Below are 142534 nucleotides of genomic sequence, written 5' to 3' on the forward strand. Positions count from 1 at the left end.
AGGGTCTGAGTATTTCCCCAGCCAGAGCAACCTTCCCTCACATGGATCTGGGGCTACCAGGAGGATCCAACGCCCCCAGGTCCAGCGCTTAGAGGCCAGAGTCCACTTGACGCCGCCAAGCCAGCAACCCCCGGCTGTCCTGAGGGGCTGGGAACCAGAGCACACCCAGGACGCATACTAAGGGCCAGGCCTGTGCTGTGCTTCCTGAGTAACTATCTATTCAAATCCCTGTGGCGATCGACGCCAGGTGGAGCGGAGCGAATGGTCTTGTCTGTGTCACGGAGCTGGTGAGGTGAGGCTGGGGGACGCGGGTCTGAGCCCTTTGCACCGCACACCCTTCCCCGACCAGAGGGCGCCCCCGCTCTCCATCACCCAGCGTGGACCCAGCGTCCCCAGGACCTGCTCTCATCACCACCGCATCACCCGCCCCTCTGTGCGCGCTCACTCCAGAAGGGAAACACACCGGCTTGGGCTCTGCCTTGAGAGCAGCTGCGTGCAGGGACCTGCCCGTGCAAGGCTGTCTGGTTTACCCCCCGCAAAACCCAGAAACCACTTTTCCCAAGCCTTAGAAGCTTGTCCCGTCACTGAAAGGAAGAGCTCTTGGCACGTCACAATGTGATCGCCGAATAATAACTTACAGGGACAGGTGAGAAGTTGAAGGAAGTTCCCAGAATACAGAGCAGAAAGGCAGAGAGTTAGAAAACATGAGAAAGGATGAGGGACAAGGGGAACAGACTCAGATGGTCCCGCAGGAAATCCAGAAAGACAGAGACGGAGAAGTGAGGGAGTTTTTCAGGGGGAGGATACAAGGATATTCTTAAACCTGAAGCTGCTTCAGTCTGAAGGAGCCTCCACGAGAGTGAAGATAATGGATAAAGATAAGACTCATGGGCTTCCCTGGTGGCGCAGTGGTTGGGAGTCCGCCTGCCGATGCAGGGCACGCGGGTTCGTGCCCCAGTCTGGGAAGATCCCACATGCCGCGGAGCGGCTGGGCCCGTGAGCCATGGCCGCTGAGCCCGCGCGTACGGAGCCTGTGCCCTGCAACGGGAGAGGCCACAACAGTGAGAGGCCCGCGTACCACAGAAAGAAAAAAAAACAAAACAAACAAACAAAACTAAACTAAAAAAAGATAAGACTCACACCCAAGCCCATCACCAGGGCGTTTCAGAGCAGCGAGGAAAATAGATGCATTGACTACAATGACGTTCCTAAGTTCCAGGGAGGAAACAAAGAATCCGCCCTGTAACTTGTCACCAGCAACAAGGAAAGGTGAGATGAAAAGGAAGTGATGCCTTTAGCATTCAGCAGGATAACCATTTTGAATCTGGAATTCTACAAAACTGAGCACGTTTGAAAATCAGAGACTTTTCAGATATGAGAGTCTATACTCTAGGGGCCTTTCCTGAGGTTGTTACTTGAATACGTGTCCCAGCAGAACAAGGATAAAGACACAGTTCTCTTATCCAGTAGCTCAAGGAAGGGGACTCTCAGAATGATAACTGTCCACTGGGAACTCCACATTAGGGCCGAGAGCCAGAGGCCTCCGATGAGAGTGGCAGGGATCCCAGGGGTACATAAGAAACAGGATGATATTTTGATGACATAAAAAGAAGACATAATTCTTCTCCCACAAGAAAAGAAGAAAGGCAATGTGAACATCATGACCCTAACGCTAAGCTAAAATTTGTCATGATTTTGAACAACTGATGGAGTAGAAGAAGAAAGGATCCGCTGGTCTGTGATGTTAGAAAGACCCTTCTCATGGGTCTTTAAAGAGGAACTGGAGTCCTAGCCCCGTTCTTGGTCCTCATGTAAACGTTTACATCATCATCATAATGTACTGTTTTCTGCCGGTTTTTAACTTTCGAATCCAACTTATAGACAAAACTTAGAATGCTTAAATATGGACATAACAAAGGGTCGAGTGATACTGTCTAAAATTTATTAAGCAAGAGAGGAATTTGAGAATGTTACTTAAAGGTAATCAGCAGACCAACAGTAACTTCAAAACTGGGGAGAGAAGTGGTAGACGGATGAAAGCTTCCTTTTTTACGGCAAAGAATCAGCGGTGCTTTACGTTGTTAAATTAACACACAAGGAGGTAATCGGAGGGTTACAGAGGTAACCATCTGAAGAATGAAACAAAAACAGTTAAAGTGGTCCCTCTGCCTCCTGGGGTTGTGCGGATGAGGTTGGGGAGAGGTGGAAAGACCACGTTTTCCTTCCTTTCCCAGCCCTGCCTTGTGGTTTGGTTAAATTAATGACGTACTTTATTACATGCACGTAGCACTTGGACCAAAATCTGTGACGGGAGCGAAAATGTTAGCCTGAGAGTGACTACGGAGCGGGTCTCCTGGGCAGTCAGACAGCCGTCGGGGGACAGAGAGTGCGGACCAGCGCTGAGGGGGCCCCACCTGGGGCGGCAGGGTGTCGGGGGGAGGGGGCAGGTCTCCTCAGACCCTCGTGATGAATTGAGTGAGGAGGAAAGGGAGAAGAAAGGGAGGAGGGAGGACCAGACTGCAGAGGAGAGCGTTTTTTGAGGGGGGGGGAACCATAACAAGCTCAGACTGGGGCACATTCCCTGGGGCTGTGACTGGTGCCAATGGAGACCTGGATCCCAGCAGTCATGTGTACGCAAGTGGTCCCACTGGGAGAGGGAGACGGAAGAGTGGGGATGCGCAGTTGGGGTGACCTCTGACTCTGTGCCCAAAGGGCCACCCCTCTCTTCCTTGGTTTCACAAAATTACGAAAGCAATACATCATTAAAAAAATTACAAATTAGAATTAAAAAAATTAAAATACATATATGTAAAAATTAAAAACACAGATATCTATTGAATAAAAAGCAAAACCACCTCTTTCCCTACCACAGAGGAGCTGCCCCGAGGGCTCCATGACTAACCGCTGGGCCCAGCCATCAATTAAGAGAGAAAAACAAGAGTATGTTTCCTTACGAATCCAGACGGAGCACGTTCTCAGAGATTGATCCCTCTTTTTTGAGTCTAAGGCATAATAAAAAAATATAAAATGATGGTGGAGGAAGAATGGGGGAAATCAATGCTTCTTGCCATTCAGTTCTTACTACCTACACACTGAGGCAGTCTTCCAGAACACAGAGTTAGGGTTTCAAAGGAAAGCCAGCTACCCACACACGCGTTCACAATTCCACATCTCTCTGGATTTATATAGCCCATGCTTCGAGGGAGCTGCAAGCACTAGACACACGTTTTTTCATTCATTCTTACATGAACACCGCTGGAGACATGGCACCAGGAGGAAGCATGATCTCCACTCTGCAAACCTGGTTGTGGGTCAGGGACTGAAGCTCAGAGAGGGACGGCAAGTTGCCCAAAGTCACACAGGGACTTAGTTGGAAAGTCAGATCGAAAACTTAGCATGCTCTATTACCAAGGGCTTTAAAGGGCTTCAGATAATATGCACACATGCTTCTGTACTCAGAGTCCATCTCTGGAAAGACCCTCAGGAAACCAGTAACGGAGGTTCTCTCTGGGGACAGAAACGGGGGCTGCGTGCTAAGGGCGACAGGGAGCCGCACTCTTCACGCTGTAGCACTTGTGCACACTTTGCATTTTTGAACTGTGTGTATCTATTTCCAATTACCAAGTTAAAAAGATATAAAAATTGGACTATGATATCGGAACGCCATGAAAATAAGTAGCTACGGACAGTGGATATTCAACTGGTGGACGGGCACGATTTGCCATCCTTCTAATTCAATCTCTAAGAGCAAATTGGTCTCACCAAGGGAGAGGAATAATGAAATCTCGCACCTTCTGAGACCCTTTCCCAGAGCTGTTTGTGGGCACGTTCCTTCCAAGTGGATGAGAAGCTGCCTGTGCAGCTTTGGGGGTGCACTAGAGGTGCCGGCAGGTACTGGGTCTGAAGCCCCCTCACCTCTGGGGGCTCCTCCCTGCAAAACCCAAGGGAAGGTGGGGAGCCCCCCTTGCTGTCCCTCATCCCCACATCCAGTGCCTCGGCAGGTTCCGTCCACTCCAGCTTCACCCCATACCTCGTATCCACCCACCCCTCCCTCTCCACCTCCTCTCCAGCCCAAAGCACCATCGCCAAACAACACCAAGATGGCGGCAACGGTCTCATAACTCATCCATTCATCCTACTGTCTGTTTTCCTGTAGCCAAGTGAACCAGACCATGTTGTCACTCCTCCAGTCTCCTCCGACTGCAAGCGTGGAAAATGCAAAGTCCTTCCACGAGGCCTCAGGTCCTCCCTGACATCGTCTTCTCTGCCCTCCTCGTCCCCTGCCACCCTGCACGTCAGGTTCTTTTCACCCCAGTGCCTTTGCATTTGCTGATTCCTCCTTGACCTTCAGGTTTCAACTCAAAAGGCGCTTCCTCCGAGAGTCCTTCTGGCTCCCTACCCAGAATGGGCCTTCCCCAACCTGCCCAAGAGACTGCCTGGCAGTACTGCTGACTTGCTTCACAGCATAACCACAAAGAGGGTCTGGCTCATTTATTTGTTAACCTTGTTGTTGCCTTCGCTAATTAGACTTTAATCTACATGAGGTCAGAGACTGAGCTTGTCTTGTTTACCCCCATATGCTTAGCTTCCTGAATAGTTAGGTTGTGTTGAATACTGGCTAACAGATGGATAGATGAATGGAGGGGATGAACGGATGGATGGATGAGTGGCAGGTGGATGGATGGGTAGGTGGATGGATGGATGGGTGGACGGCTGAGTGGATGGATAGATGGATGGATGGATGGATGGATGGATGGATGGATGGATGGATGGATGGACGGACGGATGGATGGATAGATGGATGGATGGATGGATGGATGGATGGATGGATGGGTGGGTGGATGGATGGGTGGGTGGATGGATGGATGGATGGATGGATGGGTGGATGGGTGGATGGGTGGGTGGGTGGGTGGATGGATGGATGGATGGATGGATGGATGGATGGATGGATGGATGAGTGGATGGATGGGTGGGTGGATGGATGGATGGATGGATGGATGGATGGATGGATGGATGGATGGACTGACGGATGGATGGATGGATGGATGGATGGATGGATGGATGGACGGATGGACGGACGGACGGACAGACGGACGGACGGATAGATGGCTGTGAAGACAGCTAGCTGGCTGGTTGGCTGAGTAGACAGCTAGTTGGATGGATGGGTACCTGGTTGGGTGGATGGATGGATGGAGTCTCATCACCCTAGGGTGAGACCCTGAGGTCCAACCTGCCTCCCCCTGGAGGCCCCAAGCTATGAGGCTCGGGACCTGATTCAAGGGCAGTGAGAACTTGGGACTCCACCCCTAGTGTTGAGAAGTGTTTCTAAAAATGACACTGAAATATGTGTAAGGTCCTTGTAGAAATGGCCCCAGGTCCTCTGCCTTCTGACCTTGACCACGTGTCCACGTTTCTAGACCCTTTTGTCAGGTGCGGGCTGGGTAGATGGCAGGGAATCTGAGGAGGGAATCAGCTGGAGCAACTAGACACGTTCAACCACGACCGGGTGTGTTCCCACCATTCCGCTCTCAGCTCTGAAGCTCTGAGTAAAGTTTTTGAAATAAGAGGGGCTGGGAAGGGGAGAACCCTCCTGACTGCTTCAGAAACTGTCTCCATTGAGCCTCATTTCCCACGGCATGCTCCTTCAGCACATCTGCGTCGGCACTGGGGCAGCCTCAGCCACAAACCGCCCTCCCGGACGGTCACCCAACCACCGACTGCAGGTAATTGGCCCGGGGACTGGCGCGGCCCTCAGACCTCTGCGCCTCATTAGGCCACGTCTAACATGAATTTGGAAGCAGGCTAACAAGCGGCCGGTTGGTTTGAGCCCGCACCGTGGCACGCAATTCCCTTGGACGCTTTCTGCCGTGCACCCGGCGGACCAGAGGTCAGCCTCTCACTCTGGCACGTGCTCCAGAGCCGCCCCCGCCAGCCGCCTGGGTGACAATGGTGCGTCGGGGCCCCAGGCTCCCTCACTGCCCGCCCTCCACGGCCTCTGTCAAATTCACAGTCTGGATAAGGCCAGTTCCGGGAGGCTGCAGGATCCCACAGGCTGACCCCTGCACCCTTTACGGAAAAGCTCGGAGGCCCTGCGATAACCAAGGCAACACCACTGTCCATCCTCCCAACACCCGTCACAGGGTGATGGTTCTGTCCTGAACTAGCTTTCCTCAATCCCAGGATGATCCCTTGGCCAGCCTGGGGCAGTAACATCTTCACCCTGGTGGGGGGTTAGGGGGGCTGAGGGCACGGGCTCTGTACTCTGATGGCCTCAGACACTTGTGTCTGAGACACTCAGGCCCTCCTGTCTCCTCTCCAGAGACCTCCTGCCAAGTGGAGAAGGACACCAATTTCAAGGTTGCTGGGAGGGTGGGTGGTTGGCGGTGCTGGGATCAGTGCAAGGTGGCTGGCCTGTGGCAGGAGGTCAACAAATAGCGCGATCGTTACTCTGATTTCTTTCACGGCAACACCTCGTCAAGTGAGGCCCACGGCCTGATTCCTTCTTGTGGGAAAGGAGGGCTGGCTCCTAAACTGCGGTCAAGGTCAGAGCTTCTACCATCTGCTTAGAAGCTACCATGCGAACCAGGTGTGTCCAGCTGTCCCCCTCCTCTGTGGTCCTGGACCCTGGCACTGAGCAGGTGGTCAGTATATACGTAGAACGCAAGCCTTCATCTGGGGCCAAAACACGGATGCAGACCTGGCTGTGATCTCAGAGGTCATTTAGTCCAAACTTCTATGACATTCCGCCACGACGATGCCCACCCTGCTTGACTTCCTCCAGCGACGGGGAGCTCATCATCTCCCGAGACGGCTCTGTCCTATCACTTAGCAGCTATGACGGTTCCACATGTCCTCTGTCGGCCGACCTGCAGTGAGCATCCCTGGTGTGCTCTGGCCTGTTGCAGCCACAGGACACGTGGCCCAGACAGCCTGGCCCTGTGGTCTTCTCTTTTCCCAGCTCAGTCAGCCCTGCCCGTCTCGAGCACCGAGTGTGCGCGCGCACCCGCCCTCACACACACACACACCAAGGGTGGCCTGCTGGCTGCCCTCTGCTGACAACGGATCACGTAGGGACATGGCTTTGCAAAAGCCACGGCCTGAGGGCAAGACACGGCCTGGACCCTTCCAGCACCCAGAGGGCCTCTTTCCCTCAAAGCCCCACTCCCAGCCTGGACAGCCCTCCAAGTCACCATGGCAACAGCTCTTGGGCTTCTCGGAGACTCAGGCGCCCTCCCTGCTAGAACGGAAGCAGAGAGTGACAGCATGCTGACAGTGACCGTGGGCCCAGGGTCCACTTTCACAGACGGCCTCCAGCTAAGGCAAAAACGACTCATCTGACCCAGATAAAGACTCATCAGCAGACGCCAGGGGTGGGTGTAACTCCCTGGAAGCCATCAGCCTCTGAGCGCTCTCTCGGGGCTGCGCTGGTGGCCAGGCCAACGATCACAACCTGGGCTTTCAAGGTAAAAAAGTGGACAATCTTAGCAAGACCTGGAGAGTCTGCAAAGCCCCCCGGAAGAGGGGAACGGCTACTCTGCTGGGAATGGCATTTCTGTTATAGCGCATCTTGTTTATAGGAGAAAGGTGGCTGGGCCGGGTCAACGCGAAAACCAGGTGACCAGCAGTTCCACTCCTAAGTATACACCCCAAAGAACTGGAAACAGGTGTTCAAAAAATATCTGTACACATATGTCCACAGCCGCATGTTTACAACAGCCAGAAGGTAGGAGCACCTCAAGCGTCCATCCGCGGGTGAACGGAGACACAAAATGTGGTCCATCCACACAAAGGAATATTATTCAGCCTCAAAAAGGAAGGACACTGTGACACCTGGTCCAACAGGGATGAACTTTGAGGACATGATGCTCAGTGAAAGAAGCCAGACACAAAAGGACACATACTGTATGATTCCACTCGTACGAGGTCCCTAGAGGAGTCCCATTCATGAAGACAGACAGTAGGATGGTGGGCGCCAGGGGTTGGGGGAGGGGAAGGGGAGTGAGTGCTTCATGGGGATGGAGTTTCAGTTTGGGAAGATGGAAAGGGTTCTGGAAACGGAGGGTGTGATGGTCGCACAAGAATGTGAATGTGCTTAACGCCACTGGGCTGTACACTTCAGAGTGGTTAAGACAGCACGCTGTACGTTATTTATATTTTACCACAGTAGAAAAACTAGCGAAAAAAAGGGACCAAAAAAAAAAGGGACGAAGCACTGATACACGCTCCAGCATGGATGAACCTTGAGAATATTCTTCTTGGTAAAGAAGCCATTCACGGAAGATTACATACTGTAGGATTCCATTTCTAGGAGAAGTCTAGAACAGGCAAATCCTTAGCGACAGAAAGCAGATTGGTGGCAGTAGGGGGCTGGAGGAGGGGAAACCCAGAGGCATCCTCATATTCTGCCCCCCACCCCCCGGGGGGGGATGCTGATACGTTGGTGCTGCCTCAAGGCTCCCGTGGCCGCCAAGCACTGTCATCTTTACCATTTGTACTGCTTTCCCCCCAAACAACGCCAGGTTTCCTCCTCCTTGAAAGAGCTCTCTCCCTTGGCCATCCCACAAGTGCGCTCTAGCCCGACCCCAAACTGCAGGCGGCCCAGAGCCCACCTCTCGGGCGGGTCCTCTGGAAGACGGCAGTCTCCATCATCCCAGCCCACGTCTGGGCGGTGGGTGACGGGGACCCATAGCGGGAAGCAAGCCATGGGGTTCCAAGTGCTCCATGCAAGGTGGTCCAGCGCTTTCAGGACACCCACGAGCATCTTTGACCGGAGGGGGCCTGGCAGAGAAAGAATCACGTCTTACCTGGAAGCATCAAAGCTGTCATAAGAGCCGACCGTGTAGTGCCGGAAGAGTTTCTTGCTGCGGTCTGCACGAGTTTCTGCAGAGAGGGAAGAGAGACATCGTTTAGAAAGTCACGGTCCCCGCATGTTGAAACCACGCGAGGCCGGCCGGGCCGCTCATTTATCTGACCTACGAAGTGTGAGACCCGCTCTCCTGCGGAAAGATCTGGGAGGAAGACGCGGCCTTGCTCTGTGGCCTAACTTTGCAAACTCTGGGGGACGCAGATGAACCTCAAGGCTGACTACTGGAGAGTCATGCGCTCCATTCCCAAATGGAGGCAGGTCCCAGGGTCCCTGGCTGGCGCAGGATGCTCTCTGCAAAGAAGACAGGGCTCTGCAGGTTCCGGCCACTCAGCACACAGAATCCGCGACAGCGGTACTCTCAGGTGATGCTGCCGAGCCGTCTAGCGACTCCGAGAACCTGCGGATGACTGCTTTGGGAGAAAGGAAATGTTTATTGTTATTCTTCCTGATTATAGTTGCTTTCTCCTAGAAACAAACAAAAAAACCATGATTGAGTTCCTAATTAAGTCCCCTGCTTACTTCCCTTACTCAGCAAATTTCGACTTAAATTTCACGGGAAATTATATGAATGATGTAATTAGACTTAATCGATAGCTCAGAGCTGGAGGGGAAAAAAACCCACAACAACACAAATGCAAGAAATACAGCAGCTTATGATTTACTGTTTAGGTATTTTCCCCCAAATAAAATCTCCTGGGCACTCTCTTTCCCAAACCCTGGAAACAATACAGAGAAATTATGTGATTGGCTTCAGGAAAAATGGCTCAAACTCTCATTTAAACCCTGTGACCTCTCTGCTGTCAGTCTCCTTGACACCACCTTCCAAGGCGAACGGGATTTTACTCAAACCCAAATGCACGTTTTCGGCTGAAAAGTGAACACGTGCAAGGGCTCTGAGAAGGGTCGCGCTGATACCTCTTGGCTCCTCTCATGCCCAGAGGCAGCCTGTGCAGCAAAAACACACGCTTCCTTTCTACATGGTGTGGTGTTGCCTTGGGGGTGCTGGGAGGAGCAGCTGTCCAGCCCAGGACTACATTTCCCAGCACCCCTTGCAGCCAGGTGTGGCCACGTGACCACCTCCCACCAATGGAACGCACGTGCGTGCGTCCCTTCGAAGCTTGGCTTCTATGGAGGCCAGGGAGCTCTCCCTAACCTCTCTTGCTGTGTCTCCCAGCTCAAAGCTAGGACTCCCAGGCTCGACAGGATGATGGGATCATCAGGGAGTCCTGGCAAAAGCCTGGGTCTCTGTGCATTAGCTCTTAAAAGAAGCAACAAAATTGTATTGCCTTGTGCTACACTCCAGGGATTTGCTTGTTACAGCAGCTAGTGATGTCTTAAAGGACCTGCGGCCGGGTTCTCAGTGACTCGGCTCCCCCTGCCTCTCTGCCCCTTTCCCATCACTCCACCCGAGGCTCCAACAATATGAAAGTTACAATTCCCTGAACGGTGACAACATCTTCATCACCATCTCGGTCCCTGACACAAATTGCGTGCTGACTGGGTACCAGGCCCTGTTCCAAGTTCTGCTCCTATACTCTCTCATTTGTCTGTCACGGCCCCCAGGGAGTGGGTGCGTGTGTCACTCTGCAGGTCCTGCCAAGTCCAGCCAAGCGTGGCCCCTCTGCTTTTGCTCCATTTCACGCCACCCTTCCAATCCCTCTGCAGGACCTTGGTGTCCTCGTTGTGGAGTGAGGCACTCGCCTCTGCTTGGCGTGTCTCTGCTGTGTCATCACTGTCTTTGAGACAGGCTGGGACCCGGGACCCCCTCACCGGAGTGTTTGCCCCTGGACAAACGTCTCCTCAAGCAACAGATACAAAGAACCTCTAAGGGACTAAAAATCAATCCGCGCTCCCAATGCAAGGGGCGCGGGTTCGATCCCTGGTCGGGGAACTAAGATCCCACATGCTGCGCAGCCAAAAAAATAAAATTTAAATTAAAAAAATGTCACTGTGGCCAGGGGAGGGGTGGCTGTTTAAAAAAATAAAATAAATAAAAATAAACACTCACATGCACAGTTGGGGCAAATTACGAACAACAAGATGCAAAAAGACCCAAAAGCCCAACTGCCACTTCTGAGGTACAGGGAGAGAAAGCAGGGTACAACGCATGATCCCTGCACATGGCACCCCAAGGGGGTGGGCAGACCACCTAAGCCCCTCCTCCAGCTCCGCCCACCGATCTGCCCCGCCCTCACGCCATTTAAGAAGCCAGCTCGCCCTGCCCCCGCTTGGGGTTTCTTGTTCTCTCTTCCTATGCTGCAGCACGAGTCCCAGTAAAGCTCTGTCTGAATTTCTCGTCTGGCCGCATCAATTTCTATTGATTAAAGAGTCCAAGAACCTGGGGCAATAACATCTTCGTCCTCACTAACATTTCTTGAGTCCTTCCCCTGGGCCACAATTCGTGGCCATCTGGGCCGATCCACTCCCACTTGCTGGTCACAGCAGCCCGGCGAGGGAAGTACGACGGTTGGACCCATTTTACAGATGGTGCTGGCGAGCACTGCCGATGCAAAGGCACATCCTGCTAAACAGTGGGGGCAGGGTGGGCCCCCCGCGGGCAGGTGGGCTCCAGGGCCCAGGCTCAGAACCAGCAGGTCGCACCAAGGGACCCCCGGAGAGGACCCGAGTCTCCGCGCTCTCTGCGGGGCTCGAGGGTGGGGATTTGGCCTTATTTCTCTATCACCTCTGGTGTTTCACTCCTGGCACACACCCAATGTCAGAGCTTGCGGAGCAAATCTCAACAGTCCGCTGCAAATCAGCAAACAGAAACACACTGCGCCCTGGCAGAGTGGCCCGAGGGCATTGGTCCAGCCGAGCTGCACGCACATCCGTGTCTGGCAGTCAGACCCAACGTACCCAGGTGTTCCGTGTCCCTCTCCCCCTCCTCCCTGGCATCTTGCATTGCGTACATGTTCAAATCTAGTTACCATTTATCAAGTCCACCTGAAGGTCAGGCCCTGTGCCCCAAATGCAGGGATTAGAAGGCTGCTCGGATGGGGTGGGGCCTCAGCTCTGTTCTCTGGGGCTCAGGATCCTGGGGGTGGGGTGAGGATAAAGCTAACAGATGCTGACTTTCCAGGGCTGGGCTGAGGGCCCCAGCAGTCAGATCACTGTGCAGGGGGGAGCACGTGGGCCAGGCAGTGCCTCTGGCCAGGCCAGCCCTGTGACATCGCGTGGAGCCCACATAAGGGCTGGGCCCGGGAGGGTTAAGTGGGATTGGAACCTGTTTGTAGGGTCAAGCAGAGTAGCTCGTGAAGCCACTGAATCACGTGGGGATGGGCTGTTAATTGTTATTATTACTCTTAATTGCCTGTTGTTTATGCCCCACGTGGCAGCTCTGTGCTTGTTGCCCAGGGAACCGCTGGGCCCTGAGAGCTGGCTGGTGCAGGCCCTGGCTGAGGTCAGGGGTTCCAGATCGAAGGAGCAGAGAGCGTAGTCAGCGTGTGTGTGTGTGTGTGTGTGTGTGTGTGTGTGTGTGTGTCCGTGTACGTGTGTGTGTGTGTACGTGTGTGTGTGTGTACGTGTGTGTACGTGTGTGTACGTGTGTGTGTACCTGTCCACATCTTTGCCAGAGGAAACAAATGTTTCAGAAAGGGACCCTTTCTAGGTCAGTTAGCCAGTGGTTCCCAGACTTTGGGATTTCATGGACCAAGAAAATGTTAAACAAAAGAGGGAAGGGTGGAGACAAACATGGGATTTAACAAGTTATTAATCTGGCCTTAAAAACAATGGATTCCCTTCCACTACCATAATTGTTTTATAAGAGAAAGGGGAACTTTTGGAATCATATTGTCTCTAACTGCTTTGTGAAAAACTCTCTCACTGCACAGGCCTTCCCTGTCCTCTGGCTTCTGGACACAGTCAGACTTCTGCTCTGAGATATGGCCCCGAGGGACAGGAAAGGGGTCCTGAGGGACAGCATCACCGCCACCATCATCATCACCATTGCTACCATCATCACAGCATCACCCTCATCACATCACTGTCATCTCTGTCATCATCACCATTGCTACCATCATCACAGCATCATCCTCATCACATCACTGTCATCTCTGTCATCATCACCGTTGCTACCATCATCACAGCATCATCCTCATCACATCACCATCATCTCTGTCATCATCACCATCGTCATCATCCTAACCATCACTGCAGCTTTGCTAAATTATCGCTTTTTTTTAGTAAATGAAAGTCCTTCACCTTATTTGGTCTTCCCACAGCAGCCAGGGCTAAGTGGATTTCTTGTAGCTGTTTTGCAGAAGTAGCAGAGTGCCATGACGAGGGATGTGGGCTCGCAGGCTAAACTGGCTTGAATTCAGAGCCCAGCTCTGCCGTTTACTGGCTGCAAGTCACCAGGCTCTTCATTTGTAAAGTGGGGATAATAATAGTTCCTACTCACAGGGAAGTGATGGAGGAGTAAATGAATTAATACAGGGAAAATGCTGGAACGGTGCTTGGCAAATGGAAAGTGCTATATTACCTGGTTATCGCTGTGCACGGAGGATTGGGACCTTCCACCTTCCAAGGTGGCCCTCGAGGTCACACAGCGCGCCAGCGCACCCACACCAGGGTCAAGCCCTACCCGTGCCCCGAGTGCAGCAAGGGCTTCAGCCACAGCTCGCACCTCGCCGCCCACCAGCGCACCCACCGCCGCGTCCGGCCCTGCTGCTGCCCCCTGTGCGGCAACAGTTTCAGCCGGCGCTCCAACCTGCACCGGCACGAGAAGGTCCATGCGGCGGGTCCCAAGGCCCTGGCCCTGCTGATGCCGGGGGCGGCCCCCACCTAGGAGGCTGAGAGGGAGGGGGATTGGTGGGGGGGCAGCCGCTGCGGGGGTGTGACCTGGGAGGTCCAGGAAGGGAGTTGGGGAGGTGCTGGCACGGGGGCGGGGCACGGCAACAGGGGAGGAGCTCGGGGGAGGGGCAGGCATGCTCACTGCAAATTAAAGTGAGCAGACCCCCGACTCTGTGCCTCCCCAGCCTGGCTGACAGCAGCCAACAGCTATCGTGTTTCAAAACATCCATGCGGGGCCCCGCGTATTCTAAGTGCTTTATGGGCAAGAGCTCAATACTGTTACTATCCCTGGTTTACAGCTGAGGAAGGTGAGGCTCAGAGAGGTTGAGTGAGTTGCCTGAGGTCACCGAGCCGGCAGGTGGCAGGGATACTGCACAGCACAGCCTCCTGGGTCAGCATCCACTGGGGGACCTGGGAGGAGGCATCTTCACCAGCAACCTGCCCATGGCCCACGGAGGACCGGCTGGCCTTTTTCTGAGACGTGCTGAGGTCTGGATGCTGAGGAAGAACTCGGCTTTCTCATGGGCCGTGAGGTGGGAGGACGTGGGGTGTGGGCAACCAGTGGCCATCACACCACATCATGGGGAAAACCAGCCAATGCATGCAGCCTGCACACAGCGGGAGGGACACAAGCGGCCCGGTGCTGAGAATCCCTGGGTCTTGGCTCGTGGTGGTCGTGAGGGCGACTCATTCAATATTTCTGCCTTTCCTCCCTCTGGGCATGTGGTTGGATGGATCCCTGCGATTCATCTCGGCCACTGCGTTTTCGGAAGAACTCATTTACTTCACTTCCTGGGTGGATGGAACATCTAATTCCCAATCCAAGATTCCCCCCCCCGTCCCGCCCCCCCCTCGCCCCCCTACTGTTTCTTTGTCCACGGGCATGGCAACCTAAACGTTTGAGACAGTGGTTATTCTATCAGTCAGGGTCCCTAGGTGTGCCCCCTGGGACACATGACAAGCAGGTGGTGTGAGTGGGAAAGAAACCTTGGTAGTTTTAGGCCACTGAGATCGGGGCCTGTTTGTTACTGCAGCCTCCCCTGGCCTAAGCTGACCGACGCAGCCCACGCGTGGCCTTCTCTGTCACGCGAGCCAGTACATTCCATGTTTTGCTCAAGCGTGGCAGAGCTGGCTTTCTGGCAACCAAAAGTAGAAAGGAAGCCCAGACAACATCAAGGCAGAGGCTGAGTCTGGCCCCTTGTCTGTGAGGATCTCACACCTTCTAGGAGAAAATGGAAAACCACACAACGGACGACAGGAATGCATCCCATCGGACGTGGAGAGAGCACGGCACAGAGCACAGGCCTCTATATGTCTCAGAGGAGGCCTCTGGGTACGACAAAGGAGACAGAAAAACCAGCCAACCAAGAGGGAACTATTCACTCGTTTGTTTCCTAAGCCACGTAGAAACTTCTCAAAGGCAAGAACCTAGTAGTTCACAGACAGGCCCACCTCCTGGGCCAGGTTCCAGGCTCAGTGCTTCGTACGGCAGGTGCTCGGAAATGTCTGTAGCCCCACTCAGCTTGGAGGCCAGCAGTCACTACTGCTGAATGATCTGAATCATCTCCTGAACCTCTATACAGAATGAGCTTCAAAAAATGTAATCAGGTGATGCCACTTTTCTGCTTAACGTTTTCCGACAGTTTCCAGGTGGAATTCGAGTCCCCTCCTCGAGCCCTCCGATGACACAGGTCCGACGCTACGCAGCCCTGCCTTTGAACCCTCCTCTCCCGTTGCTCCCCGCCCCCACCGCAGTCACTCCACTCCCGCCCTATTCGTCTCCTTTCTGTTGCTTGAACATGACAAACTCGTTTGCGCCTCAGGGCCTTTGCACTTGCTAGACTCTCTCTGGGACATTCCTTCCCCAGCTCCAAGTTCACTGCACTGCTGGGTCCCCAGCTCCTACAACACAGCCTGGCACACAGTAGGTGATCAACAGCTGTGGAGTAACTGAACAACGGGATAAAACCCACACGCTCTTGGACCCTTTGTTCTTATCCAGCGTGGGCACTGTCGCCTCCTTGGGTCTGACTGTGAAGAACTGAGGATATGGCCCAGAGATTGAGTTTAGTTTCGACTGCCAAGGGAATGGAAGCAGCCCTTCTGCAAACGGAGAAACTGGATTTCTAGTCCTGACCTTGGTGGTGATGGCGTGGGACCTCACTCTGCCGCTCTGAGCTCTCATTTACTCAACTATCAAACCAGATGTCTGTACGCTCTGCCTTCTCAACATGACACATCCCCTCCGCCACCAATGCGACTAGGGACGTAACCCCATTTCCCAGGAGAGGACCACGCAGTGATTAAGCTGATGTGCCCTGAAAGTTTTTCTTGGAATATGGCCTAGAAAAATCTACATTGAAAGGGGGAAAAAAAACACCCTGGAAATTCCATTCCATATACCTCTTGTGACTCGTGAAAGGGAGTGACAGATCGCATGACAAGCTTCAGACTGTCAGCATTTAAAATAGCCCTTTACGCAGAGCGGCTGGGAAGAGGATCCCGTCTAGCTCGCAAGGAAGCCAGGATGGGGCATCCGGGGAGATACTGATGGCCTCCGAGCCTCGAGTGTGACTGTTGATGAAGAGGAATCTTCTCCAAGAAATCTATTAAGACTCTGAAAGGCCAAAAAAGAACTCAAAGGACGGCGTGGGGAGGAGGTGGGCTGTCGGGTCAAGAGACGGGCGTGGGGAGAGGCCAGAACACCAGAGCAGGGCCAAGGCTGCGTGGGCACGCCGGCCCCGATCCCCACCCAGGTCCCACGTGGGACGGTTCCCTCGCTCGTGAGATGCCACAGACAGGAAGGCAGGAAGGAAGCCTGCATCTAGACAAGAAAACGTGAGCTTAAGTCCTCACTAGCTGCGGGGCCTGGGCAGGAACAAGCTCCCCGAATCTCAGTTTTCTCATCTGTACATGGGGCTAGCAGCAGTATTGACCTTGGCCTTGTGGTGAAGTTATAACACCGTCACGCGTCTAAGTCCCTTCCCAGGTGGGCTGTCGGCCACAGTTGTCCTCCAGGAAGACGTCTTGGTCTTCCCTCTCTGAATGTATCCTTCTGCCCCTGGGACAGAGCAGGACCCCAACCATATCTGTACACAGAACCTCACGCCCTGGTCAGAGCTGCCCGGCCCGGCCCGGCCCATCAGACCCCTTCTCCTGGGGACCTGGAATAGAAGTGGCCAGTCTCTGCTCCCCGTGTGAACAGAGGACACCTCCATTCATGCAGAGAGGCTGTCACTGTGGGAACACTTTGTGGGGTGGGGGAGAAGCGAAGGAGGGAGACTGAGGCAAGGGGCTCGGGGCGGTGATGACGCATGTGTGGCCCTAGAGAGATGGCTGAGCTGGCCCGGCTCCTGACAAGCTCCCCCCGCATCCTACTGCGGTGGAGGACCTTTCTTCCTTTGACCCAGCTCACGTGGGTTTTAGGTTTCTTGAACCGCAAGAGCCCTGGTCTTCCGGCTACTCTGTCGCTCCGGGTAGGTCTCGTTACCCAAGCGGATGGTGACGGCACCTCTGGACCTCACCCCGGGGCCTGGCTAGGGGCCCGTCCACCACGGCGGTGCTGCCGTGTCCAGGTCCTATGTGCTGGTACCGACTGGGACAACACCTGGCCTGCACAGTTCCAAACACCCCCGGAGGCAGCGTGCCCTCAGTGAGGGCCGCCGACCTGGCCACAGGCCAACATCCTTGGGTTCACACGACCAGACGGAGGGCACTAGGGACGCAGGGGGTCCAGACGTCTCCCCTCTCTGTGATAAAGACCCTGAATCGGCCACAGACGGGAGACTGCGTGTAACGATGATAAAACACTTCTGCGTCGCACTGCCTGGTTCATCCCCGACAGCTCAGCGTGCTGGGGGGACGGGGTCCTCCTTCAGGGCCTCCAGCTAAAGCCCAGCCAGGTGACACCCTGACTCTGGGCCCATAAGACCCTGAGCACAGAATCCAGGTGCACCCACCCGCACTGCTGACCCTCAGACCTCTGAGCCGATTTGGGGCTGGGGTCCAGAGCTGCGTAGCTGAGGTTACTCGCCGTGCAGCACAGAAATGCAGAGAGCTGGGGCCTCGGCTTCCTTCAGAGTCCTGCCTGGGGGTTCCTCTGGAGCTGAGCCTCCAACCCACCAAAAGCAGAGACAGAGACAGAGAGACAGAAAAAGACAGAGGGGGAGACAGTGAGTCAGAGATACAGGCAGAGAGAGACAGAGAGACACCCACAGAGACAGAGGATACACAAAAACAGAGAGAGACACAGAGAGACAAAGAAAGAGACAGAGAAAGAGAGACGAAGACACACACACAGAGATGGAGATACAAAGAGAGTCACAGAGAGAAGGGAAAGTGGTCCCTGGGCTCCGCAACCCCACCACCAGCTCCCCTCTGCTCCAGCCCCTCCCGTGGACTCCACTCCCTTCGGGCTGTTATTCTCGGCCCCTCACCCTGAAGAGGCAGAAGGGGCAGGGTGGACCCCTGAGCAGTCGGGGTCCCACTCCCTCATCACGGCAGCGCCTGGCCGAGCTGGACGGGCCGGGCCAGCCTGCGAGGTGACACTTCCTGCCCGGACACAGGGCGCAGGGCCACCTGTGTGTGGATGAGAAGCTCCACCTGTGTGTGGATGAGAAGCTCCACCCCCAGCTTCTCATCCACACGCCTCCCTCCCATGCCGGCTCCTGTGATCTCCCGCGGGTTTTAAATCAGACACAGTTCGGGCCGCGCCCCGGCTGGAGAGCCAAATGCAGGATCCAGAGCACAAGGAAGAAAGAAATCACTGATGGGGATGGAGACAGAAATAACTCTTCTTTTTTAAAACCAAAGATGCCGATGGGCTCCATCTCTCTGTGGAGAACCACAGACAGGAGCGTGGGGAGAAGCCTCAGTGGGCACAGGCAGGCTGGCGGGACACGGGTATGGGGGGCTGGTGGCATCTCCAAGCTCACCATCAGACCCGTCCGGGGCCAGACCCCAGGATGCAGAAAAGGGGGCAAACCACATGAAGGGCTGGCTGGAGCCTGGGCAGGGCAGGGGCAGAGGGCAGGGGGCACGGAGCTCACAGCCTGCACAGCCCAGCTCCACCCCTGCGGGTCAGGGCGCTGTGCTGGCAGGTGCCCACCCCACCGCTGGGCACGGAGATCAGGGCCTCACCTCTGAGGAACACCGGCCGAGGGGCACGACTTTGATCTGAAGCCACTTCTCATGCTCACACCACGGCAGCTTGGGTCCCTCGTGCAATCACTACATCAGCTGCGGATCATCGATCCAGCACCTTCTGGGCGCTGGCTATTGGGCTCGAGGGGGAGGGGAGGCAAAACAGGGACCCTGCTCTTCAGAGATAGCCAGACTTCACTCCACACCCCTTAAGGACGGAGGATTAGCTCCCCGTGGCTGCTGTCACGAATGACCCCGAACCTACTGGCCCAGAACAACAGAAGTCCATTACCCTACAGCTCCGTAGGTCAGCATCCAGCGGGCGTCTCTCTGGGCTAAGATCAAGGTGAGGGCGGGGCTCGTGGCTGCAGGAGGCTCCCAGGATGAACCTGTTCCCTCGCCTTTTCCGGCTTCTAGAGGCGCCCCCAGTCCTTGGCTCGCGGCCCCTCCCTCCACCTCCCAAGCCAGCACCGGCGGGGTCGAGTCCTCAAACCCCCACCACTCTGATTCTGAAGTCTGTGCCTCCCTCTTCCACTTTAAGGACGCTTGGGATTACAGGGGGCTTCAGGGATAACCCAGGATCAGATCGTCTCTTCATCTTGTTTTTTTGTTTGTTTGTTTTTGTTTTTGTTTTTTTTGCGGTACGCGGGCCTCTCACTGCTGTGGCCTCTCCCGTTGTGGGGCACAGGCTCCGGACGCTCAGGCTCAGCGGCCATGGCTCATGGGCCCAGCCGCTCCGCGGCATGTGGGATCTTCCCGGACCGGGGCACGAACCCGTGTCCCCTGCATCGGCAGGCGGACTCTCAACCACTGCGCCACCACGGAAGCCCCATCTCTTCATCTTGAAGTCAGTCGGCTAGCAACCTTCATTCCATCTGTGACCTTACTTGCCCTTTGCCATGTATCCGGACACAGTCACCTGTTCCAGGGATCAGGACACAGACATCTTCGGCCATTATCTGCCCACCATAACCGCAAAGAGACCATCCCTGTAGGGATAGCACAGTGGGGCAACACTTGCTCAGAAAACTGTTTAAACCCAGCTTAGTTAAAGAACTCAGAATCTTGCTTTCAGGTCAAAAACTGTCCAAGTGAAAGAAAAGTACTTCTCTAGGAAGTGTATTTCCCTGTTTAAAGGAGCTCAGTTCAATTTCTGACTCTGCAGAATCATGGTGAGACCCAGGGGACTGCTGTTTCCTCTGACCCTCGTCCTCTCCTCTGTGCAAAGGTGGATAAATGGTTCGCTCCGTGCCTGTGGCCGCTACACAATGATTCCTCCTTCAGAGAATGGAACCAGGCTCTGTACAAACGACGGCCCTTCCCCTAGGGGCCTGCAGCCCCACCTGCCCTGGGGCCTCACTCTCCTCCCCGGAAGCATCTTGGCTTCAGTAGTAGAAGCCGCTCTATGGTGGGCTATAGCACCAACATGCAACTGAGTCATTGGTTCTATTTATTCCCAGCTCCCTGGAGTATCGCTCTGTGCCCCCCAGCGTGTGTGCACACGTGTGCCATGTGTCATCGGGAGAACCGGCCCTGTGCTCACACAGCTGGGTAAGGCCCCGGCGGCAGGGGCTGCCGTAAGTTTTCAAAAATAACCATGTGTCTTGAATTCCCTTAGAGTGGGCATGGGGGTGTGGGTACGGGGAGTGCCAGCCGTTCCCAGCCCTGTAGGGTCCCAAAACACACCAGCACCACATGAGAGCCAAACCTACGGACTCCAGAAACCAAAGGCAAAGGAAGGTGCGGGGATGTGCCTGATTTTCCTTCCCAGGACGCACGGAAAGCACTTCAGAGAACTGGGCACTCCTGGCACGCTTGGTTTTTTCCCTTAGTCATCCCAGCCAGTTGACCGCTGTGTTGTAAGAGGACAGAAAACACCTGGAGAATTAACAGTAGTCGCATCGCCGAGCGAAGGCTGCTCGTGTAGCTGTCACTTCAGGAAGCGGTCTTCCGGCCCCACAGCAGGCGCAGCTGTGAAGCCCTCTCAGAGCCTAGAGGCAGTGGGGCTCGGGCACCCACCAGCCGAGGCCCACCAGCACCCGCTTCATCCATTCAGCCTCGGCAAGATAAGCCCGTGCGCCAGGTAGCCGAGGGTGCCCGCGGCCGAGGGCCGTGGCCGTGGTGCAGCCGGGAGCTTGGTAAGTGCTCAGGAGGCAGGAGGACCCAAAGGGAGGGAGAGGCCAGCCTCCCAGAGCAGGGCTCGAGGACGAGGACTGGGGCCAGGGGGAGAGGACCCCAGGTGCATCACTGCCGCCATCACCGTCCTGATCTGTGGACGCCCATCGCCCGCCATCACCATCACAGGTGACACCCGGTGGCCACGCACCGTTCTAAGTGCAAAACACGTGAGCTCCTCGCAACGCTCCAGTAGCCCTACGCCCTCAGCAGCGGCGCCCTGCGCTGTGTCGGCGAGGCGGGGCGGCAGCTGGGACTCCAGCCCGGGTGGCCCAGTCCTGCAGCTGGTTGCCCTAACCACTGCCCTGCACTGCCCAGCACACCTGGGAGCAGAGGCCACTCTGCCCTGTGCCGAGGTGGCCTTCCTTCCGACCAGCACCCTCTGCCAGCCACTCAACACCTATTTCTAAGCACTGTCTCCTTTCCTTCCATGGGGACTGGGGTGCCAAGAACCCACTTCCCCAGCCATCTTCCAGGGGCAGCCACGTGACCAGGTCTTGGCCAGTGAGGTGTGAGCAGGTGTCTGCTGGGAGGAGCTTTCCTTCCCAAACCAGGCCTCCCCAGGGCACGGCTCCCTTTCCCATGTGGATTGTGGAAGCCAAGCCGGCTGAGGACTGAGGCAGGAGGAGAGAGCTGGGTCTGGCCCCGCCTCCCTGCTGGGTGGGACAGGGAAAGCCCTGTGTTTAGGTAGCTCCTGAGGGTTCTGTTTCTGGAAGCCAGCCCAGCACCATCCCGACTGCAAAGACACATCTTCTCTGGTTTAGTTGCCAACAGCCCCATGAGACAGGTGCTGTTGTTACAGGGGAGGAAACCAAGCACAGAGAGGTTAAGTGACCTCCCCAAGTCACACAGCTCACGAGTGATGGACTGGTTTTCAGGCTGCTCTCTTAACGCCTCAGCTGTCACCACCTGGCAGCTCCACGAGGCATGTCTGTTCTCCCAGGAGAAGACCAGACACCATGGGACGACTTGCAAGGTGCTCAGCTCGTGAGTGGAGGGCTGGGATCCTAACCCGGCTCAAGGGGCCGCCATGCACTTGACTGCATCCTCCCCTTCACATCTTGTAAGAAAATTTTTTTTTTAAGATTTCCTTTTTTGATGTAGACCATTTTAAAAGTCTTTATTGAATTTGTTACAGTATTGTTTCTGTTTTATGTTTTGGTTTTTTGGCCCCAAGGCATGTGGGATCCTAGCTCCCCGACCAGGGATCGAACCCACATCCTCTGCATTAGAAGGTGAAGTCTCAACCACTGGACCACCAGGGAAGTCTCCCCTTTGCATCTTTAAAGGATAAACCTTCGAGATGAGCAGAAGATGATTTACGAGGCTGCCCTTGAAAATGACTAGGGAATGTAGGAAACCTGGACCCCAGGCTTTCAGATTCAGGACCCCCATCTGAGAATGAGTGGGACTTGTCCAAGGCCATGGTGCGGGGAGGCACCTCCCGACACCAAGATCCCCACTCACTCATCGGACGTCTCCTGCCCGGGCAGCCGGCGCTGTGCCCGGGGGTCTGAAGCTCTGCTTTGCCCACCTCTCTCCCCGTCTCGCCAACCTTGGGCCAAGCGGGGCTGGGGCACCACTGGAGGGAAGCTGACTAAGCTGGGTTCCTGGCCACGTTTCCCCGATCTCCACCCTCCCAAATTGGCTGGACAAATGAAAGAAGCTGCTGGCTGTCAATGAGTTGCTCTCTACTCTAGTAATTAGAATTAAAAAAAAAAAAAAAAAATCAGCCCAGGCGGCTCAGTGGAAGCATTTATACCAATACATGGAGCCAGACAGGCAGTTCAAATGGAAATTACAGTAGATGGAGGAGGCTGACTGCACGTTGTTGCTAAGCTGGGCTGCAGCGTCCAAGCCGAGGAGGCCCTGCTCCTCCTTCTCCATCACAGCGAACGCGCAGGGGCCGGGGGAAGCTGGCGCGACCATGCAGAGGGGCAGGGTGTTTGAAAACACGCCAGGACCTGGAAAAGACTTTTCTGGCACTGAATCCAGCAGCCAGGCCCCGGGGGAGCGGCAGCGCTCCTCCCTCTGTCCTGCCAGGATACCTGGACTGACCCTCCTTTTGCTTCCCCCGCCCACTGCCTCCGCCCAACGCCCGCCCCTCCAACATCAAGACCTCCCCCCCAAAAATCATCACCTCTTAGGTGCCACTTGACTGCAGCCTTTCCCTGCCAACTGCGGCGCCTGGCACAGAACCGAGGTGCAGGGGAGCCCCCGCTGTGGAGCCCCTCTCTCCAACCTTACAACACCCGAGGCAGGGTTAGGCACCTCCCACCGCCGGGGCCCAGAAAGGTGAAGTGAGATGCCCAAGGGCACACAAGTGTGAACAGTAGAGCTGGATTTAAACCCAGGCACCGACTGGGGGTGGAAGGATTCTTTTTAGTCCCTTAAAATCTTTTTTAGGGGCACTGGCAGCTGAGGCTTAGGAAATAGGACACAGAGCCAAAGGGACCTGTTGGGCGCAAGGAAACCGCCCTGTGTGTGGGAGGCAGCTGAGTCTTCCCAGCTCGGCGTCGAGGCAGGTACACCTCGGGCTAAGCACGGTTCAGGACCAAGGGAGCGACTGGATTCATCCCTAGAAGGAGCAGGGTGGGTTGGGGGGAGGGTTAAGTGGATCCCAGTGGCGCTAAAGGATGGCACAAAGACCCACCCTGGCAGGGACCTTACAAGCGGTACCAGCCTCTGAGGTACTTATACCCGGTAACCCACCAAGCTGCCCCCCAAAGATGCTACACGTCCCTGACAGACACTGGCGGGTCAGGACCAGCCCAGGGGACTGGGAAGAGGGGGGTCGCCGCAGCCTCGACCATCCGTGGCTCCACCCCTCTTTGCGCACCTCAGAGTGACACCTGGCAGGGGGGCTCCTTCAAGGAGACGCGTCTTATCCGACCAGGTCGCCAAGCTCCCCGGCCGGAGCCCTTGCAAGCCAGCCGTGTCCTCTGTCCTCCACTTCTGGGAGTGAGAGGGAACAGTTGGTAACAACCAACTGTAGAAAGTGAAGAAGGCGATGCAATCTGAACATACAGATGGTGTTTTCTTGTCTCAACGGCTACAACGGTGGATGAGCACCCAGTCCACTTGATTCAAACAAGAACCGAACCAAAACCACAGTGGCCATGCCTTCTTGGAAGGAGGGCCGGCTGGACAGGCGGGGAGGCACACTGCCCTGCTCCAGTCTGAGGGGAGGTACCATACAGTTTGTCAGGGAGAACACACAGGAATCCTGGACAAATCTATGCATTGAAGTCACAGCAACACACAATGCAGTCGTCCGCCCTTGGAGTTTAGTAACAGTGCTTACTAGGAATAGATGCTCCAGTTGGTCTTAACCCCGCCTGGGTGTTCGAAAGGACTCCTGAGAATACGGGAAGGGCCCTGGGAGAGGCCGGAGTCTGCCTGGGTGATCTGACGGCTACCTTGACCTTCCCTTCTATCTCGGGAGCAGTGGAAAGCCGTTATGGAAACAATAGCCTTCCCTGGTGAAACACAACCACCAGAAATACAGTAATTTTAAAACACACCCAGTGCAAAGCCATCGCCTACACAGCCAGCAACCCTGTCTCACCCAGCACCGGCAGGACCGGCAGACCTGCCGCGCCACCATCCCCGGAGGGTCAAGAACAAAGACTCGGCACATCCACCCGGAGCAGGTCCCGGAGACGGCATCGTACCTCCAAAATGAACTTTCTTCTTGAACCGGGAATTCTCAGCCATCATCTCTAACCTGGGTGTGACCATCTCACTCAGGCTGGTCCCACTGCTTGTCCGGGTCCATGCGGAGCCCGCGTCCACGAGGCCGGCCTCATCTGCTATTGTCCATTAATCCAAGAGGAAAAAAGTTGCAGCCCTCTGGGGTCAGAATCGCGGAACAAAAGGGGGGAAAAATCAGAGGAAGAAGAAAGACGGCTCCGGGTGTCTAATCCACGGGGAGGCTCGCAGATTTGACGTTTGGAGACCACACGCTGGGATCGGCTGAAAATTCGGTTCTTTGACACAAGTTGTAAGCTCCAGGTTGGAGCCGCATCCTCTCACTTCCCACTGTACTGGGGATGGTTTTTTTTTTTTTCCTAGTGCCGGTTTCCATGGCAATGCATCAGTCACTAGTCTAAATAAGTACGGGTGAAGGACGCCTGGAAAACCAGTGCAATTACGCATGCCATTAGCGGGGAGAGGAAAATGATTCAACCCGGCGATAAGCACGGGGCCGAGGTAACACTTAGAGGGTGCTGTCACCGTCGTCCAGAGTAGTTTTTTTCTCATTTTGTGACACAGGGTTTTCTTCAGTCCCGGCAGTCTCTGAGCCCGGCGTTCTGCAGGGTAGACGGCCGGGCGGCGCAGTCCATTTTCGCCGCGCCACCAGCTGAGCCAAGGCCAAAGGGAGGGACAGCATCTCCGTGAAGTTGGTCTTGGCTGACGCTGTCCGTTATGCCTTCCTTTGGTCCATGCATCCCTAGTGGGGGGAGGTGGGAATGGGCCGTGGTGCGGTTTGGAGGGACCTGGGGGGAAATTCAGCGACACTCTGTACGTTCAGTGTGAAGGCTGGTGGTGAGCGGTCTGCAGGGTGGGAGGCAGGGGTGGGGGGCCGAGCCTTGCTTCGGGGGGCGGGGACCAAGCCCATCTCCTTGTCAGCGACATCCTCTCAACTCTAGGCTCGTGTTTGGGAAGCATCAATGGGGTAGAGCCTGGGCTCTGATTCCTTTTTCTCATCTGTCATCAATTTCTTAAACAGCTGCCACGAGCTCACTGCGTGTCCTTGGACACGACCCTCACCTGTCTGAGCGGCAGGATTTCTGTCGGTCCAAAGGGTTGGTGATTCTCAGTCAAGGTTCTCTGGACCCCGAAAGGCAGGCCATGTGGCCAGGCGACTGCCAGGATCCAGGTCCCAGCTCTGCCCCCACCGGCTGCCTGGCCCGGGTGCAGTCTCTTATTTGTCAGATGGGGATAATAATAAGTTCTCTGAAGTTGATTATCAATTAATTAAACCAGTTACTCATTAATTTGATAATTAGTACATAAATTATTAAAATGGGATGTTCGGGTTGTGAGTATTTTGACTTCAGGGCTAATGTAAAGAGTGCAAGAACCCCTGCTCCCTGTACACTGGTGGGGCTCGACGCCACCTAGCTCAAGGTATAACTCACCCTCTGAGCCCTGTTCACGCAACCGTGTTGGAATAAATGCCCCATGAAGACTCAAGAGACGAGGACACTGGCCCAGAGAAGTTAAGTGAGCGACCTAAGAGCACACAGCCAGGTAAAAGTGGGCCTGGAACCTGGGACTCTTGCCCCAGCCCTGTGCCCGTGCCATGTCCCCACCTCCTGCCTCACACTCCCGGGGACGCAGGGCTCTCAGCTGACCGGTGGGGATGGAGACCAAGGTGGGCTGGGATGTGTAGGCCGTGGGCTTCCTCCTAGGAGGTAAATTGCGGGTCCCTAACTGGGGGTCCTGGCTGATCTGAACGGTTCCCTGATCCTGCTACCCTGTGGCCCAGACCTCAGTGGACTCCTGCTTCTTCAGAGCCCCTTCCCTCCACCCGCAGATAACTGGTCTCTGGGCAAAGCAGGGGTCACAGAAACAGGCCCAGGGGCTGTGGCCGCCACTCCCCAGGAGGGAGCCCATGGGAAGCGGCAGTGGAGACAGGAACGGGTTTTCCACCACAGCCCAGCCCCCTTCTCTGCGCTCCACACCATGCACTTGGCCCTCAGCCCCAAGTCCCCCCTCCCCGCGGGCGGCTCAAAGGCTCGTGTCCTTGGAGGTGCCCCGTCCCCCTTGGAGGGCGATCCACTGGGGCTGCACGTGGGAGGGGAGCTTCCACCTCCTTCCAGGTTGCTGAGCTGCATGGCAGGCCGATGGGGGAGAGGGTGGCGGGCAGACCCTGGGCTCTAGGAGCAGGGCTGGCCGTTCCTGGTTTGTGACCTTTGGCAAGTTTCTCACCCACCTTGAGGTCCTGCTTCAGGAAAAACGGGCCAGCAAGAACATGTCCTCTTGGAAGGACGAACTGAAAACCATGAGATGGCTGGGAGATAGCTCCAGGTGGGCGGAGGCAAGTCTGAGCTGGACACCCCTGTGTCCCCAGGCCTGTGCCCCCAGACACCCCCATGTTCCCACGGAACACACGAACGCGCCGCAGAAACGGTGAAGTGCTGTGTGGGATCATCACCTGTGCAACCGGCTTATCACAAGGGTGGACGTGGCCCAGGGCACCACACACACGCACGGACGTGGTCCTTCCTGCTGACGCCTCCAGAGACAGCAAAGGATTAGCTCCGCACCTTGCGGTCACGACGGCCTGGGTCGCATCCCCTCCCTGACACGCCCACGGGTTACGGGGTCTTTAGGGACGTTCCTGAAGCTTTGTGCTGCGTTATGGACTGAACTGTGTTCTCCCTCCCCTCAAACTCATATGTTGCAGACCTAACCCCCCTCCTGTGGGGTGGCATTTGGAGGTGATTAGGGTTAGAGGAGGTCATGGGGGGTAAGCCCCCATCGGGGATTAGTGTCCTTATAAGGAGAGGAAGAGACCAGAGCTCACTCCTCTCACCCTGCGAGGGAGCAAGAGAAGACAGCCGCCTGCAAACCGAGAAGACAGCCCTCTCCAGAGACAAAGCCAGTGCCTAGACCTTGGGCTTCAGCTTCCAGAACCGTGAGAAGCATCTGCTGTGTGAGCCCTGGTCTGGGCGGCCCAAGCAGACGAGACAAGTGTGTTCCTGCATCAGGGAAGTGGGGATGAACAGGGCACCGACTCTCAGGGGACGGACGCGCAGCCCCAAGGGCGCCCGCTGGCTGCACCATGGACAGAGCAGCTGGAGACCGCGCCCATCACACCTGGAGACTGCGCCCATCACACCTGGAGACCGCGCCCATCACACCCACGGAGCTTCCCGGGCGGGAGACCCACTGAGACGCATTTACTTCTCTCTGCAGAACACCTGCCTCTAATGACTTAGAAACTGGCAGGATGGACAGCTGTGTGTTCTTGAGGCTCATGTGTGTGCGCGTGTGACACACACACGTGCGCGCACACACGCTCACACACACACACACACACACTCACGGTGGGAGGGACGGAGCACAGGCTGGGGATTCAGAATTCTTCTCTTTTCAAAGAAGACCTAAAACTCAGAGCTTCTTTCCAGAACCCAAAGGAGCCCAGTGCACACTCCTGGGATGCTGGGGCCCCCCTTCTGCCTGGTACCACAGGGCTGAGGTTGGACCCCTCCCTGGATCCCACCCAGCATCTCCTTCGGCTCCAGTCAGCACCCAGGACTTTGGGATGCCTCTGCTCTCCGCGTAGACACCCGGTCTCTCAGGCGGGCTCTGTGTTCCTTCCCGGGAGGACCCAGCACCCCTCTCAAGTCCCATTCACATGTGTCACAGCCAACAGGTCTGCGCGTTGGGGCGTGTGGGGTTTCCCGGAGTGTGAGCTGCCCATGGGCACACACTCGCTTTCCCGTCTCTGACGCTTCCTCCCTGGCACCCAGCACGGGCTCAGTTCTCAATGGGTATCTGTCCCTTGGGTTTAATAAACAAACCAGAGTTACGTGCAGGAGTCACAGACCCAAACGTCTCCAGGCGGGCCGTGTGTCAAGGAACAGGCATCAGACAGTAGGGAGCGGCGGGGTCTGGGGTCAACGGAATCTCAACAGTGTGCAAATCCTACTTTCCAGGAAAGCGCTGTTCTTTCTGAAGGCAGCTGCAGGTGGAATCGGGCTCTGGGCACCACCTTGCAAGCTGCAGGGGCCCCGGCAGTGTTCTCACGGGGGGGCAGTCCTGTGTCCTGGGGCTGGTTTGGAGGTCGTCTGCCCCAGTGCTGGAAGGTACTGTGAGCACGTGCCAGCTGTGGGAGGGTGGATCTCTAAGCTCAGATCTACATTCCTGTCACACGAGACACGGGGATTCTGGCGTGGATCAAACACACACTGGATGCTGCAGAAACGCCAGCACCTTCAACATTAAGTGAAGAATATTCTTTGTTCATCTGCAGCCTTTCCGTGACGCTCACCGAGTCCCCAGGCCACACCCCTAGCGGCGGGGACCCTCTGGAGGCATATCAGGCGGCGTCTGGGGCAATCCTGGCGCCTCCCTGAGCAGAAGCAACCATGTAACTACTGCCTTCCGGTCTGGGGGCCCCAGAGCGTGCGCGCACTGAAATAATCCTGCACCGTCCCGGGGCCCTCTCGTACCTCCCTGCCACCCCAGTGGGGACGTGTGCCCCCTTTGGTACTCTGTCTCCCTCCCACCCTTCTGCGCCCTGGCAGGGGGGTAAGTATGGACACTGTGTTTCCCAGATCCCTTTGCCAGGACAACAGTCAAAGGGGTTCTGGAGGAGACCCTGGCGCCAGGCTGCGGGGAAGCACCACTGCTCTGGCGTCCCTGCGGGAAGGTTCTGTGCACCCCGAGGAACGCCTCTTGGCTGTTTTCGATCCCCTAACCCAGGGGCAGCGGCGGCATCTTGCCATGATCTGTCTCTGGGTGGCATCACCTGCCCCTTTCTCTTCCTCCAGACCTTCCCGTCCTTTTTTTTTTTTTCTCCTGGTTGCACTGGTTCTCAGTTGCGGCAGGCGGGCTCCGTAGTTGCGGCGTGTGAACTCTTAGTTGCAGCATGCATGTGGGATCCGACCAGGGATTGAACCCGGGCCCACTGCACTGGGGGCGTGGAGTCTTATCCACTGCGCCACCAGGGAAGTCCCTCTTCCCGTACTTTGAACATTTTTTAATTTAAAATGTATTTTTTATTTTTGGCTGCGTTGAGTCTTCATTGCTGCTCGCGGGCTTTCTCTAGTTGTGGCGAGCGGGGGCTACTCTTCATTGCGGTGTACCGGCTTCTCACTGCGGTGGGTTCTTTTGTTGTGGAGCGCGGGCTCTAGGCGTGCAGGCTTCAGTAGTTGCAGCACACGGGCTCAGTAGTTGTGGCGCACGGGCTTAGTTGCTCCGCGGCATGTGGGATCTTCCCGGACCAGGGCTCGAACCCGTGTCCCCTGCATCGGCAGGTGGATTCTTAGCCACTGCGCCACCAGGGAAGTCCCCCTTCCTGTACTTTTGAAACCAATTTCCCTTATTCCGTCCTCTCTGCTTGAAGCACCTGCAGAGGTGTTGGTTTGTTCCTGACTGGTCATTGGCTGATAAAGAGTGTGATATTATTTTTTTGAAATTAGGTGTATTGGGGGTTTTGGGGGTAAGAATTTCATTTAAAGAGGAAGGGATCCTCGCACATAACTGTTTTTTTTTTTTGTTTGTTTGTTTGTTTTTAGCGGTACGCGGGCCTCTCACTGCCGTGGCCTCTCCTGTTGCAGAGCACAGGCTCTGGACGCGCAGGCTCAGCGGCCATGGCTCACGGGCCCAGCCGCTCCGCGGTATGTGGGATCTTCCCGGACCGGGGCACGAACCCGTGTCCCCTGCATCGGCAGGTGGACTCTCAACCGCTGCGCCACCAGGGAAGCCCCATCACTGTTTTTATAAATGGGGGCATCGTGCTTCTTAGAGCTGGGAGACTGAGAGCTGCTGTGAGATGGTTTCTGAAAGGACTGAGCCAGAAATACGAGTCAAAACCTCACCCTCCAGCCCTCCGTGCTTCAAAGGCTCATGGCGCATTAACCCGGGGAGTTATTCCAAGAATCTCTTAGCTTCAAAGCAGGACCGATGACGGGAGAAGTGGCAGCAGGATACAGTGGGCTCTGGAAGACTCTAAGCCTCCTGATAAAACAGGTTCGGAATAACCAAAGCTTTCCAAAGGACACCAGGTAGAGAAAAACCCCACCACTAACACTGGAGAAGCCCCAGCTCGCACTTTTCTGTTTGGTTCCTACTTTCCTTCTCTTGATATGACATTTTACGAAGTACCACCGGACCCCACGTGGGGTTAAAAAATATGCTAATGGTCTCCATGGCAGAGAGACTGTTAAGTGGCCATGAGGATCCCACCTCCCAGTGAGATTCCCTCCATGTGAGTGTGTGTAGGGGGACGTGCCTCTAACTGGCAGGATGTGGCAAAGGGGACAGGGTGTGTGTGGTCACACGACTCTGTCACTTATGATATCACGGCGCCTTTCTCACTGCGTCTCTGTCTCTTGCCGGTGGGAGGAAGCAGGTGACCCTCTTGGGGAATCCCACCTGGGAGGAACTGGGGGTGGCCTCTGTCTGCTGAGAGGGGCCTGCAGCCTCCAGCCAGCCAGAAACGGAAGCATTCAGTCCTACAAACCCAGGGGACTCAATTGTGCTGACAGCCCGAGACGGCTTGGAAGGGATCCTTCCCCAGTCAAGTTTCCGATGAGGACACAGCCCAGCCACCACGCTGAGCAGAGGAGCCAGCGGAACCGAGCCCCGTCCTGACCACAGTAACCGCGAGCTCATACGCGCACAGAACAAGCCTCTCGGTTTGCGGCAACACTGTCACGCGGCAACAGTGTTGTTGTTTAGAGTTCAGAGCCACACCAGGTATCAGTACTTGTGTAACACGATACAGCCATTCTGCAGGTGAGACTGTCCCACCTAGACTCTAGTAAGCACAGAGACGAGGGAGACAGATAGACAATGTGCAAACAGCAAATCTAAGAGAGGAACAAAGGGAAGCATCTCCAAATGGTGGTTTGGTGAGCAGCTGCGATGGGCCAGCTGTCCCCTCAGTGCTGTTCTGAGCACACTGGGGTCGCACACAGAGCCTTCTCACGGCTTAAGCCCCAGCCCGGTCAATTGACGCACGGAAAAAACCTCAAACTCACAGCCAACCCTGGACCCCTCGTCCAGAGGTTATTCTATAATAGCCCAAAGGTTATTCATACACTCGGTCAGTGAAGGAAGATCCAACCGGGGAGCGGTTTTTGGTGTGTGTGCGCGTGCATGCGTGTGCATGCGTGTGTGTGCGTGCATGCGTGTGCGTGTGCGTGTGTGTGTGTGTGCATGTCCATGAATATGCACAAACTTTCCCAAGAAATCTCGCTGCCAGAAGAATCCCTGAGCATCCTTTCCAGAGCCCTCCTGGATCTCAGCCGGGCTGTCTTCTCCTTTAATCTCTTCACATTTCCTTTTAGAAATGCAGACGATGTGTAATTCAGAGGATTAAAAAGGCTGGAATTTCCCCAAGAAAGCATGGCGACCAGATGGCTGCTTCTGACCACCCCACACAGAGCTGTGCTGGGGCCCCTGCGGTCAGGACAAGTCTGGGCAGCTCTGGGTCCAAACACCAGCCCAGAAGTGGCAGGAACCTAGGCTAACTCTGGGTTCAGAGAGCTCAGTGTTTGGGAGTGGAAACCTCTCAAGGTCTAAGGATCTGATCAGGTGGTGAACCCTGGTCAGGAGCGGGTGGTTTGTGTGTTTATGTCCATGAACCCCCACGGGGCAGCTGTCCAGAGAAAATGAGTTAAGAGATAGAAAGAAAAGCCTCCATGATAGTAACAACCAAACCCAACACAAATTTCCGTCCAAAGGTGAGGAAACCAACACCTGCTGAATGCTGGCTATTATCACTAAACCGAACTTGAATCTGCTCATCCGCTCAATAAAGCCAGTCTAGTGACACAGGCTTGTGGTTAAGGAAAGCGCAGCATTTATTCCGGGTGTCAACCAAGGAGAACGGGCAGCCAGTGCTCAAAGGACCCGAGCTCTCCAGTGGCTTTCAGGGGTTTCTTAAAGACAGGGTGAGGGAGAAGGCCTCAGGGTGTGTGATCAGCTCACGCACAATTCTCTGATTGGCTGGTGGTGAGGTAACAGGGTGATGGTTCGGGAGTCTCGGTCATCAACCTTCTGTTTCCAGCTGGTCCGGGGTCTATGTGCTTGTGGCCAACAGTTTCCCTCTGGTGGGAGTCTGGTTTCTGTAAAAACAACTTAGGAAGGTGCATCAGACATTGGTTTCTAGGTCCTTCAGGGAGGACGAACAGGTCCTGCCGCTCTGCTACTCCGCTGATCTGTTGTTTAAATTGCTACCGGCTCTCCTGCTGGATTGCTGTTCTTTGTTTCCACGTGGTCTCACTCCTCTGATCATTAACACTTGGGCCAGACTTTCTGAAATTCAGGGAAGGTTCAGGAGGCTGAAGTGTTTATTTAAGCGAGAGGAGAGGAATATGCAGGGGTCTGTTGCTGAGAAAAGCTGGTCCAGGGATTGAGCGGTTTCACTGTGTGTCACGAGCTTTCATAGATAAGAGAGGAAAAGGAAAAGATACTATGTTTCATGAAAATGGTGCTTTAAAGCTTGACTCTTTGGGGGGAAAATCCTGAAGCTCATTTTAAGACTCTCATTAACCTAAATAACACAGGCAAAAATGAGTGCTGTAGAGTGTACGAAAGGGAGTGATTTTTTTTTTTTTACTGTGAAATTTCAGTGAGTAAATGTTTTCCTACAAAATTCATAAATGCCACTAACACCCCAAACCAGCAACATTTAACTTATCTGCATCTGGTTCTGTGTCACATTTAACACGAATCATATTGCAACATTTGGGGACTATTAAAAACTGAGTTCGCAGGAGGAATTTCCTTGGATATCAGGGTAGGAACAGAGAGGGCTGAGGGCTTGTCAGTGTGCAGTGGCCCGGAATGACACCCCTGCAAGGCCTTTGCCAGCTGCCATATCTCCGCTGCCACCAGCTGGCTGGAGCTCCGAGCTGACGGGGTCAGAGCGAGGGCCTGATGCCTGAAAAGGCTCATGACGGGGCTGAATCCCTCCGGCCTGTGGGCATCTTCACACGACCTCACCCCGAGGCGGGCCACTGTCCCACGTGGGCGTGGCGTGAGGGGATGCACCAGCATCAGCTTCAAAGTCTCAGTTTCAACAACAGTGAGCGGGGTCAGTTCCTGAGGCCCGCTTCCTGCCAGCGTATGGTAGGCACCCTATGTACTGATTCCCCGTCTTCACGGATTCTCCCAGCATCCTCTGCGGACAACTGAAGTGAATGAAAAGATACCTGAGAAAGCGTGGGGAGCACGCAGGCCCCTCCAAAGCTGCAGCATCTGTCCCCATCTTCACCAGCGCCCAAGGCGGGCCTGTTCTTATAACCGGTCCCATCTGACAGGTGACGTGGCCACCTCCAGGGGCCACATGCCCGCGCGGGCGGGTGTGAAGGTGCCCGGCGGTGGCGGGGCTGGGGCCCAGCGCAGGCGTGCTGTCTCAGCTGCATGCATTTTCTCCAAGCGCGGCCGAGCTCCTCAGAGCTGTACTTCTTTCAAGTATTCAGAGGGCCTTTAAATCTCTTTCCCAGCCTGCCATGGTGGGCGCCTCTTCTCCAGTGAAATCTTATCCAGATTCTAACACACAAAGCAGTTGGAGGCGGAGGCCCACTCAGTTCCCATCAGCATCTTGGAGGGGCCTGGGCTCCCTGGGGCTGGTGGAAGATGTGGGTGAAGGGCCCTCGGCTGCCTCTCAGGCAGGGAGAGCAGAGGTCCAGGAACCAGAGGGGCTCAGACCCCTGCGGTCAACGGCGTCCACCCACCAGGGCTTCGTGAGGCCCCACGTGCCAGGCTCTGGGCAGGGGCTGGGGAGGCAGGGTCTTGGCCTCGAAGCAGCTCCCATCTGGTTGGGACCAGGGCTTGACCAGAGGTGCGAACAAAGCCAGGGGCAACCAACAGGCGGGAGCAAGCGTTTCTGTCTGTGAGGCTCACAGGAAGTTTTCAGGAAAGAAGAAATTAAGATTACCCGGGATGGCAGGTGGCAGTCGACTGCAGTAGACTGTTCGCGAAAATAGCTGCAATTATTCCCCTCCTTGTATCCACACCCACTTGCAATGTGACTTTGAAGTCTTTCCATGGAGAGACAAGGTCTATTTGCCCAGCCCCCGAATCCCGGCTGGCCCTGTGACCTTGTCCAACAGAACACAGTGTCGGTGACACTGTCCCAGTTCTGAGTCCAGATTTCCAGAGGCCGTGCCTTTTCTGCTGGTCCTGAATGCTGCACAGCCAGCACGTGGGCTAGCCCGCTGGACCATGAGGCCAGTGCCCCAGCAGCCCTGCCAACTTGCTGGCTGTTTACCAACTGCCTCTCCAGACACAAGTCGGCGTCTAGTGAGAACGGCAGAAGCTCCCAGCAGAGCCCAGCCGAATCTGCTGATTTACACAGTCGTGAGATAAATGGTTATTGTTTCGAGCCACTAAGTTTGGGGGCAGTTTCTTACGCAGCAACTGCTGACTGCTACATTAGTTACCCGACTTTCGGCAAGTCACTCCATCACCTGGAGACGGTTTCACCATCTAACTGGAGGAGACAGGTCTTGCCCCCTTCATGGAGCAGCGTGTAAGAGTCACACGGGTAACTGCAAAAAAGCGCACTGGGAATTTTAAAGTGCAAGGCGACCGAGGGGAGAAGTTATTAGCGTTAGAAGGATGGTCTGGAAAACTTGGTGTGGGTGGTTGGCTAACGCTTCATGTATAAACTACCATGTTTAACGTCTTTTTCCAGAGAATGGCAGAGCTACCTGTGGGGTCTGCTGCGGGGATGCTGAGTCTCCACTGGCTTCTGGGTAGTTTCCAAGGCTTTCTGGTTGCTAAGGTGGTAGGTTATGTGCTTTACGATGGAAGAGGCACCAGGAACAGCAGCGAGCATCCTAGCAGCTGGAGTCGTGGAGAAGGTGTTGGATTCTAGTTGTATAGCCAGAATCATTGCCATTTCGTAGTTTATGCCCTTGGACAAGAGTGTTCCCCTTGCTAAGCTGTTTCCACGTTTGTAAAACGCATGCCGCCATCCCAGCTCTGCACCCCACGAGGGGCAGGTATAAGGCGGAGATGAGAAAACCCAGGTCAACGTTCGGGACCACCCTGAGTTACGACTCCGCGTTAAGCGACCTCCTGAGGTCCTAGGAAGGTCAGCTGTGACCACAGACATTCAGCTGGAGGCCCGGCAGAAGCAAACTTCTTTTCCACCGCATCATCCTGTGGAGGCCGTGGGCTGTTCTCCATTTCTCTGCGTGAACGTTTATGTGAACAAAAGGAAACCTACAAAGCAACAAGGTGACTCTCTTCGTGTGGGAAAAGGCGGCAGAGAGGTTTTCTGGCCATTTTGTTGGCTGACATTTTCCAGAACTTATCTACAGGGGTCTCGACGAAGGCTTCTGCTGTGTTTACTGTTCTGCGCTGTGAAGGCTTTAAATAAAGAGTAAACGGCTACACGAGCATTCCGTGTCAGGGCAAAGAACAGGCAGGTGTACATGGAGCCAACATCTCCCTCCCAGCTCCCTGTTTACTATCGCCATAGAGACCGAGCCAGGCAGAGAGAGGGCAGCGCCTGGTAACCAACACAGGGAAAGATGCTCCTCGTTTGGTACCCAGCCAGTGCCCAGGGCACTCCATCTGCTTGCTGAGGACACGGGAGCGTCGCACGCCTCCACAAATGCAGATGGGATTTTGCAGGACGCGCAGATGCATCGCGCAGCCTTCCTCTGGGATGAGTGAGAAGGGGACCAATTCATCCTCAGCCAGGGGGCTGGTCCGAGGCACTGTGTTTCCGGAGCGATCACGCTGAATTCATCTGGTAGAAGGCGGCCCCTCCCGACTGCCAATTAACTCGAGGCAACCTGGCAGCCTGCCCCCTGCCTGTTCACCGCGCAGACTCGGATGAGTTGTCAGCAAATGTGAGTGAATTCCCAGGGCTCCGAGGGCCCCAGCGTGGAAACCAGGGCTCCAGGTCGCCTGGGTAGAATGGGGCCGGGCTCGTTAGCTTCACGGGCAGAGAAAGTTAATTTCCACCCAATCAACACATCTGTCGGGAAACACTCAAGGCTGAAACAAACATGCACTTAGATCACGCAGAAGCCGTGTGGTTCTTGTTTTGTCTTAGATGCTACCTTGGAATGACCAGGCTACCCCCAATTCAGGCTTTCTTTAAAGAAAAACAAGTTCCAAACACTTTTAATTACACTCACACGCTACCCCACGCACTCCCTCTGATGAAACACGACGGCTCAGTGAGGGAGGGAGCGCCCTCCAGATGCACGACTGCATTGGTCCAAAAGGTTCAGAACAGGTAAATCCCAGAGGCAGGAAGTCGACTGGTATTGCCAGGGGCTGGAGGGAGGGGAGAATGGGGGGTGGCTGCGAACGGGTCCAGGGTTGCCCTCTGGGGTGATGAGAATGCTCTGGAACTAGACAGTGGTGATGGTGGTGCAATTTCGTAAATGCACCGACGGCCACAGAATCGCGCGCTTTCAAAGCTTGGTTATTATAGTATTTGAATGACGTCCTGAGAACTGTTACAGAAAAGTAATAGATCGCGTGGGTGTCTGTGCCCCATGGTCTAGGTTTCAGTCCTGCCCCACCATGGATGGCTCTGGGGCTTTGGGCAAAGCCAGTCACGCCTCCACACCTCGATTTCCTCATCTGTAACGGTACCCACCACACACAGATGCGTGGAGCCTGCAAAGAGCAAGCGGTAATGCATCCTAGCTGTGCCGACTCCTAGGGCTCTTATTATTATTATTATCACTTTTGCGGTACGCAGGCCTCTCACTGTCGTGGCCTCTCCCGTTGCGGAGCACAGGCTCCGGACGCGCAGGCTCAGCGGCCATGGCTCACGGGCCCAGCCGCTCCGCGGCATGTGGGATCTTCCCGGACCGGGGCACGAACCCGTGTCCCCTGCATCGGCAGGCGGACTCTCAACCACTGCGCCACCAGGGAAGCCCGGGCTCTTATTATTAATGCTGTTTGCAGCCTTCAAATCGAGCAGGACCCTATGGAGCCTTCCCAGGACAGACCCCCCTGCCCCATGTCCTCCACCTGCCTCTTGTCTGTAGGAAAATTTTGGCCAAAGAATAAATTTAATCAGAGAAGTGAGAAAATATGGAAACAAAGGAAAAAGCAGTCAAACAGGACAAAATAATAATAGTTTAGCCATTGAACAAAGTCAAGGACCTTTAGTTCCTTCTCAAGGGCTCTAGGTCATATTCTGAGCCGTATCCTGTGAGCTGTCTTGTAGATACTGAAACCCCGACCAGGTAGAAGTTAACTACATGACGACCAGACTGTAGCCATGACATAAGCTGCCACAATTCTGAGGACTGGCCTCAAGGAAATGGGAACAAACTGACCCTGGAACCAAAGATTAGCTGTACTTAAAACCATCGAGATGCTGCTGATAGACCAGTTTCAAAGATGACTGCCGGAGCTGACTGTGCGGTTCCGCACGTGGCCCCCTCCCTCCGCCTGTGCGGCCCCGAAACCCCCCTCTAAAAGCTCTTGTCCCCTGATCGGCAGGGGTGAGTTGGCTTTTGGACAGGAGTCTACCTTCTCCCCAGGTTGCCGGCCTCCTGAATAAAGCAAACTTTCCTTTCTACCAACACGTCGTTTCTCTGCTCAAACCCTTGAACGGCCCCATGGGTCAGAACAAAACCCAGAGTCCTTACTGTGGCCCATCCCTCAGTCGGATCACCCCCTCCCCGTCACACTACAGTCACGACACTCTCCTTGCTGGTCCCGAAGCACAAGCCCCTTCCTGCCTCAGGGCCTTTGCACCTGCCTCTCCTGCCTGGAATGCCCTTACCCCACGTCTGCACGGCTCACCCCTCATTTCCTCCAGGTTGGACACCCCACCTCGGCGTTGCCATCTGTGGCCTCGCTGTACGCCACCTGCCCCTCTGCTTGCCGGCACTCCCACCCCCGACACGCGGCTTCGTCCCCCAGTGGTTGCCGTTTCCCCGCCCGTCGCTGGAACCCAGCTCCTGGAAGGGTGTCTGGCACACACAGCCCGCACTAGCACGTCTTTGCGGAATGAATGAATCTGAGCGTCTCTGCATGTCAGATGCTGGGGATGGAGAGATGACTAAGCCTAGACGAGGCACGGGCTGGGGGGAGACAGACACGGAACAGATCATCACAACAGAGTGGGACGGGCCACGGAGGGGAGACGGGTCGTGCCCTCTGGGGGCAAACGGGAGTGCGGGCTCTCCCAGCTGGGTCTTGTAGGATGAGTGTGTGGCAGAGGGACAAGTGAGGGAAGGGTATCCCAGGCAGGAGGAACGGCACAGCAGAGACCCAGTAGTGTACAAAACCGGGCTTATTTTCACAGGGCAAGGAGTTGAGGGTGTTATCACGATCCTTAATAACAATGACTGATTACCCCGGATCACCTGGCCAGCGTTCACTCCAGCCCCGAGTGGTGACAGAATGACCGTCTTCATTTTCGACAGGGACACTGAGACTTTGAGAGGATCCGTCCTTTTCTGGAAGCTTCGTAACTGTTGGAAGTAGAGCTGGGATTGAAAGCCGGGGCCTGAACTCCTGGCCACCACGGGGTCTGCAAATGAGGCCGCCACCCACTTTGTCACTGAAGTTTTGTTGGAACACAGTCACCTCCTTTCACCGCGTACTGCGTGTGGCTGCTTTTGTGCTATGATGCAAGGGGGAAACTGCTGCTACCCGCCCTGCCCTTGAAGACAGGTATTTACTCTCTGGCCCTTCAAGGCACGGTTCGTGGAGCCCTGGCCCAGGGGATGGAGATGAGGTTGGGCAGGCAGGTCGGGGGTAGGCGGGGCCCCTGGTGTGGGGTCCAGGCAGGAGGGCTGGGGAAGGGGGAGGTGTGGAAAGGGGCTCAGGGTGGGGAGCAGAGGATGCAGGAGGAGAAACACAGGCTCTCGGAGGCAGGGAGGGAGACCTTCCAGCACTTGTTACCCTGGTGCCTTTCTGGGCCTGGCCCGTGCCTGGCCAAAGGGATGGAGACAGAGTGCGGGGCTGAGTCCCTGCCACGGACATGCTCACGGCAGGAGACAGAGGCGCAGAGAGCGGGAGAGAGGGGAGAACCAGCCAGAGCTGGGAGGCAGCGGTCAGCGAGGAGGCGGGAGGGGGGGGGAAGAGGCCGGGCAGCTGGGCTGCGGCACAGAGGCCGACCCTACAGGGCACCGTGCGTGCAGCGTTTGCTAAGTGCAAAGGTATTTGAGCTGCTTGCCTGGGAATACTTTGCCTGGTGCTCCTGAGCCGGCTTTGAAGAGCCAGAATAATTAAAATCTGAGCGATGTTAAAGGAACATGTGTGAAGGTCACACTTAAAAGACGCATCTAGAAGCCCACGTCATGATGAGTGACAGGGAGCAAGAAAGGACAGCCTGGGTCTCCCTGCCCAAGGCAGCCACAGCCGTGGTGAGGTTGGAGAGACACAGCCGGGCTCCACTGACCTGGAGCAGAAGCCCAGTGCCCCAAGGACACCCAGTCCTTCAGCTGTCCCTGCTGAGAATCTAGAGGGCGAGGGCCCAGGAGAAAGTGGGCACAGCCGGTGCTCTTGGGCGTGGCAGGGAGGGCTGGCATCGACCTTCCTGCCAGGAGAGGCTGTGGACTAGCCTGGGTCCTGGGGGCCGCCACCCGCCCCTCCTTCTAGAGGCCAGAGGGCAGCCTGGGGATGGGCTTGTGTCAGACAGGCGAGAAGAGGGGCTACTGGCCCTGGGGTCTTCCCAGTGACCGCCTGAGAGACGAGGGCCCTGGGGGAGGGAGCCCGGGCAGGAGGCAGCCCAGCCGAGAGCAGAGCAAACGCTGTGCGGCGAGGAGCGGCAGGATATTTTAAGCAGCACATGGAGGAATTCTGCGTTGCCCTGGAGATGGGGTGGATGCAGGCTTCAGCGGCTGCAGAGCGTCTGTGCTCAGCGAGAGGCCTGCACTGAGTCTGGGCTGGAGTGGCCAATGTGATCCCGCCATCGTGGGGGTCAGTGTGGGCGGGTGGAGGTGGCCGTGGCTGCCCTGGCAGCGGGCAGCTTTAAGGGCCCCCGCCCTGTGAGGGAATCTACCAACCCAGGGAACCCTGGGGCCCCTGAGCCAGCCCCAGCCCAGCATGACGGCGAGTGTGCAGAGGGAGTGATAGGGGGATGTTATCTTCTCACCTCCCCTGCCCCGGACACATGCTCCTTATGATATGGCCTCAGACTTCTCTGCTGCTTGCCAGGTTCTCCTGGCCCAGGCCACTCGCCTTCCTCCAGTCACCAGGGCAGCCTTCAACATCGTTAAATGGTAGGCATCTCAGCAGAGGCCCCCTGAGGCCCAGCCAAGCTGGACCCAAGCTGGCCCAGGTCTGAGGCTCTTGCGTAAGTACCCAGCTGAGCCTGGTAGCAGAGGAATGACAGAGGCCCCTGGCCAGGAGAGGTGGGTGCTCAGCTGGTGACCGCAGGCAGGTTCGAAAGCTCGTGCCCCCAACTGTAAATAGTCACTGGGTGCTTCTCCAGTAAGGAGGAAGGTACTGCCGGCAGATGTGATCTCATCTGGTACAGAACTCTTTGCAGCTGTTAAGGATCTTGAGATGGGATCGTCCTGGGTTACCCAGCTGGGCCTTAACTCCAATGACAAGTGTGCTCGTCAGGGACAGAAGAGACACAGACACACAGAGGGGGAGGCCGTGTGAAGGTGGAGGCACAGGTTGGAGGGATGCGGCCACAAGCCCAGGAACACCTGGGGCTCCCAGGAGCTGGGAGAGGCAGGAAGGATCCTCCCCTGGAGCCGTGGAGGGAGCACAGCCCCGGGACACCTTGATTTCAGACTTCCAGACTCCAGACTGTGAGAGAATCAATGTCTCTGCCCAGCGTGTGGTCGTTCGTCATGGCCGCCCCAGGACACCGATGCAGTGAGCAGCATTTGCTAAGAGTGTCATCGGTGCCAGGCACATTCTAGGCGCTTCACAGGCAGGACTTGCTGGGCGGCTCCAAAGCCCTTCTGAGTCCAGCAGGCATTCCCGCCACGGAGCCCATTCTCCAGACGAAGACCCCCAGGAGTCCGGTGCCGAGGACACGGCCCCAGGACGAAGGGGACTGGAGTGTGACTCTGAGTTGCTTGGCGCTGGGCCACACATGGGACCTTGTCCCCAGAGCTCCCATGGTGGGGGCAGGGCATTATCAGGGATGTCACCTGCTGAGGCAAAGTGCAACCTGGCAGGTGCCCCAGGAGCAGCTGCAGGCCCGGGTGCCTCAGGGTGAGCCTCGAAGAGGAACGGTCTGGCGGCTGCTTTCTTCCACATCATCCTACTCAAGCCTTAGCCACTCCGGCTACAGAACTGGCCACTCGGCCCGACACCTGGCTGTGACCCTCACCTACCTCCCACCCACGTCCCACCGGCGTCACTCTTCCTGCCGTTCCGCTCTTGTTCATGCAGCTCCAAGGCTGTGTCCTCAGGGACAATGGCCCTGGGCATGGACCTGTGATGCCCACTGTCTTCCTGAGTTCACAGGATCACTGAGCTTCTCCCACACATCCTTGACACGGCCCCTGCCCCACCCTGACCCCAACACCTTGTCACTGATCGCTATGGACTGGATGCTTGTGTCTCCCTGCAATTCCTACGTCGAATACATCCCAAAATGATGGTATTTGGAGGCGGAGCCTTTGCGAGTTAATTAGGGTTGGATGAGGTCATGAGGATGGGGCCCCCATGACGGGATTAGTGCCCTTACAAGAAGAGGAAGACTTGAGCTCACTCTCTCTCTCTGCCACACGAGGACACAGTGACACCCAGCTTCCCAGACACCCCAGCCAGAAATGCACCAGCTCTGCCTCACGCTGGGGTCTGCACTGCATGCTCCACTATGAACCCACCTGTGCCTCCCAGCAGCCCCGTGGGGTTAGACTGCACCCCCATTTCTCAGATGGCAAAACCGACTTGTGCAGGCTCACGAGGGTTGAAGTGAAGAAGAGTAGAGAGTCAGACTCAGGTCAGAAGATCCTGCACATCAAGGACCCTCAACACCGATGTCCCCGTGATGATGGCGGTGTATCTGGGGGTGGCTGAGCCTAAGGGCTCCCCAGGAAGTGACCTGGAAGGACCAGCGTCCCTGAAACGGCAGTGTGTGAACTTCCCTCTCCCTGGTATCCTGGGGACAGAGCAAACTTGTAACGGAAGCTTTCCTCCCAGACCACAGCTCCAGAGCACAGCTACTCCTTGTAGGAGAGGCTGGGTCAATGCTGTGGGCCAGGGGAGCCCCAGACAGCACCCCAGCTCCTGGCACCTGTGGATCAGAGGACGCTCCAGGGACCCTGGGCATGGAGAGGAGGAAGTGCTCCCGAGGTGGTTACCCAGCCTCCTGAGTCCTCCTCTCCCTGACAAAGATGCTCTTCTAGCTGGTCTGGGTGGGGAAGGGGTTGGGAGACCGACGCAAGGAGACGTCTGTAAATGCTTCTTCGTGCTAACTGGCCAGAGCAGGCGGCCTGCCCCCGATGGCGGGCCTGTGCGGGGAAGCCGGCCCCGGGCGGGGCTGCAGCCTCAGCCGTGCCCAGGAAGGCGAGGCCGTGATCCACCCACAGACTCTTACATCTCCAACGTTCAGAGGACTGATGCTTCTAGAATACAGGCTCTATGGGGCCAGTTTTCCTGCACACAGATGGTGAGAAGGCCCGTCATTTGCTCCTTGTCAGTAACAAAAGTTGGCACAAAAATGAAAAAACAGAAAATACGTTTGTTAATAAGGCACCACAGAGAACGTGCAGGACAAAGACAAGGATGTCCAGTGGCACCCAGGGAGTGAAGAGCGCGGCTCTCCTCCGCAGGACAAGGGCTCAGGCCTCCTGACTCCCGGGTGCCAGTGCAAGTGTGGGACCCACATGATACGGAGACCCGCTCACCTCCCTGTTGCTAAGTTGTAGGAGGATGGCGTGGCCCCAGCCAATAGGACAGAACCTGGATCCCCGGTCCGGAGGAGTGGCTGCGCCTGAGCAGGAAGCTGACGTCTGGGACGCCCCTTGGGGGTCCCACTCCTCCCCACCCACAGTGAAGAGCTGCGTCTTCATGCAAAATGAAGCTCTGTATTCGCTCTTTTTTTTAAATTAATTAATTTACTTTTGGCTGTGTTGGGTCTTCGTTGCTGTGCGTGGGCTTTCTCTAGTTGCAGCAAGCAGGGGCTACTCTTCGTTGCGGTGCGCGGGCTTCTCATTGCGGTGGCTTCTCTTGCTGCAGAGCACGGGCTCCAGAGCGCCGGCTTCAGTAGTTGCAGTGCGTGGGCTCAGTAGTTGTGGCACGCGGGCTTAGTTGCTCCACGGCGTGTGGGATCTTCCCAGACCAGGGCTCAAACGCGTGTCCCCTGCACTGGCAGGCGGATTCTTAACCACTGCGCCACCAGCAAAGGCCCAAGCCACGTGTCCTTAAGGGCGTGTGACAAATGAGTTTCCCGAACTCACTAAAGCTCCGTCAATTCTAGAAGGGATGCCTGGGGCTGGATTGGGTCCCCTGCGCTCTGATTCCCAATGCTCGTGGCAAATCCTCACCCGGGCTGGAGGTGGAGGTGACCCTCCCCTGGGCTGCTGTAACCCGTGGAGACTGAGAGCCTGTGAAGGAAAACTTCTGGAAGGGTCCCCTGTTTGGGTCTGCTGGGAGGTAAATGTAGGAACAGTGGCCCGTAGTGCCCAGGATGTGGGTGCCACGCTAGGCCACAGCCACGGGAGCCTCGGGGGCTAAGGGGGATGTTTGCGCCCAGGGGCAGAGCCGGTTCACACATCGAGCGTTGCTCCAAAGGCCGTTCATCTGTCCTGACACCAAAGCGCCCCCGGGGCAGCAGAACCGGAGCAGAGGGGCTTTTGGCAGAAACGACACGAGTCTCGAAAGCGCCCAGAGACCGGAGCAGAAGGGGCTCGGCAGAAACGACACGAGTCTCGAAAGTGCTCAGAGACCTAGCAGATCAGATGCTTCAATTAAAGGACAAGCAAAGCCACAGAGGGAGGCAGGCGTGGCCCGGCAGAAATCCCGAGTCCGCGTTTTCCCTTCGTACTGACCCTACACTAAATACACAGCCCGGCCCGTCTTCACAACAGCCTGCCGGGCGCTGCTCTCACGGGCGGGTCACAGGCCAGCCGCCCGAGCCTCAGGGAAGGTACGCGGTGTGGCCGAGGAGACAGAGACAGAGGCAGCCTGCCTGGGGACCCGGGTGTGATGGCAGCGGCAGGCTTGCTCGTGGCGATGGCCCTGCGTCTGCATACCTGCCCTGTTCCGTTCTGGTTCGTTTAGACCCAAACTCATGTTCGTATTTCAACAAATCAAGGGGCGGCTGGAAGGACGGCCACAGGATCCTCCCCCTCCCGTCCTCCTGCAGTGGGCTGCTCATCACTTGGCCAGTCCTGACCGTGCAGACGGTGTGCAGGGAGGACGGAGGATGAACCAGAGGCCCAACTTCCTGGAAAACACGCTGCTCTTTGGAGGAAGTGGTAAAACACCTCAGAATCAGTCGAATCACCATTACACTCCCTCCAGCAGCACTCATCAAATCACCATTACACTCCCTCCAGCAGCACTCATCAAATCACCATTACACGCCCTCCAGCAGCACTCAAGTTCACACAGATCCAGGGGGGCCCCACAGTCCGCGCACCGCCCATTGGCCCACCCAGCTTCCCCAGCCACCCTACACGGTGGTCCAGGACAGGTCCAAGGCAGGGAAGGGGTCCGTGGTCTGACCAAAGGACTTCCAGAGCAAGGACTGGGGCAAAAGGGGGTTCAGACAGCCCTCGGGATGCCAAAGGGCAAAGGCTGTTGAGTTTCTCCAGCCGAGGTGTTGGCTCGTCTGCCATCTTGGTCTGGACACCTGGTGGCGGGCTGCACCTCCTCAGCTTGTTAACCAATGACTTGGTGCGGCCAGTGGGGCCACGCCCACCAGGGGACCTGACCGACCAAGGACTGTGTGTAAGGGCACACGCACTTGGGGTGTACACACCCCCCAGACCCGGGCCCTTCTCCCTCTGTCCTCTCTCCTCTTCTCGGAAGAAGGCAGGAATCCATCAGCAACAAGGCCTTTCTCCCTTTACCTGCTCACCACCTGGTGAGAACCTGCCACCATTAGGGCAGGAACACGCGCCAGCCTTTACACCCAGGCCCCCGCCTCTCACTCGCTTTCTCAGCCTTTCAGGCCCGTCTGTGCCCACGTGGAGAGGGTGTGCGTTCTATTCTGTTTGGTTCCAGCCTGTAAGGAACCCCATCTAAGCCTATAAGGGTTCCATCCACCAGGGCCACGTGGATCCCAGAGGCTGCCATGGGCTGAACTGTGTCTCTCCCAAAATCGTATGTTGAAGCCCTAACTCCCAGTACCCTAGAACGTGACTGGGTTTGGAGATGGGGCCTTTGCAGACGTAATAAAGGTTGAATGAGGTCATGTGGATGGGCCCTAATCCGGTCGGACTGGTGTCATAAGGAGAGGATATTTGAACATGCAGAGAGTCATCAGGGATGCACGCGCACAGAGGGATGGCCACGAGAGGACACGGCAAGAAGGGGGGTCACGAGCCAGCAGGCACAGAGGCCTCCCAAGGGACCACACCTGCCTACGCTTCGATCTCGGACTTCGGGCCTCCAGGACTGGGAGAAGATAAACGTGTTGTTTAAGCTGCCCCGTCCATGTGATTCTGTAATGGCAGCTCGAGCAGATCGACACAGAGCCCCACTCATCCCCCCACCGGGCTTTCCTAGTAAATCGGCACTGTGCCTCGAAGCCCATCGATTTATTTTCATCTTTTAGTTACTATTATAATTGTTTATTTGCACATCTCACGCAGCAAGCCCTTCCCATACATTCCTTTCTGCCTCCTGACAATCTTTAAAGGGAACACAATTATCGCCATTTTACAGATGGAGAACCTGGAGCTCAGAGACCACACATCAATGGAACCAGGACGGGAAGCCAGGTCTGTCATGTGACAAAGGCTCTGGTCTTTCAACCTTACCACAGTGATTTCCCCAGCGCCTAAGAAAAGTCCCCTTTCAACTCTGCGCGCCGTCGGCGGGAACGTAAACTGGTGCAGCCACTACGGGCAACAGTATGGGGGCTCCCCACACCCCAAATTAAAATAAAACTAGTATATCATCCAGCAATCCCACTTCTGATTACTTATCCAAAGGAAATGAATTCATTTTCTCAAAGAGAGATCTGTACTCCCAAGTTCAACACAGACTTTTCACAATAGCCAAGGTATGGAGACAACCTAAATGTCCACGGATGGAGGGACAGGCAAAGACACCGCGGTAAACTTACACAGTGGAGTATTATTCAGCCGTAACAACAGAAGGAAATCCTGTCGTTTTCAACAACATGGATGAACCCAGAAGACATTCTGCCAAGTAATCAGCGAAAGACATATATACCACGTGATCTCATTTATATGTGGAATCTAAACAAAACCTCGCAGAAACAGAGAGGAGAATGGTGCTTGCCGGGGACTGGGGTGGGGAGGTGCGGAGACCTGAATAAGGTCTGAGGAGCTAATGTACAGCATGGTGACTACAGTCGATTACACTATTGTAAAACTGAAACTTGCTAAGAGAGTAGAACCTCAATGTTCTCCCCCCAAAAAGAGAGACACGTATGAGATAAGTGAGGTGAAGTGCGTGGTAATTAACTCCGTGGGGGAATCCTTTCATGACGTGTATATATATGAAATGCTAACATTGTACACATCTTAAATAGCTCACAATTTTTTGGGGCCTCGCCATGCATCCTGCAGGATCTCAGCTCCCCTGACCAGGGATCGAACCTGGGCCCCGGCAGTGACAGTGCCAAGTCCTAACCACTGGACTGCAGGGAAGTCCCAAACATCTTACAATTTTAGTTGCCAGTGAAAAAATAGTGGCCTTTTATGTAGCCCTAACCTGGAACACCATCTTCGCTTTGAGTGGCCTCCACATTTGACGAAGGGCTACAGCTAAATGTGTGCAAGAGATGGGTCTTTCACCGTCGCGATTAAAGGTCTGGAAACCCTTTTAGATGACGAGCTGCTGGATGAACCAGGGACGTTTTGGTTGGGAAATAAAAAGCTGGGAAGGAAACATGCCAAAATGTTAACAACGTGTGTTTCTTAATGGTGGGATAACAGGTGATGTAAATTTTCTTTTTTATAGTTTCTAGATTTTCTATGAGGAACGTATTTTTAGAGAAAGAAAAACACCTCGATCAATCATAATTGAAAGATGAACTTGGCAGCCTGTTCTGTGACAACGGTCAAGTGTTTTGCTTATGACCTCGGAAGAGAGGTTGGGCCCAATGTGTAAAAACGATCGTGAGGCACATTTGGGCTCAAGGCAGGTGGGACGGGCTGACCTGGGAGGTGGCCGGCAAGCAACCAGCCCCAGGCCGGGGTCAGGCTGGACCAGACGAGGTCCTTTTCCACTTTTATTCTGTGACCTGAAGCCAATTTGGTTCCTGGTGTCTGTTCTTAGCTGGTTAAGGACACGGAGAGGAAAGATCCCCCCAACCTCCCAGCCAAGCAGCCAGCCATCGCCCCTGAGCCCCCACTTATCCGGGGGGATGTGCTGTATCTCAGGAAATGAGCCTGAAGCAAACCATGGGAGGGGGGCAGATCCCGGGCTTGGCCTCTCTACCATATGGAGACCCTGGACAATCACAGGACCAGCCAGACCAGGGGCTCCCCAAGGTTTGGCAGTTTTGCATTTGCTCACTTACTCTAGCCCTGGCACCCTGAACAGCGCTTGGCACGTTGTAGCTGCTCAGTAAACACCTGCTGAATGTGGGCTTCTCAGAACCCCTGCCTCACATTCGTGTGAATAAAAATTTTAACATCTGATTGCGCTGGGTTCTTGGGATAACCCCTGGGAAAGGGCCCCACCCCAGGACTGGAGCATAGTAGATGCTCAGTAAAGCTGGTTCATCTAACCTGATCTCTGCTCTGTGTCGCTGTGGCCTGGGAGTCCCCCGCGCTGGGACCACCCACCCTGCACTCAAAGCCTTGGGAAACCCTCCTTCAGTGGTTAAACCCCGTCTTTTCTGGGTCTCATACATCCTGCAGCTATAAACAGGGAGAGGCAGAAGCACCCCTCCCCTGGGGAGATGGCGTCAGAGGGCCTGGGATCGAAGGCCTCCTTCCCCTCTCCCTCACCCCCTGCCCGCTCTGATAGGCTCAGGCATCAGCAGCGGCTGGCCCCAGTTATTTTTAATCACATGATTACCCGGGGTCTTTTGTCACTTAAACAGTTTAATTGGGAGCTGTGGCCCGCCTACAGCAGAGATGCTGGAGGAGATGTCAGCTGGAACACCCCAGTGGCGGCAGGTGGGGAGGGCCTTGTCCCCGGAGCCAGCCCCTTCTCTGGGGTGCTCCAGGCATCTAGAGCCAGTCTAGCACCATCAGGCAGATGAGGGAGAACTAATCCTCTCCACTGAGGGGAAGCTCCTTGAGGACCTGCAGCCCCAGGGCAGGGGGTGCTCATAGGGGTTGGCCATGGAGACAGGTCGCAGCTGAAGACTCTTGATGGGCAGTAAAGTGGAGGCGACAAAGTTTATCTATGTTATCCCTTGCTTATCTGTTCATCCATTCACCTACCCACCCATCCTGTCCATCCATCCTTCCTTCCATGCATCCATCCATCCATCCTCCCATCCCATCCTCCCATCCATCTTCCCATCCATCCTCCCATCCATCCATCCATCCCATACATTCACCTACTGTTCACTAAGCACCTACCATATACTTTCTCCGACCTTTAAACCCACTAACTTTCTGAGATGTGGGGCCACCTCACCACTCCCAGTTGGTAGGGGCCTCTGGGCCCTTCCCACCACTTGGCTGGCCCCCTGCCGGGTTGCATCCCACCCCTCATCGTAACTTAAGCAGCGGATGCTCCCCCGCTCAGGGAAGGAAGGAAGCTAACAGGACACCTAATGTGTGCTGGGCACGCCACCTCTGTTTTCTCGCTAAGTGGTTATTCAAGTCCACCCTGCTTTTCCCAGGAGAACCGGCAAGGGGTCGAACAAGGGCTGCAGTGCGCGTTGGGCTCTGCATCCAGGATTCCCTCTACTCCCCCTGGTGGCTCCCCGGGAAGCAGCCCTTGTGCTAACGGACTCTGAAGAGTCTCAAGGACAGACTCAGTGTTCCAAGTTCCAGACTGCCACCCCGGTTCCTGCGCTGTCCCAGCTAAGGGGCTGGACCTCTCTCAGCCTCCATTTACTCCCAGTAAGATGGGATAACGTACGTGTCTTATAGGTCCAGCACCTGCTGCTCCTTCAGCTGGCCACCTCGGCTGTTGCATGTTCTGGTAACTTTCAACCACTGGAGGCCACTGCTCTGTCCCCAAGCCACACCCTTGGTGGCCTCAGGGGCCAGGGAAGCAGAGACTTTGCAGTTCTCCCTGCAGCACAGCATGGCCCCTTCGCTCTTCTCCTCCTGGTGATCTCCTACTCATCCTTCAATGCCCAAGTGGGCTGTTACCCCACCTGGGAGGTCATAGCTGTCCAGGAGCCCACTGGGCTGAAGAAGGCCAAAGGGATCCCTGCCCGCCCCTCGAGCCACTGCACAAGGTGGAAGCTTGGGTGCTTTTCCTATGGGAGGAACATGGTTTCCCTGCCCAGGTCTGGGCCCATTCTTGGCAGACTGAGACCAAGTAGGAAGGGGGCGATCTGACCGACGGAAGAGGAGAAAGCCAGGTGAAGAGGGAGGCAGAGATTGGAGGGACGCAGCCACAAGTCAAGGAACCCCTGAAGCCCCAGGAGCTGGACAGCCAGGAAGGCTCCGCCCCCAGTGGCTTCAGAGGGAGCCAGCCCCGCCCACACCTTAACCTCAGACGTCTGGCCTCCAGAACTGTGAGAGAATAAATAGCTGTTGTTTGAAGCCCCTCCCCGCCCATTTGTGGGACTTTGTTACAGCTGCCCCAGGACTCGTAGGTCATCCCAGGGATGAAGAGGGGGCTGAGGCACAGAGAGGTTATGCGAGGTGCTCAAGAACACACAGCTCAGCACAGAGTGTCAGGATGCAAACCCTACATCCCTGGCCCCAAGCCCGCGTTCCTAACTACTCAGTGAGGGGCGGAGCTGGTCCAAGGGCCCAGGAAAGCTCCCCATCACCACATGGCCTGCCCTTCAGGTCAGATCTCCCATCCCATCTTCCTGGACACGTCCCCCTCCAGCCACACCTGCTCTCGGCCTGGCAGTGTCATAAGCCCATGCCTTTGCCCAAGCTGTGCCCTCATTCTAGAATGTCCTTCCTCCTCTGCTCACCGACGTCCTCCCCCCCTCTCGATCCATAGTCCGTCTCCCCACGGGCCGGGGAGCAGGGGCCATGCTGCCTGTCTGTGGACAAGCTTGGACAGTGATACCTGAACCTGCACGCTAGAGTGTGAGACGCCCTGCACGACGTTCTTTCCCTTAGCCCCGTGACAGGACTGCAGAGCCCGTGGGGTGGAGATGACTGCTCCCATTCTACAGATGGGCAAATGGAGGCTCAGGGACGGGCCCAAAGTCACGGCCCAAGGTCAGCAGCAGAGGTGGGAATCTGAACCCGGAAATACCTGATTCTAGAACCCAGGGTTTGTTCTACTAAAGAGTACGCAGCGCTCATGCACACACGTAGCCGCCCCACCAAGTGCTGTACAAGCATCAGCTCGGAATGTTCTCCAGCAGCCCTGCAGAGTGGACCACGGACCCCGTGCTGCAGCGAGGGGCCCGGGCACCTGAGGCCACACCAGCAGCCCCACGGCACATCGTAGGGAAGCCGCAGAGCACAGGGTCAGACCGTGGCGGCTCTGCTCTCCGGCCCGAGTTCACAGCTCCAGGACACAGCCCTCCACCCTGCGCCCCCTCCTCCTGGTGCACCCGGAAACGCACCCCTGTTCCTCTGGGCTCAGTCCCAATCCTGTGAGTGGTCTCGCTGGGGCTGCCTCTGGACCGTCCTGCCCTGCCCTAGCCTGGGGTGGGCCTGAAGCCCAGCGGGATCTCCGCACCCTCTCCTGGGAGTGGGCGCCTTGAATAGAGGAAACGGTGGGCAGAGCTGCCCGAGCCCCTGCCTTGCCTGGCGCCTCTCCCTCCAATCCTGGGAGCCGCCGCCCTGCTCCTGCCCTCACCTGTGCCGGCCAGAGCGGGCCTCCTCTCGCCGGCAACCTTGGGAGGCTCAGGGCCCCGGTGCACCCAACGTTCCTGAAGACGGGAATGCAATTCTGGTTCAAACAGCAGCTTCGCACCTCAATTTGCCACATCGTAGGTTTCAAGCAAGGGCCACTCCCTTCCTCCCTCCTGGCCATGATTTTTCAGTGTTTGAAAAAGCTCTAAAGTGGGAAAGCCAGGGGCACATTCATGCAAAACACAAGTCTTTGAAAAGCAGAACACGTGTGTGCTGATCTGTCGTGCTCAGCCTTCCTGCTGACCAGACTGGGACCCCAGACGCCCACCCGGCCAGCCACGGACCTGGAAGGGGCTTCGACAGAAGTTACGGGGGGAGAAATGACACAAACGCCGCGCCTGGACCGGTGCAGGGTCAGCAGGCAGACTCACAGACAGAGGCTTCCCAGGGCTGAGTGGGATGACCTCCGAGGGCTGTGAGATAACCCAGTGGGGTCGTGTGCACACACGCCCAAACACACGCGTGTGCATTTGAGCACACAACATCACACCCCCACACTTGCACATCACATACCCATGCACACACACGAGCACACACACATCACACCCCCACACTTGCACATCACATACCCACGTACACACACGAGCACACACACATCACACCCCCACACTTGCACATCACATACCCATGCACACACACGAGCACGATGCAGTCTTATGCACACCCACGTACACACATATACACACGTACACACACACGCTGTGGCCCCTAGCGCTCAGCACTGAGAGGGGGGCCCACAGCAGCCCCCAAAAAGCCCCATTTCTGGTACAAGCCTCTTCACGCTGCCCAGGGCATCTGCGAGCTGAGCCCCAGCTCCGCAGTGGGCCCGCCTGGGCTGTGACAGGGAACCCCAGCGCCTACGGCTTCCGGCTCTGTCTACTTGGAATGTTGAGAGGGTGGGGAAGCCTGGCGGGGAAAGGACTTTTCTGTCCACAGGAAACAAGACCTGGCTCTCCAGGCCTGCAGCTGGCCATCCTCCAGGTCCGAGTCCGGCCTCCCTGGCAGCTCTCAGGCCCTGGCTGCATGGACCGTGGGGCCACGCCCACCCATCCCTATGGGCTGCTCTGTGCCGGGCTCCACCTTCAGGACGGCATGTGCCCACCTGGCCGTCAGGTGACCCACCTCCACGAAGCCAAGCAGGGTCCTAATGAGCCCTGTCCGCAGTCACCTGCGGGGACCACGACGTCCCCTTCCAGCTCCAGGCCAGAGCGCTGTGTGCAGGGGGTGGGGGGGAGGGGCTCAGAGCGAGCAGGCGGGCACACCTGGCCCACCAGGGGCGTCGGCAGGGGGTGCAGGAGAGCTCGGCCCTGAGGCTGAGCCTGGGAGGATAAGGAGAGCGGGCCAGACATCAGGCTGTGGGGTGTGGCCAGGTGCAAAGGCACAGAGGTGCGGGAGGACATGATGTGCCTGGGGACAGAGCATCACAGAAGGCCAAGAGAGGGACGTCAGTGCCTGAGGGGAGAAGCGAACAGGGGCCAGATCCAGAGGCCCCACTGGGCTCTTCTGGGGTGACCCTGAGAGCCACGGGGAGACACTGGGGCTGTGAGCATCCGTCACACCAAAGGAAGGTCCATTCCACCTCCCTCCCGGGGCCAGCAGGGCACTGGCAAGGAGTTTCTCCCCGTCCCAGCCCCCGTGGCTCCGTCCTCCTTACGGTCCTGGCCACCGCCTGCGCGTGGTGTCCCCGCCTGACCGGAGGCTGGTCTCATGGTGAGGGTTGGGGGAGCTGACCCTCCAGCAGACCTGAGGCACCGGCAAGGCCTCAGGCCCCAGGCCAGCCTCGCTCATCGCAAGTCTGCGTTCCCAGCCCAGGCGCTCGTATCCGCAGCCCCTCATCGGGGGCCTGGCTGAGGCACCTGCACTCTGACCGACCACTGTGACTCAGAACCTTCCACCCCAGACCTTCTCTGTCTCCCTCTCCCTGGCCCACATGCCGTAAAGAGGCAGGAGGTCCGCGGCAGTAAGACCAGCCCCCCCCACCCCCGGTCTGTGCTGAGCCTCATCCTAACGGACCACCTGGACGCCTGCTTATTTGCACGTCACTCAACCTGTGAACTGGGTGAAAATCACGCCCGTGTACCAGGCTGAGGACGGGGCTCCACGCGTGGCTATCTGCAGAGTCTCAGGAGGGTGGCTGGCACGCCTGCCCAGGATGTGCCCGACAGACACGTGTTACATCCATCCCTGGGGTTTGCGCCACCCTTTGTGCTGCTCTTAGGGCAACGAGGAAGCAGCGGCCACACGCTGGCACTGGCTGGGCCCAACCCTGGAGCCCACTGGAAAGCTGCCTTGTGCCTGGGCACCCCTCAGCGCGGGGTTTTCTCACCCTGGAAGAGCCTCCCAGCCCCGCTTTCAGACTGCCCAGACCCCCTCATTCCATCCATGCCTGGCCACCCCAGTGGAGACACTCAGGGCACGTGCCAGGGCACTCCTACCTGTCCCACCGTCCACAGGCACCCACCCTCGTCCCCCATAAATGCACACGCCTGGTTCTCTGTAGCCGACACCACGCCTGGCACAGAAAACACCAATGGATGTTAGAGGAAGAAAGAAGGGAAGGAGACAGAAGAAGTATGTGGATCCTGGGACGTGAAAGCAGCCTGAAGACCACCGTGCCCCCCAGTCCATTCCACAGTCAGGAGAGCCAGAGAGGGTCCGTGGCTTGGCCAAGATCACACAGAGCTCGGCAGAAGGAATCATCCTAGGCTTTGGCGCCCAGCCGGGTGCCCCGTCCACTGCACCACACTACCTGGGAGGCTCTTCCCCTTCCCAGGAACTCCAAGCTGCTCCCAGGATGCCCACCAGCAGATGCAGCCCTGCTCAGAGCTGCAATGTAACAGCCCAACAGGGGTGGCCTCTCCCCAGATTAAGTCCCCACAAGGCACCGCAGTTCCTCAAACTGCTGGTGAAGCAACTGCCCCACGGATGGATTCCTTGCAGCGCGGGTTCCTTTCGGCAAGGGGGAGCGACTCAAAAGCAAGCATTCATTCACCAGAAAAGCCGCTGCTCCCTTCTCGCTCCCCATAGCTATGGGTGGATGCTGTGCTAATCTCTGGTGTTGCCTGTAGGGACTGCTGGTCCGGGGGCAGGAAGAGACCGCCCAGAATCAGAGAGGACTAGTACTCAAGCGGGGGACCTCGCAGAATCTGAGCCATCCGTCCCTAATCTTCTCAGACCTTACAGACCACCTTTAAAAATTCTGTGGTGCTATTCGTGTACTCTCCCGCACTGAAATTCATAGATGATGTACATTTCCTGTATCCCTAATCCCAATATAATGCCTTCTGACTGTAAGACGCAGGCTAACTAGAACAAGGAAGTAGTTCACAGTAAAATTATCTGCATTTCAATATGAAATGCTTATGTCTATATATAGCATCACCACGAATGGGAAAGCCACAAATTCAGAATAAGCAGGTGACTCCCGTCCCACCAGCCCTGCTGCTGTCGGCACCGAAGTGCGAAAAGGCTCTTGGTAAAGTTCCAAATGAAAACCCAGCACAGGAGAGTTCTGCTCTCAGCATGGTGCTGTGAAACTGCTACAGAACGACCTTCCCGAGGGTCACGATCGTAAGACTCTGCACAATAAAAAGGCTGCCCCCCCCCCCCACAGCAGTGACCCGGGGATCCTGTATAATAAACAAGAACACACTGGCACGGGGGCAAGTTTCTATTCTGCAGGGCTTGGCCCTGAGGACACGCTGCAGACACAAAGCCAGGAGGCACAGGCAGGGAAAACCCTCATAGAACGCTGCCCATCTTCCTGGCTGGAAGAACTGGGGAAGATGCTCAGGCAGATGGAGCTGGTACCGGAGGGGGAGAGGAGAGGGTCCTGGAGGGAAGAAAGCCAGAGGAAAGACGTCCCTAATTCTGGGTATGTCTGCAGAAGTTTCAGCCTGACCTTGACTCGTGAGTGTGTGTGTCAGACTCAGACTTAAGTGCAGCAAAAGACTATATTGTTGAACTAAGACTTGAACCGCTGACAGTGAGATGCAGCTTAAGGAGCCTGAGTAACCGTCAACCGCAACAAAACATTAAGAGCCCTCAGAGGACTATAACAGAGCCCAGAGTCTAAACAACATCGTGCTCACCATGTCAAGCAAACAAGCCCAAATTTCCAGAAAACCAGGACCTGTTCTCAAGGGAAAAGACAACCGATAGATACCAATTTTGAGATGACGCAGATTCTGCAATTGGTAGATGACAGCTTTAATGCTACTGTTATAACTGTTTCCCTGAGGCAAGGGAGATGCAGTTGACATTTTCATTAAAGAGGACAAAATGGATAATTTAAAACTGAGATTCCACAGTAAATGGATAATTTAAAACTGAGATTCCACAGTATCTGGAAAAAAATTCAATGGATGGCCTAGATGGTAGAATGGAGATGACAGAGAAAAGAGTGAGTGAATTTGAAGATAGATCAATAGAATTTATCTGATAGGAAGAAGAGAGGGGAAAAAAAGATCGAAAAACATTAAGAGAGAATCAGGCTTTCAAAGGACAACATAAAAGGATATATTAGAATTGGGTAATCAGAATTCCAGAGAATGAGGCAAAAAAAAAGAAAAAAACTTTAAGAAATAATGTCCTCATCAAAAGAAAAAAAACATTTGTAACTATGTGTGGTGCCAGATATGTTAACTAGACTTATTGTGGTGGTCATTCTGCAATATATATACAAATATCAAATCGTTATGTTGTGCATCTGAAACTAATCTAATGTTATGTGTCAATTATACCGCAACAGAAAATGAAAAAAAAAAAAAAGAAAGAAGGGATATAAACTTCCAAAATTTGATGAAAGAAATAAAGGTACAGATGCAAGGTCAGCACAGGGTTCTAGTTCCTGGAAAGCTAGAGTAAGCACATTCCACTGTGTCCCCCCTAATGAACGCAGTTATAGACCTGGGCAGATGCGGGAGTAATTACCTGTGGACTAAAAATACCAGCAGGCAGGCGGGGGAAGGAGGCCAGATTTCAAAGCACCAGTAAACAGGCTGTGACTTTCCACTTATTTCTCTTCAGGTAGAAGCTGGCTGGATTCCGAGGTTACCTGAAGGCCAGGCCTGCACACCAAGTGCAGATGAAAACAGCTTCAAGACGAGCCTTTGTTTTTTTGACCCAAGGAGCAGGACAAGGGAATCCTAGGGCTCAGAGAGAGTGTGTGTGGGGGGGGACATCATCTCTTTTTTTTTTTTTTTTTTTTTTGCGGTACGCGGGCCTCTCACTGTTGTGGCCTCTCCCGTTGCGGAGCACAGGCTCCGGACGCGCAGGCTCAGCGGCCACGGCTCACGGGCCCAGCCGCTCCGCGGCATGTGGGATCTTCCCGGACCGGGGCACGAACCCGCGTCCCCTGCATCGGCAGGCGGACTCTCAACCACTGCGCCACCAGGGAAGCCCGAAATCCTCTCTTTTATTCTTCATTGCATTTTCTCCTACCAATGGCTCCAGGAAATCCTGCAGTGGATATCAGGTGGGCACCTAAAACTCTGAAGGACAGGAGACCTTCTCTCTGGCCATAGGAGGTGTGGTTCCAAGAACGTGCGATGAATCCTCACTGCTTTCTTCTTCTCTCTGTTCTCCTGCCACATGGCCATGGGCGAAGACACATTTGCAGTAGTTCATGGCAAGGCAGGGAAATTAAGGTCCCAGCTTTTTGTCTGGAGCACACAGCAGGGGTGCCCAGAGCACTGGAAAGTGTCAGGGAGACCGCAGAGATGAGGGAGCCCGGGAGTGATCATGTAAAGTGGTCTATGAACTTCTGTGCTCACTTCATGTTGCGCATGTGTGGATCAGACCTTCAGTAGCATGTAAAGATATTGAGAATGGGTCTAAGGGGTGATCCACCACCCATCCCCAAGACTGGCCACTGCTGGTGCACATGTGGGGCAGATCTGAATAGCAAAGGCTTTGAAGACTAAACTGACACTGCAATCACACCCATGAAAAATTGGTTGGAACTTGGGGTCTGACCCCAACCAAGTTAATTGCCTAAATCAACATTTTCCATAGGATTTACACAAGACCCACAGTATTGTAACAAAATATTCAAAATGTCCAGGATACAAGATGAACTTAGTTGGTATACAAAGAGCTAGAAATATGCCAGCTCTCGAGGGAAACAACAGATGTAAAAATATTTACTGGATTTGCTCAAAAACAAGATTGAGGAAAGAATCAGTGAACATGAAGATAGATCAATAGAAATTATCCAGTCTGACAGAGAGAATTACATAAACGTAAATTCAGGAAGCTCAGTGTAGCCCAACTGGATTAACTCAAGAAATTCATAGCCAGACACACCATACGCAGATTGCTGAGAATGAAAAGCCAATAAAATATTCTACAGAGAAATATGACTCCTCTCTTATAGATGTACAACAATTTGAATTATTGCAGATTCCTCATCAGAAACCACGGGGATCAAAAGGAAGTGGTATAGTGTTTTAAAAGGGCTGTTAAAGGACTTCCCTGGTGGGCCAGTGGGTAAGACTCCGCGCTCCCAATGCAGGGGGCCCGGGTTCGATCCCTGGTCGGGGAACTAGATCCTGCGGGCATGCCGTGACTAAGTGTTGGCATGCCACAACTAAAAGATCTCACACGCCTCAACGAAGATCGCAAGTGCCGCAACTAAGACCTGGTGCAGCCAAAACAAACAAACAAACAAACAAAAAAGTGCCGTTAACCCAAAACTCTACATCCAGTGAATACCCTTCAGGAATAGCGGTTAAATCAAGACGTTCTCAGGTGAAGAAAAAGCACGAGAATTTTTCTGCCAGCGAAAGCCAACGCTAAAAGAAATGGTGAAGGCGATTCTTCCACCGCAACATGGAAACGATACAAGAGAGAAACTGAAAATCGGGAATAAAGGAAGTGCAGCAAAATTGGTAAAGAGCTGTGTAATAGGATGTCATTCACGTCTGACATTCTTGAAGATATTTACGATGGTTGAAAGTAAAAATGATAGGGTTTTCAATACATGCACATTTAATACACGTGAAAAAATAGAACATGAAAGGAGAATGGGGGACCTACACAGGGGGAAGGTTTTCACATTCCACCTGTAGCGGTAAAATATTAACGCTCAGAAAACTGTGAAAAGTTACGTAACCAGAGCAACCACAAACACATGAAGCTACACAAATAAGAGCAAGACCTTCAGTAAGTAAATTAAAACTTGGAAAAGTAAACTACCCAAATTAAAAAAAAAAATCAGGAAAGAAAAAAGAGAACAAAGGACGGAGAGAACAAAAGTAAACTGGTAGATAACAATATAAACAGATTAATAAGTAGATCAAATTTAGTCTAAACACAGCAGATAAAGAGACTGTCAGAATGGAGTTTTAATCAACCACCCAATGATCTGCCATCTACAAGGAATCGGCTTTTTATATAATGACATAGGGAAGTTTGAAGTGAAAGGATGGAAGAGATATATCCTGCATATACTAATTACCAGGGATGAACAGGAACATGAAATAATAATCAAAAGATCAACCCACCAAGAGTACATAACGGTCTCGAATAAATTTGCACCTAATACCAGAACTCCAAAATACAGGAAGCAAAATCTGACAGAACTGAAAGGAAAAAATGGACAAGGACATAATTATATTGCAAAATGTCAACATTCCTCTCTTAGCAATCAATAGAACTAGTACAGGGCACGTCAACAGAGGCATAAAAATCTCTGAAAAATAACATCAATAGGATCTAATTGACATTTCTAGAACAGTCCACAGAACACACACTCTTTTCAAGGCCTACAGAATATTCCCAAGAACACACATCCTGAGTCACAGAACTAGAAAAAGCACAAAATAAACTCAAAGCACGCACGAGGAAGAAAATAACAAAAGCAAGAAATCAGTGAACTAGAAAAAGAATAGAGGAAAATCAATGAAGCTGAAAGCTAGTTCTCTGAAAAGATCAATAAAGTTGATAAGGTTTTAGCAAAATTGGCAAAGAAAATAAAGAAGCAATGAAAGAGGTGCTATCACTACCGAAGAGACATGAAAGAGATGATGAGGGACTCTAGGAACAGCTCAGATAAATTTGACAATTTAACATGGACTAATTCTTTGAAAGTCACACACTACCCAAATTCACCCAGGAGGAAGCAGATAATCTAAACTGCATTATAGCTATTACAGATATTGAATTAGTAGTTTAATAAACATCTGAAAAAGTCATCTTTAGACTCAAATGGTTTCACTGGCAAATATTACCAATCATTTCAAGAGAAAACAGCACCAATTCTACACAGTCTTTCCCAGAAAAGAGAACTGGAGAAAACACATCCCAAATCAATTTATGAAGCTAACATCACACTGAAACCCAACCCAGACAAAGACAGCATCAGAAAACCAGGCCAACATCTCTCACGGTACCCTCAACAAAATACTAGGAACTCAAATCCCTCAACATATAAGAAGAATAACACCTCATGACCAAGTGAACGTTACCCCCGGAAATGCAAGGTCGGTTCAATATTTGAAAAATCAATTGACACAAAGGACGACACAAACAAACTGAAAAAGAGGACCACAACCACCTCGACAGAGGCAGAAAAAGTGTTTGACAAATTTCAGTGTATCCATGAGGAAATGGCGTGCGCCAGGCCTGGGACCCAGGTCCCTGACTCCCGTATTTTGGCTCCTAGTGGCTTGGGGAAGGCCGAGGCGGAAGGTGGTGGAGACGAGAGCCTTCTGGCTTCCCACCGGCCTCTGCTGCTACCTGAACAGCACAGACCAACGGGGGTTAGTGGAACTGCCTTGCTGGCCGGAGGGGGAGACAAAGATGAGGAAAACCAGGGGGCCCAGGCCATGCTGACGCCTTGGAGACAGAGCAGTTTCCCAGGAACTGCTTTCTGAGTTGAGGGGCTGGCAAGGACCGCTTAAATGGTTGGACGTAAGATGGCCCTGGGCAGGAGAGACATTGATTACAGGGAGCACCGGGTCCCCTCAAAGATACGAATAACACCAACGATAGTAACTATAATAATGACAATTATGCAATAATAGCGATAGGCAATAAGAGAAGCAAAATGCCTGAAGTGCTTGGAAACGTCCTGCACGATCCCCCTGGCTGCCAAAGGCCTGTTTGCAATTATTTGAGCCTAGAGTCGAATCCCTGTTACATATAAGATAGCGAGTAATCAGCATGGTTACTTAATTAATAACAGTAATATTATGTGTAGCAGCGCCTGCCTACACTGTGGCAGACGCTGCGCTGACTGCTTCGCATTTAAATCAGTTGATCCTCCCAAGGGAGCGGGGCGAGATCCATCGTCCTCCCTCTTTTACACACGAGGAAACTGAGAAGCAGAGGGGCCACCCAGCCAGCCCACATGGCGTTGTGCGGACAGTCGGGGGTGAGGCTAGGGTTTGAAGGCAGGCGCTGGGGCTCCGAGGCCTCGCCCCAGGCTGCCCGTCTGAGATGAAAACCCACCGTCGCTGTACGTTTTGTGTGGTGCAGGCATTCCTGCGCCCGCTGCCTGAGCTCACGGAGGGTGTGGAACACATGGTAAGTCCGTGTGCAGCCTTCTTACGGGATGTCAGCGTCCCAGGGGCTTCCTTGAGGTGAGCGTGTGCAGAAGGGCTGCCCTCCGTCCCTCTGCCCTCAATCCCCCTTGCCCTGTCCCTGCGCCGGGACGGTCCATCCTCCCGCTGGCCTCCTGGTGTGTCCGCAGCCCCACCTGGCCCTGCAGAGGCCACAACGTGACGGCAGGCCTCTGACTCCTCAGTCGACAGGGCCAAGTGGGCTCTGCTCGGAACAGTAACCTTGAAAACATGCTCCCCACGAGAAATCCTGGTGGAGGGATGCCTGATTCCCGGAGGAACTTCTCCCCAGGGCTCCGATTGGAGCAGGGACCCACACGCCCCTCTCTGCGGCTTCTGCGCCCCGCGGCTGCCATCTAGCGACTGAGACAGGGAACACAGGGCCAGAACCGCTTCCCGAAAGGTCCAAGGAAAACAGCAAGCGGAGGTGGGGTCACCGTGCCGGGGGGTTCCTCCAACATGGAGGCTTCCCGGGGGGCTGGGAGGACGCAGGAGGTCCCAGGACAACTTCTGCATTGTGCTCCTATGCTTGGAAACTAGCAGTTATTTCCGTATTACAAAACAGCTTCAGGTTATCCAGGTTTTGAATAACCAGACCTGTACCCTGGTGTAGGAAGACGAAGTGCTGGCCTGGGCAGCCTGAGGGGCGTCCTTCTGTCCCCAGATGACTTAGTGGGGACCTGTGTGATCTTGGCCGGTTCTCCCAAAAGCTGGCTCAGGGAGAGGGGCTGAGAATCTTTTGGAACCGAGACTACACATCTCCCTCATCTCAAGGCAGTTAGATGGGGTGTGAGCTGTGCCGGAAGCACATTTCCCCTGGATGGAGGGAGGGTGGGGCTCGGGAAGGGTGAGCAGAGCCAGCAGGAAGGGAAACTGGGCGGGTGGCCGGTCTCCCGAGGCCATCCTGGGCCCAGCAGGTCTCCCTCCCATCCCAGAGAAGAGGCACAGACACTCTGAATGCACCCCAACCCCAGCCCCCAGCTTCGCCATGCCCACGAGTCACTGGGACTCTGTCAACACGCAGGTGCTCCTTCAGCAGGTCCCAGGGGACCTGGAATTCTGCATTCCTAACAGACGCCCAGGTGGCCATGCCGAGGCTGTGGTCTATGGACCACACTCAAAGTAGCAAAACCTTCCCACGTGACCCTTGACTTCGTTAAGCCAGGATCTCAGACTCCAGGTACACCCGAATCCCTGGAATTCCCAATTCGGGGGCGGAACCCAAGCACCTGCATTTCTAGCAAGTTCCCAGGTGACACCACTGCAGTGGCTGCTGGTCAGGGAGCACGTCCGGAGACCCACTGGCCCCAGCCCAGGCCACCTCAGTCAGCCTCCAGGGTGGGATTTTGAGAGCCCCCCATCAAGGGACTCTGAGAACCCCGACTTCCATGCCCCCTCCTCCGCCTCAATCTGCCCACAGCGTCTCATGAATTTTTTCATCTCGAAGCCGACGGGAGAGAGTAAAACTCCAACAAAGTGAAAGCCAAGCCGTCACGTTAGTTATCAAAGTGCTGCTGTTTCCCAAACACGGCCTCAACGGGGGTCACTTTTAAGCCGAGGGGAGAGCAATAAAGCACCTTCCCACCCCAGGCACCTCCGCCCAGTCCAGAAGCAGTCACTGCATGATAAGGCGGGTGGTCCACCGCGGGGTGCACGGGCCCCTGGGCAGCGGAGGGCACGACTTCTCAGCGTGTGCCATTCTGGATAGCCTGGGACTTTGTTTGCCTTGGGGGCAGCTGGCCCTGGGTCCTCCAGGTCAGCCACACTCACCTGGAGAGGCGAGAGGTGAGCACAGTCAAGGTCACCTTGGCTGCCCACAGTGGCCACCTGACACATGCTCTCAGTTTGCCCCGAAGGAGGAAGGAAGGGCAGGCAGGTGGTGGCCTTGTTTGAGGAGCTCAGAAGGAGAGGGGAGGAGTGAAGCATCTTTCTGAAGTCATGGCCCACGGCCGGGCCACGTGACTGCCACCTGCCACCACTGTGAGGTCCAGCTAGGCCGAGGTCTCCCTGGTAATCGGACACCCCGCTTGGGTCGGGCGCGAGTCCCCGGGGCACATGATGTCCCAGCTCCAAAGGAAGCTGGTAGAAAACAGGTGAAACATTACCACCCCAATCCCCCAACTTCCCCTGGCGTGGTGAAGTGGGAACTCCCCTCGGGCTCTGGACTCAAGCCCCGTCTCTGCCTCTCAATTGGCTATGTGACCTGAAGCAAGTGACTTAACCTTTCTGAGCCTCCGTTTCTTCACCCAGAGAATAGAGACCAGTGACTTTCGAGGGCGGGCCTAAATCACAACTGCAACCAAAACAATAAATCCCAAGGGACACCATTTATTGAGCGCCTACTGTGTGCAGAGGCCGTAAGAGCTTTATAATTATGGGGTCATTTAATCATCCTCCAAACAATGCCGTGTGATAGGATGACTGTTGTCCACGTGGCACAGAAGGGGAAACGGAGGCACCAAGGGTCAGGAGGGAGGGGTGGAGGCGGCATGGAGTCCAGGGGGTCTGGATGGACTGTGGTGAGGATGCAGGTAAAGCACTTGCCCCGGTCCTGGCACACACAGGGGGAGTCCACCCGCCTCCTGCTGCCCTGGGGCCACCCAGCACTGTCTGGGCTCACCGTGGTGGGTGAAGGGCACTTGCCCCACCCGGCGCTCCCGTGCTGCGTCCCAGCTGTCAGTCACACGGGGGGCACAGCTTATGCTTTCGGGTCAGCGAGTCCCACATCAATGGCACACATGGAGAGCACCGCGTGACCAGACAGCGCAACACGCCTGGGTTTGAGAGTTCTGCCTGTCGGGTCACACGTATACATCACTCGTAATGGACATGAGCTACACGTAATAAACAGGACTCGGACAGAACCACGTATTTCCCACCAGAATCACACCCAGTGAGGCAGGAGAGGCCTGGGCAAGATGGGGGGACCTGAGTCAGCCCGAGGAACCAGTGAAAACACAGCCCCAGTTCCTGCTAGCTCAGGAGGGGTGCTCAGCTGGTCGGTGTCTCCTCTCACCCTCCTCAGATGGGTGTGGCTTGGTGTCACCCATGCTACTAAAATGCTTTTTAAAAGGGCTGAACGTATGAAAGTTAAATGGTACCACTGCATTAAACTGCATGTAGTTCATCAGGGCTGTGTGATCCACACGTTTTCCTTCCTCCAGCTGGTTATTAGATCACCTCCAAATCCATGCATCCACCCATCCACCCACCCATTCCTCCATCCATCCATCCACCCACCCATCCATCCATCCATCCACCCATCTACTCATCCATCCATCCATTCACCCACCCATCCATCCACCCCTCACCAAACTATCCATTCATTTATCCCTCCACCCATCCATCCATGCATCACTCTGGCCACCCATCCTTCTTTCCATCCATCCATCTATCCATCCACCTGCCTGTCCTCCCTTCCATCTACTGTCCACCATACATTGAGCAGCCCCTGTTTTACACCAAGTTCTGTACTGGGCAGGCAATGAGGATCCAGAGAGGGTATTATGGTCCTTCTCCTACTAGATTCTCAGGCACTGGGAGGAAGAGCCTTACAGATGCAAAGACGAGCCAGCGAGCAAGAGCCCTAGGGGGTGACACTAGGACAGCGCTGTTTGTATCGGGGAGAAAAGAGTCAGGGAAGAAATCACAGGGTGCAGGAGCAGGGGAGGAAGGGACATATGCGCTCAGCCGGCCAGTGTCCATTTCCTCCTTCTGGGGAAACACACTTAGCCCCAGTTTAGTGGATGTGCTGTGCCCAGTCCCCTCCAGGGATGGGCATGGGATCCTGGTCTGGCCAATGGGTCCAGCCTATCCCCTTGGTCACATGACTTAAATCAGTTCATCGAGACCCAATCCTGAAACTTCTCTCATGATGATTGGGAAAGAGGCACTCTCCTCTTTCTACGGGTGCTAAAATAGTTGAACCGTAACCTGGTGCTGTTGGTGGCCACCTCCACATGGTACGGGGAGACCCTGCCAAAGAACAGAATTCATACAGAGGACGCCAGAGAAAGGGGATGGAAAGAGAGCTTCCTGATGCTCTCTAAACACCTGGATCCAGCCACGCCTGAAGCTCTTATTCTTGACCTTTAAAGCTATTATGTTTCCTTTTTGGCTCCAGCCAGGTTGAACTTGATTTTTACCATTTGTAACCAAGAGGCCTGACGGATACGAGAGGTAATATTCCATGCTTCAGGACACAGGTTCTGACCTGTTAAGAGGTCCAGGATCTCAGAAGATGGTGAGAAATCTGATGGAACTTTGGAACCCCCAGCTTCCCAGGGGCTTCCTTGAGGTGAGCGTGTGCAGAAGGGCTGCCCTCCGTCTCTGCAGGCACCGACTCACCTTGGGCAAGTCCCTTCCACTCTACAAGCCTCAATTTCTCCGTGTGTGAATAAAATTTTTTCTTACTTAAAGCATCCCCCCCACCCCCACCGCCAGCTGTGCTCAAATGACATCTCACGTCTTGCATCCTGAGCTGCTCTGGGTGAGGTGGGGGTGGCAGTGGTGGAGGGGAGGTTGTCCAGATGCGGTGCACACTATGAGAACAGGAAGAAGGCTGTTGCTTAGGACGTACTATGGCAAAGTGGCCAGCTGTCTACCCGAACGTCAGTTCTCCACTTTTTCCACAGGTTGTCTGGAATAAAGGCTATAACACTCAGCCTTCCTTAAGATTAGATTGTGGTCAGTAGTTGGAAGAATAGTGGACACTTTGCATGTCCTTAAAAAGAGGGAGTGTGGTTTTGTGTCTTCTCCTTTCCTCTGCTGGAATGTGGATGCAATGGGTGGAATCTAAGCAGCTGCCTTGAACCATGAGGCAGCCTGTTAAGGATGATGGAGCAGCAAGACGGGAAAAGCTTAGATCCTCAAGCGCCCAGAGCCCCCACCCCAGCGTCAGACCATCTTCCTCTGTCTCCTCTAACATGACAGAGGAACAAACCTCTGCCTCATTTAAGCCGTGGTTCTCGTACGTTTTCCTGTCATGTCGAGATGCTCCAGCTGAGGCGGAGGGAGATGGTAAAGGGGAGGAGGGTCTCTTCTTTCAAGATACACGTGTCTGGATTTTGACACTAATTGGAAAGCATCCTATCTATTAGAGTTCTCCAGCCACGCCTCACTTGTATATCTCCAGGCCCAGACCTAAATCACTAAAATACTTTCTACTCCTAAGCAAACACTCTTTCTCAGATGGGTTCTCGTCATGGGTTAATCAAACCACAGAACCCGCATGTGGAAGTAAAGGCCCCTGGGAGCATATGGGGCAGCTGTGCCCGTGGCTGCTCCCACAGGTAGGGGGGGTGTTCCTCACTTGTTAAAATGTACCTGTCGATTTCCTTTTTGTTTCATAACAACTCCATTTTGTCACTCTAATTTTAGTGGCAATGTTTTTGTTCCAATCAGCGATCATTTTGGAAAAGTAGGCTGCTGGAAGAGTTCTTGGCATACAAAATGACAAGCAATTTTTAAACGGCATAAGACTGATGATTTTTAACCACACTGAATTCTAAATCTGTTTCGGGCTGGTTAACTCTCGTTACAAAATAACGAGCTCTTTCAGATTGCTGTCCGTTCTGCTATCTCCAACGTGGCAGGCCTGTGTGGTGGGCCTCCTGGGCGCTGGCCTGGATCACTAAGGGGGCAGCAGGCAGGGTCCCTGTCCTGGGGAGCCGTGCACAGTCAGGGGGCGGGGACACACATGTGGGGAAGTGTCACAGCAGATGCCCACCTGAGGGCTGGGCTTCGTGCACCACACGCTGGCTGCAGATAAGATGCCAGGCCAGAGGGGGCGAGGGTATCACTGCAGCCTTCCAGCCCACACTCCTGCCCCAGCTCCGGGAGGCACCAGCCACACTGACCTCACTCTTCAGAGTCAAAATTCCAGGGTGTGGCGAAGCCTGGCAGGTCTTCAAAAAGTGAAACATAGAATTACCATATGTCCCAGCAATTCCTCTCCTAGGTGTGTCCCCCAAAGAACTGAAAACAGGGACCCAACCCAACACTTAAACATGTTCATGACCGCCGAAAGGGTGGAAACAACCCAAACGTCCATCAATGGATGAATGGATAAATAAAATGTGGCGTATCCGTGCAATGGGATCTTCTTCAGCGCTAAAAAGGAAAGAGGCACTGAGTTATGCTACAACATGGGTGGACTTACAGAACATTACACAAGGTGAAGGAAGCAAGACACAAAGGGCCGCATGTTACGTGGTCCCTTTCACATGAAGTGTATAGAAAAGGGAAATCTATAGAGACAGAAAGCAGATTAGGGGGACGATGAAAATGTTCTAAAATTAGACGGTAGGTGGGTATTCTAAACACCACAGAATTGTCCAATTTAAAATGGTTCATTCTGGGGACTTCCCTGGCGGCCCGGTCCAGTGGTTAAGACTTCACCTTCCAATGCAGGGGGTGTGGGTTCAATCCCTGGTCGGGGAGCTGGGATCCCACATGCCTCGGGGCCAAAAAACCAAAACATACAACAGAAGCAGTACTGTAACCAATTCAACAAAGACTTTAAAAATGTTGCATATCAAAAAAAGTCTTAAAAAAAAAGTGTTAAAAAAATAAAATGGTTCATTTTACGTTATGTGAATTTCACTTCAATTTAAACACATCTGAAAAAAAGATTCCAGAACATTCTGCCCGGGGCTCTGCTTGGCCACCACTGCCTTCCCTCCGAGCCCACACTCCTCGGGTCACCACCTTGGATGCTCTGGGTCTCTCCTGCCCGACCCTGCAGGGCCCTGGGCCAAGAAGCAGCGGCGGGTGGGGTGATGGAGACAAAATACACGGGCCTGGTTCAGCGCCGGGGTGGCCACTTGCCAGCTGGGAGACCCGAGAAAGCTGCAGAGCTTCTTGGAGACTTGGTTTCCTTCCCTGTAAACTGGAGAGAGTCGCACGTCCCGGGCCCCATTGTGTAACCAGCCCCCTGTCTGTAAGCGCGGGGGCCACGTCTGGTGGTGGATTTATTCAGGGAGTTGGTCCTGACCCGGCGAGGGATCTACACCAGACCCGGAATTGCTGACAAAATGGCAAGCGAGGCAGACAAGGTCCCTGCTGTCACTCAGGGGACAGAGGAGGGACAGATAGACCCCACCCAGCCAAGGAGTTTCATGCTACCAAAAGGAGGGCAGGTGGGCCCTCGACGGGATGCCTGAGCTGAAATCAGAGGCCGGGAAGGAGTGAGCTGGTGGCAAGGGCACTGGAGCTGGGAACAGCGCGGGAACAGAATGTGCGGGCCAAGCTCCCGAGAAGGGGTGCGGGCACATGGGCGACGGGCCTCAGAGCAGGCGCTGTCCTAGCGGAGGGGCTGGTCTCTGCGGGAGAGAGCCCGGCCCCCTACTCCCCCCCCATCTCCCGAGTAGGCGGGCACCACACTGCGCTCCTGATTGGCTCAACAAGCAAAGGGAGGGAGCGGCCATGGGTCGGGGGTTTCCTGGGCGGGAGAGCAGGGCTGCAGAAGCCTCAGGCCTTGGGGAGCTCCGAGAGGGAGGAGCGAGAGGGCGCCTTCCCTCTGCCCCCGGGCCTCTGTGACCCACCATCCCGGATTCACGGAGCCTGTGCAGGAACCCGCACACACAGCTCGCAGGCTCTGCAAACAGCAGACAGCCGAACGCACCACGCTTGTTGCTAGGACGGGAAGAGGCAGGGAGAGCTTCCGGGGGGAGGCGGCCCTTGGATCAGGCTTGGTGGAGAAGCAGGGCTTTTGCCAAGAGGAAGAGAGCTCACGCTCAGGAGCAGAGCCCGGGGCCCCACGCTGGCTGCGTGGGCCTTGGGGAGGAAGCTTCACCCTCCCCACCGCCTGTGCCGCAAACCCGGCGGCAGGGCCGCTGCTGGTGCCCGGCTGGCCTGCCCTGGTGTGCACAGTGCGAGTCCCGGACACACTGGGGGACACAGCGGGTCACCCTGGGCCCAGGAGGCCACTCTGCGGCTGGACCCTGACTGCCGTGCAGCAATGGACCGGGGCCCCTGCGCCACGCGGAGACGCCAGGTGCCTCTACGGGGGTCACGTGAGTTCTCGCCAGGCCCAGCAGGACCGTCTGCGGGCGAAGGGACCGAGCACAGAGAGGGCAGGTGACGTCCCCAGGTCACTGGGCCAAGCCGGGGTCCCCACCAGTGCAGGCACGGACATCCCAGCAGCTCTGCCCCCGCGGGGAGCCCCTCCAGGCAGACCCTGAGGGTGGAGGCATGACCCTCAGACACGAAGGGTCACTGGACACGAGTCCAAAGGTGACAGACCTGGCCCCGTTCAGCCAAGCAATGCCCCAGGACCTGGACTTGCCTGTCGGTGCCAAGTCCCTGCCAATGTCCGGGAGGCAGGTCTCCAGTGTGGCAGCAGAGGGCGCCGTGCTGAGCACCCGGTGTGCTGGGCGCCACCACCCTGAGCCTCTGGGGCTCCCTGCGGGGTTTGTCCACCCTGGTTAAAAGTCCCTCTCTCCCCTCCTGTAACTCAGGGGTGGGCTCTCCTCCGTGGAATCCAGGCCCCCCACCCCAGGTGTCGGCCAGTGCCAGGGGGTTGGGGTGAATGAATGAATGAGTGGGTGAATGACCGGCCCCGGGGCTCCGGTCTCCCGTACCGGGGGAGCATGTCCTAACACCCGGACCCGCCAGGCCTCTGTTCTCGGCAGTAAGTAGGGCAGCCCCGTGCACCTGGCAGCCGGCAGGTGATGCCAGCTGCCCTTCTTTGCTCTCACAAGTGTCCCCGTTTGGATGGTAAATGACGCGGTCTCCCTGGCAGTGAGACTCCTTCTAGGAGCGTTTGCGAGAAAAGCCGGGAGCTTCAGGAATAAGAAGTGGGTCAGATCACCACTGGGCTTCTGCCTCTGTGTCAGGCCTCAAGGACAGCTCGGCCCCGAAGCCAAGCGGGAGCGGCACGTTTACCCGAGTGGGTGTTCAAGGGACACACCGCGCAGCCGGGGCCTCTGGAAGAGTCCACGGCACTGTGTGTATGCACACACATGTGAGCACGTGTGCACACGCACGGTGCACCATGCAGGCGCGCGTGTGTACGTGTGTGTGTGCAGCTGTCATCGACCCTCACTGAGGTCTGTGACCCCTGCCCCCAATGCTCTGATCTGTGCCAGTGGGAGAGGCTCCAACACGCATGGCATCCTGCAGACCCGGGAGGCTGCCCACACGAGGCTGCCCCCATTTCCCACCCCGACGCGGGTCACGGAGGGGACCACTGTGAGGGTGTGACCTCTGGGTGGCATGTCACAGAAGGTGTGTGGCACGACCTGGGCCCCCATCTCTGATGGGCAGCGTGCAGTGGGGGATCAGGTCAGATGAAGCTCTGGTCTAGGGGAGAGAGAAAGTTCTAGTTTCCACTCCAGTATCCCACATGTGGGATCAGAGCTTGGCCTTCTCTCCTGTTCTTTCCTCGGGTGTCCTTCCGGGAAACAGAGCCACCAGCCCAGCCCCTGCCCCAATAATAAAATCTAGGAACACGATGCAGGCTTGGGGAGGCCCTCGGGGAGACTGCTAACATCGCTACCGATCTGCTTGGGTGGGAACTTCCGGAGCCCATCAAGGTCATGGTCAGGCACTGTCCTGATTAGCTGTCCGGCTAAATTATTTGACAACCCCTCCCCCTCCCCCACTGCTGGCCCTAAAAGACCCATTTGGATGGACGTCATCGTGCTGAGAAGGCCAGTGAGCCCGGGTCCCAGCGTGACTGCCAGGAAGTTACTTAACCTGTAGTGTCCTTCTCTGTAAAATGGGCCCTTTGTGTCCCGCAGAAGACACTTGGGAAAAAGAACCGGCACTTTGAGAAGTTGTAACCATTTGCAAACCAGAAGCACTGCGGTGACAAGGAGAGTGACTTTGGTGTCAGTTTTCTTAGCACTAATCAGAAGGTGGGGCTTCCCTCTCCTTAGAAAAGGCTCCCAGAGTCCTCCCTGCTCCGAGTTCAGTCCCTCCTCCCCACACAGCACCCCAGGGGTTAACAGGCTCGGGGGACCCTCCCCTGGTCCTGAAAGGAGGGGAGGGAGGGATGCGGGCAGCCCCACGGGCAGAGGGTACTGTTCAGAGACACGGAGGCTGGGGCGCGCTCTGGGGCCACCCTCCCCACTGGCTAATGCCAAAAATGCAAGGGCAGCTGGCTCCCTGGGCACCTGACAAAGGAAGGTGCTCAGCCCGGGGTGGGGGGGCTCCACGGAGAAGCCCAGGGGCGGCTCCTCTGCACACATGGAGGGCACACTGAGAACCTTCTGGATCCGGGTGAAGGGCCTATTTGTGTCATAAGCAGGGGCCGCTGGGGCACACTCGCCACAGTCCACAGCTGTGCCGAGTTGGACCCCGTTCCTGGGGCACCTGGCTGCATTCGGCCATGATTTCTCAACACAAGTCTCTAACGGAGGCAACCTGGAGCCGGGGCTCCCGCTGCAGGGGGGCCCCGGAGCCTGTGTCTAGTCGCAACAGGCTTCCGCAGCCTGGCTACCGCTCCGCGCCCATCCTAGCAGGTGGTCCATGGTGCAGGTCGGCCTGGCCCACGGTGGTCAGCACGGCCACTGCTGAGCCGAGTTTAGAGCCCTGTCCTTGGGTGGGGGGAGGCTGGAGGACGCATCAATAATACATACTCCCTGTGGCCAAATCCCAACCTCAGCTGAGCTGCAGGAGAAGCTCCCAACGCGCCGCAGCCCGTGCCATCAGGAACCCTGGGTGTTTTCAGAAGAAGGCGCCTTTGTTTAAAGATGGCAGCCCTCTAGAGGGTGACGATCTCTGAGTATAAGCACTAAACGCATGCCCTCGGGGACCAGGTGGAGGCAGGTGGTAGCGTATCCAAGTCAGCAGAGCCTCTAGGAAAGTTTAGGGACCCAATGCAAAATGAAAATGGGGGTGGGGTGGGGAGGGGAGGGTGTGCAAAAACGATGAAGAATTCCAGGATGGCGACTTGGGAGCGTTAAAGAGGTGAGGGCCTGTGCAGCGGCGGGTCTCGCCTGCCCCTGAAACCAGTCCCTGCTGATTTGAGGAAAGGTGTATTCTATGTCCCCAAGTCCCCTGCCCCGAGGGCTGTAGGCAGGTCCTATCTTTAGGGAGCTGCAGAGAGCTGCACCCCGAGAGGACCCTTGGGGACTCCCTGAAGGAGAGAGACGGGATACAGTCAGATGTCTGTCCCGGACATCAGTGCAGTTCTAGGGCTGAAGACAGAGAAGAGGTGGCTTCACGCTGGGCAAGGTACCAGGGCAAGCTGATTCAAGGCGACGCATCCTGAGGACATGGACACAGAGCTTGTACATTGTGGGACTTCCCTGGAGGCACAGTGGTTAAGAATCCACCTGCCAATGCAGGGGACACAGGTTCGAGCCCTGGTCCGAGAAGATCCCACGTGCTGCGGAGCAACTAAGCCCATGCGCCACAACTACTGAGCCTGCGCTCTAGAGCCCGCGAGCCACAACTACTGAGCCCACGTGCTGCAACTACTGAAGCCCGTGCGCCTAGAGCCCGTGCTCCACAACAAGAGAAGCCACCGCAACGAGAAGCCCGCATACCGCAACGAAGAGAAGCCCCTGCTCAGCGCAACTAGAGAAAGCCCGCGTGCAGCAACGAAGACCCAATGAAACAAAACAAACAAACAAAAAAACTGTGAGGCTGCTCGCTGAAGAGCTACTTGCAATAGCAAAGTGGATAGCTGGATAGCCAGTGTCATGTCAATGTCACATCAGTGACATCAGTGATGGACATTGTCCATCAATGGCTCGACCACGACGGCTTCCAGAAATGGTGTTTCGGAAGACTGTTTTCAATCCATGACACCAAGTCCTTTGTCACTTGGGAAAGAGAAAAAGTAGGATCCATAATTTAAAAGGATGCATTCGACTTTGTTTAATATGTATTTTTACTCAAAGAAGGACCAAAATTTAGGGTGGGGATTATCAATGTGGGGTAGGATTACGAGTGATTTTTGTTTTCTTTGTACCTTTCTATGTTTTCCAAATTCACTGCAGGACCAGACACGACGAGTATGATAACATGTTAATTTAAAAAGCGAATTCCTCTCCAAAGATTATACACAAACGGCCAATAAGCACATAAACAGATGCTTAGCGGGCTTCCCTGGTGGCGCAGTGGTTGAGAGTCCGCCTGCCGATGCAGGGGACACGGGTTCATGCCCTGGTCCGGGAAGATCCCACATGCCGCGGAGCGGCTGAGCCCGTGAGCCATGGCCGCTGAGCCTGCGCGTCCGGAGCCTGTGCTCCGCAACGGGAGAGGCCACAACAGTGAGAGGCCCGCGTACCGCAAAAAAAAAAAAAAAAAAAAAGAAAGGTGAAACAGAGTTACCATGTGACCCAGCAATTCCACTCCTAGGTGTGCCCGAAAAGAACTGAAAACAAGTGTTCAAACCGAAACTTTTACACGAATATTCACAGCAGTACTAATTCAAAAGCCAAAAAGCAGAAACCCAAATGTCCATCAGCTGATGAATGGATCAACAAACCGTGGTCTACATTTACAAGGAAATATTATCCAGCCTGAAAAAGAAATGAAATTCTGACACCTGCTGCAATACGGATGAACCTTGAAAACATTACGCTAAAGCAAGTCAGTCACCAAAGACTGCATATAGCAGCCTTCCATTTATAGGAAACGTCCAGGATGGGGAAATCCGTGGAGACAGGAAGTAATGAGTGACTGCTAGGGGCTGGGGGAAGTGGGGGATGGGGAGTGATTGCTAATGGGACAGGTTTCTTTCTGGGGTGATGAAAATGTTCTGGAATTAGATAGTGGTGATGTTTGCACAACCTTGAGACTAGACTAAAAGCCACTGAAGTCTACACTTTAAAAGGGTAAGTCTTATGGTTTGAGAAGTTCATCTCAGTTTAAGGAGACAGAAAGGTGGGTGCCACGTCTGAAGTCCTTCAGATCGTAGAGGGAAGTAAAATGAGGCAGAAAAGGTTTGAACGTCCAGCACTGATCTTACACCTGATTTGACTAAACACTTTTTTTTTTGCTGCGCCGCATGGCATATGGGATCCTCGTTCCCCGACGAGGGATCGAACCCATGCCCCCTGCCGTGGAAGTGTGGAGTCCTAACCACTAGACCACCAGAGAAGACCCTTGTTTAACCACTTGGAAGCTTCTGGAAGCTACATTTGCTGAACACGAGTGCTAACTCTCGATTTACGTCTGTGGGTGGTGCCCAGGCTGCCACTTCCTGCCCTGTCTCCCGGGCTCCCTGGTGCCAGGTCCTCTAGGAACCCGGGCTCCTCCCTCTCCTGGCGGCCCCAAGCCCACAGACCCTGCCCGGCTGGGGACAGGGGATATTCAGAGCGTCCTCCCAGATGCTCTCCTTGGCTGTATGATTTGCTGAAGCAGGAGGCTGGCCCTTACACATCTCCTTTACATATGCATGTCTTACATTTAATCTGCCAACGTGAGAGTTCATCTTTCCCAGCATGCAGCCCCCATAAGCCAATGTTTATTCATTATCCCCGGATCTGTTTCCTATCGTCTATTTCAGAGGAGTCAGAAACAACATCTTAACTCAATAACAGAGCACCATATGATGCTTCCGTTCTCCAAAATGAGCCACGGCTCACTCTGGGGGGGTAGCCCTTGGGTCCTGTCTGTGTCCCAGCTGGAGGGGGGCTCCTGGCCTGGCTAACCATCCCTAAACCGGGTGCCCAGGGAGAGGCCACGGGTCTGTCCTCACTAGAATGACAGATGGCAGGTCAGTGGTCACCTGCACATACTGGGAGCAGCTCATTCATCCCACCTCTTGCAGGGCACGACAACACCCGTCTTCTGGGGCCCCCAAGAGGCCAAGTCACTCATGACACGGCCCAGGGGGATGGGGCAGTCGACTGCTCCAGCAGGATGCCCTAACCCCAGCGCCACTCCACCAGCTCTGCCGGGTGGGCTGGAGGTCCAGTTCCCTGTATTTGCAGGCGGGAGGACAGGCAGAGACGGAGGCCACTGTGCCTCTGGGTCAGTTGAAGGGACTGCTCCCTGAACACTCTCCAGCAGCCGGACCTGAAGACACCCTGGCCTGGGATGTCAACGATGCTGGTCTTTTCTTAGGTATCATAGTAGCCCATTGCCTTCCCTGCTGTCCGCAAACTCCATGGTTTTAAAGAGATCTCATCCAGTAGAGCTGGGGAGGTTTAAAGTGGGAGAGGCTCCACGACTGGAATTGGGGTGAGCTGTGTGTGAGAGGGAGAATGGGTATTGACCCCACCCTCATGCAAGGTCCACCCATCTACCTGTCCGTCCGTCCATGTGTCCATCCACCCATCCCTCCATCTCTCCATCAATCCATCCATCCGTCCACCTGTCCATCCATCCATCCACCCAAACCTTCACCCATCTGTCCATTCACCCATCCACTCCCCCATCCACTCATCCTTCCCAGAAGTACTTTCTCAGCACCTGCTCCATTTCAGGCCCCACGTCCAGTATGGGGAACACCAATGTGAACCCGCTGTATCCTCCTGGTTCTTTGCCCTCACAGAGGACAATACACCTTGGTCAACTGACCTTACAAACCGTATTTACAAACTAGCTTACGGCCCCTCTCCTTCCATCCCCTTGGCTCGCACCAAGTGTACTGAAGAAATCTGCCCCAGAGCAGAGGACAGCCCTGGGGCTGACCCTGAGAGGCTTCCAGATGCTGGTGGGTCAGCGTGCAGCCTGGGCAGGGAACAGTCTCGGGACAGAGAACACAGTCACTGCCCTCGACTCAGACAGAACGGCCCCACTGGGGATGGGACTGTGTGACAGGAGGGCGGGGAGTGGCGGGGGGAGGCATCTGCAAAGTCCCCCGTGGAGCAGAGCACGGCACGTGGCTACCACTCTTCACCACCATCACAGACCGAACTGTATCCCCAGGTTCGTGTGTTGATGCCCTAACCCCCACTATGACTGTATTTGGAAATATGGTTTTTAGGGAGCTGATTAGAGTTAAATGAGGTCATAAGTGTGGACCCTCATCCAACAGAACTGGTGTCCTTACAAGAAGAGGGAGAGACACCAGGAATGTGCGAGCACAGATAAAGGCCACATTAGGACACGGGGAGAAGACAGCCGTCTACACGCCGAGGAGAGAGGCCCCGGGAGCCCTGCCCACACCTGGATCTCAGATTCCAGCCTCCAGAACTCTGGGAGACAAATATCTGTTGTTTAAGCCCCCGGTCTGTGGTATTTTGTCATGGCAGCCCTTTCCTGCCCACTGCCATCCACACAGGTGACCCAGGGTGGGAGTTAAGAGTGTCCCCCACCCCCCTGAGAATCTCGGTGACACCCGCCCCCCCTCCCCCCAGAACCCTGGCCCGTAGTGACCACCACTGTGCAAGGTGACTGGGGACAGAGCTGCAGACACCACATCCTGTAGCATCAGGAGGGGCCGTGGGGAAGCAGGGCAGGGCTGGTACCAGCATCAGCAGGTTGCCATGGTAACCAGGGGCAGGCCATCGCTGCTGCGGGGAGGGGAGAGGGCCTGGGTCCCAGAGTGACGTCAAGGACTGAATCCTCTCGACGGAAGCAGACAGACCTGGCAGATATCTATTTTGGGGGCGAGCCCGAGCGTGGAAACCGGTATTTAAAACACAGAGCAGCTGCTTGGAGACAACAGCACACACACCAAGGCGGCGAGGCTCCAAGTGTATTTTAATAAAATGGCGTAAAAGAAAGAAGGGGGGAGGCTGTGTGCTTCTGCCACGGTTGTTTAACAAAAACACAGTCATTAGCAGCCAGGACGATGAATTCCCATATTGATTTTTGTTCCGCTAGGGAGCAGTGAACTCCTTCAGAAGCCGGTTCTTGTCTCTTATTAATATTTTAAATTACAGTTGTGCTAACAGAGGCGTTCACCTGTATTTTTAAAAGTTCTAAAGATAACAAAAACATTCCATTTTGGAACCGCCCGTGCCCACTATGATATGTCGCAGACGGTTCACACGCACCGTGACTAACGGGACGCCTGTTTCATAGCGGCGACCGCCCTGGCTGCTGCCCTGTGGCTCCAACCAGAGCTGCCCGGAGGTGCGGTGACACCTCCCAGCCCTACCTTGTCTCCCAGGGTGAAGGCGGGTCACAGCAGTGGCCTCCGCCCCTGGTCAAAGAGCCCAGACTCTCTGGCCTCCCAGCTGAAGGGGAGGCTGCAGTCGTGGCCCGCAGAAGCCCAGCCCCCCCCCCCCCCCCTTGCTGACACCAGACTGGCCTTGGCATTGCCGTCCTCCCGCAGCCCTGCCCAGGCCCGGCAAGTCACGCGAGCACACCCATCCCCCAGCGGCAGAGAATGGTTCTACACGTGACCCAAGTCAACCTAATCAGGGCCAGTCCTGGGACATCTGCAGAGGAGGCAGGGGAGACCCGATTTCCCTCTCTCCCAGCCCCTCTCTGTCTCTGCTGGACCTGGATCTAGCCCAGGTTTCCCAGGGGCCAGCCTGAGAGGTGAGCCGGCCAGAGAATAAAGCCTGCAGGCGTGCAGGATGCCTCTGCCCAGCGCAGCCCAGCCCCCGGCGTAGCCCTTGAGCCCGCGGGCTGGACCCAGGCTGCGGGCCTGATGGGCTGGAAGGGAGGACCTGGGCCGGGGCTGCTGGGCCCCATGTCCACTCACCATCCCGTCCCCAAACTCGAGGCGGCCTGAAGATGGCAACTGAGAGTTTTGGGGTGAACCCTGCGGTGGGGTAAAGGGAGGTCTCTGGTGGGCCTTGGGGTGTCCAGCGGGGGAGGCTCCAGAAGGCGGCCCAGAGCAGCCCCCCTGGCTTAGGGGTTGCGGGAGACCCTGGGCTTCACTCAACACCTTCCGGGGGTGGGTCACGGGGGCACTCTGTGCTGAAGGTGAAGGCCCGCCGTGGCCTTGGGCATCGCTCCCACCAGGTCACGGCACCTGAAACCAAAGATGAGCCGGATTCCCGTCCACTGGGTGCGAGGAAACATACGCTCAAACAGCCGTCTGAGCTTCAGGGACCGTTTGGATTCCGGGTGGGGCTCAAAGAGCAGGGATCTCGCCATCAGCAGAGGGGCCCCCGATGGGCTGGGCATCCCACCGTGCTGTGGAGAAGGACCTGAACCATGGCCCCAGCTTCCTCCTAAGGGTGAGCGAGACTGTGCAGGTGTTTGCAGTAGTGGGGCAGGGGGGTGGGCCAGGACAACTTTCACGTAGACACAGAACTGGTATGAAGACCTGAGCACCTCACCAACGCCAAGGGCGACTAGATGGAATTGCTATTTCCTATCAGCTTTTCGCTCCTCCCGCAGCTCTGGTGGAGGAGGGTGGCCTCATGGATCTCAAGAGCTGGTCAGTCCTCTCTGTGGGCACCTTGGTGGTGGTCATCTATGGAACGCAGGGGGGAGGGGCTGTTAGACCAGGACCCACTGGGTTGGGTGGAGGTGGGACAAGTAAGCATGATGAGGACCCCCTCCTGCTGTCCAGGGTACCACATGCCCTCAGAGAGCATCGAGGCGGCTGGTACCGCACCACTGTTATTGGGGCACCAACTCTGTAGATACCCATGATAAACATGCGATGGGCGTGCGGGGAGGGGCGTGTACGTAATTAACTGTCCATTTCCTCCAAACTTCCACCCTCCGCGCACACACAGTGACATCGTCGCCCGTGGCACCTTGCTGTCAGTTCTCTGGGCTGATGCACGCAAAGAGGTGAGTTTTTATAAATCGGGACTCACCTCCGTCTCTCCTGCACAGAAACAAAAAATCCTACAACTACGCTCCTTCCCCCTGACCCTGTGCACACATCACCTTCACGTCCTTCCCAGGTGAAGAAACCTATGCAGAGCCGCTGAGTCACCCGTGCCAGCCGGGAGGCAGCGGAACTGGGAAGGAGCCTGGGCCGGCCCTGAGTCCCCATCACTCCGGGAGGATGCGCGCCAGGAGTAATCAGTGGTGGTGGGACTCCAGGAACCCACGCCGGGCACTCCGTAGGGAGGCTGCCCGGATGTGGGGCCAGGACAGAGCACAGAGCGTTAGAAGTTCTCAGCACCCGGCCTGGTGCTGAGATGTGGGTGCTTGTGTGTACCTCACGGGCTTACTTCCTGCCCTGCTTATTCCACGGGCCGGATGAGGCTTTCCACGGAGGAATGCCTGTTGGAAACACACGTGGTCCTGAGAAATCAGAACCAAGGTTAAATGAGCAAGTGCATCACTTGCTAAATAGATAACCACCACGCTCTTCACGGAACCGAGTGGAGCTCATTATCAACGCGTCAGCCAACGATCAGGTGTCGCCGTTTCAGTCTGCTCTTGGCGACCCTTGACCTCTGACCTGGTCAGCAGGCGGCGAGAGATCAGGTGGTCCCACTCACAGGCGTAAAGTGCCCCGAGCAGGTTCCTCCATCCTGCTGGTCCTTCCGGGAATCATTCACCTGTCATGCAGTGCACGTGAGTGACATCTGTCAGCTCAATGTTCACTTTACAGTCTGTCAAAGTGGTCCTCCGCGAAAGACAAAGCGTCTCAGGGCTCAAGCCAGCCAACTCTGTACGGAAAGAGCTTGCCGCGTGGAAACACTTAAAAAATATTTTCTGCCATCTTCTGGATTCTATGTATATTCAACACAGTTTGCAACATTAAAAAAACAGGCGCTATAAAAAGTGCTAATTGTGAAAGCAAAGAATGGAGAAATTGGACTTCATTTAAAAAATTTAAAAACCTTGTTAAAAGACACAGCAATGAAAAGGCTAAGTCACAGGCTGGGAGAAGTATGTGTAACATATATCTAACCAAGCCCTGATAAGCAGACTCTGTAAAGGACTCCTACGAGACAGCCCAGCTAAAAATGGACAGAAGACCGGAACCAATACTTCTCAAGACGAGCTACACGTGAGGTAAGAAAGCACACGGAAAGGTGTTTAATAACAGCAGTCATCAGAAAAGTGCACATTATACCCGCAGTAAGAGACTCGCCACCCCCTTTAAGAACGGCTGAAATGAAACAGACTGGCGTTACCAAATGTCACTGAGAAGTGGAGCCACCGGAGTGCGCACACGCTGGGGGTGGGAGTACAAGAAGGCACAGCGGTTTGGACAACTGTTTGGTAGTTCCTTCTAAAATTAAACACACTCCTACCTTGTGACCCGGTGGTTCCGCACCTCGGTGTTTCTCCAAGAGAAAGGAAAACACGTCTGGAGAAAGACTCGCACAAACATGTTCATAGCAGCTTAAGTGACGAGCCCAGACTGAGAAGCAATGGAAACACCCATCCCCAGGAGCATGAATAAACACACTGGGGTATAAACACACAGCCGAACACTCTCCCTCGACAGCAAAAGTGTACAGCCCGGCAGTAGCATTCAGCTGCGTGGAAGACACCGGGCTCAGGAGCACGTGCTGTAGGTTCCAGCTCTTGAAATTCAACAGCACAGGCTACACTGATCTCTGCTGACAAACTGAAACCGAGCAGGACCCTGTGGGGACTCCCTGGAGACAGAACCCCCCACCCCCACCCCTCGTGTAGCTTTGCCTCTTGTTCGTAGAAAAGCTTCAGCTTCCCAGGCCCTCCCCGAGTTCCAAAGAGCAAATGCAATCAGAGACATGCAACACCAGAGGGAAACAGTCGAGCGAGACAAAATAATAATAGTTTAGCCGTAAAACAAAGTCAAAGACCTTTCGTTCCTCCTCAGGGGCTACAGATGATATCCTGAGTCATGTCCCTGAGTTGTTGTGCAGATACTAAAATGCCCACCAGGTGGAGGAAGTTAATTGCAAGCTGACCGCCAGCACGTAGACCCCAGACTGAAGGGAACCAGAAGGTTGACGATTGAGATTCCTGAACCATCACCCTGTTACCTCACCACCAATCGATCGGCGAACCGTGCACGAGCCGATCACGTACCCCATGACTCTCTCGCTCAGACTCTCTTTCAAAACCCTTCCCTGAGAGCCTTCGGGGCGTTCAGGGCTTTTGCACATGAGCTGCCCATTCTCCCTGCCGGCCTCACATCGGCCACGTGCAGTGAACACTGGCCTCTTCCTTCACCACAACCTGGTATTAGTAGATTGGCTGCACGGCGGGTGAATGAACCCAACTTCGGTTCGGTAACAAAATCAGAACTGTGGTTGCCTCCTGTTGGGAGGTGGGTGACTGCAAAGTGGCCTGAGAGACCTTTCTGGGGTGATGGACAGGTTTCACCTCTTAACTGCAGTTGGAGACACAGGAGGAGACGTTTGTCAAAATGCACTGAACGCTTCTATAACCTGTGCGTTTCTTACCGCACGTAAACCATCCCTTTACAACAGACGATGGTGAGTCATGATCTCAGAAAGCCCAAGGCAAACAGAACCCAATAGGAACCACCTGGACTCTCCCCCACCCTAAAATCCAGCTCGAATCCCATCTCCTTTGCACTGTTCTCTCCCTCCACCTTCACTCCACCCCGGGTCGCAGCGGTGCCTCCCTCCTCTGGCCAGTAATCCACACCATAAGCAGGGTTACCGTGTTCTTATTCACCACCCTTAGTAGACAGAGGATGGTGCCCCCACAAAAGATGCCCATGTTCGAATCCCCCGTGCCTGTGAGTACATGACCTTACAAGGCAAGAGGGAATTAAGCTTTCTAATTAGTTTAGCCTGACCTGGGTCCTCCAGGTGGGGCCAATCTGACCACATGAGACCTAAAAACTGGAGGGAGAGGAGGCAAAAGGGAGAGTCAGAGAGACGCGGCCTAAGACCCGGCCCACGACTGCAGGCTTTGAGGACAGAGGAGGGGCCCCCAGCCGAGGGATGCTGTGACCTCCAGAACCTGGAAAAGGCACAGGAATGAACTGTTCCCCAGAGGTTCCGGAAAGGAACACAGCCCAACTGGCACCATGATGAGACTGCCCAAGGGCGCAGCAAAGCCATCGGCCACAAAGCGAACGTGGCCACTTCTGACACATGCACCATGGGTCTGGGATTCTACCAGAAGCCAGCCGGGCACGCGTAGACCAGGCTCTTAGAAGAACCTAGTGCCCTGTGTGTCTCCACCTCTCCTATTTGTTTCTCATACCGTTTTATATAAGTGGTTTCCTCCTACCATTTCAATCAATCCAATCTTTTGGCAATCGCTTTCAGGACAAGCGCCAGCAGGGGCTGTGTCTGGGAGTTCTGCGAGGGGCTGCAGTGATGTGCCTCAGACCTGCTTCGAGCACAGGCCTGTTTCGAGCAGTTTTCACTGAGACAGAGAACCTCGAGTCCTCGGGGAGGGCCCGGCAGGGGCCGGCGGGGAAACGCCAAGCTGCCTGTTTATGATGTCGGCGTGAGAGATCGATAAAGCAGTTTCAAGCATTTACTCTCCCCGCAAAGCCCTTTTCCGACGGCTAGAACGCACGCTCCGTTTCCTGGCACACGCACAGACCAGCGTTTTAACGCAAAGCTTCCAGGACGCCCTGCAACCGATTTCTGGTTTGGACAAAGCCCAGTGGGATGGCGTCCACCGCTCGGAGGATCAGAGAAGCCCTCGGTCCGAAACTCAGCCTTTCTCGGGAACCGCACACCTGCCCGTACCTACCGCGCGCTCTATGTCAGCAACGACGCCGACCCCAGGCCGGACAGAGGTGGACGGACGAGGGTGGGGTCTGCCTTACCTGCCTGGCTCTCCTTGGGCTTGCACTGGACCTCCTCCACACACTCGGCTGGGAACCATCCGATGTGGCCGCGGGCGCTGCCTTCCCAGAAGCCCCCTTCGCCGATGCTCAGAACTAGAGACAGATGGGGAAAGGGGGAGGGGTTAGTGGGCGGGGCTTGGAGGGCGTGGGGTGTGGATGCAGGGAGGAGGGGCCGGCAGCTCTGGTCTATTTGCTGGCTGACCGTGCCTCCCTTCAGCCGTAGACCAGGGGCCTGGCAAAGTGTCCCTCGGAGGGGGCACTGCAGAGCCTCTGAGCCCCCAGGTCCCCTCTGCCCGTTAGGCCTGGGGGAGAGGATGTAAGCGCCGGGCATCCTGGTGTCCTCGTATCTCACAGCACTCGGCGTGTGGCCACTGTGTCCCGTCTCTCAGGTCCCAGCTGAGACGGGAGAGTGGGACCTCCGAGACCCCACCATCAGTTATTTCAGGTGTCAAAGTCGGGGGACAGGCCACCCTGATGAAGAGACGCAACCATGAGGTCGTGTCGGCCCCTCTGGAGCTGGGGGGAGGAGAGGCCAAGAGTCCAGGCCCACAGGACCTTTGAAATTCGTTTGAGAACAGAGAATTCACAGCAGGAGACAGGGAAGCAGCCTGCTTGGCAGCTACAAGATACTACCTGGGCTTGAAGTGCAAGGGCAGCCTGGTCGACGCCCCACGGGCAGTCCCGGGCTTCTGGCTGGCTTATCAATGAAGAACCTGAGGGTTATGTTGGTGCCGCAAGCAGCAGGGGGCCGCTGCACAGTGAAAATGCAAAGTCAAGGGTCACGGGACAGACACAGCTGCCCCGCCTGCAGGGCTGAGGGCGCTGGGTCTCCCCCTTCCTTGGCTCAGTGCTGGGCGCACAGAGGGCCTCACAGACGCCCACTGGGGGGACGAAGCGTATTCCTTTTTAAACTGGACCGATGCTGAGCGTGGGTGAGCAACGCAAACCCACAGACACGAGGTCCCACGTGCTGCCCAGGCACTGCTTGGACAAGTATTTTGGTCGTAAGGGTCAGGCTGGCAGGCGTGAGGCAGGGGAGGGTCTCTGTCTCTTAGGCCTGTGATGCTGGGCTGGGGGCACACCTCCACCCCAAAGCCCTGGCTCCCTCAGAGTGTATCTGTGCAGTGGGAGGTTAGTATAATCTCTGCACGTCTTAACGTTCTGTAAATTACTCAGGACCCCCAGGCACCAGAACTGCGGAGAAGAGATCATGGCCACAGAAATGTCTCCTTCCATCCCTCCTCTTAATCTCAAAGGCCAGGTAAGGACACCCGGACCCGTGAGTTTTGAAGGTGAACAGCACAGAGTACCTCAGCTTTAGACGTCTTTGCCTAATAATTTGAAGAAACGGCCTAAAGGGAACAGACAGGCAACCTCCCCGAGGACCATTAAGATCATAATCGCGTGAACCATTTTCTACAAAAATCAGCGCTGGCCCCTTACGCTCAGCGCAGCCCAGCTGACGGGGATGTACACCACGGCAGCCCAACGGAACCCAGATGTGACAGGGTCGTCTCGGAGCGCTGCCCTGGATGGCGAGCGGAGGACAGGGACCTGCCCGGGCGCTGTCCAGCTACTGCAGCGGCCTGGCTGACCGCCACGGGTCCACGTAGAAACTCGTGGTGGGGACCGTGCATCTGCCTCTCGTCTCTCCAGGCAACGTCAAGGCCACACCCTTGGGCACAGCCAGGTGACGCCGGCACCAAGCCGACTGCAGGCGTGAGCGACTCAGAGAGACAAAGGGGGCTGGGCTTGCAGTCCAGACAAACTAGACCGGAATCCCCGTCCCCAGGTAGGCAGCTGTGGGAGCCTTGCCCCAAGTTACCATGTAACTTAGACAAGAGTCTTTTACGGGCTGGATCCTGTCCCTAACATTCCTCTGTTGGAGTCCTGACTCCCAGCAGCTGAGACTGTGACTGTGCTTGGAGATGGGGTCCTTAAAAGTTACAGTGGAGTCCAAATTCCATCCGGGCGGCGCCCAGTCCTTCAGCAGCCCAGAGACCATGTAAGGACAGGCTGCCCAGTCTCACAGCACAGTCAGGGCACCGAGGCAGCCACGGAGCTCCTCCTCGCCACGACCTGAACTGAGCCCCTGTGTGGGCTGCCTGGTGTCCTCTCCAAACCCCTATGTGGCAGTCCTAACTCCCAGAACCTCAGAATGTGGCTGTGTTTGAAGATAGGGATCTTTAAAGAGGTGATTAAGGTAAAATGAGGTCACTAGGGTGGGCCCTAATCCCACAGGACTGGGGTCCTTATAAGAAGAGGAGGTCAGGACACAGACACACACAGAGGGGCGACCCCGTGAGGACACAGGGAGGAGACGGCCGTCTACAGGCCGAGGAGAGAGGCCTCAGGAGGACCAGCCCTGCCCACACCTACATCTCGGATTCCAGCCTCCAGGACTGGAGACAGTAAATCCTGAGGTTTATACTGCCCAGTCTGGGGAGCCTTGCTACAGCAGCCCGTGCTGACACACACAATGGGATCTGACACCTTCGGCCCACAGTTGCTATGAGGTTTACAAGGAAAAACGTGTGACGTCCCCAAGCAGGGTGCCTGGTAAACAGCAGGTGCTAACAGTCTCCACCTGTATCTCCTCTGTTATCATCTCTGATGTGTGGACGAGGACACGCGGCCCCCAGATGTGAAGTGACCGGTAACTGAAGTGACCGGGAAGGCTCCCCAGGCCCTTCCCAGCCCAGCCCGAAGCCTGCCACGGGCCTGGGGGTGACAGCAAGGTGGACGGATGGACACATGGGGGACGAAAGCCCAGGGGTGCGGGCTCAGCAGATTTCAGAGCTGGGCTGGGCAGCGAGACCCGGTGCTCTTTGGTGTTTGGTATTAAAATTCCAAACTGCAGGTCATGTGAGTGCTTGTATTTATAATTTGAATGTTTATAATTTAAAAGTTAACAAAAATACTGTGTTAAACTACATAGGGACAATCAGGGACTTATGGGTATGATGCTCGAAGACCCCACTGGACCCCACCCCAGGAGGCAGCTATAAACCCTGAATATGATGCAAAATGGTACAGGACGCGGACAGTAGACGGGCCTGGTGGGATGCATGCTTGCCCGGGGGGAGAGGGGAGCAGAGCTGGATAGCGAAGCCCCTTCTCCACGGCTTGTAGCCTGGACTAAGTATGGTCCCCACGGCAGGGCTGGCAGAGGAGGGGCACATGAGGAAAAAGCTGCGTTCTGAGCGGCCTAAAGAACCAGAAGGATGGAGCCAGGAAACCAGGCACCCTGAAGAGAGTCGGGGTGTCCTCACAAGGGAAACAGCCAGGGAGGGGTGGCCAACTCAGGGCACCCACCTCTCTGAAAAGATGCAGAGCAGCTCCGCTCAAGTCGGGGCCTGAGCTGTCACCCAGGCAACCCTCCCAAAAGAAAGGAAGAATGAACTGAAGCCATAGTCTCCACAACTTAACACCCTGATGTCCAAAACGCAACAGAAGATGACCGGACACGCAAAGACCCAACAGGATGGGGCCCGTCCTCCAGAGCAGAGAAAACCACGTGAGCCTGACCCCAAAATGACCCTCATGGTGGGACGACAGACGGGGATTTTGGAGGGACGATGACACCCGTCTACGCTGTTGTAAAACAGCAATGCACATCCAAAGAGTGAAAATGTCAACAGAGCAATAGGAAGTCTTGGCAAATAGAGCGAAACTATAAGAAAATACACGTGGAAACCCTGGAATTTAAACGTGTCATTTCTGAAATGAAAAAATTCACAAGACGGACTTAGCAGTGAAGGGGGCATTTCAAAGGAAAGAGCGAGTGAACCTGAAAATAGACCAACAGAAACGACCTATGGTTAAAAAAAAAATGATGGGAATAAAATAAACAGAGCCCCTGGGACCTGCTGTTGCCACCAGATGGTCGAGTTTCCGTGCAGCTGGACTACCAAGAAGGAGTTGCAAGAGAGAGAACGGGTCTCCAGCTGTCCTCGGAAACTTGTAAAACCCAGGGGGTGTCGGCTAGATTACTGCGCGGTACGGAGGAAGGAGCAGGGCATCACCAGCTCAGGGCCAGATGGATTTGAACCTGACTGGCTGACCCCTAAGGGGCACACTTTCTTGCCCCTGCCATGCATCTTCCGAAAGCTGCCCTGCAGCGACAGGGCCAGGCATGGTGTGCCCTTTCCTGCTCCGCCTGGTGAGCTCAGCGGCCCCCATGGGGCCTGCAGCCCACACCTGTCACTTCTCCACCCGCCTCGTGTGGCCTCCAGCGCCACAGCGGTCCTCTACAGCCGCTGCCAACCTCCTGCACATGCCTGCACTAAACCCGTCTTCCCTAAGGGCCGCATATACCTCATCTTCCTGCTCAGAAACCGTCGCTGGCTCCCATCGCTGGTACTGCCCCTGGTCTAACTCCTGGCATGCACGGCGGCCCTCAAGGCTTTTCACCCACATTTCCCAGGATTCTGCTTTGGGCATCCTTCCCTATAACCCGGCGGATCTCCTTCCTTGCAATGTCACAGGCCCCCAGGCTGAACCATCCACCTGGATGCCCCTCCCTGAGCCCCGAGACGCGTCTGAGTCCGACCCGTGCTTGGCCGCATCCCAGCACCACCTCCCACCTCCTCCTGAGGCCCTGGGAGGTTTTCCAGACGCAGAAGAGCTGCCCGTCGCCGCCCTCGCCTGCCCCTCCCCTGCTTTTCTCTGCAGTGGACTCCCGTCCCAGATAGTCACGTGCTAACCTTCCCAATGGACATTAGAGTCACCGCGGCCATAAGCATCACTGTACTCCCCGTTCTGCCCTCCCAGGGCTCCGTATTTTCCACGGGGGCCCCGCAGAAGCAATGCCCTGGACACCGACACCCCAACGGGGATAAACTGAGGCTGAGGGGCCCCAGCCTGACCCTGCCCTGGAAGCAGAATGGACACTGACCTTTGACCCTGTCGCCACGGTGAAGGGGGATCTCGCCATCGACCTGGGGCTGGTATGGCTTGACGACAACGAAGAGCCTGCCGGGGACCGCGCTGTACAGCTTCCGCTTGGGCCCCGGGTACTCGAAGGCCGAGAGCGCATCCTTGTTGGCGCCTGGCAGGAAAGCCGGACTGCAGGTGAGAGGGGGGCAGAGACAGAGAGGGAGGGTCACGGCCTGAGACAGAGCAGGGTACACTTCAGACCCTTGGCCCATCTGTTTATAACAAACGCTGAGCCTCGGGCAGTCACATTGGAGCTCCTGATTCTAGACGTGCCTGGAGATGTGAAAAGGCCCCGGGGGGCAGCATCAGTGCTTAAAAGACTCAGGTAATTCTGGCAGTTCTACTTCTGGGCAGGTACCCCAAAGAAGTGAAAGCATGGCCTCAAACAGGTATTTGCACACCCACGTGCACAGCAGCATTATTCTCAAGAGATGGAAACGACCCAAGTCTCCACTGCTGGATGAACGGATACCCCAAATGTGGTCCATCCACACAATGGAATATTATTCAGCCTTAAAGAGGGAGGTGACAACATGAATGAAATTTGAGGACGTTACGCTAAATAAAGGAAGATGGTCACAGAAGGACAGATGATGAGTGATTCCACTCAGGGCAGGTGCCTGGTGTACTGAAACTCATACGCAGGATGGTGGGGGCCAGGGGCTGGCGGAGGGGGAGGGGAGTCTGCCTTTAATGGGGACAGAGCGTCAGTTTAGGAAGATGGGGAAGATGGAAGTGGATGGTGGGATGGTCGCGCGACAACACGAATGTACTTGACGCCACTGAACTGCACACGTAGAAGTGGGTAAGATGGTAAATTTTATGTGCGTGTTTCAATTTAAGAAAAACTCCAGTGGAGGCAGCAGTCAAGGGAGGCCCTGGGTCTCTGCCATGTTATCAGAGCCTCACTGTGAGCGCCAGCCACACCATGTGAGGAAACACCCAGAACCTACTGGCGAAAGCCTTCATTATCGCGGTGCAGGCAGCCCACGCCCAGCTGCCCTGGTGACATTTCACAAGTGGGACTTTAATTCTTTCCTGTTCTATGTGACTATATCACAAAGAGCGTGCGTTTCTAGGCCAACTTCCCTGCCTGACAGTGAGCGTGGACATCTAACTCAACAGGGCCCGACGGTGGGATATAAGAGAGACAGAGACACAGAGAGAGACAGAGAGAGAGAGAGAAGCACAGGTTCCCAGAGAAACGTGCAAAGTGGTTTTCCGTGACGACATCCCCATGTCATTGTGACAGTTGATGGGTGACCCGGGTGACTCCTTCTGGAGAGAAGAGAGCACGTTCTTTTTTTGTTTTTGCGGTACGCGGGCCTCTCACTGCTGTGGCCTCTCCCGTTGCGGAGCACAGGCTCCGGACGCGCAGGCTCAGCGGCCATGGCTCACGGGCCCAACCGCTCCACGGCATGTGGGACCTTCCCGGACCGGGGCACGAACCCGCGTCCCCTGCATCGGCAGGCGGACTCTCAACCACTGCGCCACCAGGGAAGCCTGAGAGCATGTTCTTATCACTCATAATCTGGAGGAGTCATACTGAGCTCTCCTCACACGATGGGGTCTTTAGAAAAAACCCAGGCACGTGGATGAACCTGGGCAGGGATTCGGGGCGACGCTCCAGAGCCCCTGGTCAGAAAGACAAGAGAAGCCTTCACGGCCGGCTGGTGTCGCCCAAGAGGACAACCCGCCACGGGGAAGAGGAATATTAATAATACTTGGGGAAGGTTCCCGAGTCAGGGAGCCACATCCGAGTCTCGGGAGGGGGGCCACTCATGGCACAAATTCATGGCCGTGAAGGGTGGGGTCCCCAACTATGGTTCTCCTTTCAAACTACAGATGCCGTGGCCTGGGAGCCCACACAGGGAGCTTGAGATTCCTGCAAGGAAGACGTTCTCACCTTTAGGTGTGAAACAGGCTTGCAGGGAATATTCTAGAATATGCTGTGACCGTTCACGTTCGAGATTTAACGCGAACCCCCCATGTTCCTTTTGTGTCGTGCTTTACCCACGCTGGCACCCCTGATAGATACGTAGGGTCTGCTTTACGCTTGTCAGAATCCGTGGAAGCGTGACTGTGCTGTTTTTTGCCACGCTTTTCACTTTTCGCTCATGGTGAGGAGCTGGCCACAGGAACCCATGTCTACACGCGGGACGTGCTCAGTTTACACCCTAATTTATGCTAGTCAGGTGAGAAGGATCGACCGTCAGAGCTGCCTGCCCGACCCCAAAGCCCAGAGCTCTCCCTAAACCACACGGAGCAGCGGGCGGGCATGTGACCTTTCCCAGGTGCTCGCCTGGGCTCAGAGACACAGAGAGTGGACAAGCTCTCCTGTCCCCAGGGATGCCCCCTCTCCGGCCTCCTCGACCCCAGCCTTCCCTGACCAAGTTGAAGCCACAGACGGAGGTCAGAGCATCCTGGGAAACAGGTGCCCCTGTCAGCTCTGACATCACCAGGCAGCCCTGCCCGGCGGCCTTCCTGTCCCTCCCCACTTCCTTCTCCCCACCAGCCGGCTACAGATCGGCGTGCACAGATGGGAAAATCCACCATCCTCTGGACGGATATCACTGATCCCCAAACACCCCGGGAGCCCAGAACTGCGACGCCGGCACGAGCCAGGCTGTGTGACCGCCTCTGGTCCAGAGGTGACAGTTGGCAAGGCAGCTGACGCACGGAGAGGGAGGACGATCTGGGCCACCTGCCTGTGGCGGAAAAGACCCGGGAAAGGTAGAGCGGCCCTCAGCGTTCCCGCCTGCGACGACGTCCCGCCCGCCTTCTGCATCAGGAAGAAGACCCAGCCATTCAATGTGCCTCACCTCAGCCTCACTCGGAGCTCGGGGGGCGGGGGGCGGGGGCGGCGGGGAGACAGTGCCTTTGCCACAGGGGCTGAACATCATCAGGGGTCTCCTCTCCAGCCCCCAGGCCAGGGGACAGTGAGTCCTGGTAACCAAGGGGACTCGGCCCCTCGGCAATAGGGAAGTGTCCCTCGGGGCCACTCCACCTGGACTCAAGGGTTCAGAAAAGGCTTGGGGTCAGCAGAGGGCAGGCGCTCCAGGGGGGGCGCCCCATACCGGCCTCAGAAGGCCTCCTCTCCCCAGACCTCCACAAACAGTGCCTGGATCTGCCCCGATGCACCTGCCATATCTGCACTGAGCGATGGCCGGGCGGGGCCCCCCACACGGGGCTGCTAGGAGGATCAGTGACGGAAAACAGACGAAGCTCCCGCTCTCTGCCCCCCGCCGGCTCTGTCACTGAAGCTTTGATGGAAGTTATCACCTCTGCATCTGACCATCACCCAGGCTGGCCTGGGAGCTATGCAACACAGGGCTATATCTACACCATCTCCATGCCCCCATCCCTGGTTGCGGGTGCAGTAGTGGGTGCTCGGAAGTGCCTGATGCGTTAAACCCCAGTCAGAAACTGCAGGTTGTCCCAAGGAGGTCACAAATGGGCCGCATGGACACCCCTGGACAGGAGGTGTGGCGGCAGCAGACACCAGGGGCGATGAGCGGAAGGGCAGGTGGGCCCATGAGTTGGTCCCCAAGCACCAGAAGGCGAGACGACTCTGAGGGCAGCAGGGTTAAGGCAGGCGGGCTTCTCCCCCAGGGGAGGGGGCGGGTCAAAGTCCAGAGAAAAGATAAAGATGGACCATGCTGATGATGGCTGGGGCAGGGCAGAGGGTAAGCAGCACAGCTGGGGCTGCCAGACCTGCCTCCTAGCTGCTGGTCAGCTGCAGAAGCAGCTGCTGTGCCCAGAGCCTGGGAACCACATGAGGAGCCCAAGGAACCCCACTGTGCATAATCAACGACAATCAGCAAGGAGACTGCGTCCAACCTGAAAACTTGATCCTCAGGAGAAATCCATCCAGCTACCATCTCTCCACCTACCCACCCATTCAGCCATCCATTGACTCACCTGTCCATCCACACACCCATCCATCCATCCTCCATCCACCCATCCACCATCCATCCTCCATCCATCCATCCTCCATCCATCCATCCATCCATCCTCCATCCTCCATCCACCATCCATCCTCCATCCATCCATCCACCCATCCATCCATCCGTCATCCAGCCATCCATTCACCTATCCATCCATCCACCCATCCACTCACTTATCCGTCCATCCATCCATCTATCTTACCACTTATACAAACATTATGTATTCACTCATTCATCCAAATTTCAAAAGAACCCTGCCGGAAGCCCAGCTGGTCACTTACCACCAGATGCTGGATAAGTCAGTTAACCACTGGAAGCCTCGGTTTCCCCATGTGATAAGAGGGGATGATCTAGAGAGACCTGAGAGTGAGTCAGAAGGAACCATTCTGCACAGGTGTGTGAACACTCAACACGTCTGCTTCACTCTCTGCTTCAACTGGAAAGTGGGTGACAGGATGCACGTGTCAGCCAGCTGGTTCCAGCCGGCGCCGGAGTGTGTCACTGGGCAGAGACGTCAAAGCGAACACAGCTCCAGTCTGGGAGTTCTGTTCCTTGAGCCACTCTGCAGACAGTCAGCTCCCGAACTCATCTGTCCAAGCCCGGAAAGGCTCTGTCTAAGAACAGGAAGAAGTTGGTCCTTGAAGACCAGAGTGCGTCTGCGGTTCTAGGTACCAGCAGTGATGTGTGGTCCACACAGACGCTGAAGCATCTTCTCATTCCAGGTTAATCTGAGCCTTGCCAAGTGCCACTTCACGAGTGGAAAAATGGAGGCCCCATAAATAGTGACGTAGGCGCAGAGATGCAGAGCTGACCTCACATCCTGGCTCCCCGATCCCAGCTCAGGGCTCCCTGCGGGCTCCCTGCTCTGTGCGGTGACGAACCGGGCGACCGTGACCTCCCTTTGCCCCGTTTTATGAAATGCACCCTCTGCTGGGCCCTGCTCGCCCGTGGCAGCCCTCGACGGCAGCAGGGGCCACAGCGCCCCAATGGCTCCAGGTTGGCAGTGCCGTCCCCTCTTGGAGGCCAGGCTGGGCCCGTCCTGCCTGCACAGTGAGGATGGGTCTGAAGTTTCCCCCACCCCAAAGGGTCCACACTCTCCTTGTGTTCCGTCCAAGAACAGCCAGGAGGAATTCCAACGGCGCTGTTTTGGTATGAGGGCTACATCACTGAATTGTCAATATCAGAAAACTGGTCGGCCGTGGGGTGACCTGGACATTTCCCAGCTCTCCTGGATGAACAGGGACCTGCCTGCACGTGGAACTTTCTCCGTTCGTTCCTTCGTCAGCCACTTACACATCCATCCACTCCTTCACCGGGCAAGTATTTAGTGGATCTGCAGACGCCCATGGACTTGAGACAGACTCGAGCCTCATGGGGGAGAAGTACAAGTTGACAAGATGCTTCTCTGCATGTCTGATGGGTCAGCACAGAGGCTGGGGTGACAGGGAGAGGGCGTCGGCTGCGCGAAAGGCTCTGCTGGGACGTTTGGGGAAACGTGATGCCACAGAGACCAGGGGCATGATTGGAGGGGCACTGGGATCAGGGGCTGCGCTGGAGACGGGGAGCCCTGTGTGCAGAGTGGTGGCAGAATCACAGATATGAAGAAGCAGAATCTCCCAGAGCTGGGGACCTGCTAGAAATCGGGGTGTCATCCAGGTTCCAGACTCATGTGGGTAGAAGGAGGCTGCTGGAGGGCTACCTGCTGGCGGCTCTGGGAGGGGGTGGCGTTTCCAACACAGAGATCCCAAGCCCTGACCCCGCTGACAGCTGTGTCTTAAGCATGGAAGCTCAGACTCCACGTCACCCCCTGTACCGTCAGCGTTGCTTCCTCCTCTGCCTTCGGGCCGGGAAGAAATGCCAGAGCTCTCAGCCCGCACGCCTCCCCGAGCACCGTGGCCCCCTCCCAGGCTTCTAGGTTGCGTTTCCGGCTTTCGTGGCTCTGGTGCCAGCACCCCACACGCCACAGCCTCCCCGCAAGGTCCTGAGGAGGTGCTTCGCGGATGGGCAATCATTAGACGTCCCGTCCTGCTGGGGTGGCCAGTGTGCAGCGGGGGCTTTTGTGGACTCCAGAGAAGTGGGACCCCCCGTGATCTCAGAAGTGTGCCCGCCTCGGAGCACCCACACTGTCCAGCTGCCCCGACACACTCCAGGACGGCCCAGGCCACCGGCGTTGGGATTCTGCCTGTTTGCAGACACAAGGCTCCAGGCGGCAGGGCGTGGGCACCTAGAGCCCCCGAGGGATGGGGAAGAGTCTGGAAGGTGCGTCCTTCCCTGTACCTTCCCACGCTCTGCTCCGGTCACACAGGACCCCTTGCCTCTCCCCGATGCCTGGCTGGCCCGCTTCTCCACCTCCGGAGCCCCCCTCCTCCGTGGAGGCCCCTCGTCTCCCCCAGGGAGGTCTGAGCCCTGACTTGTGTGCGCTCTGCCTCTGGGGGAGTCAGTCTGTCCGGGGCTCCCTGTCATCGACTACATCAACCCCGGGGCTGACACGCTTCCCGCCCTCATTTCTCGGGTATTCGCCTCTGCACGGTGAGCGCCCATCACAGGCCGGTTGTTCACGCGTTTATGCCACCAGCTGAGAGAGCAAACACTGAATGTCCCCGGTGCGGAAGGACAGAAAGTGACAGGCAAGGGCAGCCAGTGTGGTGCCCGGACCCGATTCCTCAGCAGGCCGGACGCACCTGCTGTCCCGGGGTGCCCCCTTCACCTGGCCCCGCCTACCCGCCAGGTGGCCACCTCCTCACGGACCCCCTACTCCTGACGTCTGGGTGACATGCCGTTAGCACCCGGGCTCGGGCAGCGGGCAGGGTGGCGGGGGACAGCCCGACTCCACCCCTGCCCTGTCTGCTGACGCCCTCCCGCCTTCTGGGTCAGGACGGCACGTGGGGGGGAGCAGCACAGCAGCTCTCACCGAGGAAACCAGGTCCCTGTGCCGCTGGGGAGCACAGCTCTGGCATCCTGGTCCCTGTGCCCCAAGAGGCGGGACGAGCGTGCGCGGAGGTGGACAGGCGCGAGCCAGGGGGGCCCCACAGCGCCCTGTCACCCCCCGAGTCTGCCCAGATGGGGGCATATCCCCCGGAAGGGATGTGCAGGGCGGGGTGGATTCCCACTGACCCAGACCCTTCGGGGACCCCCGCTCCGCCCATAGAGCCGAGTTCAGGGAAACGAAAGCAACGTGGTTGAGAGACAGACTTTGGGAGCCCTTCCCGCTCAGCCCCTGCCCATGGGGGAGGTGGGCGCGCAGGATACAGCCAGCCAGTCTCCCTGCCTGAACGCAGCAGGCTTTCCTCTCTGCCGAGCCCAACGCACCCTGGAACCGCTCCTTTGATGGGAGGGTGGCCGGCACGCCCTCTGGTGCCGGTGAGGCCAGGGCAGCCCTCAGGACTAGCTGGCGAGCTTTGCGGGAATACGTCAAGAGCTGTTCCCAACCTGGCGAGAACAGGGCAGCTGGGAGGGATCCTAGGAGGACCCGCACTCCTCTCCACACTCCGGTGGTGGGTGATGGGGCCACCCAGCGAAACCCTTTCTCAGGCCGGTTCTTAGCAACGTGGACCAGCCATGCCAGTGGGCGCCACTAGAGGGCGACGCAGGCAGGCGCATGCAGAGCCTCCAGGTGAGGCAGGGCACCGGGACGGGCTGCAGGCAGACGGGTTCCCGTCCATTCTGAACCCTCTTCCTTCTTCTAATTTGCACTCAGGTCGGCTGGCTATCGAGGGCTGGCTCCACGTGGGAAGCTGCCCTGGCCCACAGCGCAGAGCCCAGGCCCGGGAGGAAGCCGCTTGGCCAGGGCTGGCAGAAGCCCAGGGATGGGTGTGTGGGGCTTGGGCAGCTGGGGGGGCCTCGGCCCCATCTCGTCAAGCCTACACCCGAGGGTTTGGCCCGAGGCCGGTTCTGGCCACGTGGAGGTGCCCATCACACTCCCGGCGCCTCAGGTGGCCGTTTACGGGCTCTGCCCAAGGGAGAGGCGCTGAGTGGTCAGAACTCCCCGTGGGCAGCGAGAGAGGAAGGAGGGGGTGAGGTGCGGTGGGCAGCCAGAGGGAACCCCCGCCAGATGCTCAGGACGCTGGGACTCCCTCAGGCTGGCCTGACGCCCTCCACTTCCCCTGCCCCTTACTTTGCCCAAGCCGCAGCCCTCACCAGGATGACCTCCTCTGCAGCGGTCAGAGGGTCGGTCAAGACGCCTTTTACAATGAGGAAACCAAGGCAGCCAACATGTCTGTGGAACTTACACGGGTCTCAGCACGTGGCGGGTGCTCCCTTCAGCAGCCTCCTCGGCCCAAACCCAGCAGGTCCCCTTTTACATATGAGAAAACGGAGGCACAGAAGGGTTGAGTGACTTGCCCCAAGTCACACAGCAGGTAGGAGGCAGAGCTGGATGCAACTGGCGGGTTGGCAGCTACCCACTGAGACAGGATCCGCAGACAGAGGGGTCCGCGTGGGGCTGGGGCTCTCCCCTCCATGACTGGGGAGTATCCCAACCAGTATCTGGGTTCTGTGACAACCAGAAAGCGCTCTGGGGGCACCTGGGCAACCCCGAGGCTGGGAGCCATGGCCTCCCTGCAAGGATCCCCGTCTGTCCCAGGCAAGGGCTGGGCTCTGAGCTGTGAAGACAGAGACGGGATGGAGGGTTCAGCTGCCTCCTTGGGCCCCCAGAAGGCCCAGGGGCTGTGCTGTGGTACCCTGAGCGCAGGTACCCCATCACTGGGGCTGCGTGTACGGCCGTGTCCACGCCTGAGCACAGGTGTGAAAGCAGAGAGCCTGCGTGTGGCTCAAATGCCACCATTATCCTGGCGACCGCGGGGAACCAGGGTGCCTGGCAGGTCCCTTTTATGACACGGGAGTCTCGGGGGCAGGACCCCAGCAACTCAAGGGGCTCCTGTCAGCGCGTAGCTGCTGAGTGAGCAGATCCTGAGCACACAGGCACACACACACACATGCGTGCACATCCGGACACACGTGCACACATGGACATGCAAGTGCACACAAAGGCACACAAGTCCACGCACACACACACCATCACACAGATGCACGCACACACACACAAACACAAATGGACACAAAGACACATGGACACACAAGTGTGCACACACACACACACACACACACACAGGACATCAGGGACAATCAGACAGGGTCCCTGCAACACGCCAGCTGCCGTCCTCTCTGCACAGCAATATTTCGCTTGCAGCTTTTGCAAGTCCCTGGCCACCCTGCCTTTGGTATCTTATTAGATTTCGTACTGGAGGAAGGGGACACACTCTCTTCAAAATTATAGTCATAATTCCAGCTAACGGTGTGAAGTGGAATCTGAGGCCTCGGGGGAGCCCTTTAATTTAGCTTTATGGCACTCGGCAGCACCTGGGATTCTCCCCTGGGGTGACTCAGAGCGAGAATCTAGACCAGAGGAAAGATGGGCTCTCGGGTGTGAGAATGAGACTCTGGGGGGAAGTGCGGATGGGCTCCAGTGGGCCTCCGGACGCTGGCACCGAGACGGGGCCAGGAGACCGGGGTTGCCACGGGCCCGCTCTCCCCACGCCCTCACGGCTGCAGCCCGGACACCTGGCCTGCTGCCCCGGCCACAGCAATCGGCCCTCTCCCGGGACCACGTGAACCACTGAGCCCTCCATCCAGGCTGAGCCCGGCCGCCTCCTTGACATCCCCGACCGGAGCTGGGGGGCGTGGCGTCAGGAGTGACTACGGCTGGACAGACTCACCGCAGGCAGGTGTGGTGAGCCCAGGTGAACGGGGCACGGTGGGATGGGGAACCGGGTCACGAGGCAGAAGGCCGGACCAAAGGGGGCATTCAACCCTCACCAGTAACACCACGCCGGGCAGTGTGCCGGCTCTCCCTGGGCCACCATGGGTGAGGACAGAGTTCAAGGAGGACAACTCTCATGACCTGCCCCAGCTACATGACCTGGCCTCAGTGCTCTCATCTGGGAAGTGGGAGGCTGCAGGGTCCTCTGTGGGGAACGAGCCAGGTGGGCTGAGGCGCACGGAGCAGTTCGTGGGTCCACATGAGATCGCAGAGGTGGTGACGGGGTCAGAAAGGTCACTGCTTCGGCTGCTTCAACAGCACTGAGGCCCCAGTGACGAGCCCATCCCCAGGGAGTCTCATCCTGGCCTGACAAACTCTGAAGGCCACGTGAGGAGGTGGACAGCGTGCCCGGGAGCTGGAGCTCTGGGTGGGAATGCAGCCCCCCTGACTGCTGGGGACACAGGGCAGTCAGAGGGTGCCCACGGCCCGAGTGAGACGCCCGAGGGGGGTCCACGCTCTGGCCTATGCTGGCCTTGTCTCCTCTTCTGGAAAGGGGACGGAATGGGGTCCCCTGGGCTGCTTCAGAGTCTGCCGGGACGCTCCCCCTGCCCCTGCCTCGTGGGCAGACACAAGAGGACCAGCTGGGGCTGCTACTGAGTCTGGTGGGGGGGGGGGTTGTCGGGCTCCAGCACTAGGACGTGGCCCCTCGGAGCTTCACCTGTGCCAGGGTGTCTGGTGGCTACGAATGTGAGGGCTCATTCTGGCTAAGGTGTGTTGACGGTAAACATGGCGCCTGGAGAAACAACCTAAATATCTATCGACAGATGAATGGATAAAGAAGATGTGGTGTATATACAATGGAATATTACTCAGCCATAAAAAAGAATGAAATAATGCCATTTGCAGCAACATGGATGGACCTAGAGATGATCGTCCTGAGTGAAGTCCGTCAGAGAGAGAAAGACAGGCACTGTATGTTATCATTTATACGTGGGATCTAAACTATGGCACAAATGGACCTATCTGTGAAACAGAAACAGACTCACGGACATAGAGAACAGACTCGTGGCTGACGAGGGGGAGGGGGGGTGGGGGAGGGAAGGACTGGGAGCTTGGGATCAGCAGACGCAGACGATTATACAGAGGATGGACGAACAACAAGGCCCTCCTGTACAGCACAGGGAACTCTATCTAATCCCCTGGGATAAACCATAACGGTAAACGAGCATACAAGGGCACCCAAAGGAGGGTACAAAAGGAATACCTATATGCATAACTGAGTCACTTTGTGGTACAGCAGAAATTAATACAACATTGTAAATCAACTGTACTTCAATAAAACAGACAAAGGAACAAAGAAAAAGGTATCCCCTGGAGGAGCCCTCAGCCCAGGGCAGGCTGGGGCCCCTAGCTCCCTGTCTGTCCACACTTCACTTCTGAGACCCAGAAGCCAATGCACAGGGAAAGGAGACGGACTCCAACACCTGCGGCTGCCCAAGCCAGCCTGGCTGCTCTCAGGTGATGGTCTGAGCCAGGGCAGTTGGCAGAAGTTTGGTTTTCAAGTGTTCTTAACATCCGGGCTGGAATAAACCAGGTGTTTTGCTCAACCTCTGGCCCTGCCCTGAGTTCTAGAATCCAGGGGCTCCGAGCAAGGAGGTCTCCCTCTCCCTGGTCCCCACGGGAGCCCACCCACCCGGCCGCTCCTTACCCGACGTGCCAGGGCTGCCAGGGCCTCTTGCCGTCCTCGCCGGTGCCGCCCAGCCTGTTGAGCGAGGGGGATCGGCTGCGGGGCCCGGAGGTGTAGCTCCCAAGGGTCTTCACGGCCCCGTCGGGCCTGCTGGGCATCTGCTGTGGCAGCTGGGGCGAGAGGCTGCGGTGGGGGCCGGCCGAGCGGACGGCCCAGTCAGGCGCGCTGGCATTGAGGTTGTTGTCGCTGTTGGAACGCAGCAGGACCCGGGGGGCGGCCAGTGTGCTGGGGGGCCGTCGCCTTCGGTTGGAGTACGCCGGGGCCTCTCGGAAGGGCACTGCGTCGGAGAGAACGCGAGAGGTGGGTGAGGGCACGTACGGCACCGTCATCGAGGCCCCCAGCCACCAAGGACACGGACACCATGAGTTCTGCACCGATCCCCCCATGGGACCCCGCCATGTGCAGAACTCACCCCGACACAGGAGCAGAGACGGGTGGAGACCAAGAGAGTCTTCCTTCCACAGAGGCTCAAGCCAGCACTTGAGATGGAAGGGACACAGGGTCTGACTTCCATCTGGGCGGCGCCCATGCCCTCAGCAGCCCAGAGACCGCGTAAGGACGGGCTGCCCCGTCGCACATGGCAGTCAGGGCACCGAGGCAGCCATGGAGCTCCTCCTCGCCACGACCTGAACTGAGCCCCTGCGTGCACTGGATGGTGTCCTCCCCCAAACCCCTGTGTTGAAGTCCTAACCCCTGGGACCTCAGAATGTGCCTGTATTTGGAGGTGGGGGTCTTTCAAGAGGTGAGGAAGGTAAAATGAGGTCACTGGGGTGGGGCCCTAACCCCACAGGACTGGTGTTCTTATAAGAAGAGGAGGTCAGGACACAGACACACACAGAGGGACGACCCCGTGAGGACACAGGGAGGAGACGGCCGTCTACATGCCGAGGAGAGGCCTCAGGAGGATCCAGCCCTGCCCACACCTGGATCTCAGATTCCAGCCTCCAGGACTGGAGACAGGGATTGGCTGCGGTTTGAGCAGCCCAGACACCCACAGGCCCCAGCTCTACTGGTGGGAAGCAGTCTGTCCCGACCCCCACTGGGCTCCTTTCTCTACCCATCAAAGCAGGACCCGGCAGCGTGCGACGGGGGGGATTGACAAACCTCACCATGCTTCTTACGAAGCTCTAGACCAGAGGCAAGGCCCTCGCTCTGTGAGATCAGTACACCCAGGGACCTGGAATGAGGACACTGCTCGCAGGGCCCGTGAGGGCCGGAATCCACACGGCCCGTGCCCTGGGCCAGAAACAGAAGGTGTCCTTTCCAAGAAGAGGCGACTAAAGAAATGTAAGCCTCTGGGTTGCAGGGGAAGCAACACGCCGATTCCAGCAGCAAAGGACACGGACCCCCTTCGAGCTGGCTGCCCCAGGCCAAGGCCCAATACACGAGGCTGTGCACACTTTGGCCAGAAGCCTGGGCGGCCGGTCCGCAAACCGGCCCGCAGGGCCACGGGCAACACACAGCCTCCGGGGGGTTTATCTGGACCTGGGGAAGCCAGCACCTCAGAGAACGGCGTCAGCAGTTCAGGACGGGGTCCTGCAGGACCCACCAGCCCAGCTGCCCAAGGTCAGAGGTGGTGAGATTCGTCATGGAAACCAAGTATAGCAACCCCCTGATGCCAGCCCACTCCCACGCTGGAGGGCAGGGCTCACGGGGACAGAGGTGGCGCGGGCAGGGCTCACAGGGACAGAGGTGGCGCGGGCAGGGCTCACGGGGGACAGAGGTGGCGCGGGCAGGGCTCACAGGGACAGAGGTGGCGCGGGCAGGGCTCACGGGGACAGAGGTGGCGTGGGCAGGGCTCACGGGGACAGAGGTGGCGCGGGCAGGGCTCACGGGGACAGAGGTGGCGCGGGCAGGGCTCACAGGGGACAGAGGTGGCGCGGGCAGGGCTCACGGGGGACAGAGGTGGCGCGGGCAGGGCTCACGGGGACAGAGGTGGCGCGGGCAGGGCTCACGGGGACAGAGGTGGCGTGGGCAGGGCTCACGGGGACAGAGGTGGCGCGGGCAGGGCTCACGGGGACAGAGGTGGCGCGGGCAGGGCTCACAGGGGACAGAGGTGGCGCTGGCAGGGCTCACGGGGGACAGAGGTGGCGCGGGCAGAGCTCACGGGGCACAGAGGTGGCGCGGGCAGGGCTCACGGGGACAGAGGTGGCGCGGGCAGGGCTCACGGGGACAGAGGTGGCGCGGGCAGGGCTCACAGGGGACAGAGGTGGTGCGGGCAGAGCTCCATTGAGACAGCTGTGACCAAATGCACCCCTTTGCCGCCTCCCTGGGATGCAGGGCAGTCCTGGGAAAGCAGAGATGTAGCCAACCCAGGGGAGCCACACGGAAATGTCACAAGGCTTCCCGAGGACGCACGCTCAGAATCCACATCTGGCTCCTACAGTTGTGAGAACTTGGAAGCGACCCACGGGGGAGGTCACGCTCTTTCCAGCCGCACCCTCATGCCAGCCTGCTTCCTCTGAAGCCTGTCTATCAGGGCAAGAGACACTATCACTTGCGTCCTCAAAGCAAAGGAACTCTTCAAAGCCCGGCCGGGAGGGAGATGGAAGAGAGGCATGCTCCGCGGACCCCTGTCTCCAGGGCCCAAGAGGCCGCCCTCTCCAGGGCTCAGCCCACTGGGGAATCAGCCCAGGCCTTACCCCCACCTCCTAGTAAAATCTCAATTTGGGGAAAAGTGCCGGGTTTGTGTTTGCTGGTCACCAGGGAGAAGCTCATCCTTGTCACTCCCTCTGTCAGTGTCGGATGGAGGCCAGAAGACTTCTGGAATGACAGAGGGTGATGTGAGCCCCGCCTGGCAGAGGAGTGGGCGGGGGCGGGGGGTGGGGGTGCGGAGACCTTGCAAAGGACGGCGGTTCCAGGATCTCCGAGAGCAGCGGAGCTCTCCATTCACAGAGCCCGCTGGCTGCAGGACCACAGCACCAGGAGGGAGCCAGGCTCTCAGGCAGACGCTTGGGGTAGAGCCCCCTCGGGCTCCCGGCTCGTCCTCCTTGCCCCCCACCCAAGGACAGGCCCGGGGGGACCGGGGGGAGGGGGACCCCAGCTCAAAGGGGACACCCCGAGACCAGGAAACGCCCACATTCCATGACGCGAACTTGGGCCGAGCCTCCCAGCCTCCCTGACCCTACCTACAGTCAATTCTATTTTTCTGACCCATGTAACCGGGTGCGTACAGTACTAACGCCCTTGACAGAAAGTGATGGAACTTGGGGGCGGGGGGGGGGAGTCCTGCCAATGGCTAAGAAAGGCTCACAAGGGAAGAAAAATCAAGGGAAGAAGAGAACACAATGAACAAAACACCATACCCCCGACTGAAACCCTCATGCTGTGCACAGATTACAAAGACCAAAGTCCCAGAAGGCGAATCTGGGTTCATCATGTAAGCAAACGAGCACAGACAAAGTCTGTTCTTTCTAAACGTTCCCGAGAACCAGGCGGAAGAGGTCTTTCTGAGAGTGGCCACAATTCACATAGGGCAGCTGCCCTTGGAAGATTCAGGGATGAAAGCTGGGACTTTTGCAAATACATTCTGCCTGAGGACCCATCGAGTTACTCGGATGGAATCGCCTAGGTGACATCAGGGTGAACGCTCTAATGAAAATTATCTCGCTTAAACACCAAGATTCACATTAAGTTCGTTTCCTGTGCGGTATCATTGGAAATTTCTTCCATGTTTATCTTATGGCTTGGGCTGGGAAATATCTTTTTAATCCCTCTAAACTCACGTCTTCATAAACCTCCCGATTTCATAAAACAAGAGCTCCCTGTCTGACAAACTAACTGGAACCAGCCGTGGAAATGTTGGGGGTATTTGTGTGAAAAGGGTTAGAAATAACTCTCTTCCTGTCTGAAAATAATTAATATTCCACCCAACTGTTTCCTTCTTCCAGGCAATCTGCAAACTCTAAGTGGGTGGATATTTCCTTAGCTGTCTTCCATGCATTTACTTACACGTTTCTTTTCCACAATACAAGTCACACAAGGTATGAAAAAGCAGCTGCACTTTTAAAGTCTACCGCGCTGCATCTCCCATCCGCTCCAACCCGGGGACGGCCAAGGACAGCCGAGCGGTGGTTTTGAAAGCGTCCACCCGGCCGGGGCGGCCAGCAGTGCCCTGACCTTCCTTACTCCTGCCCAAGTGCTCCGCATGTGCTCCAGGTAGCGGACAGACTAGAGTCAAACTTCCTATTTTCCCCAGGTCTTAGTTCCTAAACTGCCCTCTGGAAGCACCAGGGATGCACATGCCACAATTCTGCAAAGGGGCTGGAGACTTAGGAAAACGACAACAACAACAAAAAAAACCCCGGCACCTTCAAGTGGGTTAAAATTCCAGACCAACTACAACAAAGCCCTTTCGCCCCCCAGGAGTAATTATTCCCCTCCGTGGCGGGGATGAACGACCAGCAATTTCAGGAGGAAAGGGAGGCCCCAGCTCCCCGGGAGAATCAGTAAGAAACTGCTCGTTCCTGTGCGCCACGCACCCTACAGCTCGTTCCTTACCTTCCTTCTTGCTGAAGGCATTTAACAAAGACTTCATTTTCCCTCCGACTTCGGCAGTGGTCCGCTCATTATATAACCTTCTCGGATGGGAGGAAGGGGAGCAGGGCTGCCCGGCCCCTGGGCTCTGGAGCGTCTCGGACCCGGGGAGCGGTGGCGGGCCTCTGGGCACTGCCGGCTCCCAAGCACAGCTGGGCAGGCCAGACCCAGCATGCTGGTGACAAAGCCCACCCCATATTCTGCCTGTCAGCTGGGAGCCAACTGTGCGTAGACTGGGGCTGCTCTCAAAGCCCGCGGCCTCTCCCCGCGCCCGTCATGTGAGCGGTGCCACCCTGCTTTTGTGATCAGTGCATCGGTGAGCCGGAACCCCCCCCGCCCCCCCCCCCCCCCGCGATGACCCAAGGACCCTCCGGCTGGGGCTCCGGCCACTCCCGCTCAGAGGCGCCCGGGGCTACATGGCATGCACTGTGCTTCGCTGATTTTCATTTTAAAGAAAAAGCCAAATGCTCTCGAATGCCGTTTGTCCGCCAGCTGATGTGGGGAGCCAGTCGAGGAGATAAAACATCCCGGTTCCAGATAAGCCGCGCGCCAGACCCGTGTTAACTGGGCGGCCGGTGCCAGCCTCCTGGAATTTCTGAACATGACCCAGATTTCCATTGGCGAGAATCACACACAAGGACCCATTGCTTCTCTGGCTCCCCCCCCACCCCGCCTCCCCGTTGGAGGTAATGACCCTGGAGAAAACAGGATTTCCACCCACCCTCCTTTTTTTTTTTGAAACAAAAGAGAGATAAAACAAACTGCAGCCCAGCCACGCACGGCTCGCCCTAATTCCAGGCAGCTGAGAAAAGTGAGCGTTTTCAGAGCCACGCTGCACGTTCCTTACAGAGTCCGGGAGACACAGGGAGAGGCGACAGGGAGAAAGTTCTGCCCGTGCAGGAAACACAAAGGGAGGGGCCATGGCTGGCGAGCCCCACGGCAGGTGGAACGGGGTTATTTCTACACAAGGAGAAAGGTCTTCCCGAAAACTAAACGGAGCATCTCAGGGAGCGGGCTCTGCCACCCGACGCATCTGCTGCTGGGGCTGTAATTAAGTGTGTGTTTTTTCTGTTGCTAAGAGAACTGCTTCTGAAATTCGAAAAAAAAAAAAAAAGAGCGAGCGAGCGAGAGAGAAAGATGGGAGGAGATGAGGAGAAGCAACGGGAGCCTGTAAGTTGAATTCCATATGGTCGACATGCTTTGCGCCAACAAAAACGGCAGCGTAAGCACTGGGAACATCTCCTCACGGGATGCCCAGGCTGGCGGGACGTCCCACCAAACGGTCTCTCCAGGGTAGCGAGAATGGAGACTGGGTGCCCTGTACCAGCCGAGCATTTGAGCCTCATCCTCCTTGCACTCCCACGACGCCCCGTCGCACAGCTCGGAGCTGCCTTCAAACCCCGCCCCCGGTGACCCTCCCCCGCCATGCCAGCGCCCAGGCCATTTCTGCCCCAGGAGACATTCGGCCGCTGGTGCAGTTTCTCAACAAAGACCCCACGACCTGCCCCTCACCACTCACGTCCCTGGGGGACAGAGGTGGCGCTGGCACAGCTGGATGTCCTTGGACCTTGGTGCAAGGCTGGAAAGCTTCCAGAAGCATCTCTCTCGGGTGTAGAAAGCGTCACGAACAAGGACACAGCCGCTTCCACCTGGGGAGCCTGCAGCTCTGCCACCGGGTTGACTCGCCAGGGGTCTTCAGGGTGGGGAAGTCTAGTTTATCGGGGGGCTGTTGGCCATCTGCCCTGGCTGGGACAGGATGCCACAGGGACGGTGAAACTAGGGACTTCCCCCGGAGGCCGGGGCCCTGCCATGTTGGTCCCAGAGCGCTTGCCCAGCCCAGGAAACCCTCTGGGGAGTGGGCGGCGATGCAGTGCTCAACCCTCCCTCCATCTGCTAGTGATTGACGCTGTCCCAGAGCGTGAGCTTCCTCCCGCACCAAGTGCCCGCGACAATCTTTGCTGTGGCGCTGCCACCTTGGCTGTCAGCAGAGAGTGCGTGTGTTTCGGGGTTGATGGGCGGCGACCTCGCCGAAGGCCAGAGGTGCCGGGCCAACGCCGGCTCCCCCGCTGTGGACCTGGGGCGGAGCCCTTGCCCCCGTGCTGGGAGCAGAACCAGAGATGCCCAAAGGGCATTTACACGTGGCCCAGGTGGGACAGCCCCCAGCCCACGTCCCCGTCACTGTGTTGGAGTGACCCTCATGGGTGCGTTTGTCCACAGGTAGGAGCAGAGTTTGGAAACGAGGGGGCCTCCCGGCTGCTCACCCGAGAGGTGAGCCTCGCTGAGACAGACCCTGTAACCAGGAAGCAGGCTGGCTGGCCCCGGGCAGAGGGGCAGGCGGGGCGCTCCATCACCCCTCACCCCCCGCCCAGGGTCTACGTCCCATCACACGTGTGGACCCGAGCTGTGCGGGCCCAGGGGATGCAGCAGTGGTCAGGACAGAGAAGGTTCTGGCTCCCTCCCAGGCTGCATGAGTGGCGGGGTGGGGGCATAAGAGCAGACTTTGGACATAACAGAATTTGAGGAACCCCAGGAAACACCCCTTAGCCAAAGGATTCCCATTCCAGACACCTTCAGTTCTTCTAATAAGCAGACAGCTCTTCCAATCACCCTTCCAGGAACCTGAGCAAACAATTCCCCAAGACTAGGAGCCAGAGCTGAGGTTCATGTGCAGACCTACTGTGTGCCCGGCCCCACGGACCAGGCTCTGCTCCACAGAAATCCTGCCGGGCTTTGGGGAGGAGGTGGTCCATTCCTGACTTCACCCTCCTCGCCCATGTAAAACCTCCTCGCCACTGGCAGGCATGCTCTCCTTGAATACTTCCAGAAACAGGGAGCTCACTACCTGTGTGCTGGCTCTGCACCCATGTGCACCAGTCTCCTTTACTGTCACACAGACAACACGCCCGCACCTGCCACATACTAATTGGAAGGGAAAGCCGAGGCGTTCGAAGCACAGACTTCATCCCAACAAATAAAGTAGGTTTGGAGGTGTCGGGGCCCAGCCCAAAGCTGGCTAAGCTTTCCTCCCATCAACTCCTAGACTCTTTCTTCCTACACGGGGCTTTCCCGGAGCATCCCAAGTGACTATCAGAGGCTGTGCTGGTCACATTCCTGCTGACTGAGGTTTGGTTCCAAATGGATTTCATTCCAAACGAGGGGGAGAAGGGAGAAGAAGAATTCTGGGTCCAAGCAGGGCTGGGGTGAGGCGGGTGGGGACCTGGATGCTACCTGGTGAATCTGTCCACCTGCTCACCCACCCGTCCACCTCAAAGGATAAATGAGCATCTTTTGAGTTGGGGCCTGTTTGAAAGACACAAAGGCAGGAGGAGGGATTAGATGGAGGTCCCCCAAATCAGATAGCTTCTAGGAAGGAAGAAGGTCACCCCAGAACGAACCCCTAGCTGTCAGCCTTCTGGCCTGGCCTTTTAGCATCACCTCAGCCCCACCCAGCCCGAGTCCAGTGCCAGGCCCTCGGTAAGAAGCAAGAAGTAAATCATAAACGATGCGTGACACGGCCCCGTCCTCCCGCCCGCCCCACGCCCCCCCTACCCCGGCCTGCACAGCTTTGGCCTCTGCGCCCTCTGCCCCCGCTCGTTCTGGCCGCCTCCCAAACCCTCACTGTCTAAGCCCTTCATCTGCCAGGTCTCTTGACAACTGCCTGATAACAGGCTGAAAATAATTTCATTTTTCCTATGAAAAAGGCTGTTCGCACATCAGAACATTTCAAGACGCTCTGAAGTCCTGGCAGGGAGGATGCGCCAGGTGTTATAAGCAAGCCTGGTGAGAGTCTGCGGGGCTGGTGGGTCTCAGGCGTGGACAGTCAGCCCACCTCTCCTCGCCGTGCCAGCCGGCGGGGAAAGAGCCCGGTGAGGGCAAGTGGGCCAGCATCTGAGTTAGGGGCCGGCTCTGTGTCTTACTGCTGGGCGGCTATGGGCTGGTCAGGCACCCCGGCCCTGGGTTTCCCCATCTGTAAGGTAGGAATAACCCAACGCATTCCCAGTGTTGGCTGTGGGATCGCATAAGTCGTGTTTAGAGCACGAAAAGGGGGAGGTCAGCCTTCTGGGGTCGAGTCCCAGCCCCTTCACCTCCCAGCTCTGTGTCCGGGGAAAGTCGCGATAAATCTCTGTACATTCATTTCCTCTTCTATCAGTGGGGATGTGAACGGTGTCGCCACACAGGAGGCGAGGATCAAATCAATATCTGTAACAGTGCCTGGACGTGAAGGTTGCCACGGCTAAATGTGCAACTGCTAAATAAATACATTTAACGAAAAAAAAAAAATCTGTGAGTGAATACCAAGTCAATCTACCCGGCACCCACCCTGCCCCTGCGCCTGTGATAAGCCCTCCAAGGTCCCTCAGAATGCATTTACATGGCCTCTTTGGGTGCCGCCTCCTCCAGGAAGTCTCCCGGATGGATCCAGTCACTGGAGAGACACCCCCCACTCCGCCCGCCCGACCGAGGGCCACCCTGGGGACCTTCTGGCTCCAGGGAACATCAATCTTCCTGAAACCAGGTCTAGCGTCCAGCTCCCCTACCGTCCCGCAAACGGGGTGTGCTCCCACTGCTGTGGACATGAGCGAATGAATGAACCAGAAAAGAGGGAGGTGGCGAGTCCAGCTTCTACTTTGTTCTGAGTGTCCCCAGGCCCTCCTCCAGGCCCACCAAGCTGGTCTCCTTGGTTGTACTGAAATCGCCTCCCTTCTCTGCCCCATCCTACCTCCATCCACCCCCATGTCCGCCCAGGCCCTGACCGATCCTTGCTGGGCAGCAGAGAAGGACGGCCCTGCAGGGCTGTCGCCCGGTCCCCACGGGCAGGCGCGCTGGACATCGGTCAGGCCAGTGTCCTCAGTGTCCTTGCCGTGTCTGCGGAGTCCCCACCCCCCGTCCTGCCTGTCTGGGGGTGGGGGGAGCTGGGGCTCATTCTTTCAGCTTTTGCGCTGCTGCCGGGGCTCCAGGCAACCCGAGGCACGGCCAAGGCTCTGCTTCAGGAGGAGCAACGCCACGGGGCCAGTGGGCGTGGCCACGGGGCCAGTGGGCGTGGCCTCAAGGCGGCGCCGGCTCCACGGAACAGCCGCGTGGGCTGGTTACCAGCCTGGCCACACAGCTCGCGAGCCTGGCTCTCTGGCCCCCTTGGCACACTGAGAGCCACCAAACTCCTTTGGGCCCTTCCTTTTCTTCATCATCAGCCAGAGTGATCTCTTCAATAAGACCCTGGCTGACCAGCTGGCGGGGCTGGGGCTGGGATACGAATGTCTCCAAGGCCCTGAAATCCCAGAGGTAGTGGCTGTTTCCCTTCTCTTTCCAAGCGGCCTGGGGATTCACTCAGGCCCCGCCTCCTACTTGTGGGGGTGTGGAGAAGGGAGAGCTGGCTGGGATGGAGACAGGGGCTGGGTAAGCAGGAGAGTCCCTGAGCCTATCTCTGCCATAATGCAAACTTGCGGAGGCGGCTGCAGCCTCTCGACAGACAGGAGGCCCATGGGGAGCGGAAAAGAGGAAGCGAAACTCCAGAGGGTCTCAGTGGCCCACCAGCCCCGCCCTCCACTTTATCTTACAGGAGCGAAAACCAATTGCTGAAAAGGAAACTGTGTGTGCGAGAGCCTCGCCCAGCTCACCAAGCCAGGATCAGGGAGGCAGCGGGTCCTGGGGGGCTGTGGGCTAGACCCGGATTCTTCCTGCTTACTCCCCACCTGATCCGAAGTAGCAGACCTTGCTTCCTTTCCGCGTTGCTTTAGATAACTGCAACTTTAATGTTAGTAGGCAACATTTCTCCATCTCACAATAATTGTTAAATGAATCATACTTTTATAAATAACAGGGGATATAAAAAGGCGTCTCAGCAATAATGCGGGGTTATCTTTGAACAAAGATGTAGGTGTCTGCAGGATTTGTAACGTTCCCGTCAGCTGGGGCCACAGAGGGAAGCTCTGCTCCTGGAGGATCCATTGAGGCCCCTGGATAATTGGGTAAGGGGCACCGATGAGGGGGCTTCAGAACCCCCCCGGGGTGGGGGTCTCTCCCCAGGGCGGTCCGGCTCCCTGCTGATGGTAGCAGGGGTCAGGGGCTCTGGCAGGGGCTACCCACCAGTCCTGACGCAGTGCTTTAGAGTCAAGACCAAGGTCAGAGCAGGGACAGGGAGAGGGGCTGTGGAGGGTTGAACTGGGGCTGACCACACAGGATGAGGGTCCCCAAGGTGCATTCTGGAAGGACCGTAGACTCCAAACCCTGCCTGTGCCCCTCCCACCGTGCAGCCTCCGCCTGTGCCCCGGAGTCCCGCAGAGACACTGAATGCCGGGCAAACGCTCTCCCCGGGTGGGGTGGGGCAAGGGGCAGCGCTGTGGCTTAATAAAGAAAGCAAGAGCCACCCTGGGTGGCCCTTCTGAGAGCCCAGCGACGGAGGACATCTGGACATCCCACAGGGGAAACTGAGGCTCAGGGCGCTGAGACAAGTCACCAGTGCCCACCCTGCCCAACTGCTCAATGGAACCGCCCTCAACCCCCAAGGCCAGACATGGACACCTCTTCCGGAAGCCTTCTGGGTGCCTGGACACTGGGGACTGTACTGCAGGTGCCAGGGCCCCACAGAGTGAACCTCTGCAGCCACGGATGCCCACATGTCTCAGGACACACTGAAAAGTTAACCACACACAGAGCGATTTGTTGAAAGGCAGCCCCTGAGCTGGCTGGAGGGTAACCAGAGTGACCACGTGCTAGAGACAGAAGGTTATCTCCCCCAAATTCATATGCTGAAGCCCTGACTCCCAGTGGGATGGTATTGGGAGGTGGGGCCTTTGGGAGGTGATTAGGTCATGAGGGTGGGGCCCCATGATGGGATTAGTGCCCTTATAAGAAGAGGCAGGGAGAGACATCTCTTTCTGCCGTATGAGGACACAGAGAGAAGGCACCATCTGCAAACCAGGAGGTGGGGCCTCACCGGGACCTGAACTGGTAGGCACCTTGATCTTGGACGTCCAGCCTCCAGGACTGTGAGAGATAAATGTCTGCTGTTTAACGTGCCCTGTCTGTGGTGTTTTGTTAGAGCTGCCTGAACTTCAAAGACACCACATGTGGCAGGCTGTGTCGCTCTCCCTTATAGGCCCCCAGGGGTCCTCATGCCATCACCTCCGCTCCCCCTGCTCCTTCACACCGCCCCTCCCCCCGCAGGCCCCTGCCAGCCCCTCTCGGTGCCCTGAACACCCCTCTGGGCCTCACCTCTGCTGTGGCCCCCACATGGGGCCACTGGCTTCTCTAATCCCCATCCTTCAGCACTCACTCTCGAGGTCGCCTCATCCCAGAGGTGTTTCTTGACCATCCTTTTTAAAAAGGCAACCCTCTTATTCTCTCTCTTAGCCCCTTGTTACTTTTCCTTCATTGCACTTCTCAAAAACTGAAATCACACCATTTGTGAGTTTGCTTATATTACCGTATTTTATCCACAGGGACTGCGTCTGTCTTATTCACCACTTCATCACCAGAACACAGCTCAGCCTCCCACTGGATACCTGTGCTTTTCTACCTTGATTCGATGAATGAACAAATGAAAGAATGATACTTTCCTACCTCACATCCTGGACTTTGTCTCTGAGGCTTTCACTGTGCTTGTCTCACTACATGAAATACCTGTTTCTAGAACTCTTCCCACCATGAACACCTCCACCCCACAAGCTGGAACCTTCTGGAAGGCATGGGTGGGGGAGGGGCTTTACACAGGGTACAACACAAGACCTGGCACCAAGAGGGAGCTTATAAATACATGTTCCAGTTACTTTAGGTCCTTGTCTGCCTATTAACATCTGGGTTGTCTCTGGGTCTGCTTCTGTTAATCGAGGTCTCCTTTGATTACATGTCATGCTTTCCTGCTTCTTTGCCTGTCTAGTCATTTTTGATTCTATATCAGCCATTGTGTTTGATATGTTGTAGAAACTCTGGGTCTTGTTATCTTCCTCTGAAGAGTGTTGAGTTCCTCTGGCAGGGAGTAAAATTATCAGCAGAACACTTTGTCCTGTGAAGGCATGGCTTTTAGGCTTTTGGGGGAAATCTCTGTTGGTGTGGTCCTTATGGGAGGTCCTGAGTTCTGGGGCCCTTCCTGGGCTCTGGCAGAAACAAACTCCTCTAATGAGACAGAACCCAACTCCACATTGTCTCCCCTTGGCTCGTTGAGCTTTAAGCTACTGTGTTCCACTGGGACCCCTGGACTCTCCTTTTGCACATGACAGTTCAGAAGTCAGTCAAGGATCTGAGGGGGGTTTATGTGCAGATTTGGGGGCTATCCACTTTCCAGCTTCTCCCCCTGCACCCCCATTTCCAGCCACTCAGGTGGCCCTGACCCTGACCTCCAACCGCTGGATCCTCAACCCAGAGAAACTCACTTTCTATCAGGGAACCCCCTCATTCACGTGGGTCTCACCTGGAGGACTCCCCTTCTGTCAAGGGTCCTGGCCCCTCTGGTTCCATCTGCTTTCAGTTACCTATCAATGGCTCAAAGCAGTTGTTGTTATTTTTATATATTTTGTCTCAAGTTTGTCATTGTTAGCAGCAGGAGGGTTCGTCCGACCTGAGCCGCTCTGACATTATTGGAAGGTAGAAGTCATGGGTTCATAAACATATATGAAGCAAACAAGCATCTCCCCAACTGCCCCCCTGTACGCACACACAGTACGTGGCAGTGAGTCCCTGATCTCTGTGTCTAGAGGCAGCAGCTATGTCCGCTGGGGAGATGGTGAGTGTGTCAAAGCAGAGACAGGCCGGAGTGAGGAAGCCTGGGTGTGCCTTGACCACGGGCCGTGGAAGCCAAGACATGCAGCTGCCCCTGGCACCATGGGTGCCCCTGCAGCCTGGTGGGGAGGATCACAGACACTGGGGAGGTTTGTTTCAACACAAGAATCCAGCCTTTGAAGGTTTCGGGCCCCCACCTTTCAGATCAAAGTGTTAGCGGATCGAAACCTGTACAGGTGCCGGGATGCCTGGAGAATGAAGTGCTCGTGACAGCCCTGAGTGAGCACCGCGATGGTCCCCGTGTCAGTCCCACCTGGGTTCATGCCCTCGCTAGCAGGTCCTACGGCAGGTTGTATTCTGGGAACTAATTAAGCCTCAGTGACTGATTTCACCTTCCAATGAATTCCTTCCCGGGTCGAGCTGGCAGCAGAGCTCGATCAGGTGCCACCGTCAGGCAAACCCCAAGTCCAGGCAGAACCCAACCGCGAGGGGCAGGAGAGGAGAGCAGCCTCCGGTGGGCCGGCCAGTGGGCCGTGGCCTCGGAAAGTCAGGCGAAGAGATGCGGACGGCGGCTGCCTCCCATGAGCAATTTGGGATGAGCAGAGGGAGGGCTCTGAGGGCTGGGGCGGTGGTCGTTTCTCCAACATTAATACCCGCATCATCACTGTAGCCCCCCCACTCTGAACGTCCACCCAGCGCAGCCCAGGGCCGGGCCTGTCACACGTTCCGTTCTCTCAACAGCCAGGTGAGGTGGGTCCTTTCATGCCCATTTTACGGACGTGAAGGTAGAGGCTCAAGCAGTGCCAGGACTCACTCAACGCCGTGCCCTTCACTCTGGGGCGGCGCTGGCCTCACCTCCACCTCAACGTCGAAGCCGGCCAGCGGTGTCCCGACCGCTGGACAGGAGGGAGTGGGGTAGACCCTGCAGGGGGGGGGCAGGGGGAGGGCAGGTGATGCTGAACGGGGAAGTCAACTGACTCACCTGTGTGCGTCCTGATCCCACCTCTGCTTGGCTGTGGGTCCCACCTCCCCTGGGCCTCAGTTTCCCCATATGTCAAATAAGGGGTCAAACAGAACGCCCACTAAAAGTCCTTCTGGCTGGCAAACCCGAGGACCCTGTCAGCTCCGTGGAGCATCCTTCTCCAAGAGGAGAGAGGGTTCTTGGGGCCGAGTGTGTGTTTTAGGGGGAGCTGGGCAGCCACACAGCGAGGCTGGAGCCTGCAGGCCATGGGCACCCCCCAACCCCGGCAGGCCGAGGACAGAACCACAGGATCTTCAGGGCTGCTGGGCAGGGTCCCACTTGGCCGCCTGGGCCCTGGGGTACCTCTGAGACTCAGGGCAGGCCTCCCCAGGTCAAAGGGACTTGATGGATTTCACTGGGGCCCCACAGACACGTTGGCTTGCTCTGCTCTCTTGCAGAAATGTAGAAAAGACGTGGGATCCAGAAATAAGACAATAGTCACCACAACAGCAAAAGTGGAAGCAGTAGACAATGACTGCTACGCGTGTCTCCTATCTGTCCCTTCTCCCCACGACCGTGCCAAGTGGCGACTCCCCCCCGTTGTGCACTGGAGGACCCTTGAGGCCCAGAGCACCTCAGTAACCTGCCTGAGGTCACACAGCCTGGCCATGGGGCTGGGGGGTGGGGTCTGCCCTTAGCCCCATCCCTGACCCAGCAGCTGATACTGAACCCAAGTCCTGCAATTCGATGTCCCAGAAGGGCCTGGAATTTCAGCCCTGACCTGGGTGCTTGCACCAGCCCCCGAGATGTCACCAGCCCCTCTGCCTGTCCTCCCCACTCACTGGGCGAGCCAGCTCCTGCAGGATGAGGGGACTGGTGGGGGCGGGGGAGGGCTGGGGGACGTCTACCTGTCTCTCCTGTGCTGTTTCCTACCTCGTCCGGGGTGTCCAGCTGACACACCCATCTACGTCAAGTCTCAGTGGCTGCCACAGCCTGGGCAGCCATCCCTGGAGCCCACCCCACCCCATCCTTCAGTCCCAGAGGGGACCACTCCCTCCCTATCAAGTGGTCCACCTGCAACCACAGCCTGGGCAGCCATCCCTGGAGCCCACCCCACCCCATCCTTCAGTCCCAGAGGGGACCACTCCCTCCCTATCAAGTGGTCCACCTGCAACCACAGCCCTATTTCCCGGCAGGGTGCCAGGCCCGTGGGACTTGGCCACCTTCTGTGCGTCCCCCCCATTCACTCGGGGCTCCTGCAGGATGGGGGGGACCTTGTCTGTCTGTCTCAGGTGCCCCGCTGCCTGCCAGACCTCAGCGGGACAGCGAGGCCGTAGGTGATGCCCGTGCAGCCCTCGGGGACCCCCAAAGCACTTGTGCACGTCCAACACCTCATTATGTCTGAAAAGACTTTCAGATCACTCACTCTTTTTAAATTAGAAGACAGTTTTGCCTTCCCTTGATTTGGGGCCAACGCACAAGCTGGAAAGAGAAAGCCATTCTGGGGGAGGAAGCACCTTTTCCCTTTGGGGCAGCCCGGGCCGGCTCCCAGAGACACCGTGGGCGGGCCCGAGGTGGTCAAGATGTGGGCCACAGAGCCCCAGGGCCACAGTGGCTACTGCCAGGGCCCTGCCATCCGCCAGTCCTGGTGCACCTGTGCCGAGGTTTAGCTGTGCGACCACAGACAGGCTGAATGACCTCTCTGAGCCTGTAAGTGGGGCTCTGGTGGCGTCCTTTGCACATGGCCTTTCAGAGGCCCCTTCAGTGGGAGAGCAGTGGGAGGAGGGGAGGGGTCTTCAGCCCTGCATCCCCGGGCCCTTTGGCCGGGTGTGGGCACCTCTGCACACCTTGCTGACCTGAGTCCAGGATTCTCTGCTTCGTGGCACCTGGCTCCTCCTGGGAGGCAGGGGCTCACTTCATGCTCAGGGGAGAAGCCAAGCCCTGTCTCAAAGCTGAAGGAAGCTTCGCCGTAAGGCTCAGGGGGCAGCAAGCAGGGCTCCCACCACCCAGAGGCCCAAGAGGCGGGCAAGGTCCCTCCGTGCCACACTTCCCTGAGTGCCGTCCTTCAGGCCTGGGCTGGGAACCAGGGGACTGCGTACACACGTCCCTGTGCTTCCACCTTCGGCCCCTAAATTCCATCTCCTTCGATGAGGGGCTGTACCACCCTCGTCTTCCTCCTGGGCTGGGAGATCGGGCCTCAGTGAATCCTTCCCCAGAGACCCCTCAGCCTTCCCTGGGAGGAGCCATGAAGCCTTTGCACCCCCCATCACTCCCCCAAGTATGTGTTGGGGGAGCACCCCGAGCTGTTCAGTGCCCTCTCTACGCCCAGCCCGGCCGGCTTTCCTCCACGTCTCTGGACAGAAAGAACCTCCAGCACCATCATCCCGACTAACCCGTCCTCCACGGCATCAGCTCAGCTCATGCATACTCTGCTTAAAAAAAAAAAAATCCAGCAAATGCCCCATTTTCCTAATGGGGTCAGCAGAGCACTCCCTTGTGCAGAACTCTAGCTGTTCAGAGTCACCACCAGGCTGTTCTGTTTCTGCCTGAAACGGTCATGCAATTCCGCTCCCTAAACTCTGAATCTAGCCCACCATAAAGAGCTGCATCTTCCAGAAGAATATTGGGTTTTTTTGTTTTAACATCTTTACTGGAGTATAATTGCTTTACAATGGTGTGTCCGTTTCTGCTGTATCACAAAGTGATTCAGCTGAGACACATATTGTTTAAAATGCCATGCACACTTTCCAGTGTGGCACAGACTTGCCCGCTTCCTAGGATTCAGACACACCCGGAACAGCTGTGGAGGTGGACTGGGCTCTGCATCCTGCCCTTTAAAGACTACCTAGTGTCCCAGCAGTATGGGTCATCCCGCTCGCAGTCACAGAATATCTGATGAGTCAACATGACAAATTCCTTAGAGTCAGGCTGAGACGGTTTTTGGCTTCTCGCTCTTATAAACAACGCTGCCGAGAACATCTTCACGCGCGTAGCCCCCCGCTTCCTCTTTCAAGTCACTTCCTCTGACTCTATTCCCAGGAGCGAGTGGAATTGCCAGGCCAAAAGGTCCGAATGTGTCTATGGCTCTGGATACACTTCTGGTAAATTGCTTTCCCCAAAGAGTTACACCAGAAAACTGGAACCAAATTTTCTCTTAGAAGGAAAAAAAAAAAATCATTTCTGGAGTGAGAAACAGAAAATGTGTCTCAACCAGGCAACGGTACATTGACAAAAGCAAGAATATCAGAGTGCTAATAAGAGAACTCATACCCGGAGTGGCGTATTAGAGGGGATATGATCCCACTCTGAGGGGCACACCACCACCAGAGGGTCTCTCCTTCCAGCGGAGGAGTGGGCTGTGGTAACCCCAGCCCCCCCAGGTCACCAGGCAAGTCCATGAAGCTTCTCCTGTTTGGCTTCATGAACTTTCCAGGGGTCTGCTTATCAGCAAAGACCGAGCTGATGACACCCGCCTTACTGGATCGGGCACCCAGGGCAGGAGGCTGTCATGGCCCCAAGGGCACAGGCGGAGCGATGGGAGATGCAGGTTTGACGCCCCCGTGTCATTCGCACAGACTGTTCCCAGGAGTCCGAGGCAGGATTCAGAGGAAGCTGATGAAACTGAGATCCCATTAGAAACAGGACGTATGTGATGAAGGAGAGAGAGATGCCCAGTGAGATTAAGAATCAAACAGGTGGCCCCGAGTGAATGAATATACATTTCCCATAATTACAGAGAGATGGAAAACAAGGGAGCAGAACAAAGGAGAGAAAGACAGTGCGTTTCCAACTAGTTTGCAGCACGGTCTGAAAATAGATGCAGTTCGAGGTGGCGCTGGACTGATCTCGCCAGCGCTTGACCCCGCGCTTCCTGCAATCGGACTGCAAGCAATGCTCAGTGGGCAGGAAAGCGCACAGATGGTCCCCGTCTCCCCCCAGGAAAAGGGTGGCCTAGGGCAGCGGCCAGGAGCCCAGGATACCGTCTGGGTGCACAGCAACCCTGAGACCGGAACTGGGTTGCGTGGCTTTTGCAAAGTGGAGAGGCAGGGAGGGGGACTGGAGGGTCTGGGACGTGCCTTTGGGAGGATGGCAGCCCTGCGCAAAGTCAGGGACAGAAAGTGGGGGAGTGACCTATCTATCTGGGCAGAAAAGGACGGCGCTACCCTTCGGTGGGCTTCCTGGGGGAGCTATCTGAGCCCTCAGGGTCTCAGGCTGCTCAACTGTGAATTAACAATAACAACAACGGTGATGATGATGCCGGCTGACGCTGACCCGCGGCTGACACGGCCCCAGCCCCGCTTTAGCACGGCGCGTGCCTAATGTCAGCACCAAAGCCACAAGGAGTAATACTATCCCACTGATACCAAGGAGGCAACTTCAGCTCAGAGAGCGTCAGTAACCCGCCCGAGGTCACAGAGCTGGGATGCAAGCCGAGGCCCAGAGTCTGCTCTCATTTAAACCCGCACACACTCCGGTGCCTGGAGGACCTACCGCAGTGGGTGCCGTGGGCACAGAATGGGTTGATCCAAACGTGGAGCCTTTGGTGCATGTCCTGGTGCAGAGGATGTGTCCCGGGCACACGACGGGATGTGGGGATTTGTCTGGGTTTGCAAAAGAACACTGCGCCAGGGGGCCGCGCCTCCTTCTCCGCTCTGAGGAGGGGTGTGACCTCAGCAGGGCCAGAGGGGCCCTGGAACAAGAGGGCTGAGCCCTTGGCTTCATGGGTGAGGGGTGCAGGCTGACACAGGAGGGGGCCTCCACCCCACACAGGGTCTATGCGGGCTTCGGGGAGACTGAGACACCGGCCTCTGCTTTAGGTCTCATGAGCCGTCCCGTGGAGTCAGGGCTCCTCTGGCAGCTGGGATGGGATGTCCTCCCCTCTGCCAACACCACTCTGATGACGGGGTCCCCCGACGCAGCCTTGTCCCTCAGGGCAGCGCCTCTGCTCTGTGTTCTTAAGCAAGAAAGCAATGCCAGGAAGCAGAGCCGTCCACCCCAGAATCTGCCGTCGGTGTTAAAAATGCGGGGCGTGTCTGGCTTCCAGATCACGTGCCGAGGGGGGCCTGCCCCTCACCCCACCCGACACAGGCATCTTGAATCAACTCCAGATTCCTCTAGAAAGGGGCGGGCAACAACACCCTGCCCGAGCGCGTCTCTGCCCGTGGCCGCCGCACCTGGTCTCGCTCTACCGAGTGCTCAGTCCCCACGCTCGGCCCCCCATTAATTCAGCCCGGGGCTCGGGTTCACAGATGCAGCGTCTGAGCTACCTGAACGCGCCCGGGGTCTTCGGATAAATGAACTGACTCGGGGACTTCCCTTCCCTGGCGGTCCAGGGGTGAAGACGTCGCCTTCCAACGCAGGGGGCGAGGGTTCGAGCCCTGGTCGGGGAGCTAAGATCCCACATATCTCGTGGCCAAAGAGCAAAACAGAAGCAATACTGTAACAAATTCAATAAAGACTTTAAAAATGGTCCACATCAAAAAAATCTTAAAAAAAATAAAATGAACCGACTCAGCTCTGCTACCCCCTGAACCCTTGTAATCTGGCCTCAGAGTGGGTCACCTGGGAAGGTGTGGACCAAAGGTGAGGGCAGGGCTCAGGGGGCGCCGGGGTGGGGCGCCGGGCGGGGGGGACCGGCCAGCGTGGGGCACGGCTTCCTTGCGGCTCTGGCAGGCCTGGCAGGGCCCGGGTGCAGGAGGCTGTGCATCCACTTTCAGCTGCTGGAAAGAGCGTGTAGCCCATGGCTCTTCCTTTTACAGCCCACGAAGCAGCAGGAGGGGCCTCTCCCAGGACAGCATTTCTTTCTCCCCGAGTCTCTTAGCTACGGCAGTATTATTATGACTTCCTAAAAAAGAAGCCGGCACCCTGGATTTCTACATGAAATCTGATTTTAAACGCCGCGACTAGTGACTGATTTATAGAAATGTGTCTTAAGGTACGGGTAGAAGGAGCTGCTGTGAGCCGCCGGGAATTTGGGGGCTGGGGGGCTTGAATGACGGCTGCTCCCTCTCTGAGCACCCCCGCAGGGGGAAGCAGGCCCCCCCAGCCCACCCCCGAGCACCCCACCAGGCCCAGCGCAGTCACACGGCGGCCTCGGTGTTGACTCAGTGCGGCTTTCCCAAAGTGAGTTCCACGGGACCCTGGGGACCCTGGAGGCAGATGGTGCAAAACAGGTTCCACAGTCGAGTCTGGGAAACACCAGGTCAAACAATGTCAGTACCCACCAGGGCCTTTAACGTTCTAAAGTGCGTCCGAGGGTCCAGGAAGGGTACAAAGCAGGCAGTGTTTCCAACGGGATTCCGCCCCAGACCCGTGTGTTCTTGCAGAACAGCCGGGAACTCACTAGAACGCAGGACTCTGCACGTGTGATCAGGGCACAGGCGGCAGGCCACCGAGACACAAGCTTCCCGCGGTGCACCCGGGGTGCGATCGCTCTCACGTTCAGAATCAGAGCCCCCGCCTCACCCCACGGGGCGAGCCTGACCCCAGCCCCTTTGGAGACCACCAAGCATCAAACGAGTACGTGACTCTAAGGACCAACGCCACAGCGACACTCAGGCCTTGTGGCCCGGCGGCTCTGCTCGGGGGTTTCTATCCCAGGAGGCCTGAGCCGCGAGCACGGGCGGCCAGGGCGCCCAGGTCACGGTCAGTGCTGCAAACAGGCGGGGCCGAGCGCTCGGGACGGGGAGCAGGCCGGGCACGCCCCCTGGGACGGCAGACGGGGTTGGCGAGGACCATGAGGCCGTCCCCTCCGTCGGGGCTGGTGGCCAAGGCAGGCCTGGTCGAGGCATGAGGGGCCTGGCTGGAGCAGAACCGCACGTCCACTCGAGGCATCCCCCGGCAGGCGACCTCACCTCCGGGCCTCGGTTTCCTCCTCCTCCAAATGGGAAACGCAAGTGCTCGAGTGAGGATGAAACGGGCTGACACACACGTTGGCTATTCCTGGCCCTTCTCCCTTTGAGAGTTCTTCTTGCGGCATTTATGCCGTCGGAAGGCAACCGACGCAACAAATAGGCAACAAGAGGCGGGGGCGTCGCGTCAAATCCACTGACAGCCGCCATTTATCCAGTCCTCGGGCTCATGGTCGGGGAAAATGTTTCATTACCTTATCTCCTTTTTCGAAAAATTATTATTATTATTTTTGCGGTACGCGGGCCTCTCACCGCTGTGGCCCCTCCCACTGCGGAGCACAGGCTCCGGACGCGCAGGCTCAGCGGCCATGGCTCACGGGCCCAGCCGCTCCGCGGCACGTGGGATCTTCCCGGACCGGGGCACGAACCCGTGTCCCCTGCATCGGCAGGTGCACTCTCAACCGCTGCGCCACCAGGGAAGCCCACCAGGCGGATTCTTAACCACTGCCCCAACAGGGAAGCCTGAAAAACTATTTTTAATGATGGTCAAGTACACACAACCTAAAACTGACTATTGCTGGTAGCCTAGTGGTTAGGATCTGGTGCTTTCACTGCTGTGGCCTGGGTTCAACCCCTGGTGGGGGAACTGAGATCCCACAAGCTGAGCGGCATGGCCAAAAAAAATTTTTTTTTAACCATTTCTAAGTGTACAGGCCAGTGGCATTAAGTACATTGACACTGTTGTGTGGCTGTCCCCTCCATCCATCCCGAGAACTTCTCCATCTTCCCAATCGGACACTCTGTCCTCATTCAGCACTAACCCCCCACCCGCTCCCAGCCCTGGTCCCACCATCTACTTTCTGTCTCTCTGGGTTGAGGACTCTAGGTCCTCCTACGAGTGGAATCGGGCAGGATTTGTCCTTCTGTGACTGGCCTGCCTCACTCAGCATGTCCTCCGGTTTCGTTCATGTTGTAGCAGGGGTCAGACTTTCCTCCCCGATCCCCTTGAATCTTCACCACAGTGTCAGGAGGTCCATACTCAGATGGCCAGAGGGGCTCAGAGAGGTCAAGCGACATGCCCAAGGTCACACAGCTCCACCTGGGACTTGGCCCTGGACATGTCTGCTCCAAGCCCCACCCTGGCACTGGCCAGCCTCACGCCCACGAGGAGCAGAGGTTTTCACTGAAGTTTCCCTGGATGAGAAGCCTGCATTCACCGGGGGTAGGCGGGGGTGGTCTACCCCGTTCCCTCCTACTCCCCCAGGCGGTGCCCAGAGCTGCTGAAGAAGCCTCAGGCGCCCGCGGAAACCGTCTCTGGTGAGGAACGTGTGTCCTGGCTGCTCCTGGTGGTTGTGCAGGACCCCGGCTCCGAGTGCACCCGGCCTGGGATGTAACTGTGCCCGCAGCTCAGGGGGGTTAACGTGGATCACAGCTGAGGGCTCAGGGCGCTGCCCAGAGGGACCCCGGCAGCCCGTCGAGACTGTGGGGAGGTGGAGGGGGAGGACCGCGGGGCCGGGTCTGGACAGGGGTCCCCAAGCCCAAGCGTATCCTCCTGTAACGTGGGCACACTGCCGCCGTGTGCCCCGTCTCAGAGCGAGGTAACGAGAATGGGACTGTCTGTGCCCTGAAGATGCACAAGTGTGGCTCTGGCCCTCCAAGAGGCTCTGGGAGGGAGGGTGGGACCCAGCCCGCAAGGGACTATCAGCCCCCGAGCGGAATTACTGGACCCTCCCGATCACGCCCAGGTCTCCAAATTGTCCGTTCCGCCAAGCCCTTCCTCTCCAACCCCTAGATCCAAACCGCAGAGCCTCACGGGGAAAGGACAGACCTTCCTCTGGAAAAGATGCTTCAATAAAGGCAAAAGAAAGGTCTGGCGTGGCTCGGGCTCCTGCCTGTCCCCCCTTTCTGTCCTTCTATCTTCTTCTGTAACAGAACCTGGCCCTTCAGCTGGTCACCTGGTCACCCAGAAAGAAGACGGCATTTCCCTTCTAGGAGGGAGCCGTGTGGTAAGGTCCTAGCCAACAAGATGCAAATGAAAGCAATGTTGCCATTTAGAAGAAGTATTCTTACAGGGTGGGGACATGCCTGCCTCCTACTCCTTTTTCCTTCTGGCTGATTAGAATGATGATGTGATGGGTAGAGCTGAAGCAGCCACCTTGGACTATGAGGGAAATTGGGAATGAAGTCCACATAGGGCGGAGCAATGAGATAGAAGGACCTGGGCCTCAGACAGCATGGAACACTGCCCCAGGGCCGGAACACCTAACTGAAATTTTATTGGAAAGACAAACTTTTGAAAAATTTGGAATTAACTGGTTACTCACAGCCAGATCTCACCATGACTATCAGAGGCTGGCAATGCTGATTTTCTAATACCCGAGAGTGGAAGAGCAGAGTCATTAAGAGCTTTGGGGCCAGCTGGACCGGAGGTTGAGGCTCAGCTCCCCTGATAATACTGAGTGGGTGCAAGGGTCAGATCCCCCATGGCCCCCACAGTCTGGTGGAGAGATGGACTCCTGAACAGATAATTACAATACAATGTGACCAATTAATAAAAACCACCGACACAGGGAGCAAAGTAATCAAACACAGTTCCTTTTAAAAGCAAGACCCTATAGGCCACTCTGCACGCTGGGAAGCAGGAATCTGCAGGGTCCGCTGACCCGGGGGGAGACCTGGGGGGCGGTCTGCAGAGGAGACAAGGCCTCCAATGCAGACACGGAACACTGCTCTGTGTCGGAGCGTGTGGCCGGCTGTCATTTAGAAGGTGCCCCCTGGGAACGCAGGGCGGGGAAGGCTAAGGGCGTGGCTCTGTGCGGTGCAGGGCGGGGGCGGGAGGACAGCGGAAGGCAGGAAGGACTGAGGCTGTCCCCCTCGAGGATGGCAGCGGGGTAGGACCTCGCTCCGTGAAGCCCACGTCTCAGGGGGTTTGGGGTGGCGTGTTTTCCTTGAGACCCACACCCAGGACAAGCGTGTGGATAGGAAGGTCCAGCATGGGGTCCAGGGAGGTGGTGGCTGCCTTGGCCAGGCCAAGAGCCAGCTGGTCTCCGCACCCTTGTCCACAAGATGAAGCTGATGTCCCCTGACCCAGCGAAGCAGGAGGCTGTGGGAGCCGTGACTCAGGCACGCTCAGGGGCGGGGGGCGTGTCCTGGGGGCCACGGCTGCAGTACCTCTGGCCCCTGGAGTTGGGTGTGCGTGGACACAGGGGGCCTTGGTAGGTCCGACAGGCCCTGGAGAGCCCGTGGGATGCAGCCAGACTGTTTCAGGGAGTGGACTGCAGAACCCCAGCTGGGCAGAGCTGGACCAAGGGTCCCAGAGCCTCCCACAGCCCTGGTGCCCAGAGCTTTGAGGGCCCCAGAACCTTCCACCACCCCAGGGAACATTCCCCGCCTAAAGGGATGAATGTGAAGCAACGCTGGAGCCTGGGGAGCAGCTGGCGGCGTCTCTCTGCTTTCTTAATGGGCCAGCGGGGTCCCACGCTGCTCCCTCTTGGCGGGCACGACACAGGCAGATGTGTCATCCAAACAGCACCTGTCAACTTGGAGTTTGCCTCGTGTGGGATGCTTTCTGGGCGTCCTCGTCGGCTCCCAGTTAAAGCAGGAGGTAAGACTAAAACATGGGTGTGATCTCTGAATCTGTGTCCTGGCGCTGCCTCAGCCTGCCGCCAAGTGGGAGGCTCCAAAGAGCTGGAGTGGATTCTCCCACGGTTCTGGAGGCCAAAATCAAGATGTCAGCAGGGCCGCGCTCCCTCTGGGGGCTCTGGGGGAGGAGGCTTCCTGCCTCCTCCAGCTTCTGGGGGCTCCAGCGTCTCTCGGATTGTGGCCGCATCCCTCCAGTCTCTGCCCTACCTTCTGTGTGTGCCCATCTGCACGTCTCTGTGTCTGAAGCCCCCTCTCTTCTCTTAGAAAGACGCCAGCCAGTGGATTTAGGGCCCATCTTAATTCAGTACGACCTAATTTTAACTGAACTAATTAAATGTGCAAAGACCTTACTGCCAAATAAGGTTACATTCGGAGGTTCTGGGTGGATGTGAGTTTTGGAGGGGACACTATTCAACCCGTTGTGATCTCTCAGGAATACGACGTATCAGTGTAGACAGTGACTATCTCAGAGGGATGGGGATTTGAGTGATTTTCACATGAAGGTATGTTTGTGTAATTTCTGTGAAGATCAAATATTAACTCTCTAAATAAATAAGTACATTCTTGACAAAGAACCAAATTATTTCAAGTCCCCAAGGCCCTCTGTTAACCATCACGTGAAGGAAAGCTACCTCCACCCCCCAATAATGTTGGCATAAATCCTGGTGAATCCACCCCACGAGCAGGTGACCAGCTGATGGTTCAGAAAGCACGGTGCCCTACAGTCGTGGCCGCCACCGCTACCCAGGCGAGCCCCCGGCAAACATAAAGTGAGGAGCTCGAGGGAGAGGATAAGCAAACGGGCTGAGCGGGCTGCAGAGCCAGCTCTCTGGGGACCCCAACCCGGCCTTGAATCTCCTGCCTCCAGGGGGCCCGCTGGAGCCGGGGAGGGGCTAGGCGCAGACCCCAAGGACAAAGCTCAGTCTCCCTGTTCAGGGATGAGCTGGGAAAGGCCCTTCCGGAAACGGAGCTGCAGGAGCTGCGAATGGAAAACGGACGGACTCACGCTCGGAAAGGCTCAGCCCGGGGCGGCAAGCACAGCTGTACAATCCCGTTCTGCTCCCCCCTGGGAGCAGGTGACGCGGCGGCAAAGCCCCCGGGCCCTGGCCAAGCCATCCTGAGAGGGGACGGGACTGGTCTCCCTGCTGCATCGACGGCCCATTTCAGGAGGGGACAGTGGCACCGGCCACACTCAATTATGTTTCTGCAGAAGTTCAGAAGCGTGTTTCACCCACGGCCATTGGAAAGCTGGCCCTGGATGTTCCAATTATCATCTGTGGAGTGAGGTGGCCTGGGGCCTGGTCCTGCTGTCCCAGCAATCTGGACGCTTCTGGTGACCTGTTATAAAGAAAGGATGGACGGCCCTCTGGCCAGACGCCAATAGGTGCCCCTGTGGCCCTGGCTGTATGCACAGCAAGCTCACCTGCTTGTCACCGACTTCATTACGAGGGATAATTAAAAACCGCTTTGCCCTGTTCTCTCCTCCTCCTTAATCCAATTTGGTCACGTGAGGAAAAGAGCTTGGAGGAAACAAACAAGGTATCCTGAGCCCAGGGGACCCACGATTCAGTGGCTGAGAAGTCACCCGGCTTCTGGAGAAGTCTGGAAAACTGACGGCTCAGCCCACCTGAGTCACAGACGACTGCGGGACCCTCCCCACTGTGCCCCACCCCCTGCACCCCCCGGCTCAGGTCCCATCCTCCCAACAATTCCAACAACCTATGGACAGTGCCCTTCAGTCAGCCTCTTCTTTCTTGGTCCAGCGGAAGCCAGACAGAGCCCCCCAGAAAGCAGCTGCAACCGGGGCCCTGTTTTGGGGGAATCGTCCACAGCTGCCACTACCCGGGGGGACTCCGAGCCCCGCCCACCTGCCTACGACGGGTCCCTGGACAAGGGGAAATCATCACCCAGCACCACCCTGTGCAAGCCCAGCCCCCAAGCTGGGAGGGACCCCCAGAACCATGTGGATGATGACGGCGATGGAGACAGTAACAGACGCTGAGCCCGGTGATGGGTCAGGCACGTTTCTAGCAACTTCGCGCGTACTGACCCCCATGGGAACCTGGGAGGGTGTGAATCCCAATCCCTGTACCCAACCTGTACCCACCATCCCGTGAGGTAGTCCCAGGTACTCGGTACCTATCGGAGCAGAATTCTCCCCCCCGCCGCCCTCCTCTACGTATACAAGCTCAGTGGGCCCTGCGCCTGGAACCCCTACGAGAACCAGGACGGGACCCGGCAGTAGACGTAACGCCTGGCCCTTGGACGGCCCTCAGAACATGCAGCCCAGGGGGACCGAGCGCCCTGATCCCGCTGGCTCCTCTTTCTGTCCCCCTGAAGGGTCCACATGGTGCCACACAGGCGTCACACCGACTGATTGGCAGAGATCTCGGGAATCGTGTTTGTGGAGCACGTCAAAGGCTGGCTGCGAAGGTGAGAGCTGAGCCGCGTGCAGAGAACACGCAGGGTGCCTGGGACTTGTGACGGGGCTCCCCAGGTGTGGACAGTGGTAAGAACACAGGAGTGAAGGAAGTCCAGGGTTCAAATCCTGGCCTCTAAACTCACAGCAGGCAGTGGGTGAAGATAAACTGGCTGTCCTTGAAGGCAGGAGAGCCACCTTCTGTGTGGAGAGCACAGCCTCAGCACTGAGCAGATGTGGGATGAATGAATGGATGGGTGGATGGATGGGTGTATGAGAAGAAAACAGGGAAGAATGAAGGAATGAAAGTAGAAAGGAAGGGGAGATGGATGGATGAGTGGACGACAGGAAAAAAGGAAGAAGGGAAAGCAGGAAGGATAGGTAAGTGGGTGGATGGATGGATGGGTGGATGGGTGGACAGGTGAGTGGATGGATGGATGGACAGATGGATAGATGAGGAATAAATGAATGGATGGTTGATGGACGGATGATGGATGAATGGGTAGATGGATGGATAGATGGATAGGTGGGTGGGACGATGGACGGATGGGTGGATTGGAGGCAGGATAGATGGGTCCTTGAAAAGGTGGAAGGATGAATGGTATATGGGTGTGTGGACTGAATGGATGGTTGGAAGACTGAATGGCTGGGTGGGTAAATGGACGGATGGATAAATGGATGGATGGGCGGGCAGATGGATGAATGGGTGGATGGATGGTTACTTTAAAAATTACAGTATTACTTACGTCTCCGCTAACATCTTTAAGAGGGGCTGCTGACAGGTGGTCTGAGGCCAAGTCAAACGGTTTTATTTTAATAGGTCACTGATTTCGTACACAAAGCCTGTGCTTCGGGACACACTCGTACAACTAGAGGACCTGGAGGCACCTGCCCACGTCCTGCATGGCGCCCACTGGCCAAAGCCAAGCGCCAGCTACCCCCAAAGGGCGGAGCTCTCCAGGTGCTCGAGGCCCCTCCGCGACTTGTAGGATTAGGAAGAGGGAAAGATTCTTTACTTCCGTGTCTCTCTCAAAAGAGGGACAAAGAAACACAGACCAGCTGTGTGTGTACAGAAACACTGCCCTCTGCTTGGCCGGCTTCACCCAGTCCCCTGCCTCGGCACGGTGTGCCTTTGGCCCTACAGCAAGGCACCTGATTCCTGCTTTCTTGAACCACAGTTACAGGGGGCTGATAAAATCCCACCCAGTAAGCTATTGGCAGAACTGGGATTCAAACCCACCCGCGTCCGTCTCTGTGCCCAGAGCCCTTGGCATCGCTCTGCCTGCTCTCCTCAGCATCGCCTGGGACCCCTGGTCATCTACCACTTCGGTAGCCGGGGACTCACGGGTCCGGCAGCCCACCCCACTGCCCCCAGCACTCCGGTCCCTGCCGGGGCCCAGCACGTGCTGCCCAGGGTGGCACGGGGCACGATGGGGAGATCTGAGTCCAGGAGGTCTGGGACGCCCCAGGAGGAATCGCGAGGGCCCATGGGGCCCAGCAGCCTCAGCACAGGGCAGGATAGAAGACTGGCATCGTCGTGCTTTCCCGAAGAGACGCCAGAACGTCATTTCACAGGGGGCGCCGAGGTCCTGTGAATTCTGCTGAAGGCTGGAGAGTGGCGGCAACAGCAGGTAAGGGTGACGGGGCGCGTCCACGGGTGACCAGCGGCCAGCGTTCGCAGGGAGCCCTGGACCGGTGCCTGGCGGGGTTGGCTGCAGCCCCCGCCGGCCCCATCTCGGAATCTCTGCTCGGCAGCTCAGACTCTCAGGGCCCGTGGCAAGCTGCAAGACGCCAGGAGGAGGGGGCATTATTCAAATCGTGGCACACGCGTGACCTGTGCTTCTCAGCTTTCATCCCAGCCCAAGTGTGCTGGGAGCTAAAATTAGGGTGTGGCTTGTACCCAGCCCGCGCTCTGTCAAGAAAGAGCAGAGCGCTGCCCAGAAGCCACCCCGGAGCATCTGCTCCCCGTCTCCTGCTCCGAATGCGTTCTAAATGGAACCATCAAAACTCACTGCCGTGATCATAGAAAATAACAGCAGCGCTGGCCACGAAATGTGCAAAGCGCAGCGTGGTCAGGCTGCTGCTTCACTTAATCCTTAACGCGCCACGTCAGTAGGCAGAGGCAGCGAGGACTTGTGTCTAAAATGACACGCGTGCCTGTGCACACTGCCAAGCCTGTCGCTTCCTCCAGCCTTCGCCGTCCACCAAGGCGCTCAGCCAGAAGCCCAGGCATCACCCTCCACACCCCTCCCCTGGCAGCGAGGCAGACACACAACCTGTCCCCGCTCTCCACCTCCAAGCCCACTGCTCCATCTCCCTGGACACGGCAGCCTCCTTACACATCACCCTGCTTCCCTCACCTCCCTAAAGGCAACTGTCCACACAGCAGTCCACGGATTCTTCCTAAAAATACACATCAGGGAGACTCCTTCACCAAAACCCCTAAAAGGTTTTTCATCACGTTTAGAACAAAATCCAGACCACGGATTTGGGACCATGAGGTCCTGGGGGCCCCGCTCCTGTCTTGCACCTCTCCTCCAGGACTCTGGACCCCCTGCCCTCTCACATGCCCACACCTGGCGTCCCCAGGTACCCAGGAGAGCCCAAGCAGGCTTTTTTTCCACCACAAGGAGGTGGCAGAAGCTGTTTTCAGGAATGTGTTATCTGCACACATCTCTGCACAGCTGACGCCTCCCACCATACAGCTTCCCGACCAAATGGCACCCTCAGCAAAGCCTTCCTTGAGAATTCTTTTCGAAGCGGGGACAGCCATCTGTCCCTGTGACTTCAGGTGTCCTCTCCCCCATGGCATCACTGGCGCCTAGCACAGGGTCAAAAAAGCATAGTACATACTCTCTGGGTGGATGGATGAAAGGATGGATAGGATGGGTGAGTGGATGGATGGATGGACAGGAGGATGGATGGGTAGATGGACAGCAGCATAAGTAGATGAATAGGTATCACCACCCCTTAAACTGAGTCAAGCGAAAAATAGAAAATAGATTCGAAATCCTGTACTCTAGTTTTAGAAAGATATACAAGGTATTGACGTTGAGACAAGATGTACAAGGTATTGACGCTGAGATGAGATATACAAGGTATTGACGCTGAGACGAGATATACAAGGTATTGACATTGGCTGCTTAGTTCTGTTCTATGACAATGAATGAGCATCTGCTCTGTGGAGGTGGGGGGGATGCTTTGCCATGTTCTTTAGCTGCTATATCTTTTCACATCTCACTCCATTCCTTTCCCTCACCATAACTTTGGGTAGGAGCTGTGTTCTAGCCCAATGAACCAGTTTAAATCATCAACAGTATCTCTTTCCTTCCCTTCCTCCATCCAACCATCCATCCATCCATCCTCCCATCTATCCATCCATCCATCCTCCCATCTATCCATCCAGCTACTCATCCATCCATCCAACTGCCCACCCACCCACCCGTCCTTTCCTTCATTCATCCAACAAATAGTGAAGGAGCACCTACCGTGTGCCAGGCACCGTGTTAAGCACTTGGGATAAAGTCATGAATGAAACCTCCCTCAAGGAGCGTATATTCTAGTGAGGGGAGGTGAAAGCCAATAAGGAAAGTGGGCACGTGAACCGTAACATAAATTCCCTTCGTTCTAACTTCTCGTTTCTCCGGGAGCCCCAGTGCAGCTCGACGAGGCTCTCCCCCAGGACCCAGGGAGATGACACAGCCGGCGGCCCTCAACCTGCTGGCTACACAGAGGGCAGCGCTGGCCCGCTTGGCCCCCTTGCTCAGGGGAGAGGTTGATGTGCTGAGTCCACGAGCCCTGCAAGTCCAAAATGGCAACCCCGCCAGGCATCTATCTCAGTGAGGCCTGGTGAATACATCCCGCCTCTCACCTGTGCGTTTCAACCCTGCCCTTGGAATGTCACGTTTCACAGCAAGTCCTGCTACAAAGCCTCTGTTTCCACTTGGAAAGAAATAGGTCCCAAAGCTACTAATGTTTTACTCCTCCAAATGTCCTTTTAAAATGCGTTGTGAGGACTAATGCTTTAAAAGTACCGCACAACGAGGTCCAGGAGGGCTCTGACGCCACAAAAGTGTATCAAGATGGAAATGCACGTTCTCCTGCGTCAGTGGCGCTGAAACGGGCTCTGAATGAGGTAGAATAATTGGGCCTCCTGACTGCAAAAAAATCCCCGGCCCGACCAGCACCTGAACGCATATCAGAGCATATGATTTCAATCAAAATTCTCATCAAGTCTTATCTGGTGGAAAATAGGTTTTAGAACTGGTGTTAAAAAAACCCATGCAAATAGCCCTCCCAGGCGTAACTGCCCTGAATCGGCCTCTTTGATGCCACTTAACTCTCTGCTGCTCAGAACCAGGGGTCCTGGTCTTAGAATTTCCAGCTGAGCGCAAACCCAGGACCCCACAGGCATCGCTGCAGGGGCCGTGCCCTGGGAGGGGCTGGCAGGTGCAGAACCAAGGCCAAAAGGGCCTGCGAGCGGCAGCCGCATGTCCGTTTATCCACCAAGAAACTCAGCTGAGGGCTGACCGAGTGGCAGGCATGGGGTCAGGGCAGGGAACAAGCCAGACACGGGCCCGTCCGTAGGATCAGATGATAAACAAGCCCAGGAACAAACGAGTGATCTAAGCTGGAGGAGAACCATGCGGTCAACAGGCAGCCGCGATCGCGGAGAACAGGGCAGCACCCAAATTAGATAAAGTGGCCTTAGGAGCAGAAGGTGCAGCTGAAACTCAGAGAGCAGTGGGCGGAATGGCCCCAAGATGAGTGGAAGCTGGGAAGAGGCTGGTCACACAGGGCCTCCCAGGCCTAAAGGAGCTTAGAGTTGATGCTAAACCCACTGCGAGGGCAACGAAGTGTTTCAATGGGGTTGGGGTAGTGGGTGGGGGTGATATGGTCAGAATTATGTGCTATTTTGAAGATCCCTCTTCCAGCTGCTGGGGTGGAGACTGGGTTGTGACTTTATTTGGAAATAGGGCCTTTACAGGGGTAATCAAGTTGAAAGGAGGTCATAAGGGTGGGCCCTAGTCCAATGTAACTAGTGTCCTCATAAGAAGAGATCTGGACACAGAGAGAGAGAGAGAGAGAGAGAGAGCCAGCCAGCCAGCCAGACAGACAGACACACACACACACACACACACACAGGTAGGACCCCATGTGAATGTGAAGACAGCCGTCTACAAGCCAAGGAGAGGGGTCCGGAACAGATCCTCCCTCTAGCCCTCAGAAGGAAGCGGTGCTGCCGTCACCTTGACCTTGGACTTCCAGCCTCCAGAATGCGGAAGACCATCAGTTTCTGCTGTGTTTTTGTTTTGTTTTGTTTTGTTTTTGCGGTACGCGGGCCTCTCACTGTTGTCGCCTCTCCCGTTGCGGAGCACAGGCTCCGGACGCGCAGGCCCAGCGGCCATGGCTCACGGGCCCAGCCGCTCCGCGGCATGTGGGATCTTCCCGGACCAGGGCACGAACCCGTGTCCCCTGCATCGGCAGGCGGACTCTCAACCGCTGCGCCACCAGGGAAGCCCAGTTTCTGCTGTTTTAAGCCCCTGTCTGTTGACTTTGTTTCGACTGTCCTAACAAACTAATGCAAGGAGTCACAGGGAAGAGGCGCCGGCAATCCCGTCCTGGGCCCTTGTTACCGACCCCCAGACACCCTGCTGAGGACCAGATCAGGCCCAGGCGTCCACTTCCATCCACCTCTCATGGCAGAGAAGGAAAAGGGAAGAGGTCTTTCCAAGGGCAGCCTCTGGAAGATCAAACCCCGCTCTTGCTGTGGCGACCCTGCTGGGACTGTGGCTGTTTGCGTATTTTCAAATGGGAGGGGCTTGTGTATAGGGAAAAGGGGAGGGGGGCAAAGAAGATGGGAATGTCCAGGGCAAATTAAAGAAGTTAAGAAAGAACCGTCTGTGCTCACAGAGTTCGGTGAGCCCACGAGGTCCTCAGCAACGTCCATCCCAAGTGAGTGATGGTGGCTTGGCCACAGGTTGGCTCAGGTCCCTCACTGTCAGATGGGGAAACTGAGGCCTGATGAGACGTGACCTGGGCAAGATCCCAACCCAGTGACCTGGGGGTTCTCAGGGTAAAGCCAGCTGGTTGTGGAGAGGCTCTCTATTCCTGCAATGGACTGAATGGGTCACCCACATTTCTTACATTGGAACCCTAATCCCAATGTGGTGACGTTTGGAGGAGGGGACTTCGGAGGTGATGAGGTCATGAGGATGGAGCCCCCGTGGTGGGATTAGCGCCCTTATAAGAAGAAGCCAGACTGCTAGCTTGCTCTCCTTCCAACATGTGAGGACACAGCAGGTAGCAGGCCGTCTGCATGGCGGGAAGAGGGTGGTGACCGGAACCGACCGTGCTGGCCCCGATCTCGGGTTTCCTGCCTCCACAGCAGGAAATAAACGTCTGTTGTTTAGAAGTCACTGAGTCTGTGGGGCTTTGTCACAGCAGCCCCAGCTGACTCAGACAATCCTCCTTTGAGACCCCAGGAGTGGGTCTGAGGGGCCCTGGAGATGCTGGGGAGGCCAGAGGAGTCAGACCTGCAGCCTCACTGAGGGCACCCGGAGAGATTCAACTTCTAATCCTGGGTCTGGCTCACGGGCACTTGGGGAAGCGAGTACACAGGAAAGAAAAAATGGTGCAAAATTCAGCAAAGTCTAAACTGAGCCTGACCGAGAATCTGGAGCACGTGAGCCTAGAATGTCCCTGTTCTGAAGGGACACAGAAAGAACACAGTGGACTGGCTGAGGAATCCGCCTATGAGTAAGTGGGCTTAGGTGTGCCGTCCTGCCAGAGGGCATGGAAGTTGTCACCAGGACACCTGCCTTAGCGAGCTTCCACGGCCGCCCAGCCTTGATGAGATGCAGCAGCCTTGTTGCCCAACAACCCCCAGTCGCCAGGCAAAGATGGGGTCTTGAGGGGAATCCACATCTTTTCCCAAAGGCTGCTATTCCTATCCCCGAAGCCGCTTTCCCTGCCCACACGCCCTTTGTAAAAAATGAGAAACTGCCTCAGGGTCCTCATCTGTAAACTTTTCACCGTTTAGTTTGACAAAAGGAATGTTATTTGTTTAAATAATTAAATAAAATTTAACTTAAAAATAAATGATGGCAGTGACATCAGTGCAATAAATAAATATATGTTAATACCTTCATTTAAATTAATTTTTTATTTTATTATGGGAAAAAAACAATAAAAGAACAAAAAAGCGACTTAGAAAGAAAAGGAAATTCCATACTTAGTCACGGCAAAGCAGAGAGACCTGCCTAAAAGTTGCTGAACTAGGACCGTCATGCCCTCCTTTCCTTTGGCTTTCCAGCTCTGCTAGGTTTTATCCCGGGGGGAGGGGGGCAGGCGGTTATTATATCGTCCAGACTCATTATGTTATTAAAATATGTGGGCGGCTCCTCCCACATGCCCAGCTTGCCCAGTCCCTGGGCGGGGCCTCCCTGGAAGCCTGCTCCCTGGGGGACTCACTTCTCCCCGACCGCTTCCCCTACAGCATCCATGGGACGGGACACTTGGGGGGTCGGGGGAGCAAGGCAGACTCAAAAGGCAGGAGCTGAGGAGAACCAGGCATCTTCAAGACCACCCTCGAGCCCCGTGGAGACTACTTGGCATTGCCTTCAATGAAGCGGCTGAGAAGTGGTGTTTTCCTTACAGCCTGAACCTGACCACTGTCTCACCAAACGAGTGAACCTGTCCTTCCTCTCTCCCTCCTCTCCTCCCTCCCTCCTCCCTTCCTCCCCCTCCCCCTCCCTCCCTCCCTCCTCCCTCCTTCCCTCCTCCCTCCTCCCTCCCTCCCTCCCTCCCTCCTCCCTCCCTCCTTCCTTCCCTCCCTCCTTTCCTTCCCTCCCTCCCCCTTCCTTCCCTCCCTCCCTTCCTTCCCTCCCTCTCTCCCTCCCTCCTTCCTTCCTTCCTTCCTTCCTTCCTTCCTTCCTTCCTCCCTTCCTCCCTCCCTTCCTTCCTTCCTTCCTTCCTTCCTTCCTTCCTTCCTTCCTTCCTTCCTTCCGTAGAAACTGAGCACCACCTTGGGCCAGGGGCTGCCCAGCCCCAAAGATCCAGGAGCAACGATGGTGCCTGAGTTTCTGCTCCCCGCCCCCACCATGACTTCAGTCACCAGATAAAATGTCTGGGGCCGTCGGTCAGGGGGCCCCTCCCCGGTGATCCCAGCCCCCGATGCTCTGGTACCACCGTCCTCCTCTCCCTGCAGTTACTATGGGGGGGGGCGGGTGGTCCTCCACCATCCTTCAGGCTCCTGCGCTGTCAGCACATTGGTGACGAGACCCCTGCCCTGTCTGAAGGCCCCGCAGTGCCCTGTGTTCTGGAGCGGACTCCAAGGCACACATCACAAGGGAGGCGTCCAGGTCCACACCCTCTCGGCAAAACACGGGCTTCAACCCCAGACGGCATAGCCGGGCCGCTCCCTGCCCACGGGAAAGCAGGCAGCAGAATAAAACTCGGGGACACGATCCCATGCTTCCTTTCGGCACCAAATGGGCGGGGGGGATGGTTTAGGAGGAACGAGACACAGCAGAAGAGAAGACAGGAGGCTTCTGTGAGAAGTGGGTGATCAGCATTCCGGAGCCAAGGGGGGATGCAAACCAAGGGGCAGATGAGACCCAGGAACATTCGGGACTAACATTTGGCTACACAGAGAGTCCTGAGTGCTTCTCTGTGCTGATTTTCCAGAAAGTCAAAATCACGATTCGCTGCGGACCTCAGTAATTCACGCACCCAAGGATGCGTTTGAGGATCTGAGGGCAGCAACTTCCAAGGAGGGAGGGTACAACCAAAAGTCGAATCTCAGCAAGAATGACTTTTCTTATCAGTTCATGAAAGGAGCTGGGAACAAAGCAACCTAGAGCAGACATTAGTCATCACTAAAGGCCCCTTTGGGTGTGAGTTTTCCTGTGTCTACCCTGTCACCAGTGCAACCCAACAGCTCCTGCAGAAAGGGCAGCGTCCAGAACGAAGCCCCCCAAGTAATTCCCATTGGGATGGGCAGTTCTGGCCAGGAGAGCCCCGGGCATGTACGAGGCCCTAAACCTTCCTTTCCCGCTAACGGCCGCCTCACTTCATCATGTCCTGGTGAAGAACCCTCTGATTTCTCCCTCAGTGGGACCACAAGCCCCAGCTGGGCGGCAGGTATGGCTTTTCCTCTTGCCCAGGGACTCGCTCACAGGGTGAGGCCGTGTTCCATCTTATGAAAAACACAGGCTGTCTCGCTGGAGAGCAGACAAGCCCACACAACCGGGACTCGTGCTCCAAAGGCAGGTCTGTCGGGCTCTCGAGGGATCTAGTGGCAGAAACATTTTCACAGGGGTTCCTGGAGACAGCCGCCCTCCCGTGGCATGGCTGGGCACAGCCTGGCCGTTAGGCAGGTCCCACCGGTCCTGAGGACGTGGTCCTGTGGGAGCAGAGCCCCGGGGACATCTCTAGGTAAGAGATGAGGGCCCAGGAGCGAACCCACTGGTGTTTCTTCCCCCTCACCGTGGCTCACTCCAAAAGATGCAGGAGCCAGCGGCTGGTAATTCAGGGAAGCAGATGCCAACCGAGTAACACCTGTGTGGGCCCCAGAGCGCGACTGGGAGCCCGGGGGGACTGGAACCAGACCAGGTGTGCTTGAGAGGGGAGTGGGAGGTCCCTGGGGAAGGGACTCCCCACTCGGATTCTCCCAAACCCTAGAACAGACACGTCCGTCCTAAGTTGGGGGTTGGCAAGTGTTCGAGTGGTACCCATGCAGGAACAGATGCAGGCAGGGAGAGGAGGCGGGGGCGGGTCCCATGAAAGGACTCCCACCCATCCGAGTCCTTGGAAGAATCCGGAACAGGTGCAGGGGCCAGGGAGGAGCCCCTGCAAGGGACCCAACTCCACACGAGCGGCAGGGGCCACAGGCAGGTCCGGAGGCCCGGGCCAGGGCCAGGGTTCCAGCACCAGAGGGACAGGAGGGCAGCCTCGCACGTCCGAACAGGATGTGCAGCCAGACAGCTCTTCCTGGTCTTCGGGGCACAGACGCCTCCCCAGGCCACCGGCCCGGGACGAAGGGGTGAGCTCGGCCACTTTGCCTTTGGAGGACGGAGCCTATAGGTTTGTACTCATCCCGCACCAGAGTCAGAGCCAGCCCGAGGCCTGCCCCTCACCCCAGTGAAAGCCTCCCTGTAGCATTCACCCCGCAGCACAGTCATCATTCTGTGACGACAGCTACAGCCTGGGCATTTCTGTCTACGTCTCTGTAACGTTCCCCAGGAAGGGTTTTGAGCGCTCAGCACCAATGCCCCAGGGACGTGGCTGGTGGGTTTCCACGGCGGCCCCCAAGGCACCTGCGACGATGGTCCCCCCTCCCGCCCCCAGCCGGATTCCACGTTCCAACAGCATGTCTGTCACCACTTCCTCCCATCGCTGCCTGCTGCCGCCCACGAAACTGATCAGTGCCAACGCTGGGCGAGCAGTTGGGTGGAATTACCAGGGGACCTGAGCCCTGTGCTGACTGTGCAAATCCAGCAGCCGGCAGGTATTCGACGGCTTAATTAGAAACACAAACAGCAAAAGCAGTGATAGGAAGTTTTCCTTTCTCGGTTCTGTTTTCTTACTTTCAACAGTGTGGTCAAGAGCCTGCAGGTGAGTTCCGTGCTCAACCTAGAAAAGGGTCCCACCTGCCCAGGGTCGGGGTGACACAGAGACATGGGCCACGGACCCAGACCGTGTGTGTGACCTGTTCTCGGACAAACCTGGCTTCCCACCCTGCACCCTCCAGGGTCAGTCAGGCCAAGTCGTATCAGCTCCGAGGACTCGGGCTCTCCCTCTGAGAACTGGGGCTTGTACTATAGTAACGAGTCCCCCTCCATCACCACCGCTTCAGGGCAGGCACGGCCCTGACAGGCATCCTCACCAGAACCACCCGAGGGCGCTGACTGGCATTTTCCCCTGAGACACAGAGGACGCGACTACGGCACAGACAGGGTAAGTTACTAGCCCCCTGAAGTCACACGGCCCCTAAGTGGCAGCGTCAAGATGCAGACCGAGAACGGGCTCCAGAGTCCATGCTCGTAGCCGGCATGTCGAGTTGCGCCGTGTCCACACCTGGTGGTGGGGAGGCAATCGGTGAGCACCCCCCAAGGACAAGGGCCACCTGACAGGAGCTGCCTGTGCCAGGCCTAGGTCACCAGAGCGGGACGGGGGCCCCTCTCATCCTTAGCGGGTCCCTTTTGCTCAGCTACCCGATTCCCACCCAGAACCCCACTGTCCTGGAACCAAGGGGCGGGGTTCCCAAAGGCAGAGGCCGTGTGCAGGTGGCCACCGCGTGCTATCAGCTGAACAGTGTCCCTCCGAAATCCATCTGTGGAAGCTCTAATCCCCGGTACCTACACCTGTGACTGTATTTGGAGGCAAGGTCTGTATTTCTTTTCCTTTTTAACATCTTTGTTGGAGTATAATTGCTGTACAGTGCTGTGCTAGTTTCTGCTGAATAACAAAGTGAATCAGCTACACGCATACATATGTCCCCATATCCCCTCCCTCTTGCGTCTCCCTCCCTCCCACCCTCCCTATCCCACCCCTCTAGGTGGTCACGAAGCACCCAGCTGATCTCCCTGTGCTGTGCGGCTGCTTCCCACCAGGACGCAGGGTCTTTAATGAGGGTAAGTTATGAGGTCACTAGGGTGGGCCTTACTCCTACATGGCTGGTGTCCTTATAGGAAGAAGAGACCAGGACACAGGCAGACACAGAGGGCCGACCCCGTGAGGACACGGGGAGCAGACGGCCGTCTACACGCCAAGGAGAGAGGCCTCAAGAGGGATCAGCCCTGCCCACACCTGGATCTCGGATTCCAGCCTCCAGGACTGGAGACAAAAGATGCTGTTGTTTGAGCTGTGGGGTGGCAGCCCGAGCTGACCGATACACTGCAGAACCCCACGACCTCGGCCAGTCCTCCGGACCGGCATGAATGACGGGGGCCGTGCCCACAGGCAGGGGATGCAGGGCACGCACCACCTTGCCGTTATGAAACCAGTCGGGACCGACAGCTCCAGGTGTCGCACTTGGGGTGGGGTGGGGAGGGGAACTGATGCTTCCGGACCGGGCTTGCACTGTGAGGGGCGAAGCTCCGTGCAGACCTGCCCGCCACCCGGCCTGTGTCTCCCACCTCACTGGCTGCTGTCCCTGCTCCCAGCCAGCTCCAGGGCACAGAGCTCCCGAGGGCGCCGGGGCGTGCTTCCTGCCCTGTGCCTGGGGCTTGACGCATGGCCGTGAGCAGAGGTATTCGCCGGGGCAGGCGGCTGCGCAACTCAGGCACGTCACGCTCTGAGTCGTGGTCTCCAGACGTGGGGTGAACAGGGCAGCGGGTCGCCGAGTGACGGGAGCTCTGCGTGGAGCACTCGCCACGGCCCTGCTGCTAGGTCACCGCTGGGGACGTGCGGGGCCCTTCACCTCCAGCCATTTGTACCCCATTCCTCTGCCTGAGACACCCTAGGCCCCCTCGTCCGGGAAACCCCTACACGCGGTGCACAGTGACTCCTGCACTGGGGTTGACAGTGTCGTTTTCCCCCTTTCCAAATTCGTGTCCACCCAGAACCTGTGAAGGGGACCTTATTTGGAAATAGGGTCTTGGCAGATATAATGAGTTAAGATGAGGTTGTACTGGAGGAGGGGGGGCCCTCATCCCATGACTGGTGTCCTTATGAGAAGAGGATGCCCAGGGCACCATGGAAGGGGTTTTAAGTGGAACAACAGAATCTGAGTGGTGGAAGCTCGCTCGGCCTGCGGTGCTCGGTAGCGAAGGGGGACAAAACCAGGGCGAAGACCACCACGACCTGTTGCCGTGGTCCAGGTGACATAAAAACAAAAGCCCAAACCAGTGGGGAGGGAGGGGGCAGATTGAGGAAATACTTAGAGGGAAAACAGATGGGAGTCCGGTGGGCTGGACGGCGCAGCCAGGAAGAATCTAGGACGGTCAGGGGTGACGGCTTCCCGTGCCCTGAGACGGGGACACACAGGAGGAAGGGCTGTTGGCCAGGAAGATGGCGTATCCGTGTTTTAGGGCTGCCGCGACAAAGCCCCACGGACTGGGGACTTACTGTCCCAGTCCTGGAGGGTGGAAGTCTGAGATGGAGGTGTCGGCGGGTGGGTTCCCTCGGGGGCTGAGGGGGAGAATCTCTTCCGTCTTCCCTGCCGTTGCTGGGGATTTCGTGGCCATCTTTGGGGATCCTTGGCTTGCAGACGCATCACCCCCACCCAGGCCTGCATCTTCACAGGCCGTTCTCCCTGTGTGCAAGTCTGTCCCCAGATGTCCCCTTTTTATAAGGACTTACTGGATTAGCGTCCACCCTCATGGCCTCACTTGATTACCTCTGCAAAGACCCTATTTTCAAATAAGGCCACATTCCGAGGTATGGGGCGTTAGGACTCTTAACGTATGGATTTGGGGGGACACAATTCAGCCCATAACAGATGGCAGCCTGGGGTGCAGCAAGGGCTCTGGGCTACCTGGGTGAGTGGATCCCGCACGCAGGAGGTGGGTCTGCGGGTCTGGGCAGAGGTCAGGGGAGAGCACTGCCAGCCACCAGCACAGAGGGTTAGGGTGCGGGGGGGCGGGGGGGAGAGAGGGCAGAACGTGGACACAGCCTGCGCCTGGGCAGCCTATCCGCACCGAGCCCACGTCTGACTCTCACGGAGGCCGTGAGCCCCTGGCCCCAGACCCTGACGATCCCCTAACCCATCTGCCGAACCGACCAGGCAGGAAAAGAGGAAACAGAGATTTGGAGAAATAAAAACAACTGTGTCTCTGACTGAAAGAGAAGAAACCCTAAACACGGCAGAGGGAGATACGCCCGGCCCTCCCGGGCCCCTGCGGGGTTTTATGGGAAACCGTAGACACATGCGGCAGGAGGGGGCTGGGGATGGGCAGGGAAAGAGGCAACGTCCTTCTCTGACCTTGGTGGAGAGATTTTCTGAAAGCCTCTGTGATTTCCAAATAAGATGCCCTTTAATTTTTAAAGCAAAGACGCACCCCATCCTCGGAGGCAACACCATCTTGAAAGGCTCCTTTGAAATCCTTAGGAGGTAGACCCAGGGTTATTTTAAGGTTAAGAACTCTTGTTCATTCAACAAATACAGATCCAGGCCACCGTCTCTGAAAAGCGTGGGGTGGGGCTGTTGCCCGGCTGCGTCATGATGATACAGCCCACGTGCTGTCCATCACGGGCACCACTGGTGGGTCTGGACAGAGTCCCATAATCAGTCACGTGCGGATTCCTGCAGGAGATGATGGACCATCACACAAAGTAGGGTAAATAAAGGGTATAAATAGCCTCGAATCAGTTCAGGTCAAGTCTGACTGCCAATGAGTTATGAACAAGCTTCGATTCTGAGATCTTTTTTTCGGATAAAGGGTGTGGGTCCTGCATCATCTGACGGCCTGTGGGGTGAAGAGTGGGGTGTGGGAGTGGAGACGCCCTGCCCTATAGGTACCCGCTCCCAGCCCTGAAGTTTGCAGAGAAGGGTTAACAGCAGAAAAGGAAGGAAAAACACGTGTGTGAAGAGGAAACACAAGCAGGAGAGGCTGTGAGCTGGGGGCTCCGGGCGGGAGGAAGCAGAAAAGGACAAATCTCCTTCCAGAAAGGGCCCGGCAGGAACGGCGAGGGCCACGCAGGCGCCCTCCTAGACCACGGTCTTGGTGCACAGGGGCCACGGGAAAGGCGTGACCAGTCCCTGACCAGTCTCTGGACCATGTTCATATCCATTCTCTGGTGTGTGTCCTCTAAGCCACGGACACCTACGGTTCCCTTCTCACCCCCTCCCCCTCCCCCGTTGGGCCAATTCAAACTGATTTGTAGGAATTCTCATCTGTCTCTGTCTTAAGTGTCATGGGCTCCTTTGTTGGTGCTGAAATCTGGGCTCACGCTTGGGCAGGGCAAAGAGCTGGGGATCTCTTGGCTTGCCACGAGGAAGGGAGCCGGTGACACCCCAAGGAACCCGCTTCCTCGGGGCAGGCTGAGCACACCCCCAGTGTTCATCCCCTCTACACAGTCCTTCATTCTACTCGTTATTCTCCACTCAGCCCAAACATCTAAAAGACCGGAGATGGTCACAGGCGCCGACGGAAAGGGGAGGAGTGCAGACAGCCCCCGGGTCCGTCTGGCACCTCTGCTTGCTGGAAGGTGGCCCCCAAGGGAGGTGAAACCTGCAGTTTGGACCCATGCCTTTCACAGGATAACGCTGTGGTTCCCCAAACAAAGAACCATTGCCATGACAACTGTGGCATCCCAGAACTCAGGCACTATTCTGAGACACTGAGCCGTGAGCTGTACCTTTAAACGAATTTGATACGATTGGCTTTGACCGTGGTAACATTCTCTGGCAAGACGCGTTAGCAGCAGAAGGAGGGAAGGCTTCCAACGGCCTGACACTCAAAAAGCCCCCACGAGCGACATCTGCTCGGGAGACAAGAGGACGCAGTGGCCCGAGACATGTAATGAGCGAAATAAGGAAACGGAAATGGCAGGTCTCAGGCCGGGAGCGGGCAGGATCCCTGACCCTTCAGCCAATGGCTCGGGGCAGGTGGGAGACGCCGCCGACAGAACCACCTGGGAGACGTCCCTTCTTCAGCGTCGCTGCAAAGACCCCGATGGAGGGCAAGCGACCACGGCAGCCACCATCACCCTTCGCTCTCACCGTTCTCCCAACTTTTGGCCAGTTCCCATAAACCTTTGCTGTGGTGACGCCGAGAAGACAGAATTGGGCTTGTTCCCAGCACCAGTGACCTGTGGTCCGCACGACGGACAAACCGTCCTCACCGACACTGGACGGTCGGTGAGAGAAACACGTGTGGCCAGAAAGATGGCAGGGTCTGGGCGGGGGTAGGGGATGCAGGGCTTCAATACAAAGCATGCTTTTGACGGAATGAAGAGAATATACGTCCAAACATGTCACCCGACGTTTACTGGATGCCCACTCTGTCCCAGGCCCTACAGGCAATGGACACCCAGGACCTCGTTGCCAACCACAGGTGTCCCTAGCTCTGAGCGACGGTGGTGAATTCTACTGAAACCATGCAGTCGAGCAAGCAATTAGAGGCAGGACGTCCTCTCTTGGGGCCACAGGCATGCCCCCCCCTCCCAGTGCTCTGACTGCCTCTTAGCCTGGTCCATCTGAACACTGACAAGTGCCCTTAGCCCCCAGCCTT

General features: G+C 56.5%; 1 long non-coding RNA gene and 1 other non-coding gene across 2 annotated transcripts; both read right to left on the minus strand.

Annotated features, from left to right (window-relative positions):
- Positions 1-8818: 8818 nt before the first annotated feature.
- LOC141279425 (uncharacterized) lies at positions 8819-87907 on the minus strand. Its single transcript, XR_012333651.1, has 3 exons — positions 87740-87907; positions 82822-82935; positions 8819-8880 (listed from the first exon to the last, which is right to left on the minus strand). It is a non-coding gene; the product is annotated as an uncharacterized lncRNA (long non-coding RNA).
- TRNAD-GUC (transfer RNA aspartic acid (anticodon GUC)) lies at positions 47343-47415 on the minus strand. Its single transcript has one exon. It is a non-coding gene; the product is annotated as a tRNA-Asp (tRNA).
- Positions 87908-142534: the final 54627 nt, after the last annotated feature.

Source organism: Tursiops truncatus, chromosome 8 (genome assembly GCF_011762595.2).
Source record: "Tursiops truncatus isolate mTurTru1 chromosome 8, mTurTru1.mat.Y, whole genome shotgun sequence".
Classification (NCBI taxonomy): domain Eukaryota; kingdom Metazoa; phylum Chordata; class Mammalia; order Artiodactyla; family Delphinidae; genus Tursiops; species Tursiops truncatus.